The sequence below is a fragment of the Canis lupus genome, chromosome 20, assembly GCF_003254725.2.
Source record: "Canis lupus dingo isolate Sandy chromosome 20, ASM325472v2, whole genome shotgun sequence".
NCBI lineage: Eukaryota > Metazoa > Chordata > Mammalia > Carnivora > Canidae > Canis > Canis lupus.
In genome coordinates, this window is record NC_064262.1 from 51,379,435 (window position 1) to 51,521,157 (window position 141,723).

The following is a 141,723-nucleotide window of genomic DNA, read 5'->3' on the forward strand; positions in this document are numbered from 1 at the left end:
CCCCTCACTTTCCTCTCCTATGAAACCCTTCCCCGGGGCTGCTGCAGGGGTTGAAGTGAGCCCCAGCCAGGTCTGGCTCAGGGTAGACCCTGCTTGGTAGGAGCTGCTGTGATTCTGAGCCAAGTTCCGGGCCTGTAACCTCGATTAGGGCCTTACTCCTTCCTGGCTTGGCAGGGCTGGAAGCGATGCTGGGTCTCCTTGTCCCGCCAACTCATCCCTCAATTCCCAGGCCGGTAATGGGAACCACATGTGCTGGATGCAGGCCCACCCGCCCTCCTCCCCCCGCCCCCCGCCCCCTCTTCCCCCCAGAGAGGCCTCCTTAGTCATCCTGTCCACCTCCCCCTTCCCACAACCTCATTCCCACGCTGCCCTGGCCTGGGCTTTGCGTGTCAGAGGGTGTCTGTGTCGTGCTGTGGGTCCCTGTGGGTCTCTGTGTGTGTGAGAACTGTGTGCCTGTACTGTGCAACTGTGTGTGTGACTGGGTCTGAACTGTAAGTCTCTGAGGGTTTCTTGTACAAACCCTGAGCCCCTTTTCGTGTCCATGTGTGCTTGTGTATGAACTGCTTGCCTCTTTTGGGTGACTGTCTTGTAGGTTTGTGATGCGTTCCTATAGGAACTATGTGCTGGTTTACAAATGTCCGCGTGGAACTGTGTGTTTGCGTTATGTTCATCTTTATGCCACTAAATTGTGGATTTATGGCGGTGCTGACATTGAACAATATGCCCATACTGGGGATCTGTGTGTGTGAGCTGTGTGCCTGAATTGCAGGGTTCGTGTATTTTTTTGTGTTGGGAATCTCTGCGTGTATGAGGTCAAATGTATTCATGCGTGCCAGTTCTTGGGTGATTATGGCTGGTTCACCTCTTAACATCTTTCAACCATCTGTGTTTCTGTGAGCTCTTGAGCCTGGGTTGTGTGTGTCTGGCTACATGTTGCATGTGGTTTTGTGTGCTGGTTCTGAGTAACACCATTCTGTCTGGGCCCGATGTTGTGCCAGACCTGGTATGGTGTACCTGGGTGACTGCATGCCCATGTTGTGTGTGGGTGTGTGTCATTTTGCTCAAGGCCAGACAAATTCCTGTCCCCACAGCTGGGTCATTCAATGTGTATGTATGTGTGTGCATGTGTGTGTGCATGTGTGTGTGCGTGTGTGTGTGTGTGTGTGTGAAGCCTGGAAGGGAGGGAGTCCCAGTGGTGGCAGCAGTTCCACAGTGAGAAATGGCCAAGAGAAGGAAAGAATGCAACTCAACAATGGAGATGGTCTGTGGGGAGGCCCCAGGATTGAGAGCTGAGCTCAGAAACCTCGTCTGGGACATGGAAGGAGGGCTGAGCTCCACTCTGTGTGAGCGCTTGGAGGTGCAGGATTGGGAGTCCGGGACCTGGAGGGCACTGGCATGATCTCCGAGAAGATGCATGGGCTTGAGAAGAGTAGAGGTGATGCTCAGCTCACCTGGGTGGGGCCAGGCCTTCTCGATGTGAACACCACAGGGTCTGGCCCAAGTACTCCTCTGCAACCACAGCATAAAGAACCTCATGTCTGGAGTCAGACATGAACCAAATTGTGCTCGTAGCTCTACTGTACATCCTGTCTGTGGCCTTTGTCCAGTGTCGTAAGCTCTCTGAACCTCAATTTCTCCATCGGAAAAATGGGACAAAAGCAGATGATGTCAGCGCTTTGCCCATATCCCCTTTGCCCTGAGATGTTCCCATTCACACTTCCTCCAGCCTCAGGATTGTCTCAGTTCACCAACTGGCCAGGCCAGAAATGCCAAAGTGGGCATCCCCGGGAATGGCCCTCCCCCAGTGACATGCAGGACCCGGAGAACAAACAGCCACTTCCCTCCGCCTCGGGTGGGCCAACTGTGAGGAGCAGGTTCTACCCTTTCTCCCAAGGGTCCCCAGCAGGACTGATTCTCAGTTTCCAATGTGGACTTGACAGGAAAGGAAAGATGCACAATGAATAGCCCAGTGTAATGCTTTGGAGATGAGAAACAGAGAAAGAGAATCCTGATGATATAACAGGACCCCTGGATCCAGCCATTCCTGAATTCAATTACCTTTGGATTTTTTTTTCCAGTTATGTGAGCTGATATTCTTTTGTTGTTGTTGTTGTTGTTGTTGTTGTTGTTGTTGTTAAGACAGTTCTAATTGCCTTTCTGCCACTTGCTACCAAAAGGCTTCTGAATGATATATAGAGGGATCTGCAAGAGCAAAGGCATGTGTAGACATGCGTGGCATAGATTCATTCACTCATTAAACTCCTTTTGGTCATCTCTGTGTTGGGCTCTATGCAGAATACGGGAAAACAAAGGCCAGGATGTTTCTTCCTCTGGCTAGATCCAGGAAGGGATCATGGGGGCCTAAAGCCAATGGCTGCCCAAGCACCAATTAGGAAAAGCCAATGGTGAGCTGGTGAGAGTTGGCAGGGACCCAGTGCTCCTCTGCCCTGCCTCCATACATTGTGGAGAGCAGGCTTTGCCCAGTGCTAGCCCCTGAGTCATCTGGTCCATCAGATTTGCTGCACGAGGTCCTTGGGAGGCTGATCTCTCTTCAGTTCTGAACACACTACGGTAACCACGGAGGAAGGGAGACACCGCGCTCATCATAGCATTGATGATGGTGCTGACCTAGAAGCTGACAACAGTACAACCGAGACACTGAGTATGACCTTGATCACAGTGTGACCTAATCATAATTTTGACCATAGCACGGCCAGGTTACTGTCCAAACCAAGGTCAGAACAATGACCACAGATGACGGACAGTAATCATGAATCTGAGCACATTAGAGCCAGGAAACTGGCCATCACACTGACCATAATACATCTAGGAATGGCCCACGGAGACCACAATACTGACCACTCTTCTGACCCCAGTAGAACCAGGGTGCTGAGGGCAGCACGGAGCCCACTTCAGTAGGATACTGACCACAGTGTGATCAGGACACAGATTGCTACTGACCACAGCTGTGGTTGTGACCACAGCATAGAACGTATTGGCCAGGGTCCAGTCAGAAAAACAGAGCTCACACCAGGTATTCAATAGCAAAATTTCAGACGAGGATTTAGCCACAGAGCTAAATCCACAGAGATGTTAGTTAAGCTTTAAGAGTAAAAGGAGAAGATGAATGGACTCTACAGTGAGTACAAGCCACCATCTTCCCAAGAGCTGATGTAGCTGAAGGGAGGAAGTAGTTACCAGAGTCCAGAACCTGCCACCACCACCTGGTAGGAGCTGAACCACAGCGGGGACTCCCATCCCAGTGGGGCTGAGACCACAGAGACAGAACACAGAGATACCCAAAGTGGAGAGAGAGGGAGAAATACTCTGGCTTCTTCCCACTCTCTCCTTCCCGCTCCCCACCTCAACCTCTCCTCAGGCCTCCTATTGGCTGAGCCTAGCTAGATGCAAGGGAGCCTGGGAAATGTAGTTCACAGGGGCCCCACCCCTGAAACAGAGCAGAGCTGAGGAAGGATGGGGAGTGTACCTAACAGCGCTGGACCAATGTCGACCACATAACACAGGCCATGCTTGACCATCATAATGACCATCTCAGAGCGCAGAGGATATCGTTCAGGGTCCTGAAATACAGCTCTCATAAAGGCATGACTCTGTGATAAATGGGCCTGGTGAGAGTTGGCAGGGACCCCCTGCCCTCAGAGTTGACCACAGCCCACACTTGAGCAAAAGCTTCTGGTTCACACCAACCAACATCCCTTTCCTAGTCTACACCTACCACAGGCTTGGTCTGAGGAGTCAGCAAAGGACCACATCCCATCTACCTGGGAAGAGGAGGTAGAGGGATGGATGAGATGCCTTCGCTGGCTCAGATTTGGTTCTGTGTCCCACACCCCATGGCCAGTCTGCCCAACCCCATGCTTCACTGTGGTACTGCTCTCTGGGGATTGAGCACTGGCTGGGTGCTCTATTTGCTCAAGAGCCACAGATGTCTTCAGACACCTCCATGAGGAAACAGGTCTCCCAAGAGAAGGAAAGCTCTTTGCCCAAGGTTACATGGCCAAGAAGTGACAGACCCAGGGTCAAACCCAGTTCTACTGGAAGATAAGCTCTTTTCTTGCTTTGACAAAACCTTCCATAACCTGTTACCTGCATGGCATGCAGCAGGGTCAGAAAAATGCCAGGCCAACCCCCTACGCCCCCCCATGGATGGCTGATTCCTCTGTAACACGACTTGCTTGCTCCCCCCACCCAAAAAGCTATTGAGGGGCTAAGGGCGGGAAGACGACTGCAGAGACAGGGAGAAGCAGAGGAAGGCTGGAGACAGGGCAAGGACTTCTTATGCAGAGGGCTTCTCGGTGGAGGCAGCGCTGTTAAGATTTTGATCTGGTCCCTCATCTTGGGCCTTTGAAACGGTAGTGGGAAACTGTCTCAGGTGTGGCGGGGAAGGGGAGATTGAGGAAGAAGGGCCTGGGGAATGGGGTGGGAGGGGAGAGCGAAAGCCAGACATCCCGTTTGGGAGCCAGGCCCACGCAACTGGTCGCTGGTCCATCCGCCTCCCGCCCCCATTTATGTCCCTCTTTGTTCCAACTCTGTCCCACCCCCGTGTCCCGGCGAGGACCCCCCCTTTCCTCGACGTCCCATTCCACAAGCTGTGCCTCAGTTTCTGTCGATTCTTGAGTTCCTTAAGGAGGGGGCCTCTCGATCTCTCTCCCTCTTTACCAGGCCTTCCTCCTACTCCCCCGGCCCCTCGATCCCCATCCCACCCCCATCTGCAACGTGGGAAAGGTCCTACGAGGCTGAAATTTACCAACACGTGACGAACCCCTCCCCCATCTCCGTGAGCCACCCCCACGGGGCCTGGTCCCCAGCCCCCGTCCCCGGGCCGGCTCCTCCCCCTTCCCCGCCCCCAGACCCACGCGGGGTCGGCGCCCGCAGACGAGCTGGGGGCGGGGCGGGGGGCGGAGCCCGCAACAAAGACTCGGAGCGCGCGAGGGGGGCGGGGGCGGGGCGGAATCCCGGCCGCCGGCGAGGCGGGGGAGGCGGCGGCGAGGGTCGCCCCGGCCGGGCGGGGTCGCGCAAGGTGGCGGTCCCCGCGCCCAGGCGCCGCTCGGGCGGGCGGGGGGCCGGGACGCCGGGCGGGGGGCGCGTCATGTGGCCGCTCACGGTCCCGCCGCTGCTGCTGCTGCTGCTGTGCTCAGGCCTCGCCGGACAGGTAGGGGCCCGGCGGGCAGGTGCAGGCGCCAAGGGCTCCAGGAGGGGCGAGGCTCCTAGAGGGTCCCTACAGAAACGCGATTGGGGGCTCCGCAAGCCCCCCGGGGCTGAGAGGGGCGGGGGTCGCAGCGGGGGAGGGGCTGGGATGGCCACCCCGGCTTTGGGGAAGGGAAGGGGGGGCTTCACATCCAGCCTCGAGCTGAGATGGCTGGGGGGCACAGTCCAGCCCCAGCCTCGGGGTTCTCAAGCTGTCGGTGACCCGGAGCCCACCCCTGCCATCTCCCCGAAGCTGAGTGGGGTTTTGGGGGCAACTTCAGGGGGCCTTGGGCTGTTGCTTACCCTTCGCTCCCCCATTCTGGCAGGAGGTGCCCCCATTCTGCAGCCCCTCTCTCCTCACCTGCACCCCCGGTGTGGGGAAGGGGGCGGGACTCACGTGTGAGTGACTGGTGGGGACGTGTGTGAGGTGCTGGAGGGGTGCTGGGTAAATGTGTGTGTCTGTGTCACGGCTGGGTGTGACAGAGTTTGTGTGCTTGGCTGTGCCTGAGTTGGGATGTGATGGGAGAGGGTGTCTGTACGTGAGGGACAGAGTCCGTGTGTGACAGTGGGAGGCTGTGGCTGGAGGGTTGATGTGACAGTGCGAGGCTTGTGAGCCTGCCACCTGGAGTTGTGTGTCTGTGTGACTGGTGGTGTGACAGCGAGCGAGGATTGTGTTAATCCTGGCGGTATTTGGGCAACTGAAGCTGGGTGGTGTAGAAGTCTGTGCATAAAGAGCTGTGTGTGTCCCCACGATTCTGTCCATCTGCCCGGGTGCTGCACACAATGTGTGTGACCAGGTGTGTGGCTGTGGGAGAGTTTGGGGTGGCCGTGTGCTATTCTGTGCCTTTGAGCAAATCACTCCAAGAGGGAGGGTTGAAGAGCAGGAGCTGTGTGTGCAAACGTGTACATCCATGCATCTGTGTGTGTGTGTGTGTGTGTGTTGGTGCCTTGTACTCTCCATTCATGCTTTCACAGAAACAAGTCTTCCTTCTCCTAGTAGCCCCATCTCTTGGGCAGGCTTAGGGGGCCTTGCAAAATGGGAATGGGTGTCCCAGTTTTCTTCAGCTGTTGGGAAACCTCTTTTCTCCTCCATCTTGGACGTCAGCGCCTCCTCAAGTTCTCAGATCCGTAGGAGCTCGGAGAGAAAGCTGGAATCTAAAATAATAATTATAATACAGCTAACATTTATTAAGTGCTTATTATGTGCTGGGCGCCGCTTCAAGCACATGGTATGAAAGAAGGCATTTAACCCTGCTGGCACCTACTGGTGGGCGTTCTTGTTACCTTCATTTTACAGACAGAGAAACTGAGGCACGGAAAAGTTAAGTGGCTTGTCAGGCTCAGATAGCTCAGGAGTGGCAGAGCTGGGATTGAACAAAAGGCAGTCTAGTTCCTTTTTTTTTTTTTTTAATTATTTATGATAGTCACAGAGAGAGAGAGGCAGAGACACAGACAGAGGGAGAAGCAGGCTCCATGCACCGGGAGCCTGATGTGGGATTCGATCCCGGGTCTCTAGGATCGCGCCCTGGGCCAAAGGCAGGCGCTAAACCGCTGCGCCACCCAGGGATCCCAAGGCAGTCTAGTTCCTAAACCCACACACGTTTACCTTCCTGTTAAATAATCCACTTCACAGGTGTGGACAGTGCCTGTGTAGAAACTAGAAGAGTTTTTTGTTTTTGTTTTTGTTTTTGTTTTTTTTTTAGCTCAGAGGAAAAACAGTCCTGGCACCTTCTCTTGCCCGGTCCAGAGAAGAAAGGAATCAGACCCTTCTAGGCACCCCAAGGGGCGTTGGGAGCCCTGGAGGTCACTTCTAAATAGGACCTCCATGCCATAGGGAGAGGTTGTGGGGTCCCATCCCTCCGTTCTCGTTTCCCCATCCAAGGCCCCACATTCTGGCTGGGATGGGAAGTGTGCTCAGTACCTGGCATCAGACCGCACACAGTAGATGCTCGATTGATCTATCAGCCAGAGAGAAGAGAGACCAAAAGTGCCTTAAGGTAGAGAGAATGCTGGCAAAAAATGGACCGGGAGTGAAGGTAAATTTGGTTTCCCTGGGAATCACCACCTCGGGATTCTCCTCCCCCCTTGCTAGAACCTGGGGAACTCTAGATTTTTTGACCTGTCGCCACGATTGGCCGGTGGTGCAGGAGAAGGCAGTGGAAGGTGCTGTTGGGGGTTGAGTTTAGAGACCCCTGGATGGAGAGGGAGCCGTGTGGGGGCGGCGCCAAGCGGGACTGCTTGGGGGCGGGGCTAAGTTGGGTTCGGAAGGAGGGGCTAAACGCTGGATGGGGCGGGGTTAAACTGGGGTAAATCAGTTGGGGCAGGTGGGGTCCTGCAACTGGCTGCAGTGCCTCCAGGCGGCCACCCTGGGTACTGCAGCGTCACAAACTGGTCTCTGCCCCTAGCGGCCCACCCAGCCTGGCGCCCCAGAGAAGGAAAGGCTCTGAAGAATGAGTGCGTGTCCCCTCTCTACCCCCACCCCCCGCCGTCTCTTCCCAGAGCCCCCTTCTCAGACCCTGATGGGCCCTGGGCTCCACCAGGGGTCCCTGCTAGAAATCCTTCATTTGTCCTTTCCATCAACAGATGCGATTAAGCATTGGGATGATAGCCATGAACCAAGTTGTCAAATCCCTGCCCTCCTGGAACTGATCGTCTGACGGGAGAAACAGGCAGGAACTGAATAAATATATAATACAGTGTCAACAACGAAATGAATATATAATACAATGCAAGTGGTGTGAAGAATAAAAACACAGGATAAAGGGGATTAAAGAGTGATTGTGGTGGTGTGGGTGGCTATTTTAACAGGTGCGGTCAGAGACTTTGTCTCAAAGGAGGTGGTATTTGAGATGACCCCTGAAGGAGGTCAGAGAGGATGCCTTCTGAATATCCAGGGGAAGGGCGTTCAAGGCAGAGGGAATAACAAGTGCAAAGGCCCCGAGGTGAGAACATCTTGGTATATTTGAGGAGCAGTAAGGAGGCTGGTGTGTCTGGAGAGGAGTGAGGGGAGGGGAGTTTGGGGGAGAAATGAGGCCAGGTAAGCCAGGAGGGGCCAGACCAAGTGGGAACTTGTGGGCTATAGACAGGAGTTTGGATTTGACCCTGAGAACAGGAAGTGGCACTGGTCAGAGGAGTCATCCATCCATCCATCCATCCATCCATCTACCTAGGGTCTGTGTCAGATGTTCTGGGTCTGGCCTGTGTGTGCCTTGAAGACTACCAGGTAGCTTTCCCTGTGGGAAATATGCCCACTTCCTGACTACTGAGAAGCCCTCCCTGAGATCTAGCTATAGATCTGGCTTAGCCACTCTCTGGATTGGAAGTCATCTCTTCCCTGGGGTCCCCACAGGATGCGAGAGGAGGAGGAGTTCAGTTTGTACTGCATACCTCAGGGCCTTTGCACTGCCATTCCCTCTTCCTGGCACACTGTTCCCTTCCTCTCCTTTTATTTAAATGACACCTCCTCCAAGAGACCCACCTTGACCAACCATCTAAAATAACCTCCCCACAGCCACTCTCTGAGTTCTTATTCTATTATTTTTCTTCATAGCCTGTCAGTACCTCTCCACAATTTGTTTATTCATTCATTGTCTGTCTCCCCCTAGAGTGGTAACTCATCGGGATCTAATGGGCTTTGTTGTATCTCTGGTGCCTACCGGATAGGCACACACAGAGCCTGGCACACAGTAGGTTCTTAACAGACATCTGTTAAAATAAAAACTTGAGGGATCCCTGGGTGGCGCAGTGGTTTAGCGCCTGCCTTTGGCCCAGGGCGCGATCCTGGAGACCCGGGATCAAGTCCCATGTCGGGCTCCCGGTGCATGGAGCCATCTTCTCCCTCTGCCTGTGTCTCTGCCTCTCTCTCTCTCTCTCTCACTGTGTGACTATCATTAAAAACAAAACTTGAGGGGAACCTGGGTGGCTCAGTCAGTTAAGCTTCTGCCTTTGGCTCAGGTCATGATCCCGGGGTCCTGGGACAGAGCCCTGCATCTTGCTCCCTGCTCAGCGGGGAGTCTGCTTCTCCCTCTGCCCCTCACCCCATTCTCTCTCTCTCTCAAATAAAGACAATCTAAAAAAAAAAAATAAAAATAAATAAATAAATAAATAAATAAATAAAAACTTGAATGAATGGCTGAATCTCCCTCCTCCTCCCACAGAGTCTCTTTGTTTCTCAAACAGTGGGACTCTTGTACTAAAGGGGGAGGGCGGTGAGGGACCAACTGTCCCCTTGGGCCATCCCCTACCCATTTCAAATCAACCACTGCTCTTGGATCAGAAGCATCAGGAAAACCCATCGTCTTCTTTTTTTTTTCTTTTATGATTTAATTTATTCATGAGAGATAGAGGGGGGTGGGCAGAGACACAGGCAGAGGGAGAAGCAGGCTCCTCACTCAATGTGAGACTCGATCCCAGGACCCCAGGGTCACAACCTGAGCCAAAGGCAGACACTCAATCTCTGAGCCACCCAGGCTTCCCAATCCATCTTCTTCATTTGTGCCTCAAATTCCACCATTACAGAGCACCACCATTTGGGGTTAACACTCTGTTCTCCTGGGTTCCTTTAGAAAATGTTAATGTCCCAGGTGGAGGGAAGTAAAATGAAGTCTTGAGGACTCTCTGATAAATGAATTGGACATTTTCTTCCTAGGGAAGGGGGGGTGGGGGGGTGGAATGTCAAGCCCCGGTTCCAGATGAAAGAGCTGGGGTGACACCTAGTGGTAAAATGAGGTTTGTGCAGAGATTGTGCGTGTCCCGTGGCTCTGGTGAAGGTGCGCACACCAAAGGCGTGTCTGTGCCAGGGTAGGGCAACCGAGTCACTAGCCACAGGTGCAAAATTGAAGGGGATGCCAAAGAAAAAAGTCAGAAATCAAAATAAGTAATATTTTTAAAAATCAAAATGAATGCAAAAATATCTGTGCTACGGGGGTGCCTGGGTGGTGCTGTCGGTTAAGCAGCTAAGCGTCTGCCTTTGGCTCAGGTCATGATCTTGGGGTCCTGGGAGGGAGCCCTGCATCGGACTCTGTGCTCAGTGGGAGTCTGCATCTCCCTCTCCCTCTGTCCCCCACCTCCCCCATTCCTGCTTGTCCTCTCTGCTCTCTCTCTTAAATAAGTAAATAAAATCTTTAAAAAGTCTGTGATACAAAATATCAAAATTTTAAACAAACACAGGAACTCACCCTGCACTTGAATGACTCATATCACTTGCCTCACTACCCCTGGGCCTACAGGAGTTCATCTGTGGCATCGATGGGGGTGTATGTGTGTGTGTATGTTTTAGAACCACAGACTTGGCATTGACCACGCTGGGCACAGGGACACGTTTGTGCCATAATCATGTTTGTGGGTATGTGTACACGGTTTGTCATATGGGTTGACCATGTGCCTGTGGATGGGTTTCTCATGAGCCTGGCATCTGAGATGGGCAATGACTTTTGTCCCCAGAGTTCAGCGTCAGTGCCCAGGATGCAGTAAGTTGCTGTTTTCACTTATTCTTGCACTCATGTGTTCATTTGGAAAGCTCTCATTGGGAGTCTTCTGTATTTTGAGCCTCACGCCAGACAACAATGTCTGGGTGACGACGTGAGCTCTTCAGGGGTGGGGTGGAAGATTTAACTTCTCGGAAGCTGAGTCTGGCTATGCAGGAAGAAAGGAGTTGTGACAGAGCGAGAGAGTTGTTCCCACTTTTTAAGACCTCTTGTCTGAGAACACCGATATGTCTTCCTGCCCAGCGGAGGGCTGGTGCATCTCACAGCCTCATCTATCCAGCTCAGCCACGCACCAAGGAGAAATCAGGAAGAGCTGAGAGGAGTCAGAGTAGAGTCTGTGAAGTCTACGTGCAGAAGCGTATTTGCGTTGCTTCTGGGAGCCCCTGGAGGCTCCTCGGTGCCTGTTTACTCTTACTTTACACATAGTTCTAGCCACCTGGGCAGCTAGCATCTCAGCCCTGTTTAGCAGATGAGTCAACAGGAAGTCACAGCGTGAAAAGAAAGAAACCAAAGGCAAAGTCAGTTGAAGCCACTGAATGAAATGGCAAATAGCTCCTCACCTTTGAGGCTCATGATAGGCACATGATAAACCAGATTCTTTCTTTTCCTAACGTCTCAAGTCATTTCTACATGAAAGACACCAAGCAAGCCACTGGGCACATGGAAGCGTGTGGCACAACCCACCGTGGAGTAGTTCTCAGGACTAAGTGAGGGTGTGTGGGTCTGTGTGTGTTTATTTTTTTTTTTAATTTTTAAAAATACTTTATTCAGGGATCCCTGGGTGGTGCAGCGGTTTAGCGCCTGCCTTTGGCCCAGGGCGCGATCCTGGAGACCCAGGATCGAATCCCACGTCGGGCTCCCGGTGCATGGAGCCTGCTTCTCCCTCTGCCTGTGTCTCTGCCTCTCTCTCTCTCTCACTGTGTGCCTATCATAAATAAATAAATAAATAAATAATTTTTAAAAATATTTTATTCATTTATTCATAAGAGACACACAGAGAGGCAGAGACACAGGCAGAGGGAGAAGCAGGCTCCATGCAAGGAGCCTGACGTAGGACTTGATCCTGGGACTCTGGGATCACGCCCTGGGCTGAAGGCAGCACTAAACCACTGAGCCACCCAGGCTGCCCCTCTGTGTGTGTTTATTTTTATTTATTTATTTATTTTTTTTAAATTTTTATTTATTTATGATAGTCACAGAGAGAGAGAGAGAGAGAGAGAGGCAGAGACATAGGCAGAGGGAGAAGCAGGCTCCATGCACCGGGAGCCCGACGTGGGATTCGATCCCGGATCTCCAGGATTGCGCCCTGGGCCAAAGGCAGGCGCCAAACCGCTGCGCTACCCAGGGATCCCTCTGTGTGTGTTTAAATGAAGAGTTGTTGTTGTTTTTTTTAATGTGGCAAAATACACATAACAAAATTCACCATCTTAGCCATTTTTATTTTTAGTTTTTTAAAGATTTTATTTATTTATTCATGAGAGACACAGAGAGAGAGGCAGAGACACAGGCAGAGGGAGAAGCAGGCTCCTCACAGGGAGCCTGATGCGGAACTCGATCCCAGGACCCCAGGGTCATGCCCTGAGCTGAAGGCAGACGCTCTACCACTGAGCCACCCGGGCATCCCCTATCTTAGCCATTTTTAAATGTACGATTCTCTAGTGTTAACTCCATTCACATTGTTCTGCAACCACATCCATCCCCAGAACTCTGTTCATCTTACAAAACTGAACTTCTATCTATTTTTTTTTAAGATTTTACTTATTTATTCATGAGAGACTGAGAGATAGAGAGAGGCAGAGACACAGGCAGAGGGAGAAGCAGGCTCCATGCAGGGAGCCTGATGTGGGACTTGATCCCGGGACTCCAGGATCATGCCCTGCGCGGAAGGCAGGCACTAAAGTGCTGAGCCACCCAGGGATTCCCTGAACTTCTGTCTATTAAACAACCCCTCATTCCCTTCTCCGGCCCCCGGGAACCCCCTTCTGCTTTCTGTGTCTTTGATTTTGACTACTCTAGGTGCCTCCTATGAGTGGAATCATGCAGTATTTGTCTTTTTGTGGTTGGCTTATTTCACTCCACATCGTGTCCTCAACGCTCATCCCACGTTGTGGCAGGTGTTAGCATTTGCTTCCTCTTGAAGGTTGAATAGGATTCCATTGTATGGACGTTTTGTTTCTCCATCCTTCAGTAGACATTTGGGTTGCTTCCACCTTTTGCCTATTGTGAATGGTGCCGCTGTGAACAGGAGGTGTGGATATCTCTTTGGGACCTCACTTCTGACTCTCTCGGGTGTACACCCATAAGTGGGATTGCCGCCATACTACACCATTTTACATTCCCACCAACAGTGGGGCTCCAGTTTCTCTACATCCTCGCCAACGTTGATGTTACTACTTGACTTTTTGGCTTTAGCTCATCCCAGTGCATGTGATGTGATCTCTCACTGTGGTTTTGATTTGCATTTCCTGAAGAGTTAGTGATGTTGGGCTTCTTTTCACGTGTTTATTGTTGTTCCTATATCTTCTTCGGAGACTTGTCAAGTGTTTTGTCCAGGTTTTTAGTCTGGTTGTTTGTTTTTCTGTTTAGTAAAAGATGAGAGAGTGAGAGGGATGGGCTGGGAGGAGGGGCAGAGAGAGAAGGAGAGAGAAGCTTACACAGGCTCTGCGCTGGGCACGGACGCAGGGCTTGATCCCACCACGCTGAGATCATGACCTGAGCTGAAATCAAGAGTTGGACACCTAATCCACTGAGCCACTCAAGAACCCCTAAGTAAAAGTTTTTAAAGCCAGGAATGAGATCTGGTTGGATCTGGGTGAGGGCCAGAGCCTCTGGCTATAACATGGAAGACCCTGGAATCAGAGATTAAAGGCATAAAGCCAGAATCACGACAGGAACTGACAAGGCATGAGGCCTAGCAGCACTAACATTTGGGGAATGGAAGGAGTGTACCTCTCATTGTCTGGGGTCTGAAGTCCTTGACAAAAACAATCATCTCAAAAAAACAAAAAAAAAAAACAAAAAAAAAAAACCAACCATCTCCTTCCCAGTCTCTTCCTGGAATTCTGAACCAGGCAGGAAAGTGGAGATGACAAGAGGGGTGTGGGGCCCCGAGACTTTTGGGGAGACAAAAGCGAGACGTGTTTCAACACCATTCCCAAACACTTGCTATCACCAAGCAAAATGCTGAAAGCAGGCGTAGGCTAGAAGATTAACGCCGTTTGTGTTCTGAGGCGTGCAAAGCTGCGTATGTGCGAACACAAATTCATGCCTTTCTTACGTGTGGATGAAAGAGGCCACGTGGCAAAGAACACTTAGTTTTGCTTGGCTTGTGTTTTGTTTTTGTTTTCTTTTTTGGTTTGTGGTTCTTAGCTTTTCTGCCAGAAAGTCCTATCATTTTTACTTGCTGCACATCAAACAGGGATGGAACTTATACCTGAATTCATATATTTGAGTAAATTTTCTTCTCGACATAAAGCCTATCGAGAGAGAAGTGTGCAGATCATAAAGGGGCAGCTTGATAAATTGTCTCGAAGTGACATGGTGTTACCAGCACCAGGTAAAAACAAAAACAAAAACAAAAATTTCAAAAATCCAGAAGCCCCCCTCATACGCCTTCTAGTTTACACCTGCTCCCCCAAGAGTTACTGCTAAGCTAATGCTCCCGAGTTTGGCCAGCTTTGTAATTTTTTTTTCCAGCTTTGTAATTTAATGAAGTCATGAGGTATGTTGTTTTTGCAGCCCAGCTTGTTTTGCTTAACATTATGTTTGTAAGATGCCACCATAATACTGCTTGGTGTTCATTGCCTGTTTTCGTCATTTTATGGCATTCCATTATGTGGTTATACCATGATGTATTTGTTCTACAGTTTCTGGGCATTTGGGTTGGTGAAGTTTGTGGCTGGCACAAACAGCGCTGATAGAAATATTCTGACACTGTCTTCAGCGAATGCTCGTTGGCATTTCTTTTGGGGACTGGTAAATACTGATTCATTGCATTGGATCATCACAGGGTTAGATTTCTGCAAGCCTCTGGTCACAGTTTTATCGACCAAACAACATGCCACCTAGTTTTATGTATGTTTCTGCTTAAAAACACCTTATTCAATATACATTGTTGATTGATTAGCATCAAACTCATGGCCAAAAGCATTATAACTCACTCCTGAACGAAGCCTATTGACAAGATGTATTTTCTCCAAAGACATGTCACAGCCTGCTTGCACTTAGAAACACTTACACAGCACTTAGCACTGTGCTTGGGGGCCACTTAAAATAGTGAAATCACTAAAAAAAGCACGCGAAAATGTGAAAACCTTGGCACTAAAAAGCCAATGAAAAAGATGGTTGTGTATAATTCTCCTCCTAGGTATGTATATGCAGTTGAGTCTCATTATTTGCGGGTTCCATATTGGCAAACTCGCCTACTCACTACAATTTATTTGTAACCCCAAAATCAATACTCATGGGGCCTTTGTGGTCATTTTTGGACATACACGCAGTGGCAAAAAGTGGAGTCACCAACATGCTGAAACAAGAAGGCAGAGTATGGTCATGTTGGATTTCAGTTGGGAGTCTGTGCGTTGGTGACCCCATTTTTTTTCTGCCACTGCGTGCACGTCCACAAACGACCACAAAGGCCCCATGAGTATTGATTTTGGGGTTACAAATAAATTGTAGTGAGTAGGCGAGTTTGCCAATGTGGAACCCGCAGATAATGAGACTCAACTATATATACCTCGGAGAATTGCTGAGTTGTAGCAGAGGAATAAATTGAGCTTCAGGAGATACTCCCAGTCTTCCAAAGTTCCAGACTCTTCAATTTTTCCATGTACTCTTCCACCTGTAGTGTATGAGCATTCCAGCTGCTGCACATCATCACCAGCACTTGGTGTTGTCTTTCCTTTTCCCTTTAGATAGTGTGGTGGGTGTGTAGTGGTAGCATGTTTTGGATTTAATTTACCTTTCCTGATGATTGATATGAAATACTTTTTCACTTGTTTATCGATCACTCAGTGTTCCCTTTTGCGAAATGCGCTATTATGCTGCCTGCCTTTTTCTTACTGATTTGTAGGAATGTGTGTGCCTGTGTATCCAGATTTTATATCTGTATCTGTATCTATCTACACATATCTTATATAGATTAAATAAGATAAGATATGAGTTCTCTGTTGGACGTAAGGATTGCAAATATCTTCTCCCATTCTGTGGCTTGTCTTTTCATTCTCTTAATGGAGTCTTTGATCAATAGAATGTCTTAATTTTAATGTAGCTCAAATAATATTCTTCCCCTTTAAGGTGAGTGCTTGTTAGTGTCCTGTTTTAGAAATCTTTGCCTACCCTCAGAGTAATGAAGATGTTCTTCTTCTTTTTTTTTTTTGAAGATGTTCTTCTATATTTTCTTCTAAAAGATTTATTGTTTACTTTTCACAATTAGATGTACAGTCCATCTGGAATTGATTTTTGCATAGGATATGAGGTAGGGATCAACATTTATTCTTTCCCCTGTGAATATAGGCCCAGTTGACCCAGCACCACGTAGACTCTGGAGCCTGACTGTCTAGGACAGTATCCTGAGGGCCTTTGGAAAATTTAGCATCTCCGTGCCTCTGTTTCCTCATTTTAAAGATGGGAATTGTAATCCTATCTACCGCTACTCAGTGATAGTCTGAGGGTTTAAGTGAGTTATTACATGTACATTGCTGCAAATGATACCTAGCGTGTATAAGTATTCAGTAAACCTTAACAACCATGGTTATTATTTCTGACAGTTGTCAGCTTTTTCCCTCCGGAGAATTTTCAGGTCAGGGAAAAAAACATTTCTTTTCGTGGCTCCTGATTCTGGAGCATTCAGGTTGCTCTAACAGAATACCATTGACTGAGTGGCTCATAAACAACAGATATTGTATTTCTCACAGTTCTGGAGGCTGAAAAGCCTATGATCAAAATGCTGGCAGGTTGGGTGTTTTCTCCCTGTGTTCTTATATGGTGGAAGGGAGACGGAGCTCTCTGAGGTCTCTTTATAAGGATACTAATCAATTCCTGAGGGTGGAGCCACCCTCATGACCTAATCACCTCCCACAGACCTCATCTCCAAATACCATCACGCTGGGGATTAGGTTTCAACATAGGAGTTTGGGGGGGGGGTACACAAATACTCAGCCTAAGACACTCCCCAACACCATGCTAAGAGCAATGATGGTGATGGAGAAGAAGGGATACTTTCTTGGGGCTCCTCGCTGGCTCAGTTGGAGGAGCATGTGACTCTTGATCTCAGGGTCCTGAGTTTAAGCCCCACATTGGGTGTAGAGATTACTTACATAAATAAATATTAGGGCTCCTGGGTGGCACACTCAGTTAAGTCTTCAGCTCTTGGTTTCAGCTCAGGTCGTGATCTCAGGGTCATGAAATCCATCCCTGAGTTGGACTCCATGCTCAGCAGAGAATCTGCTTAAGACATTCTCTCTCCCTCTGCCCCTCCCCCATTCTTTCTCTAAAATAAATAAATAAATATATATTTATTAATAAATAAATATATATATATATTTAAAGAAGGGATACTTTCTGGAGGCATTTTTGCATCAAGATCAGTGAGCATTGGGATGCGTGGGTGGCTCAGTGGTTGAGCCTCTGCCTTCAGCTCAGGACATGTTCCTGGGGTCCGGGATCAACTCCCACATCAGGCTCCTTGCGGGGAGCTTGCTTCTGCCTATGTCTCTGCCTATCTCTCTCTCTGTGTCCCTCATGAATAAATAATAAATAAAAATCTTAAAGATCAGCAGGCATTGGTGCTAGTTTGGATGGAATGGGAGAAGGAAGAGTAAGGGAGGCACAATCTGTAGTTTCTGAGGGTATATCTGGGCCAAGACCAGGGGGAGGCAAACAAGGAAACTGGGGCACAACATTTAAAGACTCATTCTCACATCAGTGCAATTGCAGGGCACCTCAAGGGAGGGGGCTTGAAGGCAAAATTTAAGAATGCCGTGCTTAACAGTTTTATTGAGGTATAATTTACACACCATAAAATCTATCTGTTTAAGTGTGCAATTCGGTGACTTTTTAGTAAATTTGCAGAGTTGGCCAAACATCACCCCAATCCAGTTTTAGGACATTTCCATCACCCCCAGAAGATCCTTTATGCCAATTTGCAGTCCAGACCCACAGCCACCCCCAGTTACAGGCAATCACTAATCTAATTTCTGTCTCTGTTGGTTTGCCTTTTCTGGACATTTTGTGTAGATGGAATCATACAAAATGTGGGGTTTTTTTTAAGGTTTTATTTATTTGAGAGACAAAGAGTGTGTGCATGAGCTGGGAGAAAGGCAGAGGGAGAAAAGAAGCTGACTCCCCGCTGAGGATGGAGCCCCACATGGGTTCCCAGATCCTGGGATCATGATCTGACCTGGAGCCAGATGCTTAACCAACCGAGCCACCCAGGAACTCCAAAATGTGGCCTTTTGTATCTGGTTTCTTTCACTTAGCAAAATATTCTCAAGGTTCATCCATGTTGTAGCCTGTATCTGTAGTTTGTTCCTTTTTATTGCTGAATAACATTCCCATGTATGGATGTACCACAATTTATCCATTCACTAGTTGATGGGCATTTGGATGGTTTCATTCATGATGAAAATGGTGGCAGGAATATTCACATACAAGTCTTTGAATGGACATATGCACTTATATCTCTTGGTGTTTGTTGGGTCTTATGGTAAGTTTCCGTTTGACTTCTTAAAGATTTTATTTATTATTTATTAATTTTAGGGAGAGAGTGTGAACAGGGGTAGGGAGCAGAGCGGGCAGGGGAGGGAGGGGTAAAGAATTTCAAGCTGACTCATGCTGAGTGCAGAGCTGGATGTAGGACTTTTACCTCATGACCCTGAGATCATAACCTGAGCTGAAACCAAAACTCAGATGCTCCATGGACTGAGCCACCCAGATGCCCCTGTTTAATTTTTTAAGAAATGGCTAAATTGTTTCTCAAAGTGGTTGCAACATTTTATATTCCCACTAGCAATAGGTTCCCATTTCTCCACATCATCACCAGCACCATCTTTCTTTCTTTTTTTCTTTTTTTTTTAGCACCATCTTTCTGACTGAAGTTGTTCTGGTGGGTGTCATGTGCTGTTAGTCCTGTGAAACAGAAGTGGGAATGTCCAAGAAGCAGATGGGCTGGTCTGAACTCCAGCTGGAGATCTGAGCTGCAGACATACCTTTGGGAGCCTCAGCCTCATTTTGTCAGTCAACTAACAACAATTTTTGAGCACCTACTATGTAGCAAGTACCATTCTAAGCCCTGGGGTTTCAGCTGTGAAAAATACAGCCATGTGGGTATCCCTTGTGAAATTGAAGGTGTAGTGGAGGAGACAAACCATAGACCAATAAAAGTAATCTCTCTCTTTCTCCTTCTGCTCCTTCCCTCACCCACAGGCTCCCCCGCAAAATAAGTTAATAAATCTTAAAAAAAAAAAAAAAGTAGTGTTCTGGGTAGAGTGGACAGCAATGCACAGCAACTACAAAGGTCCCAAGGTGGGAATGTGCCAGATAGAACCAAAACTTTGGGAGTGGGTGTGATGATCCAGAAACAGTATACAGGTTGAGCCGAGTAGCGACCCAGGACAAAACCCGGTGAGATATAGACATTTAGGGAGAAGGCAGGAGACAGTGATGATGCAGCCAGAGAGGTGCTAGCGGAGCTAGGAAATGATACGTTGTCTCTGAAATCTAAAAAGAAATTACTTTCGAAAAAGAGGAAATGATCCATGAAGACTAACCTGTGAGATAACTAATGAGGGCTCATGTGAGGCTGTGGGATAGGCAAACTGGAAGATCACTGCTGCCTTTTGGTGAGAGGAGTTTGGAAGCATTCAGGAGGCAGGGGGTGGTGAGGCAGTAGAGACAGCAAATGCAGGTGTGAGCCTAGACCATTCCTTGGAGGAGCCTGACTGGAAGGAGCGAGGGCAGTTTCCCACAGCAACCAATGGTGAGGGAGTGAGAGAGTATCAGAGGGTTCCAAATTTTCTAAGCTCGGGGATCCTGGAGTGCAGTGATTTTGGAGTCTGAAATCAGACAGACCTGGGTTAAAATCCTGAGCCCCTACTTACCAGCTGGGTCACCTTGACTTGGTCCCCTCTCCTCTCTGAGCCCAGTTTCCTCACCTGCAAATAGGGACGTTGCTGTCCTTTTCATGGGAGGTTGCAGCTGGTGCTCAGCCAGCACATTTGCAAAGTGTTCAGCACTTGTAAATGCAAGCTGTAGTACAAGGAGGCAAGGACACATCTCATTTTTTTTTAAAGCTTATCATCAGTCGCAAATAATAACAATGGCAGCTACTATTTATGAAATGCTTAGCATGTCCCAGACACCCTGCAAAGTACTTTGCAAGCACGTCACCCCTCCTCCCCGGCGCTCCCCCAGCTCACTCTGCTCTAACTACACTGGCCTGTCCTTTGAACACTTATGTTCCTGCCCCAGGGCCTTTGCACTTGCTGTTCCCTTTGTCTGGAACTCTTCCCTCATGTATCCAAATGGTTCCCTCCCTCCCTCACCTTCTTCAGGTCTCTGCCCAAATGTCACTGCCCAACCATCCTGACTAAAGTTTACTCTCGGCCTTAGTCTGGATGCCCCTTCCTCCCCATAGCCTGTGTATTTTACCACCCCCCCCCCCACCTTGTCTGTCTTGCCCCATAGAATGTTCAGCCCCACAAAGGCAGGCATTTTTATCTGTTGTTAAAGGTGCGTTGCCCACGGTAGATGTTCCACATAGTAGATGTTCAATAAATCTTTCACTTGATCCTCCGGACACTCGAGCCCTTCACACATACTAGGTACACGGGTCCTCACAACCACCCACATTGCAGATGAGGAAACTGAGGCGGAGACGTCTTTGTCGGGGGTCACAGAGGGTCAGCACCTGCCTCTGGGTGTTGGGCTCCGAGAAGGGGCAGCGCAAGCCCCCACCGCGGCGTTCGGCGCCCTCCCTCGCGACCCTCGGCGCGCGGCCACTGCCCGGGAAAGGCCTGAGTCATCGCCGCCTCCAGACGGCGGCGGCCGCGGGCTGCGGGCGACGGCGGCGGCGGCCCGGGCGGCGGCGCGAGGTGATGCGGGGACGCCGGGAGGGGGCGTGAGTGCAGGGAAAACAGAGGAAATTAACCCCGCCGGGCGCTCCTCCCGCCGCCCCGCCGCCCCCGCGGCCCGCTGGGGCGTGGGCGGGTGGGCGCCTCCGCAGGCCCCCTCCGCGCGAGGGGCGGACCCCGAGTCCCGCGGCCCCGGGGCAGGTCCCGAGTGCCGGACCCCCCGCCCCCACCCCAAGTTCGCGTAGTGAGTGGAGACCCGCCCGGACTAGTCTGCGAGAGGCTGGGCTCCTCCGTCTCGGCCGCCCCGCGTTACGATGCGCCCCTCGGTGTCCTGGGAAGTCCCCCCGCTGCCGGGTGACACCCCCACCCTCCACCACTGCCGCACCGTCATCCGAGCAGCCGGTCTCCTGGCTCTGGACCCGCCACTCTGGGCTTCCCTGGTCCCGACACCACCGAGGGGGCCCCAGAGCGGAACCGGGGAAGCCCCTTCCCCCGGGCGCGGGGGCCCTGGGTGCCCCGGCTGCGGGGCGCGCACGAGGGTGGCCCCGCGGCTCCCGACGCCTGCGCCCCCGGGCTCGAGAGCGGGGTCGGGGTCGGGGTCGGGGTCGGGGTCGGGGTCCTAGCGGTAGAGGGTGGGGACCTGCCGGCTTCGGGCGGCGCGCGTGCGGCGGCTGCGGCTGAGCCCGGGGGGCGTGGGGTGCGGAGCGCCCAGGGCTCCGAAAGGGGCTGCCCGCGGAGGGTGGCCCGGGAGCGCCTGGGGGGCGGGAACGCCGCTGGGGGGCGGGGCTGGGAATGCCGCGGCGGTGGGGGTGGGGCGGGTGGGGAAGGCCGCCGCAGGGCGCCCCGCTGGGGGTCGGGGGTCCCCGCGCGGCGGCGGCGGGGCTGCGGGGGGCGGTCTGGGCGCCCCCCGCCCCCGCCGGGCTCCGGGCCGGAGCCGTGACGTCACGGCGGCTGGAAGTGCCCGGCGCGGAGGCGCGGGAGGGGGTGGGGGGCCGAGCCGGCGCTTTATAAGCGGAGCCCGCCAGGCGCGCCGAGCCGCAGCCCGCGCCCGCGAGCCCCCCGGCCGGCCCCGGCCCGGCCCCCAGCTCGCGCTCGCGCCCCCGGGGCGGCTGGGCGGCGAGGGACGGAGCGCCAGGCGGCGGGCCGGAGAAGGGACGCGGCGGGCGGCCGCGGGGCATGAGGCGGGGGCGCGATGTCGGTGCCGCTGCTCAAGATCGGGGCCGTGCTGAGCACCATGGCCATGGTCACCAACTGGATGTCGCAGACGCTGCCCTCGCTCGTGGGGCTCAACGGCACCGTGTCCCGCGCGGGCGCCTCCGAGAAAATCGTGAGTGGCCGCCGCGCGGGGGGCGCTCCCGGGGGGCGTGGTGCCCGCGCCGCCGCAGCCCCCGGGGGCCCCCGCCCCCCTCGCCTCCCCGGGCGCCCGGCCGCGGGGCGCCCTCCCGGGCTGGGGCCGGACGCGGGGGAGCCCCGGGACCCCGACCCCCCCCCCGCGCCCTTTATTCTCCGGATTATTGCTGCTTCTCATTATTAGTGAGCAGGGTCCGAGGGGCAACAATGTGCTGGGCTCGCTCGGCTCCCCGCGCAGGCGGCAAGGGCTGCGCAACGGAGCCGAGCCCGGCGGAGTGGGGCGGAGCGCAGGGTAGATTCGGGGGGCCCGGGCGGACCTTGCCTCTGAAGCCGGGAGCCACGGGCTCTCCGAGCGTCTCCACCTTAAGGATCGCGGACTGTCCATGTATCTCTGAGTCGTCCCGTCTCCCTCTCTGTCTTTTTCTGTCTCTGTCTATTCTTTCGCCTCTGGTTTGCTTCTCTGTCTCTCCCTGTCTCTGTCTCGATCTCTGTTGCATTGTCTCTGACTTTGTATCTCTTTTTGTCTTTTTCTCTCCCCTGCACCCACCCCGCCCCCCCTCCCCCCTCCAGCCCCAGCAGCTCCTTCCCGGTTACCTGCTTCACCATGTGCTGAATATTTATTCCCAGAACTCGCCCTCTCTCTAGGAGGCAGATGAGTCTCAAGACTGGGACAGGGGCGAGGGCTGGCGCTGCCCCCAGAAATACAGGATTGCCCCTTGCCTCATCCCATCCTATCCTCCTCTATCACCTTCATCCTCCAGCTTCCGTGGCCTCAGAGCTTTTTTGGGGGGGGAGGAGGGGTGCGGGAAGACTCAATGGTGATCAGTAATGGTGTTCCTGGTGTCCTGGGGAGAGAGAAGAAGGCAGCCTCCACTGCAAACTTCCCTCGGTCTCCTCCAGATCCGGCTCTCCCCTCCCATCTTTCCCCCTCTTCAATCGGTTTGCGGGACTCCTCCCAATAGGTGGAACTGGGATGCACGGAGCTCCCTCTCCTGCTCAGTGTTTCCCTAACTTCACCAGCTCCCCTGTTCAGCCCCCAGTGGCCACCACACCACTTTCTTTCTCCTTGCTAAGAGGAAAAGAAGTCTTTGCTCCCAAGGGTTGAAGGCAAGGTGGGGGGGCGGGGGGCATGCACTGTGCCCAGGCTTTGTCCATCCCCTCGGGGGGAGATGGTTATTGGGCTTGGCACTGGTGAGGGCTTTCAGTCCAAATTCTCAGACTTGAAGCTAATGTGTGAAACAGTGTCTTTCTGTGTGTCTGTCACATTGAGTGATATTATTCGAGTATATCCTGGTGTGTCTATCTAGGCATGAGTTTTGGTGTGTGAGTGGGGTTGGGTGTGAATTGAGGGAGAAAGTTTATGAGCTTTGCCAGCAGAAGGGTCCAAGTGTGTCTTCCTGTATGTGAAGGTGTGTCCCAGAATGAATGTGAGTGTGTCCCTGAGTGAGTGTGTCTGGGTGTGGATGTGTCCAAGTGCATATCTGCAGTTCTATGTCCCTGACTGTTTGTGTGTGTTCTATGTCCATGAGTTTGTACACATGAGTCTGTGACAGGCTTCTTGCTCTTTTGCCTTCTGAGGGGGAAGAGAGATGATGTCTCATTGGAATCAGAAGCCAGATTCCCCTCCCCCCCCCTCACAGAGTGCGGGTCTGTGTAAAAGTGTGCATGTAATATGTATAACATATGGTGTGTGGGGAAGGTGTACTACATAAATGTGGAAGAGTGTGTCTCTGAGTTACGATTTTGTGTGCACATGTGTCTGTGCTAATATGTATATGTGTGTTTTGTGTGCGTATAAGTATAGACATGTATGTCCTTAGAAGCCTGTGCCTATGTGTATATCTGTGAATGGTATGTGTGCCTACCTTGTATGCATGTGGGTGGATTCCTGCATGAATCATGTGTTTTCTGTAAGTGTGTGTGCATGGATGTGTACCCAAACAGAACTGCTCTTTTTTTTTTTTTAAGATTTTATTTATTTATTAGAGACAGAGTGAGAGAGAGAGAGAGGGACGGGGAGAAGCAGGCTCCATGCAGGGAGCCCAACGTGGGACTCTATCCCAGGTCTCCAGGATCACGCCCTGGGCTGAAGGCAACGCTAAACCGCTAAGCCACCGGGGCTGCCCCAGAACTGCTCTTCATTCCGATCTATATATAGCTAATAGGACCACAGCCCAATACTTCCACAAAATTACCTCCTGAAAGCTAGTATTTCTCCCACCCCTGAGCCCCACTCCATCCTTCAGTCTCACTAAGCCTTGCACAAGGACTCGGTGGAATGAGATGCCAGGACTTAGGACCTGAGGGAGGGGAACTGTCACATGAGAGTGCTCTAGAAAGGGTCTTGGGAGTCTGGTAGACCAAGGTCAGAATCTACTCTCCCACATCTTGCTCTATGACCTGCTCTTGACTCTGGGTGCCAGTGAGTTCACCAATCTGAGCTCTGGTTTCCTCATATATAAAATGAGAATTATAATTCCTAAGTCCCAGAATTGTTGTGGGTAACAGAGATCTATAGTTCAGCTTCCCACCTATCCACCCTTTCCATCTGTTTCTCCACCATCCATCCATCCCTTTATCCTCCCATCCATCTCTCCATCCACCTCTTCATCCATCTGTCTCTTCAGCCAGCCATTATCTGTCATCTGTCTCTCCATCCCTCCTTCTTTTCATGTATCTGCTCATCCTTCTATCTATCCATCATCCAGCCATCTCTTCGTCTATCCTCAATATCCATCCTTCTATCCATTTTGTTTATTCAGCAAACCTCTATGTCAAGCATGTTTTATTTATTATCCATTTTGTTTATTCAGCCGCCTCTACGTCAAGCATGTTTATGCCTAAAAGCTCCAACTCAGTGCCTGACATAGTAGATGCTCAGTTAGCAATAGGAGTTTAAGTCATACATATCCGGGTTTGAATTCTGGCCCTGCACTTTACTAGCAATATGTCCTTGGGGAAATTATTTAATCTCTCTAAGCTTCAATATCCTCATTAGTCAAGGAGAGTTTAGAGTCCCCATTAGACCACAGGATCCATGAGGAACCACAGAGGACATCTGTGTTTTGCTCACTACTGAACCCTAAGTCCTGATGCACTAATAATAGGTCTACAATAAATATTTGTCAAGTGACTGAACAGTAATCACATTTTCATAAGGATTCATGGATTCCACCTTTATATGAAAACAAATGGCTGGGAGTATAGTAGTAGTGTTCAGTAAGGAGGAGTCACTTTGTTTGCCATGGTAGTCAATCACATAGAAGGCACAGAGTAAATATTTGTCAAGTGTCTAAGTCAAGAATCCGCTTTCCTGGGGTGCCCCGTTGGCTCAGTAGGTGGAACATGCGACTCTTGATCTCAGGGTTGCGAGTTTAAGCCCCACATTGGGTGTAGAGATTACTTAAAAATAAAATCTTAAAAAAAAAGAATCTTGGGGTACCTGGGTGGCTCAGTTGGTTAAGCATCTGCCTTCGGCTCAGGTCATGGTCCCAGAGTCTTGGGATTGAGCCCCACATCTGGCTCTTTGCTCAGTGGGGCGCCTGCTTCTCCCTCTCCCACTCTCCCTGCTTGTGTTCTCTCTCTATCAAATAAATAAATAAAATCTTAAAAAAAAAAAAAAAGAATCCATGTTCCTAAGGATTGGGGAGAACAAATGGAAGTTACTAGGCATATCCGAGGTGCTCAGTAAGGATTTGTAGAAAAGTGTAGAGCACCAACATGAGTTAACTGAGCAGTTCAGGGATTCTCAGTCATGAGGAAGAAGATTGGATGCTGGTGTTTGACTTAATAAAAGGCCTCAGTGGTGAGGTGGAGGTGAGCTCAGATCCTCTGGCTATTCTTGTCTCAGACTCCCCCCCCCCCCCCAATTTGATCTGGAGAAACAGCTTAGCATTCTAAGAGATTCTAAGAGTGGTGTTACAGGTCATCGCTGGAAAGGAATGGGGAGGAAGCTTCCACCATTACTACCTTTGGCCAACTCTCAGCCATAAACCATCCCTGTGGGATGGGAGCCTTCAGCGGAATGGCTCCTCATCTGGGAGTCATAAATCCAGAACCAGACTAAGAGCTGTCAACCCCTTGCCGGCAGCTGCCGTCATTACAGCACCTGAAGAGAGTTACCTGCATCTTATATGTTATGCCCTTGCCCATCTGCTCACCCTTCCTTAAGGGCTGGAAAAAGGAAGGGGAAATGAACAAGAGGTATTCTGTTGGGGGAGGACCCTTTTCCTCATGGAGGAATAGGGGAAGGGCCTAAGCAGCTATCCACAAAGGGCTCTTTGAGGACTTCCTGCAAAGAACGAAAACTCAAATTCCATGTCTTTTCTTGACAGTTTCCTGGGGGAAAAGGCTCCAGATACTCGGTATCAGTCAAGAGAGGTCAGGGTACACTGTGATAACAAGCAGCCTCAAAGCTCGGTGGTTTAATGCAACACAGGTCCACTTCTCCCTTGCATTGTATGTCCATTGTTGGCTGGAGAACTTTGTCCATAGGAGTCATTCAGGGACCCAGGATGATGGAGGCTCTGTGGTGACATGATCATTGGAACAGAAAAAGGAAGGCAGATCCTCCATCAGGTCCAAAAGCTCTACTCTGGAGTGTTACTTTGGTCACATTTCATTGGTTAACATAAGTCACATGACATGCCTAACCTCAAAGAGGGTGAGAAGTGTGGTCCTTCCATGACCTGAACAGAGAGCAGTGGCAAGATGTTTGCGAACAGGGGATCCCTGGGTGGCGCAGCGGTTTGGCGCCTGCCTTTGGCCCAGGGCGCGATCCTGGAGACCCGGGATCGAATCCCACGTCGGGCTCCCAGCATGGAGCCTGCTTCTCCCTCTGCCTGTGTCTCTGCCTCTCTGTCTCTCTCTGTGTGACTATCATGAATAAATAAATAAAATCTTAAAAAAAAAAAGATGTTTGCGAACAGCCCTAAACAGCACCCCACTCTGCTGATTCCCCCCCCTCTTATCCTAAGCAACAAGAATTCTCTTAGAGGGTATCTCCCTTCATTCACTCATTTATTAACAAATGCTTATTCAGCATATACTATGTTCTAGGCACTATTTTAGGTGCCAGGGATATAACAATGAACAAAAAAGATAGTCTTGCCCTCAGGGAGCTGACATTCTAGAGCAGGGATGGGGAGAAATAAATAACTAGACAAATCTATAATATTTTAGATGCTAATGCATCTACTATGAAGAAGCATAGAGCAGTATAAGGGGAGTGGAGAGTGATAGGGGGATTATTTTTGATTGGGTGGCCCCTATGAGCAGGTGACATTTGAGCAGAAATTTGAAGGAAGTAAGCTTTTGCCTACCTCACTTGAACTCATATTTAAAGGAAGAGAGTTACAAGTAGAGGCAAGAGCAAGTGCAAAGGCCCTGAGGTAGGAATATGTCCAAAATATTGGAGAAACAGTGAGGAAACCGTGGCTGAAGCAGAGTGCACAAAGGGTGGAAAGCAGTTGGAGATGAGGGCAAGAGGTGACAAGGGAGTTGCATCATGCTCAGGGATGGGGGAACCTCATAGGGATTTTAGATTTAACTTGTGACTCTTCATGCTTTCTATTTCTCCTTGCACTTTAAACCTTCTAATATGCTCTGCATAGTCAACTTATTTATCTTACTGCCTGATTCACCCCTACTATAATGTTAGCTCCACAAGGGCAAGGATTTTTAAAAAGTTATATTGACTGACTAGTACTTAGTATAGGGCCTAGCAATATTAGGTGTTCAATAAATACTTGTTAAGTAGATAAATGGAATTCCAGGGAGGGTTCTGAGCAAGGGGAGGAACAGGACTTTGTTCAGGTGTTCAGCTTCCCTCTGGCTCCTGTGAGGAGGGCAGACTATGGGGGATGAGACTGGGAGCCAGAAGACTAGTGAGGAGGCCACTGCACTGATCCAGGTGAGTGATGATGGGGGTTGGACCAAGGTAGGGGCCAAAGGGGTGGAGAAAGTAGGCATATTGTGAAGTTGACACCCACCTACCATATTTACCTGCTCCTAAATTGTGGGCATCCATCTTCTGTTCAAACACTTAAAGTGTGAAGAAACATTATTGAACATCTACTTTGTACTGGGAAGGGTCCTGGGCCATGGGATGTAGAGATGAATAACATCCCTGACTTCAATCAGATTGCAGTCTCACTAACGGTACTTGTGACACAACACAGTGTGCATGGTAATAAGGATATTTCTGGAGTGTTATGGGGGTGCAGGGGAGGGCATCTAAACCAGCCAGGGTCCAGAGGAGGTTTCTTGGAGGTGGTGGCCCTCAAACTGAGTCTAACCATTGAGAAGGAATTCACCAGGTGAAGACAGAGCGAGAAGGAACAGCATGAACAAAGGCTCAGAAGCAAGGGGCATCATGGTGAGTAGAGAGAGAAAGCAGTTTAGAGTTCCTGGAGATTTATGTGCCATGTTGGGGGGAGCGTAGAAGTGGCCTGCATAGCCAGAAGGGTCCATGTCATAAAGGGATTTGGACACTTCGTTCTTAGTATCAAAGGACGGGAGATTTGGAGGGGTTTGGAGCAGGAAAGAAATATGAAGTTTCCTATTACATTTATTTAAGTATTTTTAAGATTTTATTTATTTATTCGTAAGAGACAGAGAGAGAAGCAGAGATATAGGCAGAGGGAGAAGCAGGCTCCTCGCAGGGAGCCTGATGTGGGACTCAATCCCCAGACCCAGGATCACACCCTGAGCCAAAGGCAGACACTCAACCACTGAGCCACCGAGGCACCCAGCCTGTTGCATTTTTAAAGAAAAGGTTTATTTATTTATTTTAGAGAAAGAAAGAGAGCATGAGTGGGAGGGGCAGAGGCAGAGGGAGAGAGAATCTCAAACAAACTTTGCACTGAGTGTAGAGCCTGACGTGGGGTTCGATCTCACGACCCTGCCCCGAGATCACAACCTGAGCTGAAACCAAGAGTTGGCCCTCAACTGACTGCACCACCCAGGCGCCTCTGCCTGTTGCATTTTTAAAGAGACCTCTAATTGTTAGAAAATCCTTCTAGATTGTGAGTATGAAATTTGCCTCTTCGAGCTTTTGCCTACCTCTCTTGAACCAAATCTGAACTCCTTACCCCGGTTCAACTCATAAAACCTCACTCTCTTTATCCACAAAATGGGGATAATGGTGGAATGTTCCATATAACATTGTGCTTAGCAGTGTACCTGACATATAGGAAGGTGCCTGGAAAGGTCAGCTATTGTAATTATTATTGCTATTATTATTATTGCAAGACTCTACCTGCCTGAGTCTCTCAGGTCTTGGACCACTCTTCCATCTTTTTTCTTGTTTCTGCCTCTGGAACTTTGTATTTGCTGTGCCATCCTTTGGGAACCTCCTCTAGCCTGCTCCTTCTCACCACTTAGGTCCCACTTAGGTAACACAAATGTTACCTCCTCAGAGAGATCTCCTTTAACCACTCCAGCTAAAATATCCCCACACTGTTATTTGGACCTGTTCTATTTCTGCCCAGCACTCATAATTATCTGAAATCATCTTGGTAATTGTTTGCCACCAACAGAATAGAAGTGCCGTGCAAGCACTTTGTCTCTTTTTGTTTATTACTGGGATCTTCTCCTTTAGGGTAGTAGGTATGTCCTGAATGGTCTCAGTTCTTTCTGACCGCATGAGATTACTGCCCCTTCTTCCTCCTAATGACACCTCTGAACTTTGATGAGAATTTCTGTGATTCCCCAGGCTTTTTCTGTGAATCAGAAGTGTGTTTCTTTTCTTTTTGATTTTTTAAAGATTTATTTACTTATTTTGAGAGAGAGGGAGAGAGAGAGAGCTAGTGGTGCAGAGAAAGAATCTTTTTTAAAAAAAGATTTTATTTATTTATTAGAGAGACAGCATGAGCAAGGGAGAGGGGCAGAAAGAGAGGGTGAAGCACCTCCCTGCTGAGCAGGAGCCCAACATGGGGCTTGATCCCAGGACCTGGAGATCATGACCTGAGCTGAAGTCAGACACTTAACTGACTGAACTACCCAGGTGCCCTGAGGAAGAGAGAATCTTGAGTAGACTCCCCATTGAGCATGAAGCCCAATGTGGGGCTTGATCTCACGACCCTGAGATCATGACCTTAGCTGAAATCAAGAGTTGGATGCTTAACCAACTGAGCCACCCAGAAGCATCTATTTCTTAAAGCTTCTTTTCATGTGTCCTTGTTTTCCAATATTTTTATGTGTGAATGGATGTCTGACGAGTGTGCACTTTGCCAACCTCCCACATCAAGGTATGGAGTAGTCTAGCTACCAGAGAGCAGAGTCATTCCCAACCAGCAATCACTGAATCCATCTATATACCGAGTTCTGTGCTGAGGACTGGGAAAAGAGCAATGAACAAACTGTCTCTTCCCTCTTAAAGCTTCATAGGGAGACAGTCAATGTAGAATTGTGTAAATAGCTATATAATCACAGTTTAGTAAGGGTCATGAAGGGGGAGCTATGGAGACATAAAAGCATGTAATTGGGAAAGGGTGGTCAGAGAAGACTTTTCTGAGAAGGTGACATTTGCCCTGAGACATGACGGTTGAGAAAGAGTTGGGCAGAGACAGCTGATAAGGTGGAGGGTGAGAGGCCAAGAGAACAAAGTGTGTAATAGTGTTGGGGTGAGACAGCAAGTGGTGTGTCTGAGGAGCTGGTGAGCTAGGTAGTAGCCTTAGCATGTCGGTGTTCCTGACCACCACCCTAGACCTAGTGCACCCCACATTTGATGCCAACATAAGAGATGGCTTGAGGTGCAGCCTTTGCCTATGTTTCAGCACCATGGACAGCCACCAAGGGAAGGTGGTCTAGGCCTTGGGGCCACTTGAGTGAGGCTAAAACTGTCTTCTTCCTCTTCCAGAGGGAAGCCCTGGTTTCTGCTTTTGGTGTCTTTCATGCCCCCAGTATCCTTCTCCCCTCTGACTCTGGATGGCTGTCGCCTCTTTGTGAAGCACCAGTGGGGAGCAGCCACAAAGCTGAGCAAGGAAGAAAGGCAACCATCTGGGGGAGGCCCAGGTGCTTTCAGAGAGTTTGATGTGGGGTTGGGTCTGTCTGTGTGTGGGCGTGAAGAGGCTGCCACTGGGAGACCCTGGGGGGTTGGGCGTTGGAGGGCAGGCTGGTTCCCAATCTTGCCTCTGTGTGTCTCACCCTTGATGCTTCACTGTCTTAAACTCTTGTCTTTGGAGTCTCTTTCTGTCCTTCTCTTTCTTGTATCTTTGTCATTAACTATATTCCCCTCCCTCTGTTTTAACTGTAGTTACAACACATGGGTGATTTTCAGTAAGTGTTTGTTGAGTGAATGTTGATTATCTCTATCTGCCTGTGTCTCAGTATCTGCTTCTCTTCATCATACTCTTTTCTTTCTCTGTTTCTGTCTCCAAGTCCTCTCTATGTCTCTGTCTTTGTCTCTGTGTGTCTCTGTCATCTCTGTCTCTTGATGTCTCTATATCTATTCCATCTCTAGCTCTAGGTCTATGTCTGACTCTCTACCTCTGTCTCTGTCTCTGTCTCTCTCTCTCTCTCTCTGGGATCCTATTTCTATGTCACCATAGTTGCTGTATCATAGTCCAGGATGCTGAGGGGGGGTGAGGGACAGAGGAGACTTCTCAGATCTGAGAGGGCTCTTGAGACAACAGGACAGAGCCAAAGCCTGTTGGCAGGATTCAGTGAATGGGACAAGATGAGCCAGACCAGAGTGAGCTCTTGAAGGCCCTAGAGGGGACCTGGGTAGTCTGTACCTCCAGGGTGCCAGAAATTGGAGCTAAGCTTTGAGGGGAGCCCAGGAGGAGGTGGAGGTTGGGGCTCAAACTCCCGGTGAGCCCCTTTCCTCCCTTACCCATTCCTATTCCACTGCTGCCACCTAGGAGAGCCTCCCTCTAGGACCCAGCCATCAGGCCCCAATGCTGGCTCCAAGATGGAACAGCTGTCTGGGCTGCAGCTGCAAAAGCTCATTTTGAACAAGGGAGATGATTGCAGGGGTGATTGGGGGAGGGAGAGACAAGGGGAGGATAGCAAGGGCCAAAGAGGAATCAGGCTTGATTGTTGCTGCTGCTGCTGCTGCTGCAGTGGGTAGTTTGTCCAGGAGATGAGGAGACCAGGTGAGGCAGGAAAAGGCAGAGGGAGGTCTGTCTGCCTAGCTATGGTCCATCTGTCCCCACTTCTGGTCTCCCTGTTGTGAAGTTTCTCCTTCTGTCTCTGGCAGTCTCTCCCTCTTCCTGCATTTCAGGGCCTGCATCCCGACTCTGCTGACGTTGCTTGACCTCCCTGTTGCCTATCTTCTTCCCTCCTGCCTATATTCTGGTCCGCCTGTATCTCTGTCTCTCTTCCTGCCACTCCACCTAGATCTCTGCATCTCTCTGAGCCTCCCTGCCTGTCCCTCGGTGCTGCTGTCATTGCCAGAAGCATGGCTAGGGTTCAAGCAGCCCTTTGGATTGCTCTTTCTTTTCTTGTCATTTCGGCAATACTCAGGGGCTGGAGATAAATAGAGACAGCAAATTCCCAGGAAATGATGGGATCGTGTCCTTCAATAAAGGGATATTTACAAAGATATCTCAATTAGGACTAATTAATTAAATGAGCCACTTCCTCTGCCCTCTCCCCCACCCTATGGTCCCGCAGCCTCCTGGGAGAGAACCAGCCAATGAGTAGATGGCAGAGTCTGGTGCTCAGGCAGTGTCTCAATGTTTAATTTATAACAGCCTTCTCCCTGCTGCCCCATCAATCCATCTGGAAGGGCAAGGTGGCCACAGGCATATAGACTCAGGGGCAGAGGCTGGAGACCTGCCAGCCCCCCAGAGCTTGCCGGGGCATGTGTGTGTCTGTTGGAGACTGCCCCACACGTCAAGGTGTGGCATAGTATGTTTGAATGTGTCAGGGCATGTCTTTATGGCCCGCATGCCCCTTTGTATAAAAAGGATCTGATGGCTGCAGGGCATGTCTGAGCCCATGGATATGTTGGAGCAAGTCCGAGTGTGTCTCTCATATGGAAATGTCTGAGCGCAGCACGCCTGAGTGTGTCAGGGTGCAACAGGACATGTGGAGCACAAAGAGGATGTGGCACGTGACGGGACCTGTCATAGCATGGCTGTGCTATGGAGGTCTGCACTGGCAGGCTAGGCATCTGTCCTCAAGGGCATGGCAAGATATGTCTTGCAGACCTCCCTGGCAGGAACAGTGGAGGGATGACAATATCTATAGCTTCCAGGAAGAGCTAGTCAGGCAGCCCTGCAGCTACACACTCTAAATTTCCCCAGCCCCTTCAGCACTGATGAATCAGAAGGGTTGAGCTCCTTCCCTTGATGTACTATTTACTCCCTTGTCCTCTGTAGCTTCCCTTCCCCAGTGCATAGCTTCGAGATCCCCAGTTCCCTCATTGTTGTGGTCCTACTCGTTCCCTTAGGATTACTTCTCAACCTCACCTCCACCTGCCCCTTCTCGCTCCACACAGAGGAGTTATCAATGCAAAGGGAAAATGTTGCTTCTCAAGTTTTATTTTCTAGCTACAAAGCCCTCAGTATAATGCTCAGCCTGGGACTGGGGCCCCCAGTGTTAGGACCAAAAGGATGATTCCATCTTCACAGAAAGGTTTGATGATGCAACCCTCAGTGTAATATCCAAAGAGGTAATGCAGCCTACAGTATAGTGACAAGTCTGTTGATGCAGCCCTCAGTGTGCCACCCTGATGAGTGAGTGATACAGCCTTCCGTACAATGACAGATCTGAAGATGGAGCCCTTTGTGCGATGGCAGGGTAGTGTTGGGGCCATAAACATATCTCAACAGGCACCGGTTGGGACACTTGGTGCAGTCAGAGAGAAGAGGAGTTTGCTCATTATGGTGAGTGCATTCTTTGGCTATTCCAGGAGGCCAGGATTCCCCAAGCCTGCTGGCTGAGGCTGGCTCCATTAGCCCTTGTAAGTGCCATGTGACCTCAGCAGGACACCAGGCTTATTAGTAAAGCATAAATTCTGCAAGAATATTTCTGGACTGACTGCAATGCTAATGAGTTAGTCCTGAGAGTGCAGCTGACAGAATGTACACAGATGTCAGTTCCTACTGAGAGAAGTGTGGGAATGTTCGTGGATACGGGTAGACACAAATGGACATAGAGAATTATATACATGGAAGGGCATGAGTTTTCTTTTTTAAAATTTTAATTCCAGTCTATTCACTGTTTCACCTGGTGTTCTTGAATGGACACAGATCTGTGGCATGTTTGTGGCTGCCGGGTAGACGTGCATGTGGGATCACACAGAAGGCCATGGGTATTTATAGGGAGGTGTTCACCTGTGCTATAGAGCAACGCAGGGACACGAATGATCAAGGAGAAGGCAAATAGACACAAATATATCTGGTGCACAGATATAAAGAGTGGTTATGCAGATTGACTTGTGGGCTCATAATTGTGCACAGAGAATATGGGACTAGAACGTTATGAGCATTTCAGAGTGAAGAGAATGTTCATGGCCATGGGCAACAGTGCAAGATGCACATATACTTGCACTTGTCCACTGATACACACCAGCATTTGCCTGGATTTACACAAATGTGCACCTCTATACTTGGCTACTCACAGATGTCTCCAGATGTTCCATAAGTGTCCAGAGCATAGATGCTCACAGGTACCTATAGATAAACACAGGTGTCCACACAGTCATAGAACTTTTGGGTATCCCAATATCCACATGTTACTATTTTGGGACGTGAATGACCAAGCCCCTCCCTCCCCCCAGGTCCCTGGACTCCTGGCTAAGTGAGATCTCAAACTCAATAGGAGTGGCTTTGGAACCCCCAGGTCCTTTTTGGATGAACAGGGAAGGGAAATCTAGTCACATGGGCACCTGGGTGACCTGGCGATGCCATCCAGGAATACAGTGTCCTGAGCCCAGCCTCACTCATCAGATTGTCTTGGCTGAGATTCTTTCCTGTTGATGCCCCCCTCCCATCAGAGCTAATTACGGTGGCCAGTGCTGGCAAATGGCTTAGAGTACCTGGTACAAGGAAGAACCCAGTGAATGTTAGGGACCATAATTATCAGTGAGTAGAATCATTATTCCCATTATGAATATTCTCCTTGAAATGCAGAATGCCTTGTTCTTTGTGTCTAGTTTTCCAGCCTTTTCTCTCATCCCACCCCCACCCCCCATCTTGTCCTACCTGGCACCCATCGAAGTGTCCCTCCGGCCTTCTAGCTTCATCTGTTTCTCTCCTGCTCTCACTTGAGAGAGTCAGTCCTTGAAAGCCATGGTTTCCTTTCTCATTGGTTGGCTCTTGCCTGACATCCTCTTTGTTCTCATCTGCCTCTAAGCATCACGGTCTGGTCTGTCTGCCTGGGGATGGGTGGGTGTCAAAGAATGTGTTTGGAATAGAAAGCCCCCTAAAAGGGCCTGGTTTAAGAGGAGCTTTAGATAAGGAATGCAGGGAATCTCACAAAACCCAGTATCTGGGGCTCCAGGACCTTGGAAAGTCATCACTCACACACTCATTTCAATTCCGTAGCAAATACTTATTCCGCACCTACTATGCACCATGTAGACAAGACAGACAAGGCGCTTGCTCTCATGGAGCTGGCATTTTATTGGGAAGAGGCCAGTAAGAGCGAGGAATTATAATCCTGTAATAGTGCTGTTCAGAGAGTTAAACCAGGGCAAGGGATGGTGGCAGAGGCGGGGCTCCTTTGAAGCCAGGAGGGAAGCCCCTCACTCTCCCCCATCCCTTTTCACTCTGGGCACCCCTCAATCCAGCATCCTCTGACCCCCTGGGCACCATCAGCTCCACAGCCCTACACCTTTTAATTGCCTTGACTTTCATGTTCCAACTCCATCTCCCTGGACTGGAAAATTTGCCTCTTTCAGTGTGTATCAGGAATCTGCTTGTCCAGTTTGCTGAGACTGGACAACTCTGGGACCTGGAACATGTGTTGTGGAAGTCTCTTTCTCAGTAGGGATTTACAGGTAGGAGCCTGTCTCTTGGAAGAGGCCCTGGGAGGGGAGGCAATGATAGGCACCCATCATTTATTCTCTCATTCATTCACTTACTAGACAAACTGACTGAGTGCCTAGAGTCCCAGGTGCTGTTGTAGGTGCTGAGACACAGCTGTGAATACAATGGATCTGTTCATCTTGCGATGTGTATTTTATGCTGGATGCACAACAAATGTGTAAGCAAATAAATAAATTAAAAAGGTTTTTTATTTATTCATTTGAGAGAGTGAGTGAGCGAGAGCATGAGGAAGGGGGAGGGACAGAGGAAGAGAGAGAAGCAGACTCCCCTTTGAGCAGGGAGCCCAACATAGGAAGGAGGGTTGATCCCAGGATCCTCAGACCATGACCAGAGCCCAAGGCAGATATTTAACTGAGCCACTCAGGTAGCCCTAAAATTTTATTTTATTTTTAAAGATTTTAATTATTTGAGAGAGAGAGAGAGAACGAGAACAAGCAGGGGGAGTAGCAGGCAGAGGGAGAGGGAGAAGCAGGCTTCCCGCTGAGCAGGGAGCCTGATGTGGGGCTCTATCCCAGGACCCTGGGATCACTACCTGAGCAGAAGGCACTGCTTAACCGACTGAGCCACCCAGGTACCCCAACAGGTTCATTTTACTTAGATAAACACTGTAAAGACAGCAAGGAGACATGAAAGGAAGTAATCAGGAGATTTGTTTTGTCAGGACATCTGGGTAGTATCTCTGGGGAGGTGACTTTTTTCCCATCTTTATTGAGATGTAATTGGCATATAACGTTTTGTAAGTTTAAGGTGAACAATGATTTGATACACATATCTATTGTGAAATGATTACCACAGCAGGGGTAGTTAACACCTCCATCACATAATTGCCTGTGTATGTGTGTGTGTGTTGACAACTAGAGATCTACTCTCCTAGCAGCTTGTAAGTATATGATACATTATTGTTAATTATAGTCACCATGCTCTACATTAGATCCCCAGAAGTTATTCATCTTATAATTGGAATTTTAGGGAGGTGACCTTTGAGCAGAGACCTGACAGATGAGAGGGAGTTGGCCATGGAAAAAGTGAGAGAAGAACATTTTGGGAGAGGGAACCACAGTGCAAATGCCTTGACATGGGAATGAGCTTGATGCCTTCTGGAAAGACAGGGCCTGGGTGCCTTGAGAGAAGGAAGGGCTGAGGTTGTATAGGTCAGCAGGGGATACTGCACGCAGGGTCTCACAAGCCAAGGAGAGATGTTGGTTTTTATTCTAAGTTCAATGAGAAGCTGCTGGACAAGTTGCAGTGGGGAAGAGTGCCATGATCTGACTCACGTTGTTTAAAGATCCCTCTAACTTCCATGTTAGGGAATGGGTTTCAGGGAGTGAGGGTGGAAGCAGGGACATGAGGGAGGAGGTAACTGCAATAGTCCAAGCAAAAGCCAGTGATGGCTGGGCCAGGATAAAAGCATCCAGAATGGTGAGCAGTGGGCAGATTTGGCACATGTCTTCAGTACAGCCACCAGGAGTTGCTGATAGATCATATGTAAGGGGTGAGAAAAAGGAACATAGGAATGAGATGGTAGCTGGAGAGAAACATGATGCCTAAGGAGAATTTTTCTTTCTTTCTTTTTTTCTTTTTCTTTCTTTCTTTTTTTCTTTCTTTCTTTCTTCTTTCTTTCTTTCTTTCTTTCTTTCTTTCTTTCTTTCTTCTTTCTTTTCTTTCTTTCTTTCTTTCTTTCTTTCTTCTTTCTTTCTTCTTTCTCTCTTTCTTTCTTCTTTATTTTCTTTCAGATTTTATTTATTTGAGAGAGAGAGGGAAAAAAAGCATGAGCAGGGGGACAGGCAGAGGGAGAGGGAGAAGCTAGACTCCTCTCTGAGTGGGGATCCTGACATGGGGCTTCATCCCAGGACACCAGGATCATGACCTGAGCTGAAGGCAGAAGTTTAACCGACTGAGCCACCCAGGTGCCCCCTAAGGAGAATTTCTAAAAGAAGGGGGGACCAGAGCAGACCAGATGATAGCTGGGTCACCCTGCCTCTTAATAGCCAGGAAGAGATAATGTTATGTACCCTCTTCTGTGCTCTGTGGAAAGCCAGTGTCTCCCCAAGATTTCCCTCCTCCCAAGGGGACCTATATTCTTTTGGTCATCCCTTGTCTTCGACTTCCTGCTTCTGCTGAATTATTATTCTCCATTTGACATCTTGTGCCCTTTGGTGTCTGCCTTGACCTTTACATAGGCTGAGAGCTCAGTCTTCAAAGTGATGGAAATGCCAGGGCAAGACACTTAAACTTCATCCTAAAAGCACTGAGGCCATTTTTCCATTCATGGATTTATTCAACAAGTACTTCTGAGAACCTACTCTGTACATCACAGGAGAGAAGATGGTGAACCAGGCAGAGTACATGGGTCATCCTTCAAAATGAGGAGACAGGTAATGATCAAATATTCACAAATAAATATAAATGGCAAGTGTGATAACAGCTTTCAGGAAAAGATCTTTGGTGTTACAGGAGCTTCTAATAAGGGGATTTGATCTAATTTGAGAGATTGAGGAAGAAAGAGCTGGGATCTGAAGCTAAGACCAAACAGTGCTCTGGGCAGAGGGACGTAATTATGCAAAGGCCCTGGGGTAAGAGAAAGTGTGGACAGTATGACAGGTTAAAGAAGACCTTGGAGGGGAAAGACTGTGTGGGCACACATTGGTAAGCTTAGTCTATTGTCTGCCTACAGCTAAGGTCATGATCTCAAGGTCCTGGGATCAAGCCCCATGTCAGACTTCTTGCTCGGTGGGAAGTCTGCTTTTCCTTCTCCCTCTGTCCCTCCCCCCCTCTCATGCTCTCTGTATCAAATAAATAAATAAAATATTTAAAAAAAGGAAAGGGAAGCCTGAGTGGCTCAGTGGTTGAGCGTTTGCCTTCAGCTCAGGGCGTGATCCCAGGATCTGGGATCTGAGTCCCACATTGGGCTCTTTGCAAGGAGCCTGCTTCTCCCTCTGCCTATGTCTCTCTCTGTCTCTCTCTCTCTGTGTGTGTCTCTCATGAATAAATAAATAAATATTTAAAAAAGAAAAGGAAAGGAAAGACTGTGTGGGATGAAAGCAGAGGTAAGTAAAGGGTAGACCTACATGACTTTAAGGTTGTGTTAAAGTTTTGTTTGAAAAAAAAAAAGTTTTGTCTGTATCCTAAGAGTAAAGGGAATTTACTAATGAGGTTTCAGTTGGGATGATGTTTTGATCAGATGTGCATTGTGAAAGTTCCCTAAGGTTCTCATGTGTAGAGTGCGCTGGCAAGAGAAAAGGCCAATCAAGGTAGACCAGATAGACTTTCTGAATTATGAGAGTAGATCATTTGAACTCAACTGTATCACCGAGTGGTGATAAAGATGGAGAACCAGGGTGCCTGGGTTGCTGTCTGTTGAGTATCTGATTCTTGATTCCAGCTCAGGTCATGATCTTGTGGTCATGGGATTGAGCTTCACATTGGGCTTCATGCTCAGCATGGAGTCTGCTTGAGATTCTCTCTCCTTTTCCCTAGGCCCCACCCCAAATAAATAAATTAATTAAAAAAAAACAGATGGAGAACCATGGATGAACACAAAAATGTTGAGGTGTTAAAGTCAATGAGACTTGGTGAGGGAATGGAAATGGGAGTGAGGATAATGCCTGGGCATCTGAACCACTGACTTGGCAGCAGTGGGAGAGGGAGATGCTGTGAAGATGATGAGAACTAGGTTCAAGAGAGGAAGGAGATCTTGCATTTCATTTTGAGTGTGTTGGGATTGAGATGCTTTTGAAACAGCCAAGTGGGGGGCAGGTCAAAGAGTCACCTGTATATTTGGGTTTGAAGTTCTGAGGACATTTACGCATGCAGGTGGTGATGGAAGCTTTGGCAAGGGTAAGTGCTTCTCAACTGGGAAATGATTTCACACCCAGGAGACATTTGGCAATATCTGGAGACATTTTATTGTCACAACTGGGAGGGGGTAGTCCTGGTGTCTAGTGGGTGGAAGCTGCTAAACATCCTACAGGGTTCAGGATTGTTATCCAGCCAAAATATCACTAGTGCTGAGATTGAGAATCCCTGGTTTAGAGTAACATTTAATGGCTAGGTGGAAGAAGATGAAAAGGAGATGTGTTGAGGTAGGAAGGAACCATGCAAACATGTGTCATAGTGTCCAAGGGAAGAAATATATCAAGAAAGAGAGAGCATTCTACAGAGTCAAATCCTGCTAAGAGATCAAGAAAGACGACAGGCTAAAAAGGGTCCATTGGATTTAGAAACATGGAGGCCATTGGTGGACTTTGCTGTGTTGGTGGTATGATAGGGTCAGAAACTAGATAGACATGATGGAGAAGGCAGTTAGTATAGATAACTAGGAAGAGGAGAGAAGTGGGAGACAGATGGGAGGAGAAATCAAGTGAGGCATTTGGGTTTTTTAATAGAGGAGACTTGAGTTCATTTAAAAACTAATGAGAAAGTTCTGCCTGAGAAGGAGTTGAATATGCAACACAAAGACAGGATATTGATTGTATAAGACTCCCAAGAAGGGAAAAAGGACCAAAACAAGAACAGCTGCATGAACCTTAAGATGAAAGGTACCTCCTCCGCTGTAACTGGGAGTAAGGACCAGGATGGGGAAGAAGTTTGTACACAATGACAGGAGAAGAGAGATTCCATTTGATGGCTCTCATGTCCCCTGGGAAATGTGAGAATAGAGAATGGCTAGAGCCTTTCTGCTTAGTTCAAGTGGCCTGGTGACAGTGTGCTGGACTTGCCCAGGCTATGCAGCAATGAAGAAAGCCTTCTTTAAAGTCTCCTCCTGAACTCTTGGTCTGATGTTTGACCTCTGAGCCTAGAGAGAGCTCAGATGGGGTGGAGGGAGATGTCCAACTCCAGTATTTATGAGATAAGACTTGTGATGGATTCTTGAAAAGTCCCCCATTCTTGAAGATTAATGCCATTTGTAATAGCCCATCAAGAAAGCCTTGTAATAATCCTTGAAAAAGACCCATAAAATCTACTTTGAGGAATTTTAGGTAATGGCATTGGAAAATAAAGTCCCCCTACCCTGGTTAATCCTGGGACACCACAATCAGCTGCAATGGACATTCATCCCAGAGGCCTGAGCTCCAGGGGGCAGCTCACCATGAATGGGGAGATGCTCAGGAGGTGGATACTTCAGCTATTAGATATCTCAGCAGATTTTGAAGATCAAGCTCAGGCAGGGTGGACCCAGCCGAGATAGACCAGGCTCAACTCAGGTTCCAAGACTAGGGATTAGCTCAAGTCCAGGGACAGAACAGGGATTCACCCCTGAGGTCTTAACACACTCCATGGTGGACTCTGAGACAGATGAGGGTCAGGCCCAAACCCTAGGTAGACAAAGGCTGAACTTGAGTCCAGGGATAGACCAAAGATAAGCCTGGTCCCAGGAGACCAGGAACAAATCCAAGTCCTGAGTGCATCAGGGCTACAGTGGAAGCCTGAGATAGACAAGGCCAACCCCACATCTTGGGATAGACCAGAGCATAGCGCCTGACGACAGAAACATAAAATAGGCTTCTCTTGGGGGAGTTGAGGGAACAGCAAGTTTGCCCTCTGGGGATCTCCCTACTTGTTGAGACTCTTCCCTCAAACTGGTGAGTACCTCTGTGATTAATGTCTATTGCAAATGACATGGCATGTTCTAGGACTAATGAGGAGAAGTAAATTGTATTTTCCACTATAAGGTCATCCTAGGATCTGAGTTTGAGCCAGCACAGGCCCATGAGCCTGGAGACATGCTCAGCAGAGCTGACAGCTTGGGAATGCCCAGGGTGGCTGACCCTCCCTCCATGGTGGCTTGTGACCACTGATGCAGACTGGAGCAACACCTACATTCCACACAGGCACATAACACACAGGAGCTCACATATTCACACTGCAGCACATGCACACGGGCGCGCACACACACACACACACACGGCACCAACCACACCTATGCCTCAAGCACACAGCAACATGCTTGGCACAGACATACACAGTGACACAGCAGCCACACACAGATCCTCATGCACATGTGCATAGACTGTATCACGGTCTCACACACTATCAGCCAACCAAGGCAGCACACTCAGACACAGCCTCCCACATGATGACACTTCCGTATTTGTGACAGTGGCATGATTCAAGGGGGAGTGGTGCACTCTGAGAACAGCGCCCTCTGGAGGTGTGCCGTGCAGTGCCTTGCCTTTCACATTCATAGTTTCCCCCACATAGTTTTGCACGCTCTTACTCATCCCCGTTTTATATATGCAGATGTGTAATTTCATACACTCACTGATGCTCACCCACTTAGGCTTATAAATGCCTATGCACAATTGTGGGTTCTTGGCCACACACAGACGTGCCACACATCCATCTCACTCTTTAAATGACCTCATGCCGTTGACAGGGGTCTCTGCCTTGTGTGGTCACTTGGGGACCCCAGCTGACAGAGGCTTCTCATCAACACATGCTTCCACGATTGCTGAGACAAGAATGTGGCAAATCACTCACTGGCTCTTAAAGCTGTCACTGGGAAGTCACCAACAGTCACCTGGCATTGGCTAAAGGGAGTCACAGGGCCATACCGGGGAAGCACAGCTCTCTCATGCACCCAAGAGAGAAGAAATGGAAAAGTTGTGAACAGTTGTGTTGGCTGCCACAGTTTCTTACACATTCAGAGAGTAACACACTCACACATGCAGCTTCACACATGCATGCTTGATCTCCTCTTTTATGGACCAGTCTTTATGACCTGTCCCTCTCCTTGGGACCAGGCCAGGAGCCACCCATGCCTTCCCAGTGGTTTGCTTGCAGAGCCACCTTGCCTCCTGGCATATCTGAGGGGCCTCCCCTCCCTCCTGAGCCGGGGGTCCCAGGGTAATGAGTTTCCAAGCTGGAGCTGAGAAAACAGCGCAGACACCTTCTCTGCCCCCGGAGTGGGTGGTATTTTTCCACAGACACTGGGGAAGAATAATAATAGGCATTGGGAGATCTCTGTATTGGCTGAGAACCTTCCCCATCTTGCCAGCTGCAGCTTGGAAGGGGAGCCTGGAGGGAAGAAGGCAAATCCAGAGAGACCCTCATTCTCCCCACCCGCATGTCCTCCCAACACCACAGGAGACCCTCTCCTTCCCCTTATGGTCCACCCACTCCTCCTTTCGACTACTTAAATATTCCAAGGCAGGAAGCTCATGAATATTTATAGGGGCCTGGCAGTGAGAGAGATAAAAAAAAAAAAACATTTGGAATTTATGAACCAAGATCCGTCTATAAATAACAGGCCTGTGGCTGATGGGGTTCTTCCCTCACCCACCACATTCCTTCAAGTTCAGTTCCAACCCTGTCCAAGCCTCCCGGAGCTACCCCACACGCACACACGTGTGCACACACACACATGCACGCATGCACACAGCTTGGCTGTGGTTGCACAAATTCCCATCCTCCAGTGCAGTGTCACACACACATAGCGAGTATACAGACATGTGTTTGCACCTGCCTGTGGTCTGGCCCACTGCTTCCCTTCCACACACAGAAATGCACATGCAAAATCTGCTTCAGCATGTCCAGGCAGCCTCCTATGTCCACGTTCAGGCAGATGCAACCACTTGGGCTTGGACCAGCACACACCGCACAGTCACATGCAATCTCACATGTCTGTGGTCCCAGCGCATGGGCCCATTCCCTGACCCATGACTTTGCTCTGGGCCTTGCTTTCCTCATCTGTGTAAGGGGAACGCTTATAGGGTATTTGTGCAGAATTTTAACAAACCAATATTAAGTACCTGTTGTGTGCAAGATACTGTTGTAGGTGCTGGCAATATACCGATTTACAAAAATAGGTAAAAATCCCTGCCTGGAGTCCTGGAGGGAAGAATGATAATACATAAAATCAGTGCACAAATGATGTAGGTGTGTCAGAAGTTGGTAAGGAAGAGATGGGGTGGGTAGTGCTGAGACACTTGTAGTTTTGACTGGGGTGGGAGCCGTCAGGGAGGGTCTCTGGAAGCAATGACATTTAAGTGAAGATTTGAAGGAGGTGGAAGGACATTCCAGGCAGGGGGAATAGCCAGAGCCAAGACTCGTTATACAGGAAGCAGGCTTGAGGTGGTGGAAGGAACAGAGAGGAGATCGCATGGCTGGAGCAGAGTGAGGGAGGGGGAAAGAGGGAGGGGGTAGGGCCGAGAGAGAATGGGGCAAATCTGGTTAGGCCCACTGGGCTGTAGTGAGGATTTTATCCAGGGAAGGTGGGAGCCGTGGAGGGTTCTGAACAGAGGAAGAACATGGCCTGAGGTGCTCACCGGCGCCCTCTGGGTGCTGTGGGGACAGGGTGGCAGCAGGGGCACCAGGGCAGAGGCATCTTCACCGGGGAGATAACTGTGGAGATGGGGAGAAGTGAGTAGATTTCTGATTGTAAAGCTGTACGAGAAAGAGGCGATGAAAGCTGGCTCCAAGTGAATGCATTCAAGGATTCATTCTTCAATATCAGAAGTGTTTATTGAGCACATACTATGTGCTGGGCACTGTTCTAGTTTGAGAACACAGCGATGAACAAAGCGATCAACATCCCTGCCCTCAGGGAACTGACAGTATCGTGGGGGAGAGACAAATACGAAACAAGATACATTTGAGTGCACGATCAAGGGGTAGTGCACTCTTATGTGGAAACCGCAGCAGAGCGAGCCTTGGAGGGTGATGGGGGCTGCACGTGGAGACTGGTTGGACTGGGCAAAACTGGGATGCGTTTTGAAGCCAGAACTGCTCTCAGGATTGGCAGGCGGTTTGCATACGTAGGTGGAAGTGCCAGAACTTGGTGCCTGGGTGTGAACATGAGCTTTGAAGGGACACCCACATAGATACCCTTAGGTTGAATGTTCATCGTTTTCCCCCCTGCTTAGGTTGGGTTCCTGAGAAGCAGTACCTGAGTAGGATTCGGAGCATGTGGTTACTTGTGAATGGAGGGTAAGGGAAGTGGGAGCGGGGAGGGGATGAGGTCTCAGGTGAGCTCCAGGCTTGGCTTGCTCCACGGGGGTGGAGGTCTCTCTGGAACGTAACTTGTGCTGCAGAGGGGTGGGCTTTTGGACCACTGTGTCAATCCTGTTTTGGCTGCTCCTGGGGCTGGGAGCTGCCTCTCAGAGTGTAGTGATTCCCAAAACCAAGGACAGGTCTCCAGGAAAGGTCACAGGTGCTAGCTGTGAGCTCCCACTCTCAGCATCTGTGGGGTGGGTGTGCCCAGTGAGGAGATCTAGGCAGAGACCCAAGAGCATCTCCTATACCCCCAGGCTCCAGCAAACAGGGTCACAGGAGCACCAGGCATTTATGCCAATCATAGCGTGGATGTCTGACACCAGAACCTGTTCTCAGCGCTCTCGGGATAAAAATCAGGCCAACTTGGCACCAGGGCTCCCCTGACACAGCTGAGGTCCTTTCTGGATTCATTAACTGCCGGAGACTCAGCCCTCTGCTTCCCAGACTTGTCTGGGAATTGCAGATAGGAACTGAGAGGAAGACACACTGCCCTGGAACAGGGCATTTAATTCTCCCGTGGTCCTATGGAAAGACACTGCTATGGTATCCATTTTGCAGACGCTGAAACGCATGCGCAGAGAAGTTAAATCACTTGCCCAAAGTCACACAGCTAGAAAGTAGAGGAGCCAGGATTTGAACTCAAGTTTTTAGGCTCCGGGGTCTATGTGCTTCCAAGCTACGCTCAACTGCTTTAGACTCCATGAGTCCTTCAAAACCCAGAGCCCTGGTATCCACCCTGAGAAGGAAGGGGAAGAAGAGAGGTGAGCCTAAGAGAGTGTGGACACAGAGTGCGGGAGAAAGAGGTCCCATAGAGGACTCGGAGTGTGCAGGAGGCATTTGTTAATCTGTTCATTCATTCATGCCCTAATGAGACCTACCTACCTGTCCGGCATGTGCTGGTATTGGGGCCATGGTGGGAAAGTAGACCCAGCCCTGCCCTTGTGGAGCTTACGGCCTAATAGGGCACACGGATGCCCACCCAGGCAAAGAAAGGTATAAAATATAAATAAATAAGAGTGGGAAGGGGTAGGGAACTGTGGAGACACGCCACAGGAGGGGTCCTAGATCTGTCTGCAGGGATAGGAAGCTTCCTGGAGGTGGTGATGTTTACTCTCAGCCCTGAAGAATACACAGAATTTGGAGAGTCTTGGGGGAGCTGGCTGGAGGGCAGCAGAGTAGAAAAACCAGCCTCTGTATAGCCCCACAGACCTGCGTTTGTAATTCCGGCCCCACCACTTAATATATAAAGAAGCAGCATTGTAAAAAACATTGTACATCTACTGAGCACTATGTACCAGGATCACACCCGGAGCCGAAGGCAGACACTCAACTGCCGAGCCACCCAGGCTTCCCAAGGAGGTGACTTTTAAACTTAGCTCTTAACTATGCACAAGAAGGATCTAGTGTTATCATTATACCATCAGACTTAATTGTGGGCCATGAAATGGAACAGTTGACCTGAGCAAACACTCTGTAAATTTGTAGCTTGGTGGTCAAGACAACTCTAGGGAGAGGCAGTGTGAGGCCACGGTCCTGGGGGCTGGTCACTTACCTGGTGTCCCTTAGATCTGTTCCTTGCCCTTTGTTCTCTGTATCCTAGAGCAGTTGACCCCTGAAAACTACATCTCCCAAGTTCCCTTGCTCCCTGGCTTCCTGGTGGGTTCAGCCAATGGAAGTCTGTGGTGGCGGTTGGAGGTGGGAGGAAGAGAAAAGCCAAAGGATTTCTCCCCTATTTCTTTGCTGTAGGCTGTGGTCTTGGCTGCTCCCTGCCTCCAGCTCCCAGTCAGGGGGCCATGATTCCTGCTTGGTGGTCCTGGTTCCCGGGCTCTGGAACACCCCTCCTCCCTTTGCCCTGCCAGCCCTGAAGCTTCCTGCATTTACTATTCTTTTGATCATCCACTTCCCCCACTTCCCTCTTTCAGCCTTTCTGGCTCCTCAGTATCACACTTGCCATATTAATTCCCTCCATGGAAGCATCTAGCGTGGCCTCTGTTCCATATCAGGCTCTGTCACTCGACTTTCCCTCCCTCACCTTCAGTGTATGGCACCCCGACACCACAGTTTGTGCAGTGAAGGGCAAGTACTGTCAGCGGCTCACCTTACACAGTTCTTAGTCTGTATGGTTCACAGCTCTGCGCATGGGCACTCGTTTACTTCCGTGACAGCACTGTTTCACAGATGGGGAAACCGAGGCATGGTGAGGTTCAAGTCACTCGCCCAAGGTCACGTGGCTAGGAGGTGACACTAGGAGGTCCCCTGCATACACAACGTGCATGCACAGTACCTGGCACACAGGCAGTGCTTGCCAAGCCTGGGGACCGTAATAATCATTACATGTGGAGCTGGTGTCTGGTTAGTACCAACGCTGGAAGTGATGCTGCAGTGCCACCTGGGATGGACACCACAATGCATGCTGATCGAAGGCTCTTCTGGGACCTGCCACCTGGCAGAGCAATCTTCAGGCTCCTGCTGGCTCCCGTCCCAGACCTAGAGGAAGGGGGCAAAGGGCCTATCTCTGGCAGCGTTGGCTGGGAGCAGCTGCTCAGTGCTTAGCTGGGATCGATTTCCCTTCAAGTGGCCCATTCTCGCTAACAAAGGGCTCCGGTGACCCCGGTGGCTGTCACTGCCCCCTCCTCTCTGAGAGGAGGACGTGTCTCATGGCTGGAGCTGTTTTCTGTCTTTGAGATTCATTTCTTTGAAAGCTCTGGAAAACTCACAAGGATGGGCCAAGTTGGCCCTCAGGTGTGCTCATCTGGTGGATTTCTCTGCCTCTCTGTCTTGCTCTGGCCAGTCCATCCTCCATGACGTTCCTGACCAGATCCTTCCCTACTCACACATGACTGTTGGTTGAACTGTGTCCACCCCCCAAACTCTCTCTCCTCTGTCCCCCTGTCTCCTATGGCTGCTGTCATTGACTGAGCTCCACTGGACACTAGAGGGCAGGGGGTCCTGGGAGGCGAGGGCTGCGGGGTGTCAGCCTCCCAGAGCACAGAGAGGACAGAGGAATGGGGTGGGAGGATCTGGACAGACCAGCAGAACACCCAGCTCATCTCCCACCTCCCAATTTGAGATTTGGCACCCCACCGAAAAACTTTCGAGTGTGCCACCTCTCTTCCTACCAGAATGGAACTGACATGAGGGCAGGGGTCCTCGTCTGTCTCATTTGCTGCTGAGTCTCTAGGGCCTAAAGCGCGCCTACCACATAGTAGGTGCTCAAAAAATATTTGTGGGCTGCACAGTTCTCTCCCCTCCAGGTCTTTGCCCATGTTGCTTCCTCTGCCTAAAATTCTCTCATTCACCCTCCTGACTCCTGCCCAGTCATCCAGTCTGTTTAGCTATGGCTTCTTCCAGAAGGCTATCCCCGAGCCCTCAAAACCAGGATCCATAGCCAGCCTCTGAGTATGGCACTGTGTACTGCCCCCGACACGGCACTGGTCATACTGTTTTATAATTGCCTCTTCGCTTGACTTTCAAACATTAGCTCACTTAACCCTTAAAACACCAACATTGTCATCACCCTACTTCCCTTTGAGAGAGAGGCAAACTGAGGCTCTGAGAGGGTGAGTCACTTGCCCAGGGTAAACAGAGCCAGGATTTAAATGCAGACGGTACTGGCTGCCTCTTTGTGTCTCTGTCAGCACCTATCTGCTTATTTTTATTCCATAATCAATTTTAATGCACTCCCTTGTGTATTACGTTGCCTGTGTTAAGCCATTTCAATATATTACCAACGATCTCAATAACATCACTACTGTTCTTAGCTCCATATTACAACTGGGGAAACGGAGGCTTGGGGTGGCCCAGTCACTTGCCCAAGGGCACAGAGCAGAGCTGGAATTTGAACTCAGGTGACTGGCTCCAAAGTCAAAGCCCTCAGTGACCATGCTCTGTGGCCTCACCTCGGCTGGAGGAACCGAAGGCCTTTGAGAGTCACTTCCTGGGCTGTTTGTCAAAGATGCAGCCAAATGACAAAAGGGTTGAACCCCACATTAGCTTGCTGCCCTCCGAGGCATACACGGAGCTAGGAGATCATAGAAGTAGGTTTTCGGGCAGTGCTGGCAGCTGGCTGTCCTTGTGAGTTATTAGCTAGCAGGTTGGTCCCCTGTCCCCTCCTTTTTTTTTTCCCCCTGTCCCCTCCTGACCACACTATCCAGCCTTCAAGGTTTCCTCCCTCTACACCCCCCCCAACCTGGGAGCATCACAGCAAACACCTCCATTTTGTGCAGGGGCGTCCCTGGCTATAGGCATGAAATGCCTCAGCCGGCCACGGAAGATAAATTTCCCCCATGACGACCTTTTCCACGCGCCGACGGATTGATTTCAGAAATCCATCCCCAGCCAATATGCCTAGCCCCAGCCCCCACCGCGGGCGCTGATGGCTGCAAATTTATGCCCAGTCCAGAAATTGAATTCCTGTAAGTCGAGGGAAGTGTCGGAAAAGCTCACCCAGGTTCATTTTTACCTCTGACAAACTTCAGGCGAGAGATTAAAACCAGGCCAGTGTCTTCCAGCAGCGGGGACCATGGTGGCGGGGAAATGACCTCGACGGGGACATTTTTCTCATGTCCCTGCTTTCAGCCCAGCCTGCCAGGGCTGAGAAATAAAAAGCAGCCAGACCCACAGGTCTGCATTGTTAAAGGGAATTCCCGTTTTTGACCTGCTAATGTTAGTAGAGGGGCACACTCTGTGTACCCAAAGGCAGGGCTCCAGGTCCCCATGGCAAATATTGAGCCATTCAGAGGGACGGGAAATAAAGCATCGAATTCATCTCCATCACCAGCTAGGCTCCTGCACCAGCTCCTGAGGCCAGCTCAGTCTCTGCAACATTGTGAGGTTCTAATTAAGCTTCCTTGGGCTGTGACAGACAGGACATCAAAGGGTGGATGATTCCAGGGCCCCAAACCCCCACCCTGCCCCTGCCAGCAGCCCAAAGGCCTGGGAGGGAGAAGCTGAGAAACCAAGTGACAGCTCTGAGAAGGAAGAAACCCATCTTGCTAAAAAGATCTCTCTCACTTGCCTTGAAAAATGAGATGTCTGATGCAAATGTAGCTGCTTCTCTTTGGTACAAAACCCCCTAAATATTAAAGAAATGAATCCTTGATGTCTACAAAGAAAGGATCAAAAAGGAGCCCTTCTGAAAAGAGAAGAGCTTTTATTTCACTGTGAACTTTTCTAGATCTAGCCTCTGGCAGGGATGCCCACAGAACACGGGGTGTAGGAGAATAAAGAAAGAAATGATTGCCATTCATGTATTCATTCATTTAGGAAGTGTCTCTGAAGCAGCTACTGTGTGCCAGGCATCGGGCAGTGTGCCAGGGGAGAAATTAAGACCTGGTTCCTGTCCTTCAAAGCCTGTGGGGCAAGTGCAAAGTCCTTGACCACTAGCGCTCAAAACCGTCAAGGTCCTGAGAAACAAGGGAAGACTGAGAAGCTATCACGACCAGAGGAGATGAAGAAGACGTGAGGACTAAGTGCAGTGTGGGATTCTGGGTGGGACTCTGGTCCAGCTGGGGAAATCCGAATATGGCTGAAATGTAGTCGCAGTGGAGCACCAATGCTGGTTTCTTCATTGTGACAGGTGTATCATGGGTGTGCAGGATGTTACCAACAGGGGAAATCGGGTAGAGGGTATATGGGAGGTCTCTGCTATCTTCACCACTTTTCAATAAAGCTAAAATTTTTTTTTAAAGATTTTACTTATTTATTCATGAGAGACACGCAGAGAGAGAGGCAGAGACACAGGCAGAGGGAGAAGCAGGCTCCATGGGCAGCCCCAGTGGCGCAGCGGTTTAGCGCCGCCTGCAGCCTGGGGTGTGATCCTGGAGACCCGGAATCGGGTCCCACGTCGGGCTCCCTGCATGGAGCCTGCTTCTCCCTCTGCCTGTGTCTCTGCCTCTCTCTCTCTCTCTCTCTGAATAAATAAATAAATAAATCTTAAAAAACAAAGCAAAACAAAAACAAACAAACAAAGAAGCAGGCTTCATGCAGGGAGCCCGACGTGGGACTCGATCCTGGGTCTCCAGGATCAGGCCCTGGGCTGAAGGTGATGCTAAACCGCTGAGCTACCTGGGCTGCCCTGTAAAGCTAAAATCATTCCAACATTAAAAAATATATATTTTGTTTTTAAAAAGTCAGCAAGGGACATGGAACTATTCTAGAACAGCACTGGTTCCGTGAGTTACTATGAAGGTCCTACTGACTGGGCACACACTGTGTACCAGGCACTGCAGTTGACTCTTAATAAGTGCTAACTCCTCATCCTGATGACAGCTGTGCAAAGCCTGGCTATTACTATCACATCTTTTAGGTGAGAAAGCAGAGAGATTAAGAAAGGCACAGAGGGGTTAAGCTGCTTGCCCCAGGTCGCACAGGAAGGAACAGGTCAGAATTTGGACTGCATCCAGCCTGTGCTGTTGAACTGTACAGCTGCCTGTTTGTGCACATGTATTTATTGAGCAGCTACTGCTCCCTTCAGGGTCTGACTAAAGAAACATCTCTTTGAGGGATTGTAGGGATTTTTTTTAAAGGTTTTATTTATTTATTTATTCATGAGAGACACAGAGAGAGAGAGAAGCAGAGACACAGGCAGAGGGAGAAGCAGGGAGCCTGATTCGAGACTTGATCCTAGGACCCTGGGATCACGACCTGAGCCAAAGGCAGATGCTCAACCACTGAGCCACCCAGGTTCCCCCAAAGGACAGTTTTGATCTCTTTTTTTACAAATGACAGAGGCCAAGTGATCTGCGTAGGAACTCACAAAAAGATAGCTGCATATCCAGGACTTGAACATTTATTTTGGCTCAACCACATAGGGTTCTTATGAGGATTGGTGAGAAATTAGCTGCAAAGCACCCAGAATAGGGCCTGGTTCACAGGACGTGTGCCATCAATTTGAGCTTTTACTGATGATGATGCTATTATTAATTATTATTATTACTACTACCACTTTCATGATGCTGAAAGACCTCTCTTTGCATGGAACTACCATATCCCATGGTCACAGGACTCTGTGGTGTGTGTGTGTGCATGTCTTGGGGGGAGAGGCACTACTAAAAATCCTAAAATCAATTTAGGGCATTGAAACCAGAGCACCCCACTCTGCTGAGGCCTGAGCAGGTTTCCCCCATGTGAAGAGGAGGGCGAGTGTCGGAGCACAGACAAAAGTCCAGCGACAGAAACGGAACTAAAATAACTGTGGGGTGGAGACAGGCAAGTGAGGAAGCTGAGGATTCAGTCAGGCTCATTCGGGAAGGACGAGTGACTGGCTTTATATGGAAGGCACCTGGAGCCGCGAAAGTTTCCAGGGGGAAGTGACATGTCACAAGCCAGCTCTGGCCTCTCTGGGGAGAATGGATCAGAGGCGAGGCCAAGCTTCCATGGAAAGGAGAAAGACTCTTCTCCCCTGAGCAAGGATCTGAGAGTCTGACAGGCCAGGGTCCAAATCCCAGCTTGGATACTTATCTGCTCTGTGAATTTGAACAACTGACTTCTCTCTGTGCCTCAATTTTTCCATCTGTAAAATGGGGCTAGTGTGGGGCACCTGGGTGGCTCGGTCAGTGAAGCGTCTGCCTTCGGCTCAGGTCACGATCCCAGGGCCTTGGTATTGAGCCCCACATCGAGTTCCCTGCTCAGTGCTTCTCCATCTGCCCCTCACCCCACTCATGCTCTCTCTTTTTTTTTCTCTCTCTCTCAAGTAAATAAATAAAATCATAAAAAAAAAGTAGAATGGAGCTAGCGCTAGTACCTACCTCACTGCGTGAGCGGAGGCTACAAGGACTTCACATTTGTAAAGCAGCTTAGAAGAGTGGCTTAGGCTGTTCGGGTTGTATAACACAAGTAGTATAGATGGACGGGCTGAAGCAACCACAGTTATTTCTCACAGTCCTGGAGGCTGGGGAGTCTATCAAAGTGCAGGCGGATTCTGTGTCTGACGAGAGCCAGATTCTGGCTCATAGGCAGCGTCCTCTCCCTGTGTCATCATGTGGCGGGAGGGACGAGGGAGCCCTCTCGGGTCTCTAATCAGGGCACCACCTTCAAACACCATCACATGGCCGGTTGGGCTTCAACATATGGGTTTTGGGAAGACAGAAGCATTCAGTCCATAGCAAAGGGCAAACTCTACAAGTTGTTAAATAAAATATGAAGCCTCCGTGGGCGTGCGTGGTGCCTCCTCCCCTCCATCCATTCTGTGAATTTAAATCCCAGCTCTCTGCCAGCAGCACCCAAATGCACATCTCAGGCCAGACTCTTGATTTCTATTCTTCCCCACTCTGCCCACCCACCCCCACTCCATCTTCCCCTTCCCCCGCCTTCAGCCTTCTCCAGCTGAATAAAAGCACCCCCACCCACCCACCCTATTCCTCATCTCTCCCCTTTCCTTCCACCAATGTCTGGCCCCAGGCAAATCCTGTGAGCTCTGACTAGTCTGTCCCAATTACACCTACCCTGGGGGAGGACCTCATCATGGCTCACCTGGACAGCTGTGCAGTGAGCAGCAAGTTCAAAGGCCCTGGGGTGATAAAGAGCTCATGAGTCACTGAGGATCTGATAGGAGGCCCGGGAGACTTAGCAGGCTTGGGAGAGAGTTTATTTCCTCCCAGAAAGATCTCTTTAAATAGGGTGTTCCTGAGTGTTAGGGGTGGGGGTGGTGGGGACTTGCACTTTCTCAAGACAAGTTTGTCTAATGATTGGAATGACCCTTGTATGAAAATTTATAGCCTTGATGCAAACCCTTGCCCATAAACCCTACTTTTAGAGCTGTCTGCAGAGATTCGTGATGGTTCCAACACAGTATGGGCCACACTTGGAGGGAATGGACTGAGTTTGTAAATATTTGTACAAGGCAAGCCTTCTCCACACCTTTCTTGGACTTGAGTGGTGGAGGTCAGTGGAACTGAGAGACCTGTGTCTCTGCCTGCATTTCCCAAGAAAGTCTGTGTCATCGATTATTGGTCCATATTGGCATTGTGATGGCAGAGACTAAGATATCCTGAGACGTAAGTATTGGCTTTGACTGGGGGTCAAGGATGCTGGGGATCTTCTGTCAAGGCTTGGGCTGCTCCAGAGCGTAAAAGGTTGTGTTGTGCTGCCAGTCTGCATAGCCGCTTGGGGCAAAATGGGAGGGAATGAATGAATGAATGAATGGGCTCACAGTTGCCCCCAGCAACAGGCTCTCACAGGCAAAGCCCCAGCTCCTTAGGCTGCAGAGGCCCCGTCCTCCGTCTTGACATCGGTGAGCTGATGTTGTCTTTAAGACCTGTCAAGTTTATCACTCAGGGGGCATTTGCCCATATCTCGAAGTCTGACAGGAGCAGCCTGCTATTATCTCAAGCCCTCCAGAGGGACACGGCCCCTGTCACGGCTCAGATGTGGCAGACAGGCATGTCCCTGATTATTCATCATGGCCCTTCTGCCATCCTGGCAGTCAGGGAGAAGCCATGGCCACTTCTCAGTTTGCTGGGTGCCTGTCTCCAGCCTGATATGACACAATCCCTGATCCTCCTTAGGACGACAGAAGTTAGTTCGGTGGCAGAAGGGGAAACGCATGGTGGATCTCTGTCCCATTGGCCATCCACTGTCTAGTCATTCAACAAACATTCAGCATGCCAGGCCCAGGGGATGTGGTTGATGAGCAGACAGACCTCCCCACCCCCATATGGGGGCAGAGGCAGGCTTTGAGCCACTAGTCACACCCGTGAGGTCCTAGTGGCTATTGTGATCAGCCCCTGAAGGAGTGCTGGGAAGGCATGACATGGAGGTGTGGACTGTGGAGCCAGATGCCCTGTGTTCAAAGCCCCAAGACCATATTAGAGACTGTGAAGCTCTCGGAAAGACACTTGAATCCTCTGCCCTAGTTTCTTCTCTTATCAAAGGCCCAAATGACAGCGCCTGCCAATCATCTACTTACAAAGTGCTTAGAACAATGCTTGACATAGAGGAAGAAATGGAAGTATCAGGGAAGGCCTTGGGAGGTGGGTAACAAGGGGGCATCGAGGCTACTTTTGGAAGAGACATCTGCACGAGAGCCCCAGGAATGGGGAGAGTTAGCCTGGCCATGAGATGGGGCAGGAGTGTTGATGGCAGAGGGTCCAGCCTGTGCAAAGGCCCAGAGGTGGTCAAAGCAAGGTGTTCCAGGAAGACCAGAGGATGGACCAGAGACAATGGCTAGCGGTGAAGACTTGTTGATTGCCAGCCAAGATGAGACAGGACTCCTCCCTGGCAAATTGTATTCAGGAGATATTCTGGGACAGGAAGCCCACTGAGCCACATGGGGATGAGGATGGAGCGAGCCTCTCTGCCCATCTTCTGCAGGGCTCACTCCTCTCCAACATGGGCCTTTGGGGACTGTCCATCATCCGTGGCCTCAGCCGCAGCTCCACCAGATTCTCATCGGTTCTTCCAGATTGTCTCAGTTCAAGACCTGCATCAAGCTCAGACCATTTTGACTTCAGAAAGTTAGGGAATTTGCTTTAGAGTCATTAAGGTAGTAGTAGTAGTAGTAGTAGTAGTAGTAGTAGTAGTAATAATAATAATAATAATAATAGCAGCAAACACATAGTCCTACATGATGATGACTGTTGTAGATGCTCGCCCATAGAGAGCATTAACTCATTCGAGTTTCCCAGCTGCCCTGTGAGGTAGGTACCATGATCCTGTCCATTTTCCAGATGAGGGAGTGGAGATGAAGTGACTTGCCTGGATCAGACAACAAGCAAGTGGCCAAGGCAGGACAAAAACCCAGGCCGCCTGACCCCCAGACTCTGCTCCTAACACCTGCCTCTAGTCTACCATCTAAGTAGGGGTAATAAACATCCAAAGGGAATGAGTTGTTTCTGTCATAAGGGATTTTTTTTTTAAGATTTTATTTATTTGAGAGAGAGAGAGAGCATGCATGCAGAAGCAGGATGGAGGGGCAGAGGGAGAAGGAATAGCAGACTCCCTGCTGACTCAGGGCTCCATCCCAGGACTCCAGGATCATGACCTGAGCCAAAGGCAGACGCTTAACTGACTGAGCCACCCAGGTGCCCCTGTCATAAGTTTTTTAAATTGAAAAAAAAAATACAATGTTATATTAGCTTCAGGTGTACAACACAGTGATTTGATAACTCTATACCTTGTGCAGTGCTCACGATGAGAAGTGTAGTCACCATCTGTCCCCGTACGACGCTGTTACAATAGATCGAGCACATTCCCTATGGCGTGCTTTTCATCCCCGTGACTTATTTATTTTGTAACTGGAAGTTTGTGGCTCTGAATCCCCTTCACCTGTTTTGCCCACACCTTTCTTCTCCCCCCTGCCCCCAGTGTAAGGAATGTTGTCGGGAAAGATGCTGGTGACATCAGAGGGACTCCTTTTTGGGAGGATCGTGGGAGAGATCCTTGCCTGTTCTTGGTACCGAAAATAGTTAAGCTTGCTCCTGAGCATCTGCTGTGCTTTTGTTTCAGGACACTGGGAACCGCATAAATGACCAGCTTTTCCTTTTTGAGTTGGCTGCTAAGGAACTTGGAGCCAAATTTATGGCCTGACCATATGCTGGTTGCTTGGGTTTTAAAGGGATGAGTTTTTTTCTTAGCCTAATTTCTGGCTCTGTCTATGTCCCTACTTTTCCTTTCCTTGTCTCCCTTGCAAAAAAAAGAAAAAAATTAAAGGCTTGAAAAAAAATCTTTTCAGGACCAATACATGTTCATGTAGGAAACTTAGAAGATAAAACCAATCTGAAGAGGACAAGAAGAATCCCCGCTAAACTCCAGTTTTCATGACTGCATACTATTCCCTCCTGTGTATGAGCCTTACGTTTTTGTTGATTTTTTTTTTTTTTTGAGCCTTAAGTTTTGAAATCAAGCCCTCCCCTGCCACTGTCAAACAACTGGAGGGAGAAAATTTGAGGGGTCCAATTGGAAACAGTGCTTTAATGAGCATCTTCGTAGCCATCGTGTGCTTGTCCACACAAGCTAAATTCTTCCACTGGGGTTGGCTGGGTTAAATGCAAATGCAGAAACCTGGATTGGCAGACTGCCCTCCCAAAACATCGAATTCCTACTCCCCTGTCTCACTGGAGCTACCGTGTGGTAGTTTACATATCCTTGTAAACCGCTCGGAGTCCTCTGCAACAAGGCAGGGTACAAATAAATATATAAGCCCCAAGCTACTTGTGCCTCTTGATTCAATTACCCGGCCTCAAATGCAATAATATCCTTGTCTTATTAAGAGACAGCCGCTTGCTCTCTCTCTGTTGGCTCACCTCCCTGATAGCCAGCGCTCCACGGATGGCTGGCCCGGGATCCTGTGGCAGTCCCTCCTCCCCGGGAAGAAGAACCAGGAATTGTTTTTGAACCAAGATGTGGGTGGCAGGGCTGTAGGCTGAGATGATGATCCTGGGAGTGACAGCAAGAAAAATTTTTCCTGCGTGTCAGTCCTGGACCTGTTATGGGGACTGCTTGCTTAATTGGGGCAGCATCCTCAACGAAAGTATTTGGAAAAAAAAAAAAAATTTCCCAGCCAGAAAAGACGATTTGAGAAACAGCTACTTGAGCACATAGCTTACCCGCTTAGAGCCCATTAGCAGGAATATTAAGCTCAGAACCAGCGAGCAGCTCAGCCAAGAGAGCAGCTGGCTTCTCCGGTACATTTGCCACATCTGAGGTGAGGACCGTCCACCTGATTGGAGGCTTCTGTACCTAGACAGTTCCTGGGCTCTCACACCTGCTGTTACAAGCATTTTCCTTGGGATAGGCCAATGCTCTATGCCTGGGACTCTGACCTCCCAAGAGTTCATGACCGAGGTTCCAAGCTAAACCCGGTCTGAAAGAGCTGGCATTGGCACCCTCAAACAGTGAGCCTTCCAGGATGTTCCAGTGGTTCCCGGGGACGCAAACTTGACTGCGTATTTGAACCTGAACCTGCCAGGCGAAACTCTGGATCCCTGCTGTGCTGAGAGTTGGCAGCCAAGCCCCAGGCATTTAATTACACTGCTGCAGAGAACACTTCAGCGAGGTGCGTCCAACGCAGACAATTATTTTAGGAAAGCCGTGGAGGCCTTCTCTCCTTGCCACTTAAATCTTGCTTCTCTTTTACAATTCAATATTTCGTATGTTGAAAGAAAATGGCTTGTTTGCTTCAGAGGACACACTAGGAATTGTAGAAAGGAGATGTTAATTATGTTGAACCGGGCTGCATTGTCTCTGCACAAATGAGACTCTTCGGGGAGTATGGGGCGGGGGATTCTGTCCAAGTTGCTTGGGGATCAGAGCCAGGGGAACACGGATGGGGGTGCTTAGGCTCAAGTTCTCTCTTTTGTTGTGTTTTAAAGAACCAGATTTGTCATGAAAGGAGACACAGGTAGTTTCACATTCTCCTGGAACCAAGGCGGAAGGCGTTCTTGGGCCACCCTTCTTGCCTTAGGTCGGACTCCCTCAGAAGCAGAGCTGGTGGGGAGTGGTTGAGTGCAAGTATTCGCCGGGGAGGTGATGCCACCAGGAACCAGTAGGGGAAGTGAAGGACTCCATGCGGGCGGAGTACAGGTGCCAGTGGGCTCCCCTGGAAAGCTGCATGTGGCACCCCCCGCAGAGCTCTCCTACTGGAGGGTTGAGAGGGCTACCGAGACCTGCACCTCGCACCTCGCACGAACTCCTGTGTGGTGCTGTGGAGGACTGCAAGGGGTGGGGGACTTCTGCTGCCTGCCCCGTGCGAAGGCAGGGGGGGCTTTGATGGCCAGAGGAAGCCTTTGGCAAAGGGGGGACCCCAGATGCTTCTGCAGTGAAGTCCTGGGGAGGCCTGAGTGTTGGCTCTACCTGAATCATACCTGCGTGCACGAAAGGCCGGGAAGGTGAGTGACTCCACTGCTCCGCGGAGGAGACGTGGACTGGTGTAAAGGGGGATCCCCCAACTCCAAAAGGGTGTACATAAGGCACAAAGACTAATTACAATCATTTCAGATGGCGTTTATGAATGGTTGTGTTGTCTTATAAATCAGTGGAGGAGTCAAGCTCATCTGTACAATTATATCACTTGCTCACATTACAATAAGCTTTAAAAAAAAAAAAGACTTTATTGAGTGGGAGAGGAAAAAGGTGGGCTAATCGCTGGCATCTCCAGGATTGCTCGTAACTCACAGCCTGGCTTATCTCTGCTACGGCTCATGGGAACAGCTTCTGTGGGGCGATCAGTTAACAGCTGTCCAAATGAACAATTATTGTGGGGCTTTGTTTCTCTGTAAAACACTTGGGTTTTATCAGTTTCTTCCAGGTATGTAGGAACGCATCCTGGTTAGGACCAGAATCTTCCGTTTCCCACCTCTACCGCCACCACCCATCCCTGTTCACCTTATCTGCCCCCTCCCCCCCTTTTCTACCCTTGCTCCCCAGTCTGTCCCTCCCCTCTGACAGCCACCAGGGGGTGCCTGTGAGCACTTGGGTCTGGTGACCTCCACCGTTCCCCATCCTCTGTGGCTCCCACTTCACCCAGGAAAAACTAAAGTCTTCCCTACAGCCCACAGGTCTTGAACATGCTGTGCTGCCCCCTCCCTGCCCTCATTTCCCCCCAACCCCTTGTCACCATTCTCACTCTGTTCCAGCCATGCCAGCCTTATCCATGTTTCCCGAACAAACTGGGCATGCTACTGCCTCAGGGCCTTTGCACCTGCTTTTATCTCTGCCTGGAACATCCTTCCCCAGATATCTGCATGGCTAATCCTTCACCCCTTTCAGGTCTTGACTCAAATGACACATTCATGGAGGCCTTCCCAGGCCACCCTAAAATTGCAACCCCGAACAACAGCAACACCCACCCCCCCCCATTATTCCTTCCCTATATACTTCTTTCTATGACACTCATCACCCTTTAGATATCTGGCATTTACTTGTCTATCCCTGTCTTTGTCTAACGTAAGCTCCTAGAAGAGCTTTTGTGTTTTCGCATTGTGTTTACTGCTGTGTTTTCAATATTCAGAATACAGCCTGACACACACTAGGAGCTTACCAAATATTTGCTGAACAAAGGAAATCATCCTTCCCTGATAAAAACAAAGAGATTGGGACTTGTGACAAAGTCCAGTGTGTTCTGCGGAAGCTCAAGGGGGCCTGATCTAGGAGCCCACCGTGTTCCATCCAGTGATTACTCAATGCTTTTTGAGCAATGTTTCTCAAATATTTCTAGATATTGATTGGTTTTGTGCTGTCAAGCGTCCCCTCCCCTATCCCTTTCTCCTGGCTCACTCGTCCTTCAAGTTCAACATAAGCATCCCTTTGTGGGGTACCTCCTCTGAAATCCCCAGCCTGAGAAAGATCCCCTGTTACTCCTTGCAATTTCTTTGGAGCATTCACCGAAGTAAACAGTTCTAGAAGTATCAGTGGGGTTACATGCTTGATGTCTCCTCTATCCATGGGCAGCAGCCAGATGTTTTCTTCACTTCTCTCTTCCCAGCCCTATCCCAGACCCTATACCAGGCATAGAAGGGGCACTCACTACATATTTCCTAAGTGTAGAAAGTTTTGGAGTTCCTTGATGCCCATTAGCATTTCAAGGGCTCTGATAAGTCCTGCATCAAAGGGACTTGTTTCATGCTACAATGCACACATTTATTTGATCACTGAGCACGCCTGGAATGATTGCCAGTGTTCCAAGGATCATGGCTTGGGAAACCGCCATGATTGATCCCTGAATTATCTAAGCATCATAAGCTGACATGAAGTTTAATTTAGGAGTCTGCAGTGATGCTTTCTATTCAATGGCCTGGAAGTCTCTGTGAGGATTCGGTCACCCTTTGGCCATTAACTTACTGGGACATATCCAGAGTCCATGTTTCCCAGTGGGCTGGGAAAGCAGAGAGGGAGGTCCCGGTTTGGGGATCGGTACGAGTGGGTCTGTGCCCCGTTGAGGCAGAGCCAGTGTTGTGTGTATGCGAACTTGTGTGAGAGAATGAATTCCTGTCTCGCGGAAGGGTTCGAATCCCTCAATTTTTTGCCATGCTCCTTAACCCGCCCCACACATCATCTGTGAAATGGGTTTTCTTGAGGAGCGCTTGAGATCACATGCATCAGGCATTCGGCACATGGTCCAGCACATTCCAGGGCACCCGTCATTTCCCTGGGTCCCCTTTCTCCCTCAGCATGGGCAGAGTGAATCCCCCATTGGGTTCCTGCTGTCTGACCCCTGACTTCCCCGCAGACCCTCTTCCAAAGCCCGGAGGAAGGCTGGCAGCTGTATACCTCGGCCCAGGCCCCCGACGGGAAATGCATCTGCACGGCTGTGATCCCTGCACAGAGCACCTGCTCCCGCGATGGCCGGAGCCGGGAGCTGCGGCAGCTGATGGAGAAGGTAAGGACCTGCCAGGTTCCCCGGGAAGTCCGTGAAAATCTCCCAGTTCCCACCCTGTCTTTGCCCCCGCCCCCCAAGTCATCTGGGGCCAGATCTAGCCAGGTAGACTATTCAGAGCTAGTGGATAACCCAGCTCCCCTCCAAGGGGATATTTTAGCCAACATCTGTTCAATGGGTCTTTGGAGAAGCTGAGCGCTGTGTAGGGACGGGGGAGGCAGCATCTGAGTCTCCTGTGTGTGATCTCTGGCCCCAACCGTGCACATCCCACTCAGCTCTTTAACTCGCCAGACTCACCTGCTGAGAAAAATGTCCCGTGTCCCTTGGAGAGGGGTCTCACCTTCCAACCCCAGACACATACAAGATTCCATCCCCTTCTGATTATGGTTGATATGAAACAGTCCCCATTCAGAACATCCCTGAGGATGTTCTGATGCCCTTTATAGACTGATTGCTGTCCCTTGACACTATCCAGCTGAACTGCTCATTAGCTCCGATGTCAGTGTTGAAAGGGACCAGCTACCTCCCATCATCATCCCATAGAGGAGGAAGCTGAGGAAATGGTAGAGAACAGAAGAGATCCTAGTCAGCACCGGGGTCTCCCACCCACCCACGAACTCTGCAGGATCCTGCCCCGCCCACCAGAACTGCTTTGCCCACCAGTTTGGCACATCCACGTGGTGTCCCCTGATTGCTTTGTGGCATCCAGGATGGGTATTGGGCTGTTGAGTTTCTGAGAACTTCCATGTGTCATGTGAACAGGGTGCAGGAAAACCTGTGTGTTTCTGCAAGCACCTAGTGTTGTCTCTGAGTTTACCTTGACGGGTAGAGCTCACCTTTGTCAAGTGAAATTCACCTGAGGCAGGTGGAGGTGGGAGCCAGGGGGTCCTCGTTCTGGGTTAGGAGAGGCTAGGGCGACGGAATTCAGTTCATTCATGTAGCTGAGAAGTACTCCCTGGGCATCTAGTTTAGGTCAGTGCTGGGCACTGGTGATTTCGCTGTGGATGAGCCTGACACTGGGTCTTTCTTGACCATGACGATCCCCCCTGAAGGAGGCAGATGAGTAAGAATGTTCTGGGCAGTAGTTGTAGCTAGGAAGAAAATAACCACGTGAGGGAGACAGGATGAAGAGTTACTGGAGGCAGGGTGGTCAGAGGAGGCCACTCTGAGCAGGTGACACTGGGGTTGAGGCCTGAAGGATGCAAGGAGCCAGCATGGCAAGACAAAGAGAACAATGCTCCCTGTAGAGGAATCGGCAGGTGGAATGGCCCCGGGAACAGTGCTCCCTGTAGAGGAATCGGCAAGTGGAATGGGCCTGGGAACAGTGCTCCTGGGAAAGGGATTGGCAGGTGGGAGGGCCCCCAGGAGGAAAGGAGCTTTGAGTCTGTGCAGGGAAAGGGGGCTGGTGGTCCCAGTGGATGAGCATGGAGGCAAGGCAGGTGAGGAGGCAAGACCGACCAGCAGGGCTGCAGGGGAAGGTGATCCAGTCTTCCTTTTGAAAAGCTCTCTCTGGCTGCTGTGTGAAGGATGGACTGTGGGGGGCGAGGGTGTAAGCGCGGAGACCAGGGAGGAAGGGGAGAGAGAGGGGAGAGGTGGTAGTGGCCACACCAGGCCGGAGCAGACGGATGGCCTGGGCATGTCATCAGGAGGTTGCTGGTCAGATCAGGGGAGCAGGTTGGTGGGGTGTTGGCCTCTGGCTTCACCAGCCTGGTCTGTGGCATCTCAGGGGCTGGGGAGGGCAGGGGTCTGGCTCTCCCTAACCCTCCTGAGCTCCTAGGTCCAGAATGTCTCCCAGTCCATGGAGGTCCTTGAGTTGCGGACGTACCGTGACCTCCAGTACGTGCGCAGCATGGAGACACTCATGCGAAGCCTGGACGCACGACTCCGGGCGGCTGATGGGTCCCTCTCAGCAAAGAGCTTCCAGGTGGGTCGTTCTGGGTCAGGTCAGGGGCCAAGGGAAGAACTGGGATCAGCGACCGTTAGTTCTGAGAGTGGGGTCGTGGTGTCTGGGAAGGACCAAGGGGAGGCTGGGATCCAGGGTCGAGTGTGGACCAAATGTCAAGGGCCAGGTATGCATCAAAGATGAGGGGTGGGTCAAAGGTTAGGGCCAGGCCTGGGTCAGAGGTCAGGGGTTAGGATCAGTGAGAGTTCCATCTCGGTGGGCAGGAACTGAAGGACAGGATGTCGGAGCTGTTGCCCTTGAGCTCAGTCCTGGAGCAGTACAAGGCGGACGCGCGCACCATCGTGCGCCTGCGGGAGGAGGTGAGGAATCTCTCCAGCAGCCTTGCAGCCATCCAGGAGGAGATGGGCGCCTACGGGTACGAGGACCTGCAGCAGCGGGTGATGGCCCTGGAGGCCCGGCTCCATGCCTGCGCCCAGAAGCTGGGTATGCTTTGACCCTTGACTTTGACCCCCGACCTCCACGCCCAACCCTAATACCACCGCTATGCCCAGAAGCTGCACATGGCTTTGACCTCTAACGTCTAAACTTTGACCTTTGACTTAATACCCCAGGCCTAAAATAGACCCCCAAACTGGAAATGGCCCCAACCCTTGACTCCCGGCCCCCTTACCTTCAACCTAACTCCATCTTGGGACCAGATTTCTGGATCCTCCCTCACGCCTGGTCCCAGCTCTTCCCAGTTTGATCATACCATCATCCTTGCCTGTCTCCCTCGGGCTCTTCCCATCCTCCGTCCTTATCTACCCTGTTCCTGCCTCCCAGGCTGCGGGAAGCTGACTGGGGTCAGTAACCCCATCACCATTCGGGCCATGGGGTCCCGCTTTGGCTCCTGGATGACCGACACGATGGCCCCCAGTGCGGATAGCCGGGTGAGTGATCATGTCCACCCCAGGAGTCAGGCAGCCTGTGGCTGCCCACGTGCCCAGCAATTCCACACTAATGCTTCTCTTATAGCCTGAAGTGTCCCAGGATCCCCAGACCCCTTGGCCCTCCCCTCGACTGTCTAGTAACCACCAGGTGATCAAGGACCTTCCAGCCCTGAGAATCACCATGTCAGTTGTTGACCTTTGGACTTCCAGTGGCCTTTATGGTCACGACTGCCCATCACCTCAGACCCACAGGAACCAGCCACTAACTGCCCAGTGACTATCCTACTGGCTGATATTGGTCACTGGGTGGCCCCTGAGTGTCACAGATTAGAGGTAGTAAGTAGCCACTGTCTCAATAGCGTCACAGGCCTCCCACAGATTATAGTGGTTCAACCAAGTGGTTAAGAGCTTGGGTTAGGGAATCAGGCTTGGATTTGCATCCTGCTGCCACCAAATTCTCAGCTAGAAAATCTCGGGCAGTTCCTTAATGTCGCCAGAGTCTCGATCTCCTTATCTTCAAAGTGGTCGTGACAGTGTTGGCATGCAAGCTTCTATGATGCTTAGCCCAATAATCAGCAGGGGTGAGGGAACTCACCCATGCTGACTTGGCGACGGTAGGCGATGATGGCAGAGGAGATGCTGCTGGCAGGCTGGGTCATCTTGTGGCTACAGGGGTGAATTCAAGTGACCTCGTCACCCAAGTGCTGGCCAGTAACCGCTAATCATGCTATCTCCAGTGACTGCTGAATTCCCGGGCCCCGTGAGTCACCAGGGCTGGCGATTTCCCTTGATCCTTAGGTAGCAAGTGTCTGTTTTAAGACCAGTGGTGTTCCCCGACCAAACGATCCCATTCCTGGGACTATGACCGGTCCTGAACGGTCACCGGACATCCCATGACTGACTAACGGCCACTTAGCGACCGCGGACCCCTAACAGCCACGGGTGACTCTTGCGTGGTTGCTGGGGCCCTTGGGTGGCCGGCGGCGGCTCCGCAGCGACAGCAGCTCTCTCGTAGGTCTGGTACATGGATGGCTATTACAAGGGCCGGCGGGTCCTGGAGTTCCGCACTCTGGGAGACTTCATCAAAGGCCAGAACTTTATCCAGCACCTGCTGCCCCAGCCGTGGGCGGGCACAGGCCACGTGGTGTACAACGGCTCCCTGTTCTACAACAAGTATCAGAGCAACGTGGTGGTCAAGTACCACTTCCGCTCACGCTCCGTGCTGGTGCAGAGGAGCCTCCCGGGGGCCGGCTACAACAACACCTTCCCCTACTCCTGGGGCGGCTTCTCGGACATGGACTTCATGGTGGACGAGAGCGGGCTCTGGGCCGTGTACACCACCAACCAGAACGCGGGCAACATCGTGGTCAGCCGGCTGGACCCGCACACGCTCGAGGTCGTGCGGTCCTGGGACACCGGCTACCCCAAGCGCAGCGCCGGCGAGGCCTTCATGATCTGCGGCGTGCTCTACGTGACCAACTCCCACCTGGCCGGGGCCAAGGTCTACTTCGCCTACTTCACCAACACGTCCAGTTACGAGTACACAGACGTGCCCTTCCACAACCAGTACTCCCACATCTCCATGCTGGATTACAACCCCCGGGAGCGGGCCCTCTACACTTGGAACAACGGCCACCAGGTGCTGTACAACGTCACCCTCTTCCACGTCATCAGCACCGCCGGGGACCCCTAAGGGTGCCCTGCAAGGCCCAGGGCCGGCGCCCTTCTGCTCCACCCACGTCCCTTTCTCTCTCTCCGGGGCCCTCTCTTCTCCCCTCTCCTGTACGTTGTTTTCTCTCCCCTCCTTTCCGCCGGGCTCTCCTTCTCTGCCTCTGTATTTCTCATTAGTGCGTTCTCTGTGTGTCTTTTCTCCTTTGTTGGGTCTCTGGTTTTGATACTTCACTCTTTCTGCCTTTTTATTGCTGACCCTCTTGTCTCTCTCTTTTCATGGATCAGACTCTCCGGTCCTTTCCCTGAGGCCTCTGTCTCTCTCTTCCCTCCTCCACCTCCCTTCTCGCTTCCCACCCAGCCCCTAGCCCCTCTCTCCAAGCCTCCTTCCCTCCCTTCAAGGAGTTGAGTGCATGGATCGGTTTCTTTCTTTCTTTTTTTTTTTTATTTACACTCTTTCTTTCCAGGTTGCTGGAATAAACAGGACCTTTGACATTTGAGGCTTTGGTTGCTCTGTGTGTCTCAGGGGGGCAGAGGAGGCAAGGTGGAGGCTACGTGTGAGCCTGGAGACCCATCCCAGCTGGGCCCCCTTTGACCCAGGCAGACAAGCCCAGCCTGAGGGCCTGGTGGGCAAGCCCTCTGGGAAGACAGGCGAGGGGACCCACTCCAAAGTTGTTTTGTTTGAAAACAATCTGTCTAAAGGCAATTTGATCCAAACAACCGAGAATTCTCTCACAACGATGACGACCAGGCCTCGAATGAATATTCCCCATCACTGGTTTTTCACTCGTTGATCACACCGGTGCATCACTGAGCCATCTGGCAACTTTTTAAATTTTTTTTTTTAAACAATTTGGCTGCTTTTAAGAATCTGGGTATGAGAGAGTAGGACATGGCATTTTTCCCTTTTCTTTTTGCTTTGTAATTTCAAAATACTTTTAGATGAGTCACACCTGTTCTGAGTTCACTACTAAAAAGGTAGAAACGACCTGAAGGTGTGCTGGGTGGCTTCAGCTGAACACACCCACACCCCACACCTGGAGCCCCTTCACCTGGAATGGGCTTGGGTAGAGACCAGAGCTCCTGGAGGAGGAAGGAGAAGCAAAGCTAGGGAGCATGGGAGGCAGGAAGGCATGTGGGAGAGCCAGAAGAGATCGAAGAAGCAGAGGCCAGTTCCCTAGGAGCCTCAATGATGTGGCTATGGTGGGGAATGGGGGGCAGAGAAGAGGAACAGGGGAGGGCTTTATTTTAGCCAGATCCCTGGTGGCCAAGGTGAGACAGACTGCAGGAGTGAGGAGAGTCATCCCTGGGGCCAGTGGTTGGCAACAAGGGGAGTGCGGACTCCCACCTGCACGTTCGCTCCACCACATGGACCCCACTGAATCTGGAGAGGGATCTTGCGTAAAGAGCCCCACAGGCCTGGATCCCACCCCACTGAGACCATGTAGTTAGCAAGACCTGCTCTTCTGGGAGCTACCCTCCCCCGCCCATCTCTAATTAATGGCCTCTCTGATTAAATCATCTCCGGGAACTCGGGACACCGGGGCCATACTGCAAATGAAACCAATGAATAATAAATGGGACTGCCTAATGCACTCATTTAAAACCAATTTTTAAAGAAATTTTCAAGAAAAGCAATTAATTTCCATTTAAATTAACAAGTTTGACATTGAAAAAGAACCGATTCCGGGATAGGCCCATGAAGGCACTTTGTACCTAGTTTAAAAAAAAAAAAAAAAGAAACGAAGAATGGGCACCTGGGTGGCTCAGTGGTTGAGCGTCTGCCTGTGGCTCAGGTCAGGATTCCAGGGTCCTGGGATCCAGTCCTGCATCAGGCTCCCTGAAGGGAGCCTGCTTCTCCTTCAGCCTATCTGTCTGTCTGTCTCAGGAATTAAAAGAAAGAAAGAAGAAAAAAAACAGGGACAGGGTTGGGACACTTAGGACCTCTGTACCCCAGCCCTTCTATATGTATTTATTTGCAGACAAATCTCCCCCAGTGAGCACAGTGGGGGTGGGCAGTTCATTGGTCTCTCCTACCCCCAGTGGAAGGTTGGGGACCGAGGGCTGCCAAGTTCCAGTCTTTGTCCAAAACACACACAGACCTGGAGACCCGCACAGAACACAGGGCTGGGTGTGGGTGTGCCTGTCACATCTGCACACCAGTCCTCCTACAGACAACCAAAGATTGGCAGGAGGAACAGCCCCCCCTTCCTCCGGGATTCCTGTGTGCCTCGGGCTGCCTGCTGCCACCTCTGACATCCCCCCTTGTGGACGGTGCGCCTGGTGACACCGGGGTAGCTTTGCAGCCCATCCTATCTGTGGCAGAGCCTGCGGTACCCCAAGTTGAAGTTGAGGGGACCCAGTCCAGCCCTGCCGCATGGCCACAGGCCTGAGCTGGTGCATGTGGCAGAGGAGTGGAACCCCCCTCCCCCCTCCCTGCAGCCCTGGCGCCAGGGCATTCTGGGCTGGGAAATGTGAGGCCAAAAGGACAGGAGGGAAGACTGCACCGCTGTCACCGTCCAGAAGGTCTGGGATTTATGACCCCGCCTCCAGGCAAGAGGCAGCGGGTGGGAATGCGGAGCAGGTGAGGGAAGCCACAGCTACTTAACCATGAATCACCCCAACGCTGAGTGGCCTCCGAGGCATGTTTATCTAACAGCGACATTCTTTTGTGTTTGGGTTCTGGCCGCTGCACAGCTAGATGAAGGGGGTGGCCACACCCAGTCAGGGGGACTCCTCGTGTCACATAGGACACAAACCGAGGGATAACCAGAGTCCCACAGCTGCCCGTGCACGCACACACACACACACGCACACACGCACAGATTCCCACAGTGACAGAGAACGCTACAAAGACCATCTCCCTGCCAACCCCACACAGGAAAACATACACCACGCCCCAGCAGCGTCTCAGCCCCGTGCACCCTCTTCATTTCTGCTCCTTCCCAGAGGCTCGAGTCAGGAAGGGTGTGATCGCTCCCCCGTCACACAGAATTGTTGGTGCAAACGGGGGTGCTGCCACCTGCCTGCTGGCCCCCACAGGTGACGGGAGATTCTGTGGAGAGGAAGCCCATTAAACCTTCCTAATGACAAACACTCTGGCAGGCAGCAGAGAGCGATCGCTCCAGAAACCAGCCAGATGGGAGCTGGCCCAGGTGACCGTTTATGAGATACAGCCGTAGGGGCCTCCCTTGGGGTGGGGCTGGTTTCCATTGAACGAGGGGGGTAGAGTGGGCTAAACTGATAAGCCCCGTGACTGAACTGCGCCCCCAGCCCAGGCCCTGGCACAGGGGAGGCCCTGAGGAGGGGACAGAAAGCAGGAGGGCCACACCCACAGGCCACCTGGGAGATGCCTCTACTCTCTCTGCCCACAGGGACCCGCTCTGCTCCAAGAGGGCCCTTTCCCCACGGACCCTTCCCCAGAAGGTTGGGCAGGATCCCCACTCTCAGAGGTGCCTGGTGGTAGCACCCCTCCTCCTGGCTGGTCCCGTGTTGCTAAGGTAACAGCATCGGAGGAGGCAGGACCCAGGAACATCGTGCCAGAAGCATTTGTAATAACAGGAAAGCAGGCATCGGGGTGCTGGGTCTAATGTGTTCTACTTGGGAGTGGCCTGTGTATGGAGGGCATGGGGTGATAGGTGCAGAGGGCACTCAGGGCAGGGGGGCTTCGGTCTGGCTCTCCAAGGATCCCCTGAAGATCCCCAGCTCCACCCTGACCTGCTGAATCCAGAGATGTGAGGTCAGGGCACTGCCCTTGCATTCTCGAACATTCTTCAATACCCAAGTTGGAGGACCACTGGCACTGACTGGCACCCTAATTCTCTGCTAGGAGCCCTCCTTCCCCGGGATGAAGGGAGGCATCTCAGGGAGGAAATGCAGCCTGGATACTTGGACACCAGGGAGGACGGAAGATGATGGCTCCTCTGACAGCTCCCCCTCACCTCAGCGGGGAGGGAACGAGACACAGGACAGCAGAGTAGTGGTTCCAAGTTTAATCAAGGATGCGAAGGGGGCTGCACTGCCACTCAGTGAGGACCCCAAGGTGGTGGGCAGCCTGGGCCCCACGTGGAGCATTTGCTTTTTGCAATTGAATAGAGGAACATAGCATAACCAGAAACAGTGTTAAGGCCGTCCTGCCCCCATCCTGGACCTGGGTGGCAAGGAGGGACACAGGGGCAGCTCAGCTGACTAGGCCTTCTCTTTGGGACAGGTGACCCCCACCCCTTCCGTCTGGGAGCCTCCCCACTCACCTGCCCTTCTGAAGTCAATTCCTAAAGGGGAGGGGAGTCTGACAGGGACAGCTCCAACTAGGGGCAGAGAGGGGGCCCCCAGTGGTGAAGAGCTCCCCTCAGCCATTTTGAGAACAATAAATACTGTGACGTCAGCAGGGTAGGGCACCTGTTGGCCAGCTGACAGCAGGGAGCAGAGTCTGTGGGCCCAGCCACCTGTCCCACCCCACCCGACCCTGCAGGCCAGGCCTGAGCCACCCACACCCCTCACTCCGTGCGCAGGATGATGTGGATGCCGGAATCCGTGAACACGGGCCCGCTCATCTCCCCCGTCCGCAGTGCAAAGGAGGCATCTTCAAATGGCTTCTGCATCTGACCTGGGGAAGTGTGAGCGATGGTGTGTGGGGGTCAAGACCCGGCCGCAGGCCAGGACCAGGTGGAGCGGGCAGATGGGACTCCCACCTGCGCTGAGCCTCACGCTCATCCATCACATGGTTTATGGCCCTGTCAGTGGGGCGGCGGGCCATTAAGAAGGCCCCAGGAAGCCTGAGGACAGCATGAGGGATGGCAGGCAGAGCTGCTGCCACTGCTGTGCACTTGGGAGGCACATTTTAGTGATGAACTCATCTCCCTGGGCCCCCGTTCCCAGCCCCTGCCGCATCATCTGTCCTGCCTGCCTCCTGGGGCACACAGGCAGCTGACAGCCCCTTGCTGGCTCTTCCCACACTCCTCACCCCATCCTGGGCCCCTCCCCGATGCTCTGCAGACCCCAAGGTGGAGGGGGAAGAGGAGAGAAAGGAGGAGGAGGAGGTGGCCTGATCCCCTCTGCTCCCCCCTTTCCACTGCCTGAGCCCCATAGACCTAAACTCAGGGCTGCTGAGCTGAACTCTCCTCCCCTCACCCCTGTGGGTGGTGCTGGGAGGGGCATTCTTGGGGACCCAGCCTTACACCCCCCAACCAGAGGAGAGGCACACGGCAGCCAAGTACCTACCCTGCCGTGTCCATGATGGGGACAACTGCATCGAGGGACCCACAGACGGACTTCCCACCGCAGGGGGGAAAGGAAGCCAGGCAGAGGGCTCTGCAGCCCAGCCAACCCCCCAGCAGTGGGAGTCCCTCTGGAGCCTGCGGGACTGTGCTGCCACCTGGTGGACCCTGAAGACCTGCACAGCCGGGGCTACCCCTCCCAACCTCCCCCTGGCAGGAGGATCCCCGAGGCTGGGACAGAGGCTCCTCTAGGGCCAGGTAGTGCCCACTCCTTGCGCACCTCTGCTGAAGGCACCCAGGTCTCCCCTGGCCTTGGCCGAACTGCAGTCGCTGAACTGTGAGGCCAGAGATTCAAAGTCTTCCTCTCCTGACTTGATCTTCTGGATGTAGCCTGTGGACATACAGGGAGACCTCTCATCAAAGGCAGGGTGGGATGGAGCGGGGGGCTCCTGATGGAGGGGGCACTTCCCTCGGAAAGGAGGCACGCAACCCCTGCCCTATTTGCAAGGGTGACCACTCGCTCCACACACATTCATGAACACCCCCCACCCCCCCGCCACCAAGTGTGCGCCCCCTGACCCTGTGGTGGCCTCAATAGCCACACTGGTCTCAGAGCCCGTTCCCCCACCCCAGCTCCCTTTGCCACTCCTACCTCCCGCCCCCTACAGACATAACATGAACACAACATGACCTTTTCCCACACCCCAACACGTATTTTGGGGAAAATCTCTACCTCTAGGCCCTGTTGGGGAGGAGGGCAAAAAGCAGGGCAAATACTGAAGAGGGATGCTGGGACCCTGCCAAGATCCCACAAGGCACTGATGGGGAAATTTTCTAGAAGTTTCCAGGAGAAAGGCAGGAGGCTGGGGCACCAGGCCAGCTCTGCCACAGGAGCTGTTGGCGGATCCCCTGGGCCTCAACTGTCCAACCTATTGGAACTGGGAGGAAGGCCCAGGCTGCTAAGTGGGGCGTCGTGAAGAGACCACAAGGCAGCCGAGACGGGACATGTGTCATTTCCATGGACATGGCCTCATAGCAGCCGACACCGTTCTTGTAGCTGCCCTAAAAGGCTGTGGTGGCATCACACTGGATGCATCCTGTGTGTGGTACAAACTGCTTCCGCTGGGGACTCATCTCCTGGGGGCGGGGGGTGGGGGAAGGCTGAGGCTGCACTGAGCACCTATATGACTCACATGTGGGGAGCAGGGCACATAGGAAGGCTGTGTTTGCGTGGTGAGGAAGAGCCTCCTGTTGCTCCTGAGTCCAGGTTCCAGGCAGGAGCCCCTAGAGCCAGAGCCCACCCTCTCCTCCTCGAAATGCCCCATCCTGCTCCAACCAGCTGCCCCAGCGCTTGAAGGAACATTCCTGCCAGTCTTGTCCCTGCACCCACAGGCGCAGCCACGGGGTGGACTCCCAGGACATGCAGCTCCAGACCACCCTGGTCCCACATGGCCTCCCTGACAGCTACTCTCCTGGGGACATTCTGCACACCCACCCAGCCCACCCCGGGTGTGAGGATCACCCTGTTATCCCTGCTAGTGGGCTTCTGCACACCACCCTCCACTGCTCCTGTCTGAGCACCACAGGGACGCTGCTGATTAAGCCACCTGGCGAACTGAGGCCCAGACACCCAGCCGGGGCCATCTGCCTGCTGAGCTCGTGCAAACTCCGCTATGACCACAACTGAAACAACACAACTGTGACAACACATCTATCACCCCATCCTGTCCCACACCATGGCAGCGCCTGGGTCCTGGTATCTGGTCCACTGGGGGCCTTCCACTGCTGTCCCCCTCACCCTGTCATCCCCATGTCCCAACCATCCCTCTGCTGCTGGCCCATTAGTCATCTGCCAGCAGACCACAGTGACAGCACAGTGTGCCTGCCATGGAGACTCTGACAAATGTTAGGTGCTGTCACAATTCTCCCATCCACAAGGGCCACGCGTCTCAGTGATAAGACTCCCCCCGTTTCTGTGTGACTTGCCCATCCCTGGGCTATCCTGCCTGTGCATCTTGTCATGGGACAGGCTGCCTGGTCAGAAAAGCTTGCCAGTGCGACATGAGCCCCACCCTCCATGGGCAGGGGTGGCTTCTGCCTGCAATGCCCATGCTGGGGCTGACCATGCCCGCTGGGGCTGCTAGGTGGCCCCCCAGTGCTAGCTGCACCCATTAGTGATCCAGCCTGAACTGGACATCACCAAGACTTCTCTACTCCCTGGACTCCGGGCTATCTCTTCGCCTCACCTGGGCAGCCTCAAGATTCTTCCTCCTTTCCCTTGTCTGGACCTCGATTCGCTGGCCAGAGAATCCTGTGCATACAGTGCTCCCTGCTGTAACCTGCCCGGCTCCGGGCACAGGCCCCGCACCTGCAGAGCCGAGCCCAGTACAGCACCACCTTGCCGCATCCTCCAGGAGCCGATGCTGTGAGTCAGCAGGGATCCCTGAGACTAGATGGCCTGGCCATGGTACACACAGATATCAGCCCAAAAATCAAATAAAAGCCAAGTTTCTGCCCGCCATAGTTCACAGCACCCAAATCTTCCTCTGATCAGCCAACTCTCAGGAAATGTTCTGCTTGGACAGGAGCCTCAAGTGACTTAAAAACAAACAAAAAAAAATCACTGCTTTCTCATCTCCTCTTTCTAGAAGCTGCCCGTCAGGAGTCTGGCCACAAGCCAAGATGCAAGGGAACCCTCAGGCCCCTGTGCATCCCCTGGGCTCAGTATTAACCCAGCCCCCGTGACAGCCCTCCCAGTCTGCCCTGCCCCTGCCACCTCGAGGCCTTTGCTTAATGGTCTCTTCCCATAGGAAGCTCATTTGTTGTCCTCTGGCCTCATCCAGGAGTCTTTCCTAAGACCCCGCTGTGGGAGGTGCCCCCCTACATTTGCCAGTGTCCCATCTGTGTGTCACCTGCCTCAGACTGGGAGGGCAGGGCCAGTGGGCCTTGCTCGCTGCTGTGTTCCCAGCACCTGGCCCTGTGCACAGAACAGGTGCTCCCTAATGCTGAAGGAATTCATGAATAAATGAGACAGAAACAGGCCACAGAGAAGGAGGGAGAGGGATCCACCCCTCCGCTCCTTAGACAGAAATGCTGGAATCTCATGTCTCTTTCCTCTGTGCCTTAGATCCAAATGCTCAAGGGGGGAGGAAAAGGAAGCACATACCAAACACCCCCTGCCACCCTCCTGGCGATGCCCTGACCTAGCCAGCCTGCCTCAACACCCCTCACCAAGACGGCACTCCATCCAACGGGCGCTCCAGGTGAGAGGCAGATCCTGGGGGGCAGCCTCTCAAGGAGCTCCCCATCTGAAGCAGGGAACTTTTACCTGATTTGGGGAGTTGGGGGGCCTTTGAAACTGGCTGCATGACAGAAGTGCACCTGTCGCTGCTGGGAGGTCACAGGCTGGCCTGCTCCATGCGTCTCTGAGGCCAAGGCGGGTAAACTCTAGACTCCCCCACTGTTGTATTCAGATCTCAGCTCTACCCATCCCGAGCTCTGTGACCCTGGTGGGTGACTGCCTCTCGAAGGCATACTCGCCTGACCTGTAAAATGGGCTATTTATAGCAGCTCCCACCCTGGAGGGCTAGCAGGAGGGACAGTTACTGCTGGAAAATGCCTGGTGCAGCACAAGCCCCTGACAGTTACTAGCTGTCAGTCCATGTGGTAGGGAATGAACGTGTCCCCTCCAAGTTCGTATGTTGAGGCCTCAATCCCCAAAATGACTGTGTTTGGAGACGGGCCTTCATGCAAGTAATCAGTGATAAATGAGGTCATAAGGGAGACCCCCTGGTCCCATAGGATTAGAGTCCTTATAAGAAGAGACACTAGAGAGCTCCCCCTCACTCCCCATGTGCACATGCCATGGAAAGGCCACGTGAGTACACAGTGAGGAGGCAGCTGCCTACAAGCCAGAAAGACAGTCTTCACCAGAAACTGAATCGGTCAGAACCTTCATCTCAGACTTCTAGCCCTGGAACTGTGGAAAATAAACAGCCAGCCTGTGGTATTCTGTTACAGCACTGCAAGGTAATACACCACAATTGTTTAGGGAAAGTGAGTAAACAAATCAGTGGTCTCTGATTCTAAGATGTTGCTTTTTTTTAAAGCAGGGGAGGGGCAGAGGGAGAGGAATAGAGTATCCTAAGCAGGCTCCACACTCAGTCTGGACCCCCAACGTGGGGCCCCTGAGATCATGACCTAAAGTGAAATCAAGAGTTGGATACTTAACCGATTCAGCCACCCAGGCACCCCTAGAAAGGTTTAGAGACAGACAAGGGAAGGGGCCTGGACCAAGTAAAAGTGGACAGGATTAAATCTGCCCAGAAAACCGAAGATCCAGCAGGAGGGGCCCAGAGAGACCAGAGACTCAGCCTGAAGACAGTAGACTGGAAGGGACCCGCCAACCTTGGGTGGGGACGCTAGGCCAAAGGGGCTCACTGACCCGCAGACCCTGGGAATGAGCATGTTTGAGGAGACTGCTACTCACACCAGGGCCTCCCTGGGACCCTTAGGTCCCAGGCATGTGGGGCTGGAGGGATGGGGAGCAGGTGGAGAGGGCTTCTCCACAGCCTGGCCTCCTTAGACAAGGACACTGGCAATGACAGGCAGCTGGTCCCCAGATCCCTGGCAGGGCCTGGCCACAGCCCAGCAGCTGCAGAGGAAAAGGAGCCTCAGCAGAAAACGCGGACATGCTGGTTCTTATTGCAGGCAGCCTGTCCCCTCGGGGCGATGGACCTAAATGGGTACTGATGAGATTCGAGCCCAAATCCTGATCTCCTGATCACCTGGAACAAGCCCAGGACAGGGGGAGCATCCACTTTTACAGAAGAGAAAAACAGGCCTGGACACCCGAAGCTTGCTGACAGGGCACATGAGTGTCTGGTTACAAAGCATTCCGTGGCCTGGGCCATCTCCCAGCTTTCTCCTAATGACCCCTGAGGGGTCTGTCCCAGCTCATCTCAAGACACTGAGTAAACAGGCCAAAGTCACCAGAGGGTCTCCATGCTGAGTCCACCAGGCGCCTGAGTCCCATCCAAGTCCCACCAGGCTCCCTAGTCCCTGCTCAGAGCTCTTTCAAGAAAGGAGCAGATGCCTTGTCCTGACCTGGGCCCTCAACCACACAGGCCTGAATGACCAGGGTCCTGTGTAGATGTTAAGCGCTGGGCACTGAGCCCACTGCTCTGTTGAGCCGTCAACCGCTGGCCGGCCCCTGGGTCTCATGGCCATCCTATCCCCATTCTACAGATGATGCAGCCAAGGCTCTGAGATACTTGCTCAAGGCCACACAGCTGGCACCAGGCTTTATCTGTGTGTGACTCCAGGATGAGCCACACTAGTTGTGACCTCACCCTGCCCCACCCAGCTAACCCGTTACCATATGCTCCTGAGTCTGCCTCCTGACCTCTTGGGAATCTGCTCCCCTCTCCCTGGCCAGTCACATCACACTGCCTGTAGCTGCAGGTCTGCCCACAGCTCCCCCGGGCCATCTGCACAGGTACATGCATGTTCCAGCCCCTGCTAACACTCCAGAGTCTACACCGACTCCAGGGCCTGACAGCTTCCTGGGAGCACCTCCCAGATCCCCCTTCTCCAAGACCTAACTGACTCAGCAGCCCCAGGATCCTCCCACAGTAACAGCCCACCAGGCGCACACCTATCCATCCTGGAAACGGGGAGGCATCCTCAGTTGCCCCTCCCAGGCAGTCTCCGAGGCCTAACAGCCTTTCTTCCCAGCCATGCCCACTGCTTCGGCCTCCTGCCATCTCTTGCCAGGATTGTCCCAAAGGTCTCCGCCTCTGGCCTGGCTGTTCTGCAGAACTAGACACTCTCCCAGATGGTCCGCCTCTTGCCCACTCTTGTGGGTCCCCAAGCCTCAGAACACGGACCACCTGAGCTGGGAGGACCCAGGTCACCCCTTGATTCTCTGGGCATTCTCCACGAACCTCCTCCTTTTCCCTGGGGCAGCACACCCCTCCTCCCAGCTGCTCAATGTTAGATCCAACCAGCCTGGGCTCTGGGCCTCCCAGCATCCCTGGCCCTTGACACTCCCCACACTGCTCTCTCCTGAAAGCAAGGCACTGCAGGACCAAACCCCCCAGTCAAATGTGGCCAGCTTTCCTGCTGTCTCCAGAAAGGACCCGGACTCTTCGCTCACTCAGGGCCTCAACCTTGCTGGGATAGGTCTCATCCTCCTCAGTCCCCTGCACAGCCTTCCCCAGAGTCCAAGCTACGGCCTTGCCCAGGCCTTTACTTCTGGCTCCCTGCTGTTCATGAAACAAGGCCGTGAGGACAGAGCATAGGCCAGGCTGTGTGTAGAGTGGTGGGAATATGGTGGGAAGAGAGCCAGTCCCTGCCCTCACAGAGCTCAGGAGGCGAGCTCTTTAACCTGCCTTCCAGAATCTGCGCATGAGCTCTGCTCCTCTCTATGAGGCTGCTGTGTGAGGCTTGCAGGGGCCAGGACACCACAGGAAGCGTGTGGGTGTAAGTAATATCCTGTAGCCAAATACCGGACCAAGTAATATGACAGTAAAACAACCACCAACACTGACTGGGTCTGCACTTTGCAAGGCCTGTGCTCCTAACAACAATCATCATGACTGTTAGCATTAGAGGACATTTACTAGACACCAGGAACTGTTACTCATGTTTTACATTCATGCTTTTTACTGCATGAGGTCAGAGTCTTCACAACTGTCCTAGGAGGTAGGTTCTATCATCAAAACACGAATCTTACAAGTGAAAAGACAGGTTCAGAGATGTTATGTAACTTGCTCAAGGTCACACAGCCAGGGCTGGGCAGTGCCAGATAGGAACCCAGGCCGTCGGGGTCTGGGTGAGGCACAGGTCATCTGGGGTAAGAGCAGCCCAGAAAGGGTCTGGGGTCTGTGGTGCCAGAGTCTGAATGATTAAACCACACGTGAGATCCAGCCCAGAACTGTCCAGCAGAACTGCCTGTAAGGATGGAAAAGTTTTATACCTGCGCTAAGATGGCAGCCACTAGCCACCTGTGGCTGCCAAGCACTTGAAGTGTGGCCAGTGTAAGGAACCAATCTTGAATATGGCTTAGTTTTAATTAATTTAAATAGTAACGGCCATGTGTAGGTAGTGGCAGCCATACCAGGCAGCTCCATACCAGGGTTCTGCAACTTATGGCCCTAGTGAGCTAAATGCTGCTGATTTCATAGTTTTCTTGGCACCTACACACCAGGTATGGGCAGGTATGTGACAACACCCATTTTACAGAGGGGAAAACTGAGTCTCAAGATGACACAAGCTCCCCCTGGAGCTTACAGGGCATAGCCACCATCTGAACCCAGGGCTGCCAGCCCCCAAGGCTGGGTCCTCCTCTCGTAACCTGGCTCACCCTCAAATGCCAAATAGAAAGAAAAAGGAGAGGCAGCTGTGCAGTCCAGGCTCATGTCACGTACAGGCAGTTCGGTGGCAGCCAATGCTGACAGCTGAGTTAGCTGGGGTGCAGGGCCTGGTGTGATTTCTACGAGGCTGGCTCCAGCTCCCAATGAGGGGACAACCTCTCCCCACATTCCCCCCACTCCAACCTGCTTCCAACTCTGCTCACCATTAATCAGCTCCAGGGCCTCCTCCTTGGTCCTGGTGATCTTCTCCTGTCGCCAGGATGAGGGCCGCCGGGACTGGCTGTGCTTGACAAGCAGGTGCGAGCAGCGGACCCTGGTGGGCTCCCCTTGTCCATTTTTGCTACCACTGCTGCTGTTGCCACTCGGCCGCTCCCACTGGCTGGCATTAGTAATGTGATTGAAGTAGTATACCCGGCCTGGAGGAGGGGGGATACAGGAATTCAGCTGGGACCTGCTCAAAGGACACCACCCGGAGGCCAAGATGACGGACCGGCCAATGGGATTCCTTCATTCAACAAATCCCCTGAGTCCACCTCGAGCTACAGGCCCCGAGGGAGCCAGCATTCTAGATGGGGATGGGCAGGCCCCAGACAAGCAAATAAGACAATGTCATAACTTCAGTTATTAGTGACTTCAAGGAGGAAAACCACCCAGAGTGACAGGAGAGACGAAGCCGGTGTGGGGACAGGCAGCCAGGCTGCCTGTTCAAGTCTGGCTGTCACTCACTGTGTGAGCTAACCTCTCTGGGCCTTGATTTTGTCACCTGTAAAATGCAGATAACAACAGTCCCTGCCTGTAGGGTTGTGCTAAGGACTGAGTGAGCTCACAGCGGTAACACACTTAGACTAGTGCCCAGTACACATTAGGAGCGTGACAGCTATCATCTCCCTGTAGACGACAGAAGTGAGGCCTCACCTTCCACACCTTTGGAATGTTTCCTGAGTGTACACTTGGCCCCAGGCACACATGGCTGGAGGCAGGAATTAAACCCAGGTTGCCAAACATGAAAGCTCTGTTCTTAACCCGCACCCAGTGTACAGCGCTGCACAACTATGGACCAGCAGTACAGGGGGGTCAAACGTTACCCAGGGCCCAAGGAGCAGGAAGGAGGGAAGGCCACAAGAGAGAAGATTGAGGTAGAACCCAGGAGAGCCCAGGCATCATTCCAGGGGCTGAGATTTTTGCACGACTGGCACCCAGCACCGTGAAGAACTGAAGGTCACCCCTGAGGAAGACCATTAGGGTGGAGCCGAGCAGAAATGGCCAGAGAGGGGGCCCAGAACAGGGCAGAGCATCAGGATTCATGCTGTCAGCTGTGGCCACGGAGCAGGGCTGGAGCGGGCTCAGTGAGAGCTGAGCCAGTGACCGACCCTAAAACCTTGCAATGGCCTCTCTCTCCATGAACCTTGGTTTTCTCATCTGAAAAGTGGGGGTGAAGCGAGAGATTAAGGACATAACTTCACGGGGCTAATGTGGAGAACAGTGATGATCCGTGCAAAGTGCTCACCAGAGGGCCTGGCCTTCAATGAGCAGATATCACTGTGACTGTGATTTTTATGGGCTGGGGAGGCAGTGCGGTGAGATGCTGGGCCTGCTCCTCACTGGTCTGCAGTGACAAGGGCAGGCGGGCTCTGCTGTCAGACTGACCTGACTCTAATCCAGCCCCCACCCCCTGAAATGAATGACCTTGGGGGAGCTCCTTAAGTTTTCTGACTTCTGCTTCCTCACCTGCAAAACGGGGTGATAACTATCCACCTCCCAGAGTTGTGGTCATTCAGAGAGAGAGAGGGAGAACACACTCCAAACACACTTGGCACAGGGCTGGGCGGTAAGATGAGCGTGCCCGGTTACGGGTATTATTACTGTGGATAAGCCTCAGATCGGGCTCCCGGCACAGGGTCCATCCACCGGGCGGCGACGACAGACTCGGGTTAGGCGGGGATGGCCGGCGGGTTAGCAGGGGCAGGTTGTGGGCCCGAGGCCCGGCAACGCTCTGGGGCCACGCCCTGAGCGTGGGGTTGGGGTGTCCTTCCCCGGGGTGCCCCCCGGGCCCAGCAGGGTGCAGACACGGTCCCCGGGGACGTCGGGTGCAACAGGCCAAAAGGTGTCAGCCGGATCGGCAGGGCCAGGGCCATCACCTGGGGGAGTGCTGCGGGATCCCCGGCCCCCCGCCCCCGCCCCCCCACCCCCGGCAGCGCGCTGGGTCTCTCCGGCCCCGCCCCTTGCCTCAGTTTCCTCCGGCATCCCCGCTCCTGAGGTTCGCAGCCCCCACGGGGCGGGCCCGGGCCGTTACCCTGGGAAGACGCGGAGGAGCCAAGACCCCACGGGAATCGGGCGGCGGCGCCGCGCCCCAGGGGCGAGCTCGAGCCCTGCTTCCGCGGGCCCGCGCGGCCCCGCCCCAGCCCCGACCCCCGCGGCACCTGAGCTGCGGCTCATGCGCTTCTCCCAGCCGGGCGGCAGCTTCTCCTCGTCCGCCATCTTCCCTCCTGCCGCAGCGCCCGCTCCGCCTCCGCCGCACCGCCTATGCCGCCCGCACCCGCCCACCGCCGCCGCCGATTGGCTCGGCCCGCCTCGCCCCGGGGCCCGGCGACGATGCTCATTGGGCGCCCGAGCAGTCCGGAGAGGCCTTCGGGCTTTCTATTGGGTAGCGGCGAGACTGGGCGGACCCTCCGTGCGTTCTACCGGGTCCCGCCCCCGTACGGCCTCCCCCGGATCCCGCCCCCTTCCTCCCTCGGCCGCTGACTGGTAGGGAAGGGGCTGGAGCCCGTCCTTCTCCACAGCCTCCGGCGAGCTTCACAGAAGTCCGGGCACCTCCTTTGCGTCCTTCGCCGCAGGCCCCATCCGATTGGCTACTGCGGCAGTAGTTCCCGCCTTCCTCAGCCGTTCCCGGAGGCCCGCGCCCCCTTATGCGGAAGTGTCCGGGTGGTTTCGAGGTGACGGCAGCCCACGAGGTACTTGAAAGAGGCGGTGCTGCCTTAGCTGTTGCCGTAGCAACGCAGTTGCCTTGGTGATGAGCAGCGAAGAAGCCTAAATTTGGCTCCTCCATCCTCCTTCTCCCCACCTGTTTCCTCCAGATGTCCAAAGCTGTCCCCCCACTTTTTTTTTTCTTTTGCGAGACTAACCCTTTCCCTGTGCCACTGACCAAACATCTTCTACTTCCTTTGGAACCTACTTAACTTATTCTCTCGGTCTGGCTCCTGCCTCTGTCCTGGGTGACTGGTGGGTGTTGGCATGGCCACTTAGCTGGCGACACAGGAGGATGCGTCTGTAGGAGGATGATGAGCTCAGTTTGAATCGTCTTAAAATTGAGTGTGCGGCACCTGTGGGACTCTGGGGAGGTGCCTGGGGACAGGCTGGAGATAGATACGAGAGGCAAAGACACCAACAAGGAAGAGTTCAATGATAGTTCATCTAGAACTAGACCCCTATGTGACCATTGAAAAAGAATGAGGCGGGGATCCCTGGGTGGCTCAGTGGCGTAGCACCTGCCTTCAGCTCAGGGCGTGATCCTGGAGTCCCGGAATCGAGTACCACATCGGGCTCCATGCATGGAGCCTGCTTCTCCCTCTTCCTGTCTCTGCCTCTCTCTGTGTGTGTCTCTCGTGAATAAATAAAATCTTAAAAAAAAATGAGGCACAGTCATATAAAACATGGGGAAACATGTCTACAAGAAATAGGATATAGTAGGTTAAGAGCATTCAAGAGCCAGATCGCTTGTGTTCAAAGCCTGGCTATGACTTTGAAGAAACTAATCTCTGTGTTTCAGCTTTTCAGCTTCTCCATCTGCAAATGAGAATAAGAAATATATATATCTCATACATACCTTTGATGCAAAAATTGAGTTAATCTGTAGAATGCTCTCCAAACAGCGTCTGCCTCATAGCAAAAATATGTTTGATGAGTGAAAAGAAAAGCTAGTCACTGTACAGTGTAGCAATTATAGTATGTATGAAAGCATAACAAATCAACATTAATTGAAAATAATTAGTTATAGAAAGATATCAAAGCATTAAAAAAACAAAAAGGAAGCTGCAGAATATGTATAATTATCTTAATTGTGTAAAAACTATATACCAAAATTTCTGGATTCATTCAAATATGTTAATGACTAGCACTGGTAATTCAGGTGAAGGAAAAATTGAGAATCTTATGTTTCAATATAACGTTTTGGTTTTTCTTATAAGCACATATGATAATCTTAACCATAATATTTTTTAAAAAATGATTTTCAAGGTGTCTGGGTGGCTCAGTCAGTTAAGCCTTCGGCTCAGGTCATGGTTTCAGGGTCCTGGGATTGAGCTCTAAGGTGGGATCCCTGCTCAGTGGGGAGTCTGCTTCTTTCTCTCCTTCTGCCCCTGCTCATGCTTGCTCTTTTTCTCTCTCAAATAAATAAAATCTTCAAAAAAAAAAAAAAAAAAAAAGGATGATTCTGGACTTAGTGCAGTTATAAAAATAGTGTAGATTTTTCATATACCCTTTACCTAGCCATCCCTTATATTAACATCTTATATAATAACAGAATGGAGGTGGGGCTCCTGGCTGGCTCAGTTGGTGGAGGATGTGACTCTTGGTCTTAGGGTTGTGAGTTCAGACCCTACATCATGTGTAGAGATCACTTAAAAATAAAGTCTTTGAAAATAATAGAACAGAGATCACGAGGGATCACTTTTGTTTCCCTGGGGGCATTTGGCCATTTTTGGTTGTCACAAATAGTGGGGAGGGAGATGCTACTGGCATTTAGTGGGTAGAAGCCAGGAATGTTGTTGAACATCCTATAATGCACAGCAACTCCAACAAAGAATTATCCGCCCCAATGTCAACAGTGCCAAAGCTGAGAAACCTTGCCCTAGAATAATTATCAAACATTTGTAAATACTATTGGAAATCAACAATAGTACAATACTATTAATTAAAAAACAATTAGACTTTAGAAGAGAATTTCCTGTTTTCCCACTAATATTCTTTTTATGTTCCAGGACACACATTTGTCATGTGTCCTTAGTTTCCTCCAGTTCATGACATTTTTTAGGTCTTTTCTTGTCTTTCATGACCTTTGATACTTTCAAAAAGCAGAATGTCCCTCATTCTGATGTTTTGTCATGATGGGGTTTGTCTGGTATTCTCTAATGATTTGAGGTTACGTGTTATTGGGAAGTATATCACAGAGACAAGGTGTCCTTCTCAGTGACTCATACCAGGTGATCAATGATATTGATCAATGATATGTTTTACTGATTGTATTAAGGCATCTTTTCCTGCATAATGAATTACCCTACAATTTAGTGGATTAACATTTAGTATTTCATAGTTTCTATGGAATCCAGGCACAGTTTAGCTGGTGTTAGCAGGAATGGCTGTGGTCTCATCTGAAGGCTTGACTGGGACAGGATCTACTTCTAAGCTCCTTCATGTGGTTGCTTGCAGGATTTAGTTGCGAAGGGGGTGATGGATGGCTGAGGAACAGAGTTCCTTACTAGCTTTGGCTGGGGGCCTCTCCGTGAGGCAGCTGGCTTTCATCAATGAGCAAGTGAGAAAGCAAGACAGAAGCCACAGTCTCTTTGCAACTTAATCTCAGAAGTGATATCCAATCACTTTTGCCATGTTCTATTTGTTAAAAGCTAGGTCTGGTTTATGCTCAAGAGCAAGGGATTACACAAGGTTGTGAATACCAGGACAAGAGGATCATTAGGAACCACATTAGAGTCTGCCTACCATACTTGTGATGTTATTAACTTTGATCATTTGGTTAAGGCAGTATCTAAACTTACAATTTTCCTCCTTGTAATGAATACTTTTTGGGAGATACTTTGAGGCTGCACAAATATCCTACTTCTGCTTAAACATTTACCAATGGCTGCCAGTTTTTAGCATCTGTCAGTATTTCTTTATCTACAGCAATTAATTACTATGGTAATGGTGATTACCATTACTATGATGGTAATCATATGATTACTATGCAGTGATTTATTATTTTCCTCTTCTCCATTTAACTGCAATCCTTTTATAATGAAGAGTTGTCCCTTGTTTATTTACATTCAATTATTTATTGATATAAGTATGGGCTCAAAGATACTTATTTTATCCTATTGATTATAGTCCAATACTATTATTATCTGGTTGTCCAGGTGGTTCCAAATTTGGAAACTATGAGCTTGTTCACAGGCTGGCTTCTGTGCCCTTTCTATATGCTCTCATCCTTTCTATTGGAGCACTTCCTACTACCTGGCCCAAGATATTCCAGGCTCAGCTAGTATATTCTCTATCCTAGTTCTGGAACCAATCACTTCTGGAAGGCTTGGCTCCATTCATTGGAAAATATTTAGAAACTAAGATCTAGGTGCTGGGTATGCCCATTGCTACTGGGGTGTCACTGCTTCTGGTCCAAGGAGATAAAGCAAGGAAATATATGTATGTATACATACATCTGCATTTCTGCATGTCTGTATACATACTAAACTAAAAACATGAGTCCATACTAATACCTCCAACTCTAATCCAGCCTCACAGAGTTTATTCTAACCACTTCCTTTCACCCCACCTTGTTTTGTTTATAACTTCTTTCTCCAGCAGTGAGAAATCTGGCTCTATCTACAATATATTTACCTGTTTGTTCAACCATATGTGTGGTTATAGATGTACAAAAGTAGTTCCAGAATTGCTCAATCATAATGCTGTGAGGAATTTATTTAGAGTACAGTGTTTGTGTATGATTCTTTTTGTCTTTAGCCTTACAGTATCCAGTCAAAATACTTTTCCAAAGTTACTAGGTCAGCTCCTTTCTTCCCCACCCCTTTTGGTGTGGTCATGTGATTCACTTGTAATACAAGCAGATTCATCTGACAGCCTGCATTCTATCTTTCTTTCTTCCTACATCCTAGTTGACAAAATAAAGTCCTCATCCACTACCGCAGTTCTACACAAGCGAGTACTATCATCACAAAAACCCCTCTGTACTCTCTTTTTATATAAAGCAAAACAAGCAATTATCAATAAACTAATGAAAAAGAATGAGATTAATTTATATGGAACATGAAAAATAAAGCATAAAAAAGCAAGTGATTGGGGCATCTGGCTGACTTGGTTGGTACAGCATGTGACTCAATATTGAGGTGATGAGTTTGAGTCCCATATTGGGAACTAAAAAAAAAAAAAAAAAGCACTGAATGGTATATATTACAGAATGCATTATTAGGGACTCCTGGGTGGCTCAGCGGTTAAGCGTCTGCCTTTGGCTCAGGTCGTGATCCTGGAGTTCCGGGATCGAGTCCCACATCGGGGTCCCTGCAAGCAGCCTGCTTCTCCCTCTGCCTCTCTCTCTGTTTCTCTCATGAATAAATAAAATCTTAAAAAAAAAAAAAAGAATGCATAATTAACCCAACTGTATAAAAAGTATAGGTTATATTTCAGAAAATTTCTGGATTTACTCAAATATGTTAAATATGTTAAAAATTACCACTGGGAGGGGGGGTGTTAAGAAATAAGAAACTTAAAGGACACCTGGATGGCTCAGCAGTTGAGCGTTTGCCTTCAGCTCAGGGCATGATCCCAGGATCCGGGATGGAGTCCTGCATCAGGCTCCCTGCGAGGAGCTGCTTCTCCCTCTGCCTATGTCTCTGCCTTTCTCTCTCTGTGTCTCTCATGAATAAATAAATCTTAAAAACAACAACAACAACAACAACTTAATTTTGAACAAAACATTTAAATTGTTTTTAGAAGCAAATATTAGCATGGTCCTCTTAAAAATAAAATTGAAGTTTCTATAAATGCATTGGAAAAGACGTGACCTCAGGAGAGAGAATGGGATAAAGGTTTTATTTTCAGCCTGTACTTTTCTATGCTGATTTGAGATTAACAAGTAACCACCTTATCAAGGTTGTGCTATATTAAAAAAAGTGGGGGGGGGTATTTTTAAGTAGACAAATACGGGGGGAGAGAACTTTAACAGTAGGAAGATCAAGGTATCAGGAAAGAGACATTCCTGACATCAGGAGGGAGCTAGTCCTAAGGACAGAAGGGAAACCAAGATGGCAGGTAGGGAGGCGTCTAACAGAGACTAAGGAGAGATCATCGTCCATGAACTACATGCCAGTAGGACCCTAGGCAGCTGGAAGGTCTGCATCCCAAGAAGCTTGGTAGCGAAATTAAGGCAGAAGACTAGTTGGAGCTTATGAGGAAGGCTAGACTTGAACATGTTAATGTACTTCAGGAAATCAGCCAGGTCAATACAGGAGAGGGGGAAAGGGATGGGGCAAGCTTCTGGGTGAAACTCCTGAGAAAGGCTCCAGAATACAGCTGGAGGAAGGACCAACATTGATCCTGGGGTCTGTGGCCCAGGGAACACAGATGGGGTGTTTGGTGTCCTGTCTACTCACACCTGGAGGAAGGCTGGAGACAGCTTTAAACACTTTGTGCCAGACATCCTGCTGTTTTAACTGCATTCTCGTTGAGATATGGGTGCCATCCTGGTTGTCTATTTTAGAGTAGGAAACCAAGGATCGGAGAGGGTGACTTCCTCAAATCCCATCACTAATGATCAAAGCCTAGCCTAAACCACAGTCTCTGTTCACTTGAATTTCCAAAATCCAAGGAACTGTGGCTGCTTAATCATGCTTTAGCTCATCTACACATTTCACAACAAGGCAATTAAGTAAACACTATCAGTTCCAGTTTGGATAAGGAAATGAAGGCGTTAACTACCCTGGCCCAGGATCACAGCAGTGGCAGAGCTGGGATTCCAACCATAGTCGGTCTGAATCCAGAACCTGTATTCCTAACTACTGTATCTACTGTCCTTACCCAGACCCCCTTGATCTATTAGGATGCCAATAATCCCACGGATCTCTCGACCTTCACAGACCCTTGGCAAATCCCAGAGCTTCCATTCAGGCTCCCAAGCTGCTGGCTTACTCTTCCCTCACTGATCCAGTTGGATCCTGAACTCTTTATTGAGCTGCTGGATACTGAGAGTATAGTGACAACCCTCCCACGTTAGAAAAGACCTCCTTCAAAGATGACAACAATGAAGCAACTTCTAAGATTTTATTAACATGAGTTTTTAAAAACAAGCATCCGTATCAGTGTGGGGGAGATGGTAGTGACGAGGGGAGAGGAGCCAACAGGAGGGGAGAGGAGCGGGGTGGAGGGGGGGAGGCAGGACAGGACAAATGGAAGGAATTCTGCTCTATTGGTAATAAAGCTCCAGGTTCATCCCATCGTGGATTTCATCTGAAGTAAAAAACGTTAAGGAACTCTCACTGTGGGCTCCATCTCCACCCTCTCATCTTGCACAGGTGGGTCAGGGTGGCCTGAGGGCTCCACCCAGGGCCAAGGGAGCCATTTTGAACTAGGTCAATTTTGATTTGAAAAGAATCAGAACTATAAAAAAAACAAAGGTTCACGCTCCTGTTGCACAACAGACATGCCTGAGTCTCACTCCACCCTGACCACTTGTCCACACTCAGGTAGAGATCAGTAATAAATATTTAGACCTTCAAGTTTCTTCTAAGCCAAGCCAAAGCATTTCATCAACCACCCTCCACCCCTAACCAACATGACATGGCTTCCATTTTCTTTCTTTCTTTTTTCTTTGGATCCCATTTTCCAAATGCTTACTGTGTGCTACATTCTAAGTTAAATACTTTATGTGCACCATCTCATACAGACTCCAGCACCGAACAAAGAGAACCAAGTCTGGTATACAGAGCCTTCCTCAAGAAGTCACGCAAAGGATACAGTCCCCCAAAGACACGTGGTCCTTGAAAATCGTGTACCTGTGGGATAGAAACCTTTTGAATTTGAAGTCTGAGGTGGATTTTCATGCAGGAGGCAAGCTGAGGAAGCTCTGCCTAAGCCCACAGGGCTCCCCCACCCAAACCTTCTGGCCCAGTCCCATCCAGTCCCCAGTTCCACCGCTGCACTCACCACTTCTTCAGGACGATCTTGTTCCAACGGGTGCCAGTTTGGGCTGCGATCAGCTTCTTAAGGTCCCCGATGGTGTCATCAGTGCTGGGCGCAGACGAGTTAAGGAAAACGGAAGGGAGAACGGGGAAGAGGACATCCCAGGGCTGAAGGCGCCCTGCCAGGCCCCCACCCGCCCACTCCCCCGGGTTTAACTAAAGTCACCCTACAGCACACACGGAGATGCCTGCCTCACATCAAGCACCCCAGGAACCACTGCCTCTCAGCCGCGGGTGGATACTTGCACTTAACGCGGACCTTCTTCCCTAGACGGTCGTTGCAAACAACCTCGATCATCCTGTCTGGAGCTACACACGGCGTGGGGTGGAAGGCAGCAGTCAGGACTTCAGGGGTCTCCCAAGAGCCAAGACCCCGGGTTTGAGTCTTACGTTCACCCCTCAACCTCCCAGATTCGCGGTCCTCCTAGGCCCCAACTCCCAGGACCGCGGACCCCAGGCGGCCGCGCCTCCCCGCTCAGGTCGCCTGAAGGCCCGGCCTCGCCTTTCGCAGACGCGCACACCCTTGATGGCCAGGTCCGTCCGCTTTCCCCGACTCTGCGCCTCTCCCACCAGCCCCTCACCTCGAATCGCCTGGAACCCGCCGACGCCACAAACTCCTCGCTCGAGGGCGGAGCCCGGGTTAGAGTAGACGCCGAGAGCCGGAAGCGGAAGTGAACAACCGGAAGCGCCCTCCCCGCTCCCGGCTCAACACCGCTCCGGCTTTCTTCCGGTCAAGGCAGGTTCCGAGCGCCGCTTCGGGGTCCCGAGTTTGGGCAGAGAATACTCGCCCGTCGGTGCGTGGGGCCGCGTTGGGGTCCCGGTTTGTGCGTGGCCGGGGAAGGGGCGTGAAAGCAAAGTCAGAGGTCAGGGGCCGGGCAGAGAGATCCCCCTTCCGTCGGAAGGTGTGGGTTGCCGCGGCCTCGTGTGGCGTCTGGTGGGAACATCAGGGGAGCCCGGGGACGCCCCGTGGGGGTGGTGACTTTTCGTTCCGGAGCCCGATGGAGCCTCTCAGTGGAGCCTCAGCTTCAGGGCGAGGAGGAGCCTGGGTGAAGTCGTGCTGTCATCTCGGGCCCCCTCCCTTCACTGGGGGCGGGGACTTGGAAGCGTTTTGCCCACCCCTCCCTTTGGCCATCGCTTCCCCCCCTTGCACCCCGACACACACACCTGGGCGCAGACCACAGTCAGCAAAGCGGCCTCCTGATCACGTCCTGGATACCAGCACGCACCAGTCCGGAGTCCCGTTCTCTCCTCTGCTGTCTCTGCCTCTCTCTCTGCGTCTCTCATGAATAAATAAAAATCTTAAAACATTTTTTTTTTTTTTTTTTGGGTAAAGGGCCGCCTAGGTGGCCCAGTGGTTGAGGGTCTGCCTTTGGCTCAGATCCTGGGATGGGGTCCCGCATCAGGCTCCCCACAGGGAGCCTGCTTCTCCCTCTGCCCTTGTCTCTGCCTCTGTCTCTGTGTCTCTCATCAATCAATCAATCTTTAGAATGGAGTCCAAGTTGCATGCCAACCAGCATGATGGGCAAGTCGAGTGGAAACGACAGAAGAGGGTGATTACCCGGGTTTGTGTGATTGAGGAAGGTCACCCCAGCCCTGCAGGGAGCACCTTGTACCAGATCTCAGCCTTGCCCTTCAGCCCCAGAGCAGCCCCTTCACTGCCAATGGAACCATTAGGCTGTTCTTTCTCTGCAGACAGGATTTTCCCAGTTTGGTGAGCCTAAAGGGATTCGCTCTGAAAATGAGCTGCTGCTTCTGATTTGCTCCATCCACCTTCTCTGTCTCTCTGTCTTTTAAAAAAGATTTGTTTATTTATTCATGAGAGACAGAGAGAGGCAGACACATAGGCAGAAGGAAAAGCAGGCTCCCTGCGGGGAACGTGATGTGGGACTCGAGCCCAGGACCTCGTGATCACACTCTAAGGACTAGGCTACCACTGCGGCATAGACACCCTCTCTTCCAGATTAAGGTGACAAAGGAAGGAGCCTCGGATACCTCACTTTAGAGACCCCTCCTCACACCTTGGTAATTAGAATTCAGAACTTCCCATGGGAAAAAAAAAAAAAAAACTTCCCATGAAAGGACTCAGTGAATGCCCCTTGAGGAACAAGGGCGGCTCCATTCCCCTCTTTGAGCAGCAGAAGGTCAGTTGTTAGAGGTGCTGGGGTGAGGAGGAGGTAGGTGCTTCCCAGAAGGGAGGGTTGTGGGTCACAACCCAAGGAGCAAGCGGGGTAGGCCCTCTTTGCCCCCTTGTTCCCCGGGTTTCTGACCCAGAGGGAGGAGTTTATATGTGAGGTTTCCTTCCCTCCACCCCTGTATGCTGGTGGAACAGGAGATGGTACTTAGGAACCCCCCTGTAACTCAGGGGGTGAGGGCAGGAGCACCTGGGTGCTGCTAAACTTAAAAGCAGTTGCTCCAAGGGTGCCTGGGTGGCTCAGTTGAGCATCTGACTCTTGGTTTTGGCTTAGGTCGCGATTTCAGGGTTATAAGATCCAGCTCCACATTGAGCTCTGTGCTCAGCGCTGAATCCGCTTGGGATTCTCTCTCCCTCTGCCACTCTCCCCTACTCTCTCTCAAATAAATAAATAAAATCTTAAAAAAAAAAAAAAAAAAGGCAGGGCACTTGAGTGGCTCAGTTGGTTAAGCATCTGCCTTCGGCTCAGGTCCTGATCATGGGGTCCTGGGATTGAGCCCCACATTGGGCTCCCTGCTCAGGAGGGAGTCTGCTTCTCCCTCTGCCACTGCTCCTCCTCGCACGTGCTCTCTCACTCTCTCTCTCAAATAAATGAATGAATAAATATTTTGTTAAATATTACTTAAAGTGATATTTAACTTTATCACTTGGCTCAGAAGTTTACCGCCTGCCTTTGGCCCAGGGCGTGATCCCGGAGTCCTGAGATCGAGTCCCACATCCGGCTCCCTGCATGGAACTGCTTCTCTCTCTTCCTGTGTCTGCCTCTCTCTCTCTACGTCTATCATAAATAAATAAATAAATAAATAAATAAATAAATAAATAAATAAATATTTTACAAAGATTTAGATAAAGATTAGTTTATTTATTTGAAAGAGCACAAAGGGGATCCCTGGGTGGCGCAGTGGTTTGGCGCCTGCCTTTGGCCCAGGGCGCGATCCTGGAGACCCGGGATCGAATCCCACGTCGGGCTCCCGGTGCATGGAGCCTGCTTCTCCCTCTGCCTGTGTCTCTGCCTCATTCTCTCTCTCTCTCTCTGTGACTATCACAAATAAATAAAAAAATTTAAAAAAAGAAAGAGCACAAGGTAGTATGGTAGAGATGCTACACTGTGGCATCAGATCTGGGCCTGTGCCCCCTGACAAGTGACTTGGCCTCTGTGGGATTCTTTTGGTTTTTCCACAGTTGCAGGATGGCTGATAAACATGAAGCATTTTTTTCTGTGCTTTGGCTGAGGAAAAATACCAAAGGGGTTGACTTATCAATAAACATTTGGAACTCACATTTTTAAATTATTTATTTTTTAAAAAAGATTTTATTTATTCACGAGAGACACACACAGAGAGAGAGGGGGGGGGGCAGAGACACAGGCAGAGGGAGAAGCAGGTTCCACGCAGGGAGCCCAATAGGGAACTAGATCCCAGGACTTCAGGATCATGCCCTGGCGGATGGCAGGTGCTAAACTGCTGAGCCACCCAGGGATCCCTGGAACTTACATTTTAAAAATTATTTTATTTTTTAAAAATATTTTTATTTATTTATTCATGAGAGACAGAGAGAGAGGCAGAGGCAGAGACACAGGCAGAGGGGGAAGCAGGATCCATGCAGGGAGCCCGATGTGGGACTAGATCCCAAGACTCCAGGGTCATGCACTGGGCCGAAGGCAGAAGCTTAACCGCTGAGCCACCCAGGCATCCCTACATTTTTTTAAAAGATAAACATTGCACATGGTAAAAATTTAAGCATTATAAAAGTATATATGGCAGCATAAAGACTTCTTGCCTTCAGATCACAGCCATCCCCAAAGGCAACTACCACTAAAAGTTTCCTTTAAAAAAAACAAAAACAATTTTACTTATTTGACAGAGAGCATAAGCAGGGAGAGCTGCAGGCCACAGGAGAAGAAGGCTCCCCGCTGAGCGCAGGGCTTGATCCAAGGACCCTGGGATCATGACCCGAACTGAAGGCATATGCTCAACCAACTGAGCCACCCAGGCACCCCCCAAATTTCCATTTTATAGAGATAGTTCCTGCATCTTCAAACGTGTGATATGGAATGGAACCTCCCAAGAAAATTATAAAACTTTTCAGATATTAACACATTTCAGTAGAGACTTTGTATTTTCAAGTAACATACAATATTTTAAGTTATGTCAAAGGGCAGAAACGAATGACTTAGTTTTTTTGGTTTTGTTTTAAGACTTTTTAGTTTTTAAAGTAATCTCCACACTCAGTGTGGGGCTTGAATTCACAACCCTGAGATCAACAGTCACTTGCCCCACCAACTGAGCCATCCAGCTGCCCTATGGGTTTTTTAAAAGATTTTATTTATTTATTCATGAAAGACACAGAGAGAGAGAGAGGCAGAGACATAGGCAGAGGGAGAAGCAGGCTCCATGCTCCATGCAGGGAGCCTGATGTGGAACTTAATCCTGGGACTCTGGGATCATGACCTGAGCCGAAGGCAAACGCTCAACTGCTGAGCCACCTAGGTGTCCCAAGGTGCCCTATGAATGATTTAGGTTTTATACAGGCATTCATGTATAAAGGGTGAAATACATAATAAATTGTGTGTGCATTTTTTGGAAATATATGTATCTCCATGAGATAAAACTATATATGCTGATCTCTACACCTTCTGCTTTTTAAAGCAAACAGTATTCTGGAGATTGTTCCAGTTAAAGCAAACAGTATTCTGGAGATTGTTCCAAATAGCACAGAAAGACCTACCTCGTTTTATTTATTTATTTTTAATGATTTGAGATCCTACACATGGGACTGTCGGGTCCAACAGAGGCTGCAATCTGATTGCTAAACTGCCTTCAAAGAGTTTGAATCAATTTTGCCCCTTCTGCAGGGTTGAAAGGGTCTGTGTCCTCACACCAAGGCTAGTGTGGATATTTTCTAGCTTCTTCATCTTTTTTAATCTGATAGATGAAAACCCTGGTGTTTTACTTTTTTATTTAATTATAGATAAGCATGAGGACGAGCATACAGATTTATCTTTTTTTTTAGCTTTATTGAGGTATAGTTGAAACAAATTTTACACATTTAATGTATACATCTTAATGAGTTTTGCATTTTTAAAAAGATTTTATTTATTTATTCATGAGAGACACACACACACAGAGGCAGAGACATAGGCAGAGGGAGAAAGAGGCTCCCTGCAAGGAGCCCGATGTGGGACTCAATCCCAGGACCCCGGGATCACAGCCTGAAAGGCAGACGCTCAACCACTGAGCCACCCAGGCATCCCTTGCATTTCTTTTTTTTTTTTTCCTTGCATTTCTTTTTAAAATAGTTCTCAACATCTCCAATTCCTGCCTGACTCTGTGTGAATGTGTGTATTGAAAACATTTGTTGCCATTATCGGCTTTTGGGGGTGTGATTTAGCAAAACCTCAATTTAAACTTCACATGTCCTTTGACCCATCAAATCGGTTCCTGGTTATTTATCCAATAGAAAAAGTAGATAGATAGATAGATAGATAGATAGATAGATAGATAGATAGATAGATAAGATAGGTTGATAGATAAAAGAAGATAGATAGATAAGATAGGTTGATAGATAAAAGAATTCTTAACTCCAATATTATTTGTGGTAACAAATCTGTAAACAAATTGAATACTCATCAATACAGGAATGTTGAATAAATTTCGCTGTTCTTATAAACTGCTAATTTTTTAAAACATTTTTTTAAATTTATTTATGATAGTCATACAGAGAGAGAGAGAGAGGGGCAGAGACACAACAGGCAGAGGGAGAAGCAGGCTCCATGCACCGGGAGCCTGATGTGGGATTCGATCCCGGGTCTCCAGGATCGCGCCCTGGGCCAAAGGCAGGCGCCAAACCGCTGCGCCACCCAGGGATCCCCAAACGGCTAATTTTTAAATGAACTACTAATTTAGTGAATGATGGTGGTACCTTGCTGGCTCAGTCTGCAGCATGGGACCCTTGATCTTGGGGTTGTGGGTTCCAGCCCCATCTTGGGCATAGAAAATACTTGAAAATAAAATCTTAAAAATAGTGATATGGGCATGTAGCTGTCAGTGGGTAGAATATGTGACTCTTGATCTCCAACTTGTAAGTTCAAGACCCAGGTTGGGTATAGAGATTACTTAAAAATAAAATCTTTTTTTAAATGATTTATTTATTTATTCATAGAGACAGAGTGAGAGAGAGGCAGAGACACAGGCAGAGGGAGAAGCAGGCTCCATGCAGGGAGCCCGACATAAGACTCGATCCCTGGACTCCAGGATCACGCCCTGGGCGAAAGGCAGACGCCAAACCGCTGAGCCACGCAGGGATCCCCATTGCTCATTTAAAAAAAAAATATTTTATTTTGGGCAGCCCGGGTGGCTCAGCGGTTTAGCGCCTGCCTTGCGCTCAGGGTGTGGTCCTGCAGTTCCGGGATCGAGTCCCACATTGGGCTCCCTGCATGGAGCCTGCTTCTCCCTCTGCCTGTGTCTTTGCCTCTCTCTCTTTCTGTGTCTCCCATGAATAAATAAATAAAATATATTTTTTAAATGAGCAATATATATTTGGTGGGAGTGTCAGTTCAGCCTCTGTGGAGAACAATTTGGGACTATCAATCTAAATGAAAAATTGAACACACCCTTTGTTAAACTATTTCTGTTCTACAAATTTATTCTTGTTCATAGGCATCAAAAAGCATTAGTAAATAAAAAAGGGCCTCGCTCCCCCTTAGGACAACCCCGGGTTGTTCCCCGCCCCCCACCCTGCACCTCCGCTGTCAGGGCGCCTTCCCAGCTGGGTCCTGGGGGCTGTAGCCCCGCCCCCGGCCCCTCGTCACCGCCCTTGGCCCCGCCCCTGGGCCTCCCGTCACCACCCCAGCCACTTATCTCGGCTCTATCTCCATCCTTAGCCCCGCCGGAGCCTCCGCCCCGCCCCTAGCCCCGCCCCCAGCCTTGTCCCAGCCCTTAATCCCGCTCCAGGGCCTCGTCCTCGACCCAAACACGCCCCGGGTCTCCCGTCACCTCCCCAGGCTCGCCCCGGGGCCCCTAGTCACCGCCCCAGCCGCGCCTTCCAGGTTTGGTCCGAGCCCTAGCCCCGCCCCCAGCCTCGTCACCGCCCCTGGCCCCGCCTCCGGAACGCCCCGAGCTTCGGCTAGCCCCGCCCCCTGCCTCGTCACCGCCCCTGGCCCCGCCTCCGGGCCGCGCCGGAGCTTCAGCCACGCCTTCCGGGCTCGGGCCTGGTTCCCAGCCCCATCCTCCGCGCTCCGTCCGGGTCGCGGCGGCTCTGTCGCTGGGACCGGACCATGTTCCCGCAGGAGGAAAGCTGAAAGTCCGTCCGCTGCCGGAGGCGGCGGCCACCGCTCTGCTGGCACCCCCGCCCTCCGCCGCCCGCTGGCCTCCCCGGGACGAGATCCCGAAGCCCCTCAGCCGCCAGCGGAAGTGGGTGTCGGCCGGATCATGGCGACTTTGGCCGACCTGCCGGACTCAGTCCTGTTGGAGATCTTCTCCTACCTCCCGGTCCGGGACCGGATCCGCATCTCCAGGTGCCGGCCCGCACCCCGCGCGGGGAGGTGGCGGGAAGGCCGGGGCCGGGGCCGGGGCCGGGGCCGGGGCCGGGGTTGTTCTAACGGCGGGTCCCCTCCCCCAGGGTTTGTCACCGCTGGAAGAGGCTGGTGGACGACCGGTGGCTCTGGCGACATGTCGACCTGACGCTGTACACGGTACGCGGGGCCGACCGGGCGGGCGTGGGCCGCGGTGGGGCGTCTGGCCCTCGAACCCCGGATTTGGAGCTTGGCAGCCCGGGGCGCGTCGGGCAACGTCGCTTGCCTGCTCCTCAGCCTGTTTCCCCATCGCCCAACCGGGGATAAGCGAGATCGTGCAGGGAGAGAGCTTAGAGCCGCGTCTGGCACACAGTGAGCATATGACAAAAGTTAGTTGCTTACATCGTGTATTAATGAGTTTTCCTGGAGAAATCATTTTCCAGATTCAACTTAATTTCCAGAATTTATTTCCTGAGTAGCGCAACCAAACCTTTTTACACTTTTCCCCATTTGCATCGTATTTATTTTTCCTGTTTTATTTAGCATGAACTATTTCAAATATATTATAGAAACGTGTAGAGGATTATATCTGAAACCAACTAGGCATTCATCACCCAGATTTTTTTTTTTTTTTTTTTTTTTTTTTAAGATTTTATGTATTGGGCACCTGGCTGGCTCAGTGGTTGAGCATCTGCCTTCAGCTCGGGTCGTGGTCCCAGGATCCTGGGATCAAGTCCTGCATTGGGCTCCCCTCGGGGAGCCTGTGAGAGCCTGGATCCCAGGACCCCAGGATCAACAACCTGAGCTGAAGGCAGACGCTCAACCACTGAGCCACCCAGGTGTCCCATCATCACCTAGACTTCTCTCTCTCTTTTTTTTTTTTTTAAGATTTTTAATTTATTTATTCATGATAGACAAAGAGAGAGAGAGAGGGAGAGAGAGGCAGAGACACAGAGGGAGAAGGAGGCTCCATGCAGGGAGCCTGATGTGGGACTCGATCCCACGACTCCAGGATCACGCCTTGGGCTGAAGGCGGCGCTAAACCGCTGAGCCATCCGGGCTGCCCAGATTTTTTTTTTTTTTTTAAGAATTTATTTATTTATTCATGAGGGGGAGAGAGAGAGAGAGAGAGAGAGAGAGAGAGAGAGAGAAAGAAAAGAAAGAAAATAAAAGAAAGAAAGAAGAAGAAAAAGAAAGGAGAAAGAAAGAAAAGAAAAGAAAAGAAAAAGAAAGAAAAGAAAAGAAAAGAAAGAAAAGAAAAGAAATAAAAGAAGAAAAGAAAAGAAAAAAGACACAGGCAGAGGGAGAAACAGGCTCCATGCAGGGTCGCGGGACTCGGTCCTGGGTCCCCAGGATCACGTCCGGGCCAAGGCGGTGCTAAACCGCTGAGCCAACCAGGCTGCCCTACCCAGATTTAACCCACTTTGATCTTTGGTCATTTTTGCCGCACATCATGTGAAACATACATGCAAAGGTTTACGTATATATATATACACATGACATTTATAGATATATTCGTTACATTTTTTTGAAGCTGTCCTCAGAGGTAGCCACTATTGTAAAATGCGTTTGTAGTCTTCTGTTCACATTTTGATTTCCTTCCTGTGTGAGTGCAGGGAAGCAATATGTAATTTTGTTAATGTTTTCCTAAAATTTAAATAATGGTATTCTATTTAGGTAAATAAATGCTGCTTATTATATATCCACCCACAACTAGCTTTATTCACACAACATTGCTTTTGAGATTTATTTTGACTGAGAATGTAAATCTAGTTCATTCCTTTTAAAGTGTTAAATGAATATACCACAATTTATCTGTTTTCCTGTTGACAGACATTTAGTTATTTCCAACTTTCTACTATTATAAATAAGTGTTATAAAGGAATATTTCAGACTTGCCTGTGTATATAAATTACCTAAGGATCTTGTTAAAATGCTGATTCTGATTCAGTGAACTGGATGGGGCCCCAGATTCCAAATTTCGAATAACCTCCAGGGTTTATGCTATGCATTTTTTCTGCCTTTTTTTTTTTTTAAAGGTAAAATGTACCTACAATAAAATGCACAGTGCTTCCAATATTTTGTTTTCTAGTAATTAGCTTTCCAGGGTTAATTTTTGCAGCTTTCACCATTTACTATGTTGTGATTATTCTTATTTATAACATGGCTCTAATTTACTCTGGACAGTTCTAGCCTTTTTCAGTTTTATTTTGTGTTGCTTATTTCTACTGGCAGTGGTCATTAAGAAAGGGATAAAATGCTGGTGAGTCGCTTTGCTTTCTTACTCCAGATAATGAGAATCCACTCAGTTGCTAAAGACAAATCTATTATGATCTTCTCTTTTCTTTCCTTGTTTTTGTTCAAACCTAGAAATCAAAATGATGGAATTAAATTCTCTTGCTACTCCTGTGAGGTGCAGGGTCAGGCTGGCAGGGGAAGAGCAGAAGCCCTGGGGAGCACTAGAGCCCCACCCATCCTGGGGCCTGTCTGTCTCCAAGCAGCCAGGGGCCTTGGAATAATCTCCATTTCTCTCACCCTGTCACACCCATCTCTGGCTCTTACAGATGCGGCCTAAGGTCATGTGGCACCTCCTTCGCAGGTACATGGCATCCCGGCTCTATTCCCTACGGATGGGTGGCTACCTGTTCTCAGGCTCCCAGGCCCCCCAGCTGTCCCCTGCCTTGATGAGGGCCCTGGGCCAGAAGTGCCCTAACCTGAAGCGCCTCTGCTTACACGTGGCCGACCTGAGCATGGTGCCCATCACCAGCCTGCCCTGCACCCTGAGGACCCTGGAGCTGCACAGCTGTGAGATCTCCATGGCCTGGCTCCTGAAGGAGCAGGACCCCACTGTACTGCCCTTGCTTGAGTGCATCGTGCTAGACCGCGTCCCTGCCTTCCGAGATGAGCACCTGCAGGGCCTGACACGTTTCCGTGCTCTTCGGTCATTGGTGCTTGGCGGCACATACCGTGTGACAGAGACAGGGCTAGATGCAGGCCTCCAGGAGCTGAGCTACCTGCAGAGGCTGGAGGTGCTGGGTTGTACCCTCTCGGCTGACAGTACCCTCCTGGCCATCAGCCGCCACCTCCGAGATGTGCGGAAGATCCGGTTGACCGTGAGGGGCCTCTCTGCCCCTGGCCTGTCAGTCTTGGAGGGCATGCCAGCCCTGGAGAGTCTGTGCTTGCTAGGCCCTCTCATCACCCCAGAAATGCCTTCCCCAGCTGAAATCCTCTCCTCCTGCCTCACCATGCCCAAGCTCAGGGTTCTTGAGCTGCAGGGGCTGGGGTGGGAGGGTCAGGAGGCTGAGAGGATCCTGTGTAAGGGGTTGCCCCACTGTATGGTCATTGTCAGGGCCTGCCCCAAAGAGTCCATGGACTGGTGGATGTAACTGTACCACCTGTCCGTCTCGGCTTTTATTGGGGAGCCTCACATCATCTGAAAGGTACCTTGCAGTAGGCCCGTAATCAGGCTGACAGGGCCTCAAAGCCACAGGTAGGGAAAACTGAGGCCTTGGAGCCTCCAGACACTTGGAATCCCTATTTGCCAGTTGTTTGGCCTGTGACATCAGCCAGCCTCCTAGAGGGCCTGTATCCACATCTGGAAATAGGGAAGATCATAGCTACCTCATGGTTATGTTGCAAAGCCTTAACTCTTTACCAGCCCTGGGCCAAAAAGGTCCTTGATAAAGGGTCGTTCTCAGGAACAGGATGGATGCAGAAGGGTGGGGTTAGGAGTTAGGGAGACCTGAGGGGCCAAGGCCCCTTAGGAGGCTTGGAAAGACTGCCTATGCATGTGCACCCACACACCGACACACCATTGATATACCTACTTGCACACGAGAGACGTGATGAGAAAGCCAAGCAAGACTTATGCTTTCATCATCAAAAGTGTTAATGAAGGTTCTAAGTTGTATTTTCTGTACTTGGTATCCTGTATTTTCTGATTTTTCCACAATATATATTATTTTGCTATTAAAGAAAAATAATTTTTTTTCAAAAAAGCGTTTGGTTTATTCAACAAATGTTTCTTGACTGCACGCTATACCACAGGCACTGTTCTAGGCCCGGGGGCCACAGCAGTGAACAAAACAAGCCCTGAGTAGAAGGTAGGGCGATCGAGTGAATGCGTTGATGGAATAATTTTATTTTATTTTATTTTATTTTATTTTTTTATTTTTTTTTTTTGGAATAATTTTAGAGACAATAAACCAGGTTCACATGATGGGCATGCTTGTGTCTGTTAGAGTGGGCGGGGCCAGCCACTCAAGTTTGGAGACCTGAGAGGTGATGAGGAACCCACTCTGGGAAGCACTGGGAAAAAGAAAAGACCAAAACACTGAGATGGGGGATAAGCTTGACATTTTTCAGGATTAGGAGGAACCGTGTGGCTGAAAGAACAAGTGATGAGCAGTGGGAAGTTAAGTCAGAGCTGAAGGGGTGAGGTTGGAGGGTCCCCACAGATGGTGCAGGTTTTAGGGGTTCAGTAAGTAGCAATTCCTGCCTGCTAAGTCTGAGCCACTTGAAAGAAACAGGTGGCAGGCTGATAGTGATCAGGAACGTAGTCCCTTGAGATGAGAGTTACTTCTGATCTGAGCCTGGGTAGGAGGGCGTGTGTGACTCCACAGGTTCGCCACCTGCCCACCAGCCCAGCCCTGTGGTGGGCAGAGCTAGAAGAGAAAACGGGGCTGAGCTGGTACCCTTCATTCCTTGTCTCAAGCTCCCTTATCAGAGGATCTGGGTGTCTCATGCTTTCCCACTAGCAGGTGGAGTGGAGATTCTCCATCAGGCCATATGGGGACTATGGGATGAGTACTTCCAGTGTGGCCATGGTCAGAGTCTACTTGTCCCACGCCATGGTCAGATATGGCAGTTCCAGCCCAGGGCACCTGGGGAACTAGACTGATGCAGGCTGGGGTGTTGGGACTGGAGAGGTCTCAGGTTGAGGAATGGGATCTGTTTTGAGGGTATCTGGAGACCTGAGGTCTGTTGTGGGGAGTATGATGGAGTGGCCAACCCCACTCTTACACTGGGCTCTGCCGGTCGTCCTGGAATAGGTCGCTGATGCCCTACCTGGAGCTGCTTGAGGTGGAAAAATAGTTTCCTTCTTTCCTTTCTTCTTGTTTTTCCTGCAGAAATGGAGCAACAGGCATGAAATTGGAAGTAGTGGAATACGTGGAACTGTTTCGTAGTCAGCACTAGCAAGTAGTGATGGGGGAGGAGGAGCCCTAATTTGTAATGTTTGCCAACTTCTGTGGTGTAAGTATCCCATCATGGCTGGTTTCAAGTGACCAACAGACTAACAACGGGCTCTCAAAACTCCTGCAAGTTTAGCAATGGGCCCTCCTGAGCTGGCATGAGCTGGCTTCAGCATGCCATTGGTTAGTGGTGTCTTTCTTCCAGGTATACTGAACTTTAGTGACCCCTTTCCTGGGCTTAGCTAACTCTGAGGGGGTGGTAGGGTTATGGGACATAAGACAGAGCTCCTTCCACCCCTGACTGCTGCCTTCTCCTGGGTAAGGGGTTGGGGGCTTGAGGATGCCCTTTGTATTGAATGTACCGGAGATTTGTTTTATTTATTTTTAAATATTTTATTTATTTATTCATTAGAGACACACAGAGAGAGGTAGAGACACAGGCAGAGGAAGAAGCAGGCTCTCTGGGAGGAGCTTGATGCAGAACTCCATTCCAGGACCCCAGGATCACGACCTGAATTGAAGGCAGATACTCAACCACTGAGCCACCCAGGTGTCCCAGGCTTGTTTTAATTCATGCATGGAGATAGACACAGAGACAACTGCCTTTGAAAGAAGACTATTACTTACACTTCCCAAGAGGAAGGGGCTTATTCCGTACAGAGCCACTATGGGGGAAAAAAACAGGGTCTGTAGGAGGCAAGGGTAATGGGAAAGCACAGACATGAGCCTTTATTACCAGGCAAGGCAGGGTAGTCTAGCTGAACAAGTTTAGATTTGGCTAGTTTGAATAATTTTGGTGGGCTCTAGGTGCGAGAGGTGGTCCCTAGTTGTCTATTACTTGGTCCTGGGGTGATTTAGGGCAGAGGGAATATTGATTTGCTGTGTAAGACTAAGATCAAGGAGGTAGTTGGATTGGTCAGTTTGCATATGAAAGTGTGCTCAAAGGCACTCCTCAAGGGGTGGTCCTTACCCAGGTTTGCAAGGCCCTAAGGTGTCAAAGCACCACAAAATATTGGGGAAAATGACTAATAAGCCTCCTTTGAAAGTAAAGGATAATCACAATAGCTAACATTGAGTGTCTATTTTGTGTCAGGTACTATGCTCAGTCCTTCATGCAGCCCAATGAAGATCTCTATTGAGGTATAATTCACACAAACAAGCAGCACATATTTAGGCGCATAATTTGATGAGTCCTAACACATGTGTTCACTTGTGAAACCATCACCACAATCAAGATAACACATATCTGGGATCCCTGGGTGGTGCAGTGGTTTAGCGCCTGCCTTTGGCCCAGAGCGCGATCCTGGAGACCTGGGATTGAATCCCACATCGGGCTCCCGGTGCATGGAGCCTGCTTCTCCCTCTGCCTATGTCTCTGCCTCCCTTTCTCTCTCTCTCTCTGTGTGACTAACATAAATAAAAAAACTTTTAAATAAAGATTTAACGATTAAAAAAAAAAGATAACACGTATTTCCATAACCCCTTAAGGTTTCCTCGTGGCTCCTTTTAACCCTCCCTTCCTCCACCCATGTTCTCAGGCAAACGCTGATCTGCTTTCTGTCACTACAGATTATTTTTATTTTCCTAGAATTTTACGTAAGTAGAATCATGTATTATATACTTTGTGTGTGGGGAGGTGTCTTTTTGTTCACTCACTGTAATGATGTTCAGATTCATCCAAGGTGTTTAGGAATTAAACTTTGTTCCTGAGTGGAATTCTGTCATGTGGATGTGTTAGTACAATTTGTTACTTACTCGTCTTTTGGTGGGTATTTGCATTTAAACATACGTTTTTATTAAAATAATTTTTCCTGATATAAAAAATAACATATGCTTGTGAAGAATTTTAACATAGAAAGTGAGGGGTGCTTGGATGGCTCAGTAGCTTAAGCATCTGCCTTTGGCTCAGGTCATGATCCCAGGGTCCTGGGATCAAGCCCTTAGTAGGGCTCCTTGCTCATTGGGGAGTCTGCTTCTCCCTCTCCCTCTGCCCCTCCCCCACTTGTGCTCTTTTATTTATTATTATTATCATTTTTTAAAAGATTTTATTTATTTATTCATGAGAGAGAGAGAGAGAGAGAGAGAGGCAGAGGGAGAAGACAGGCTCCATGCAGGGAGCCCGATGTGGGACTCGATCCCAAGACTCCAGGATTACACCCTGGGCTGAAGGCAGGCGCTAAACCACTGAGCCACCCAGGGATCCCTGTCTTTTATTTATTAAATAAAATCTTATAAAAAACATTATAGAAAGTGAACCTCTTTCTAATCCCAGGCCCCCGAGGGAATTACCATGAGAAGTTAGATGTATAATCTTCTAGAATTTTGTCTACTGTTGGGACTTTGTAGAAAAATCAAAGATGTTACTTTTTTTAAAGAGTTTATTAATTTATTTTTAAGTAATCTCTAGACTTAATGTGGGGCTCAAACTTATGAACCCAGGATCAAGAGTTGTGTGCTCTTCCAACTGAGCCATCACACACCCTAGTCAGTGACATCTCTTAATGTCCGTTCTGAGTTTGAGACCAATCACGGGAGTTAGAGATGAAAACATCAGTGTTATGAGTAACAAAGCCTAAACTGAAGCATGATGGCTTTGCTATGCCTTGTTGGCCTTCTGATGTTTCACTGTTGCATTTGCCAAATGCACTCAGGCATGGTCCAACTGGTGAACCACAAAGCTCCTCTGGATGCTTAGTGTATGGCCCCAGCCTGGTCCAGCCCTCCTCTGGAGTCCTACTGACTCCCAAAGAGAGAGAGAAAGGCCAAGATTTGAAAACACTCAGTTCCTTCTTCCAAACATGCTATAAAGATTATGAGTGTGTACGTGCAGAAGTCACATCAGCTGACGTTTGTGCTCCTTGGACGTGGAAAGCCAGAGGAATGACATTTTCTCCCTAATGGATTAAGATAGATGGATATCTGTTTTGTGTCCATCTCAGCCTGTAATAGTGATGCTATTGGCTAGGAATGCCTGGAGCACTCATCTGGGCCCCTACTACTGGCAGCAAGCCACCACAGACACTGCCCTGACTGAACCACAACCTTGTGGTTCTTATTATGATTGCAAGACACACCTTAGCAACAAGTATCAGATAACTTTGAAAAATAAGATTTATTACTCACAAGTTTTGGAGGGAACATGGCATACCCAAGATTGCCAGGAAAGAGAGAAAAGAAAGAGAGAGAGAGAGCACATAGACCTGGGGGTTCTGTCTTTATTGGTGGTTAAGGGGGTGGAGGCCCTAGGGTTTTGTGGATTCACTCTTTATTGATGAATTTTGTTAACCATAAAAATAAAACAGTTATTTTCCCAGCAAAAAATGGGTTTATTCAGGAATAACAGAATTACACTTCAGGACATGCAGGTTATGGCAAAACCATAGGCAAGTCTGGAGAACAAAGGAGAGGAATGCTCTTTTACAGAGGAAAGGGGGAATTTGGGAGGGGTTGTTAGAAGCAAAAAGTCCATTGGAGTAAACGGAGAGTTTGAAGTATATGGCTTCTCGTTGGCTGAGGTGTGCAAGGCTCTCATTGGCTGGGCTATTGCTGAGCTAGGAAAAAAAGTCTTCCCTCCAACTGCTGGTATAGTAAAGGTACAGGCTGCTTGTTGAGAATACAAGGTAGTCTCTTCCCATTAGTTCTGCAAAGGGCCACAAGAGGGGGTATACTACTCCTTCTGGCCTCCTGACTCCATTTTCCTTTATTCTTTTTTTTTTTTTTTTTTTTTAAGTGGGGTCCATACCCAGCATGGAGCTCAACATGGGGCTTAAACTTAGGGCCCTGAGATCAAGACCTGAGCTGAGATCAAGAGTTGGATGTTTAACCAACAGAGCCACCCAGGTGCCCTACTCCTGACTCTATTTCATTTTATTTTTAAAGATGTTATTTATTTATTCATGAGAGACACACACACACACAGAGAGAGAGAGAGAGAGAGAGAGAGGCAGAGACACAGGCAGAGGGAGAAGCAGGTTCCCCACAGGGAGCCTGATGTGGGACTCGATCCCAGGATCCTGGGATCACGATTTGAGCCAAAGGCAGATGCTCAACCACTGAGCAACCCAGGTGTCCCTCCTGACTCCGTTTTAAGTGAGATTTCCTTTACTCAGCTTTGCAAAATGGATGCCTCTTTAATTAAAAGCTTAATGTCAGCCACTTACACTGCACCTCCTTAAAAAGATGTTCCCTGGGCTCACTTACTCCTTCCTACACAAGAACAGCCTTTTTCTAACTAACCTTTAATATACTTATAGATCTTATGGTTGGAGTGTTCTTATTTCAATAGACCTTTTCTCCCTCTTGCAATAATCCTTTTGAATGAAGTCTCTCTTTACCAATATCCAGAATTATTTTTGACAATGATAAACAAACAAAAATTCTTTGAGTCATTTTTGAGTCCTTGCCCTAAAACTACACAAATCCATCAGCAGATAGCCATCAGCTCTATCTTAATTTTAGCATCAGAGCTGGTCCCACTCCTTCCATTCTCCCTGGCCATCTTTCAGCTATCTCCATCTGTCATTGGGATTATTGCCTTAACTTTCTAGTTGTCCTCCCTGATTCTATCTTTGCATCCCTAGAGTCACACAACAGACAAGGAGAACTTAAAAAAAAAATACACATCAGGGCAGCCTAGGTGGCTCAGCGGTTTAGTGCCGCCTTCAGTCCAGGGCCTGATCCTGGGGACCCCTAATTGAGTCCCACGTCAGGCTCCCTGCATGGTGCCTGCTTCTCCCTCTGCCTGTGTCTCTGCCTCTCTCTCTGTGTGTCTCTCATGAATAAATAAATACAATCTTAAAAAAAAATACACATCAGATAATGTTGCTCCTACAGCTCAAAACCCTTCAGGGGTACCCCCATTGCACTCAGGTAAAATCCACCATTCTTACATTTGCCCAGATGGCCTTGTATGATCTGATTCTATTGCTTCTCTGACTTCACTTCCAGCTAGTCTCCATCTTGCCCAACTCACTTCAAACATTTTAGACACTGGGCTTCTCCCATTTAGAGGCTAAACCTCTCCTACTTTAGGGCCTTTGCATTCTCACCCCAGAAATTCAGTCTTTCCCTAAATTCCTTCAACCAGATTGCTGGGAGTGAAGTGGAAATACTGTATGCACATGATTCTGGGCCTTAGTTTTCTCATCTGTCAAACCATTGTTCCTCTTGACCTCAAACACCAGGCAGATGTTATAACCAAAGGGATAATGGTATGGGAAAATGCTCTTTCAAGTGAGAAGTGTTGACCTTAACAATAAAACTAGTGGGGGCTCTTGGGTGGCTCAGTGGTTGAGCATCTGCCTTTGGCTCAGGTCGTGATCCCGGGGTCCTGGAATCGAGTCCCCCATTGGGCTTCCTGCATGGAGTCTGCTTCTCCCTCTGCCTGTGTCTCTGCCTCTCTCTGTGTGTCTCTCATGAGTAAATCAATAAGATCTTTGAAAAAACAAAACAATAAAATTGGTGGTTATTTTACCAGCAAAAATTTAGGCTTATTTACAAATAGCAAAAAATTGCAACCCCAGGCCCAAGCAAACTTTGGCAAAACCATAGGTAAAAACAAACAAACAAACAAACAAACAAACATAGGTAAGTGCCAACAACATAGTAGGGTATCTTTTTTTTTTTTTTTTAATAGAGGAGAAAGGGGGACTTGGGAGGGGCTGTTACGATCTAAAAGTCCATTGAAATAAACCGGGCATTTGAAATAGAGTGGCTTCTCATTGGTTGAGCTATTGCTGGGGGAGGAAGAAATCTTCCTGCCTTCTGCAGGGATAGTAAATTAGATCCACTTGGTCCCTCTCTTCCTGTTCGATTTGCAAGTGACAACTAGTGCTGGGCATAAAGCTCTCCCTGCCTGTCTCCCGAATCCCTTCTAAATGAGGTTTCCTTTTATTAATTTTCACAGAACTTCCCAATAGGGAAGCAGTTTTAGGGTCGGTTTCAAGAACAGCTGCTTGAGACAGTAATACCCTTACTTCCCAGAAGATGGCAGCACGTCACCGTATTTGTCAGGTAGATTATTTTGCCCTCTCAGGAATAGTGAGAAGTTGCTAATATTTGTATACTGCTTCACTTTTCATAAATGGGGAAAATGAAAGGAATGTATATTTTTGGCATCTCCTGTATTGCCTGGATACTTTGATTTACATCTGTGATTTAAATCAAAGCATGTCCCTCATCTCTCAGACCTCCCCAAAAACAAACAAATGGGAAATGAAGCAATTAAAAGGATGTATATATAGTGTCTAGGAGTAAACCTAACTGAAATATACGACCTTTTTTTAAAAAAAGATTGTATTCATTTATTCATGAGAGACACATGGTGAGAAGCAGAGACAAAGGCAGAGGGAGAAGCAGGCTCCCTGCAGGAAGCCAATTGCAGGACTCAATCCCAGACCCCGGGATCAGGACCTGAGCCAAAGGCAGATGCTCAATCATTGAGCCACCCAGGGGCCCCTGCCTTCTGTATTTTAAATGAGAACTGTTAAAAGGATTCAAGTATGGATGATCTTAAATGTGCTGCGTGAAGGAAGCCTTGCACAAATGTATATATTATATGATTCTATTTAGATGGGAGTTCTGAGGAAAAAAAAGTAATCTGTAGTGCAAAACTGAAGAACAGTGGTTGGGGGGAAGTTTTGGGTGCAAAGGGATAAGAACTTCCTTAAGTGAGGATAACTATATTTTGAGAGACATTTGGATGGCATAGATGTATTTATCAAAACTCAAGTAACATACACTTTAGATTTAATTTCACTTTATGTAAATTTTTCCTCAAAAAATGTTGTATGCAAATATTAAGCTGTAGTTGATATATATATATTGAAAAATACGGGAAGATAGGTACTGATGTCAAATGTTACTTTGAAAATCATGTAAAAAAAGTTGGATGGGTAGATGGAAGGATGGATAAATATGTGATAATGCATTTATAGGAAAATGCTAATGGTACAATCTAGGTGATGCTCATAAGGTGTAACTATGAAATTCCTAAAAATTGCAATATACTTGAAAATTTGGATATTAAATTATTAGGGAGAAAGCTCAATCAATACACTTGGGGGATATATTGTTTATGGAAATCCTGTTTAAGATGTAAATAAAAAAGGAGGGGCGCCTGGGTGGCTCACCTGGTTAAGTGGCTGACTCCTGACTTAGCTCAGGTCATGATCTCAGGGTTCTGGGATTGAGCATGATATTGGCTCTGCACTGGGTGTGGAGCCTGCTTAAGACTCTCTCTCTCCCCCCTCCCCCACCTCTTGGGCACACTCACTCTCAAGAAAATATGTAAATACAAAAAATATCTGGCTGCATCAAAATTTAATATAGAATTGAAATATAGGAAGCAAGCCAGAAGGCATATGTAATATAAAAAAAGATGAAGGAATAAATCCAGGAAATACCACTTACTCCTATGTGTCAATGACAACAGGCAAGCAATTCAATAGAAAATTGGCATGGAGGGTGCCTGGGTGGCTCAGTTGGTTAAGTGTCTGCCTTTAGCTTGGGTCATGATCTCAAGGTCCTGGGATCAAGTTCCGCATTGGGCTCCCTGCTTAGTGTGGAGTCTACTTCTCCCTCTCCCTCTACCCTTTCCCCCTGCTCATGCTCGCTCTCTCTCTCTCTCTCTCTCTCTCTCTCATGCTCACTCTCTCTCAAATAAATAAAATCTTTAAAAAAACTGGCATGGATATAGGCAATTTATAGATAAGGAAATAATAGAAACCATAACATTAAAGACAGATCTGTTGGCAGTAAAGAACTCTATCAAAAAGAAACCATGGGATGCCTGGTTGGATCAGTCAGTTAGGTATCTGACTCTTGATTTCAGCTCAGATCATGATCTCAGGGTCCTAAGATTGAGCCCTGCTTCAGCAAGCTCAGTGGGGAGTCTGCTTGAGATTCTCTCTCTCTCCCTTTCCCTCTGGTCCTCCCCACTGCTCTTTTTCTCTCTCTCTTTCTCAAATAAATAGATAAATCTTTAAAAAGTCACCATTATGAAAGGGAAAATAAGCTATAATGAGGGATAAAATATATGAAATATATATATCTGAAAAAGAACTGCTGTCCAGGTAAATGGAACACTTCTACATTATCATAAGAAGAATGGGATCTCTGGGTGGTTCAGTGGTTTAGCACCTGCCTTTGGCCCTGGGCATGATCCTGGAGTCCTGGGATGGAGTCCCGGGATGGAGTCCCACATCGAGCTCCCTGCATGGAGCCTGCTTCTCCCTCTGCCTGTATCTCTGCCTCTCTCTCTCTCTGTCTCTCATGAATTAATAAACAAAATATTTTTTTAAAAAAGAAAAAGACAAAAATTCCAAAGGAAAAAAGTGTGAGAGCCTTGAGTAGGCAGTTCACAAAAGGTTTCCAAACAATAAACATATGAAAAGATGCTCAGTTTCAGTGATTTGTGTAATGGGAATAAAACCATCTGGAGATGCTAGTACACACCTAATACAGTGCTGAAAATTATAGGCTGACAATACCAAGTATGGATAAGGATGCAGAACAGTAATGCTCATGCACTGTGTGGGAGTATACATTTGCACAATCATTTCTTTCTAACCAATATAATATGGCAGAGATGATGGGATGCCACTGTTGTAATTATACTGCATTATATAAAACTTGCTAGCAGACTGTCATCCCTAGAGTCTTCCTTTCTATTGCTGGCATTGAAGAAGCAGGCTTTCATGAATAGTGATGTGGAGCCAGTGAACAAATAAGAATTCTTGAGACCTTCTTGTGCAAAAAGGTGCTTTTATCATAGCATGGGAACCTATGGGCAGAAAGAGCTGCACTGCGATTATGAGGAGTAATTGATTGTATACTTTTTAGTTGGTGGGGGTTAGGGATAATGTAAGTCTCTAAGGAATTTGTGCATGTTAAAAGCAAGGTCTTTAGCCTTCTTGGAGGGCTAGCTATTAAGATAAGGTTGCTTTTAGTCTCTAATGAGACATCAGTAATAAAACAGCCAAACAGCCTTGAGGAATGTCAATGCTCTGCATATCTCAGGGATTTATTAGTGGGCTGCAAGTTGTAAGGAGACTTAATTTTAGCTACATTTCTCTTGCCTTTGTTCTGGTCAAATAGTACAGCCAAAAGGAAATTAAGTTTGCCAATAAGCTGATGGAGTTTAGAGTAGATCCTTATTCCCCAGTTGAGTAACTAATGAAGACCTGGCCCTGGATAGCCTGAACTCAGCCTTGTGAAACTCTAACACAGATAACCTAGCTAAATCATAGAAACTGAGATTATGTTGTAAGCCACAGAGTTTATAGTACTTTGTTAAACAGCACGGAAAACTAATATAATCCATTTAGAAAACACATCAATTATGGTGGAGGATATGTACACCCAGGGACTCTTTTAATTCTATTCTTTGAAATGTATACAATAGGAGTGCTTAAAAAAATAGGAATGCTTGCACACAGGCATCAAGAGATACATACTAGTACAAGAATATTCAGATAAGCACGATCTGAAACAGCCCCGAACTAGAAACAATTTAAAGCCCATCATCACTAAAATGGGAAATAGACTGCAGCATATTCAAAGTAATAATGTAATACTATACATTATCATGAATGAACAGAAGTATACACAGTAATATGCATGAATCCCACAAAACATTTAAAAAACCCTGTATGATTCATTTTCTGTAAGCCAAAAACATATGAAATTAAACTGTAGTAATCAGAAATGAATACTTAGGTGGTACAAGTATAAAAAAAGGCAAAGAAGTGGTAACCATAGAAAATGAGGATATTGCTCCTTTTTTAAGTGGGGAGCCAGGAGTTCGTGATTGAGAAAGGGTACATGGGTTGTGGGGGGTTTTCATTTTAAAAGTTGTTTAAAATTTAAACTCTAGGGCCACCTGGCTGACTCAGTCAGTGGAATATGCAACTCTTGATCTTGGGGTTGTAAGTTTGAGCCCCATGTTAGATGTAGAGATAACTTAAAAATAAAATTTTGGGGCACCTGGCTGGCTCAGTCAGTGGAGTGCTACTCTTGACCTTGGGCTTGTAAATTTGAGCCCCATGTTAGTTGTAGAGATTACTTAAAGACAAAATCTTTGGGGGGTGCCTGGGTGGCTCAGTCCTTAAGTGTCCAACTCTAGGTTTTGGTTCAGGTCATGATCTTGGGGTCAAGCCCAGGTCAGGCTCTGTGCTGGGCATAGAGCCTACTGAAGATTCTGTCTCTTCCTCTCTAAAAAATTAAATAAGAATAAAACCTTTAACAATAAATAAGATCACTGGGTGACAGGCACTGAGGGAGGCACTTGATGGGATGAGCACTGGGTGTTATTCTGTATGTTGGCAAATTGAACACCAATAAAAATAAATTTATAAAAATAAATAAATAAATAAGATTTTTTAAAATAAAATAAAATTTAAACTATAAATTTGTTTCCTGTTGTGAAAATTAATAAAAGGAAACCTCACTAAAGTGGAGTCAGGAGGCCAGAAGAGCTAGGTCTCAGGCTCTACCATGTCACGTTAACCATAGGAAGAACTGGCAATTCCAGGTCCCAAATAGGAAAAGATGTGCATTGCGTCTCCTACAAGAAATTGACTCCCCAGGCAACTTAGCCAATGAGAAACTCCTCATCACTCTCAAATCTTGCTTTTATCCAATTGACTTTTGTTCAAAACAACTTCTCCTAGCTTATTCCTTCTTTTCCGTGAATAACATTCCTCTCCTTTGCTGGACTAGCCTATGGTTTTTGCCACAGTTTGCTTGTCTCAAATTGTAATTCTTGGCTATTTCTGAATGAACCCAATTTTGCTGGTAAAATAAGCTTTATTTTTAAGGTCAAAACTTTTTAAAAATAGTATTTCTTATTTTTAAAACATGGTTTAAAAATAACTAATGAGGGGATCCCTGGGTGGCTCAGCGGTTTGGTGCCTGCCTTTGGCCCAGGGCGTGGTCCTAGAGTCCTGGGATCTAGTCCTACATCGGGCTCCCTGCGTGGAGCCTGCTTCTCTCTCTGCCTATGTCTCTGTCTCTCTCTCTGTTTCTTTCGAATAAATAAAATCTTTTTTAAAAAGTAACTAATGAATCTCTACAGGATTCAGTTTGTAAATATACTAGAAATATTCCAATGTGGCACCGACATGTTTTCTTGCATGTTTGTTCTACCATCTGTCCTCTTCCCCCCAAAAAATAAAGTTCTGAAGGTATGACTCAAGTTGATGAATGAATGAAAGGAAAAGCATTACTGAGGGAAATGAGGGTAACTACATCAAACTAAAACCAGCAAACGCGATACATAAAAGATCTAAACCTGTTCATACCTAAATCTAAACATCCTTTATTATTTGTCATATAAAAACAGACAAGTTTAAATAAAGTCATCAATCCCAAGATTAATGGGAAATGTAAGACAGACTCAAAGATAATACTGAAAAACTACTGAGAACGGACAAGAGTGTTTTTCAAGAAGAGTGAGGAGGGGGCACCTGGGTGGCTCTTTGGGCTGAGCATGTGCCCTTCCGCTCAGGTTGTGACCCCATGGTCCTGGGATGGAGACCAGCGTCAGCCTCTCTCTTCCAAGAGGAGCCTGCCTCTCCCTTTGCCTCCCTCTCGCTCTGTGTCTCGTGAATGAGTAAACAATATCTTTTTTTTTTTAAGATTTTATTTATTTATTCATGAGAGGGAGAGAGAGAGGCAGAGACACAGGCAGAGGGAGAAGCAGGCTCCATTCAGGGAGCCCGATGTGGGACTCGATCCCGGGTCTCCAGGATCAGGCCCTGGGCTGAAGGCAGCGCTAAACCGCTGAGCCACTCGGGCTGCCCTATATCTTTAAAAAAGAAAAAGAATCGTGAGAGGGGATGTATCGGTTATCTACTGCTGCATAACAAAGCACCCCTAAGGTTAGTACATCCTTGAAGCCAGCTGCGAGAACTCAAGAGAACAGTATTTTTTGAGCGGAAGCTGCCGGGCAGGTGCGGGGTGGAGGGGACCGGGCTCCCCCCACAAGACTCCGGAGCATTCTGGTCCCGCCCCCACCCCGTACGGGAGGCGGAGGGCAGGGGAGGAAGGGGTGGAGAGGGAAAGGGTGGAAGGGGAGAGTGGAGCGGAGGAGGGGTGGGGGGGATGGAAGCGGGGGCGACCTAGGGCTTCCGCACGGAGGCCAGAGGACGCAGCCGCCGCCCCTCCCGCGGGCCCTGCCGGGGCCTTCTACTTTCCAAGCCCCGAGACCGGAAGCGGGGTGCGCGTCCCGGGGCGGCCGCCATCTTCCCTGTAACCGCACCACGGTTTTTGTCGTTATTTGCTTCCAGCACAGAAGACCCGCTGCAGGTGCAAGGTCCCGCCGGGAGCTGGGAGGAGGGCCCCCCTAGAGGGCGGGGCGTCGACGAAAGTGAGGAGGCGGGGCTCTGGGCAGGCGGGGCTTCAGTGAGGGTGAGCAAACAGGGGCCGGGAGGGCGGGGTCCCTGGAGGCGGGGCTCCCGGAAGGCGGGGTCTCAGTGAGGGGGATAAATGGCGTCCCGGGCGGGAGCCGGGGGGCGGGGTCCCTGGAGGCGGGGCTCCCGGAAGGCGGGGTCTCAGTGAGGGGGATAAATGGTGCCCCGGGCGAGAGCAGGGGGCCGGGGAGGCGGGGCCTTAGTGAGGGCGGGCCAACGGCGTGCCAGGGGGCGTGGTCACGCGGGGCGGTCCCTCGGGGAGGGGGCGGGGCCTCGCGGGCTGGGCGGTCACCTGTCGGCGGCTGGTCCTCTTTTGGCGTCCTGCGGTTTTCCTGAGCTGCGGAGGCCGTTGGCTTTGGCGGGGGAACAGGTCTTGGTGAAATTCACATCAAGGACGTCCCCTTCTGCCTTCCTAATGCCAGAGAAGTTTACTCGCGGCTTGCTTTTGTGAGAATTGAGCTGAGAATCTCTTAAAACTTTTTTTTTTTTCCAGTTAATTACGTTTGATAAATTCGTTTGGGAAAAGGCTTCCTCAGGAATATAACGTGAGTGCCGATAAGTGAGTGTAATCAAGGAAATAAAATGAGGGGCGCCTGGTGGCTCAGGGGCTGAGGGTCGGCCTATCAACATTAACCACTGAGCCACCCAGGGATCCCCTCATATTTACCTTTTAAGAATTTTTCTTGGGGTGGCTCAGAGGTTGAGCGTCTGCCTTTGGCTCCGGTCGTGATCCCGGGGTCCTCAGATCGAATCCCACGTCAGGCTCCCGGTGCATGGAGCCTGCTTCTCCCTCTGCCTATGTCTCTGCCTCTCTCTCTCTCTCTCTATCATAAATAAATAAAAAATTAAAAAAAATAAAAAAAACAAAAACAAAATCTCAATGTAGGGTAATGTATGTGGGTGCCTTTCCTAAGGCCACAGATGTTTGATTTAAAAACTAACCGGGGCCCCCGGGTGGCTCAGCTGGTTGAGCATCCAACTCTTAGTTTCAGCTCAGGGTTGTGAGAAGGAGCCCGGTGTTGGGCTCTGTGCTCAGTGGGGAGTCTGCTTGAGATTTTCTTTCTTCAGCTCTTTCAAATAAATAGATGAATCTTTGAAAATAAAATAAAAATCTCTTCCTTGGTTGAAAAGAAAGCTGGAGAATAGATGAAATATGAATCTGTAGTCAGTAATGAGTGGGTCTAGAGTAGGCTGTTGGCAGGGCTCCAGATGAAAGGTGTTTGGTGTGTGTGGGGGAGGTGAGGTGGTAAAAGTCACTTGGATCAGTGAGATTAGCTGTGTGCAGAGGTGATGCTTTCAGCTATGTGTGGTATTTTTGTACTTTTTCTTTTTAAAAAATCATATTTTTTAAAGATAAAATTTTTTGTTTAATACTTTATTTATTTTAGAGAGAAAGAGGAGAAAGAACAGAGGGAGAGGGAGAAGCAGACTCCTGCTGAGCAAGGAGCCTGATGTGGGGCTGGATTTCAGGACCCTGGGATCATGAATCAAGGCAAAGGCAGGTGCTTAACCACACATGTGCCCTGACTTTAATTTTTCTTGATTACACAAGTGATGCATGGATATGTTGTTTTTGTTGTTTACATTGAAATAATTCAGAAAACTATGGAGTAAAAATGTTTCCCTTCAGATTCTCCTGGACAAGTGCACATAAAACGTAGTGTCATGCTTTTCTCTAGAGGCCTCCGGTGTTAACTGATGGCAATGTGGCCTTGCTGTCGTTTTTTTTTTTTTTTTTTGGTTGTTGTTGTTGTTTTGTTTGTTTTTTTGTTTTTTTGTTTTTTATGGTGATAAAATGTACATACCATAAAAATTTTCTTTATCCTTTTTTGAGGGTACTATTCATTGGCATTAAGTACATTCACATTATTGTGCAACGATTACCACCACGCATCTCCAAAACTTTATCATCCCCAAATGAAACTGTTCCCATTAAAAATAACTCGCTAGGGGCACCTGGATAGCTTGGTTGGATAAGTGATCAACTCTTGGCTTTGGTTCAGGTTGTGATTTCAGGGTGGTGAGATCAAGCCCTGGTGGGCTCCCCAGTGGGGAATCTGCTTGAAGAGTCTCTCCCTCTGTCCCTCCCCCTACTTGAGTGTGCATGTGCATTCTCTCTCTCTCAAGTAAATCTAAAAAAAAAAAAAAAATAACTCCCTGGGGCGCCTGGGTGGCTCAGGTGGTTAAGCATCTGCCTTTGGCTCAGGTCATGATCTCTGGGTCCTGGGATCAAGCCCCACATCAGGCTCCCTGCTCATCAGGGAGTCTGCTTCTCCCTCTGCCTCTTCCCTGCCTGCTCATGTTCTCTCTCTCTCTCAAATGAATACATTTATTTTAATTTTTATTTTAAAAAATCTTAAAAAAAAACTCCTCGTAACCCTCACTCCCAGCCATTGGTACTCTCTTTTCTTTTTTAAAATTAATTATTTAATATTTTTATTGGAGTTCAATTTGCCAACATATAGCATAACACCCAGTGCTCATCCCATCAAGTGCCCCCCTCAGTGCCCGTCACCCCCACCCCCAGCCCACCTCCCTTTCCACCACCCCTTGTTTGTTTCTCATTGGTACTCTCTATTAACCTTTCTTTCTCAATGAATTGGACTATTGTAGGTAGCTCATATATGTGGAATCTTGCAATGTTGTTCCTTTGTGTCCAGAGAGAGTATTTCACATAGCATAATGTTGTAAAATACATGCATGTTATAGCATGTATCAGAATTTCCTTCCTTTTTAAGGTTAAATAGTATATTTACATTATATATATTATAGTAACATACTTATATATATTTATATCATGTTATATTGTATATTTTATGTGATATATTTTGTATATTTTATGTGATATATTTATGTGATATTTATTTGCTTATTTTATATATTTTTTATATTTGCATTTTGTATATCTATAATTATATATTTTATAAGATGTAAATGTATATTTATATTTAATATAAGTGTAAATATGACTATATGTACTTATATTTATTCTATCATTTTATAATATATAATAATAACTGTAATGTTATTTAGCCTTCAGTATGTACATTTTGTTTCTCCATTTATCTGTTAATGGACATTTGGGTTGTCCACCTTTTGACTATTGTGAATCGTGCTGTTGTGAACGTTAGTTTACAAATTTCATTTTTTTAAAGGTTTTATTTATTTATTCACGAGAGACACAGAGGCAGAGACATAGGCAGAGGGAGGAGAAGCAGGCTTCCATGCAGGAGCCCATCATGGGACTCGATCCCAGAGTTCCGGAGGCAAAGTCAGACGCTCAACCACTGAACCACCCAGGCATCCCTAGTTTACAAATTTCTGTTCAAGTTTCTGCTTTCAGTTCTTTTGGGTATATACTCAGAAATGGAATTGCTGAATCATATGGTAATTCTATGTTAAGCTTTTTGAGGAACCACCCAACTGTTCTCTACAGTGGCTGCCTGTTTCATATTACCATCAGCAATGAGCAAGCGTTCTAAGTTCTCCAAATCCTTACCAGCACTTATTTTTATTTTCTGATCATAGTCATCCTTGTGGATATGAAGTGGTATCTCATGGTTTTGATTTACATTTCCCTAATGATGAGTGATATTGAACTTCTTGTCATGTGCTTATTGGCCATCTGTATGTCTCCTTTGGGGAAATATCTATTCAAGTCCTTTACCTAACAGTCATTTTTAATGCTTCCACATACCTCTCTGCATATATTTTATAAATTATACAAATCTATTTATGCTTTACCTTCAGTGCATCACATGAGCCATGATTCCACAGGAAAACAAAGCAAATGCCTGCATGCACACAGGTTTCCTAAAAGGCCAGGGAGTCCTGTCTCTCACTGTCAAGAAAGAAGCCTGTGGGCCTTGTTGCTCATGAGGAAGGCTGGCAAACTCCTGTGCCTGTCCAGGGTCCTCAAGTTCAGAGAGGTTTAGCAAGTCAATTGCCCAAGTTTATGAAAAGAATACAAAGTATATTATTCCCCCAAAATCTCAAACTCAGGCACTTTTTTCTGAACATTTTTCCACTTTGTAAATAAAGTTTTTTTGGAACATGGCCCCACTTATTTGTCCGTTTTTCTACTGTCCCTAAACTTTGCTTGCCTGATAGTGCCCTCTATCAGGCTTTTAGCAGCCATCTATTTCATTTTGGGCAAAATCATTTCTTAGCATATCCATCCCTTGTTCCTGTCACTGTCTAATTTTTTTTAAGACTTTATTTATTCATGAGAGACACACAGAGGCAGAGACATAGGTAGAGGGAGAAGCTTGATCTCCGGACCCTGGGATCAGGACTTGAGCTAAAGGCAGACACAACCGAGCCATCCAGGTGTACCTGTCAAATTCTTCACATTGCTGAAATCTTTAAAGACTATCCAACTGCTGGGGCATTCTTTCCAGTCACATTGACTTATGTTTAGGGTCAGTCTATGAAAAAAAAAAAGCTGTAAGGGCCTGGTTCTTTGTCACTGTTTTTATTTACCTTTATTTTTTCATGAACTTAAATTTGTTTGTCCTCCTCTCCCCCATTAATTTCAGACCCAGAGTTTCAACTTAAAACCAAAGAGACCACTGCAGAGCAGAAAAAAACAAAAACAAAACAAAACAAAAAACCAAACTACTGTCAGGACAATGGTAAGACTCATGAGGATACATAGCTGGTTCTCTGCAGTAGAAGTCTAGGATTGCTGTGTCACAGAAGAAGAGCACAACCACCAGGAGAGACACTTGGAACGGTGACCTTCACCCAAAATAAGTTGTTTCTTAAGAGAGGGTCTTTGAGTATCATGAATTTGGGAAACATCCTAAACCAATTTCAGTATTTATGGAGAGTTGCTACAAGTAAGCATATCCATTAATATGACTTGATGAATGTTGATATATAATTCAGTTTTTTAAAGTAATTATCAGGACAAACCTACATAAGGTTATGAATGTCATAACTATGATGGGACCTTGTTGCAAAGCATTCCCCTTAACATTTGAAAGAACTCAAACAGGGCAGAAGCAGTACATATGCTTTGAAAATGGTAGCAACTTCTAATGTAAGAATTTGTTGTTGGGTTGTTTTTTTTTTCAGCACAGACTTTCTATGGGGGCAGAGGAATCCCCATGAGTGCAGTGAAAGTGAGAAAGCCTTTAGATGCCACTTATCCCTTAACTAACAGGCACCAACTCAACCCAGAGAGAAACCCCATGAGTACCGTGAGTGTGGAAAAGCCATGAGAAGGAATTCTAACCTTGTTTCGTCCAAGAGAAATTACAAAGGCGAGAAATGAAATGAATGTAAAGTATGTGGGAGAGTGTTTAGTTATCCTTCAATCCTTGGGACCCATCCATGTGTGATCTCAGGCTGGCAAGAAACCCTATGAATGTTTTCAGTGTGGGAAAACTTTTGGTTGTCACTTGTCCTTTATGGCACATGTGCAAACTCAACACAGGAGAGAAACCGTATGAGTTTAACCAATGTGGGAAATTCTTCAGATCCAGCTTAAGCCTTGCTATATTCCAGAGGATACAGAATTGGGAGAAGCTGTATAAATGCAGTGACTGTGGAAAGACTTTGTCAGGAACAGGAACCTGACCATGCATGAGAATGCATACCAGGTAGGGACTATCTGTGTGATGATTGTGGCAAAGCCTTTAGTAGGAAATTCCATCTGATGGTGCACGTGAGAACCCATTATGGGGAGGAAGTTTTACTATTGCAGCAACTGTGGAAAAACCTTCAATAGGAGCTCTAACCTGACTGCCCACACGAGGGTACATACAGGGGAGATTTACCAGTGCAGCTATTGTAGGAAACTTCAGTAGGTCACCCACCCCACAGGGAGTGGAGTTCTCTCAACAGTGGAGAGAAGCTCTAGGATTGGAAGCACATGGGAAAGTCTCATCGATCTTGCATGTGAGCAACTCTGTGAATATCATTGGTATGAGAAAGCCCTCCATTGGGACTTCAGTTTCTGTACAGGGAAGTTCAGAGTGGGAGAGAAACCTTATGAGTGTAATAAACGTGGAATTGCTTTCATTAGGGTCTTATCCCCAAAATGAAAATCTAACTCATTAGTTTTCAGATTGTGTTTGTGAATAAAAGCATCTAAGGCGGGCAGCCCCGGTGGCACAGCAGTTTAGCGCTGCCTGCAGCCCAGGGCATGATCCTGGAGACCCTGGATCGAGTCCCACGTCAGGCTCTCTGCATGGAGCCTGCTTCTCCCTCTGCCTGTGTCTCTGCCTCTCTCTCTCTCCCTTCTCTCTCTCTCTCTCTGCATCTCTATGAATAAATAAAATCTTTAAAAAAAAAGCATCTAAGGCCATAGATATCCATCAATCTAAGGTATTTTCATTTTAGTTTAATTCTAAATACAGTTTCTATTATATTTTAACTCACAATGTCACTTTTCTGAGCTTATCAAAATATTACTTCATTTAGATTTCAGGGATCCCTGGGTGGCGCAGCGGTTTGGCACCTGCCTTTGACCCAGGGCGCGATCCTGGAGACCTGGGATCGAATCCCACATCGGGCTCCTGATGCATGGAGCCTGCTTCTCCCTCTGCCTGTGTCTCTGCTCTCTCTCTCTTTCTCTGTGTGACTATCATAAAATAAATAAAAAATTAAAAAAAAAAAGATTTCACCTGAACTTTCTCCTTCCCCTTGATTTTATAATATCATAGGGCTTTCTTTGTTTGGTAGGACACCCATGGTTCCTCAGGTGTGTGGTCTCTCTTGTTGCAGTGAGCCAATAATTCTGACTTTGTTTGTCCCTGGTGGTCTTTGGCTGATTGTGTTGGGACAATAACATGCAGTCATAAATATGTTCTATTCTCTTATCTTTCAAAATGTTTCTAAAAAATCCTTCTGAAATGTCTTTTAAAATATTTTCATATCTGTTATTGATATTTTATTTGTGGTGTCAGGAGGGGTCCAATTTAACATGCTGTATGCATGTTTTTATGTTTCTGGGCCTTCCATACTGTTATAATCAATTTGTTAATCCTGTATCAATATAGCACCATCTTTAATAACTATACAATTTTTTAACATCTGAGAGATAGGAGATAGATCCCTACAACTTGTTTTTCAAGAGTAGATTCTCTCGTCTGTTTCATTTCTTCATATGTATTTTACAATAAGCTTGCAGAATTCCACAAAAAATCATATTGGTATCATGTCTAGCATCTCATTAAATCAGTACTGGTAGAATCGTTAAATCTTTCAGACCTTAAACTCAGGATCTTCATTTATTTAGTCATTCTCTAATGTCTCTCAAAGTTTTATACATTTTATAAATATACATATATTTAAATTTTTATTATTTTCTTAAACATGTGAAGTGTGGACATTGGCTTCTCAATATCCAATAAAACCTGTTTATATTGACAAACATGGATCTTGAAGGAAAGGAAGGACCAGAAAAAAGCAGCCTCCAACATTCAGAGAATATGCATTGCTGATGGGATTGTAAAATGATGTGGGTCACCTTGAAAAAGTTTGACAATTTCTTAAAGTTGCCATTTGACTTCCCAAGAGAAATAAAAAGATATGTCCATGCAAAGACTTGCCCATACATGTTCATAATAGCCAAACGAGGAAACTCTGAAACTCCATAAACTGGAGAATAAGTAAACAAAATACTTAAGTTAGTTATCCATACAATGCAATATTTGGCAATACAAAGAAATGAAGTTCTGACACATGCTACAACATGGGTGAACTTTGAAAACATTTATGCTCAGTGAAAGAAACCAGTCACAAAGGACCGCATATTGTATGATTTTCATTTATATGAAATATCCAGAATAGGCAAAGCCATAGAGACAGATAGTAGGTTTGTGTTTGCCTAGGCTAGGGGTGGGAACCTAAATAAACAGGCATGAAGGATCTTGTTGGGTTGATAGTAATGTTCTTTTTTTTTTTTTTTAATTTTTATTTATTTGTGATAGTCACAGAGAGAGAGAGAGAGAGAATGAGGCAGAGACACAGGCAGAGGGAGAAGCAGGCTCCATGCACCGGGAGCCCGACGTGGGATTCGATCCCGGGTCTCCAGGATCGCGCCCTGGGCCAAAGGCAGGCGCCAAACCGCTGCGCCACCCAGGGATCCCCTGATAGTAATGTTCTAAAACTGGTTTGTCCTGATAGTTGTGCAACTAAGTTCACTAAAGTCATTTGAATTGTACATTTAAAATGGTTGAGTTTTATGGTATGTAAACGATATCTCACTAAAGCTCCTATAAAAGGAGATTCCATTGTGCATTTGTTTTGATAAATCTAGCTACAGTCTCCATTGTGGTAGGATATATTCATAATACTTAGCTTTGAAGTCATCCTTGCAATTTTGGGGTTCTTTGTAGGGACAACAGCATTGTCTTTTCTCAAATGATGTGTGGGTTCAACTGATGAATCCTTTTCGGAATAGATGCATGACTGAAGAGCATGAGCCTCTTTAACTCATTTACTGGGATTCAGGTGAGATATTTATTTAGCTTGGCGAGGTCACGTTTTTCTGAGTTTTCCTCCTTTTACTCAGTAGTTTCAATATCACACTTCCTTATTTGGTTCTTTTCCTTGTGTTCCTTAGAAGTCTTTTTGGACTTTTTGTGAGATCTTGAATGGTTTTCTTTCATAGGCTGTGGGTACTTCAAGCTAAATCAGGATGTAAGGTTTCTGGAGAAGGCCTAGAGGTATATGTATCTTACTGGTCCTCATAATTCTCTTTGTATGTTGAGTTTGGCTTGTAGCAAACTTGCTATACTCTCATTCTAATAACTGATATGTAGATCTTTTGAGGCTTTCTGTAGATAATCATATCTACCGATACAGGCAGATTGCCTCTGCCCCTCTTTAATTAGGATACCTTTCTTATGCTTTTGTTGCCTGACGGTCTCTGGCTGAGGCTTGAACCATATTGACTAGAAACAGTCCTAGGCACTCTTCTTCCTGATTTAAAGGGCATTTTTTTTTTCGTATTTCATCTTTAAGTGTGGTGTTCTCTGTAACATTTTTGTAGATGACTTTACTGGGAATTAGGAAATTTCTTTTTCCTAGGATGTTGGCATTCTTTCTCATGAACAGATGTTGACTTTTATCAAATGTTTGTTTGGCATCTCCTGAATAATAATATTTGTTCACTGATGTATTTCAAAACCCCTAGAACAATGGTAGGACACATGGTAGGCACTCAATAAGTATTTGTTGAATGAATGAATGAATGAATGAATGAATACATGTAACATCTCTAACATGTTTTTGTGGTAAATTAATTGATTTTTCACTGTGAAATTAACTTTGCATTCCTGGATAACTTGGCCATCACATATCCGTTGCATATGACTGTTCTTGGTTTGCTAGTATATTAGGATTTTTACATCTTTGAGTGAGATTGGCTTGCAGTTTTTCTTTCTCATGTTGTACTTTTTTGTTGTTTCAAGGATATGGTAGCTTCATAATTCTGGTTGGGAAAATTTTCCCAAAGTCCATTCCTTCACATAGATGCACCAGTTGTCAACATTTTTTGACAGAGCTTTTTTCGCTTGTGTATAATTTTATGTATGAGCCACTATAGACATGAGACTTCTTTAACAATTGTCCTAAGAACAAGGACGTTGTCAGGAACTCAAATGTCTGAGATTCTCCCCTACTTATAGGCTAGCAAGTTAGCCTGCCACAGTTTCATGGATGTTGGCCAAAGACACCAGACTTCTGGGTAAGAGACCGAGGACTTTATTACGGCACAGCAGAAAGTACAAGCTTCATGTTCCTGTCAATTCTTCTTGATTCCCAAGTCCTACAAGGGTGACATGAAGCAGGTTTGTGTCACAGCTTGGAGCCCCAACCTTTTCTAAGGAGCTGCAAATAAACCTGCTTGTTGTTTGCCCCAGAGGGAGACATTATCACACTAACAAAAAACCTGCCCTCTGTTCTAAGAATGTTATATAAACTTCCTCCAAGAACAGAGTAAGATGTGCACACATGAGCTAACCATGAAGAATTGCCTTCCCACACACATTTTCCTCTATAATCAAAATATCATTAATATGCTCATGAAATTTAACATTAGCAAAATAATGTTACTAGCACCAAACTATAATCAAATTTCTCCCACCCCATAAACATCCTGTATTGAGGATTTGGAACATAATTTAGTTACAAAAATGATTTTAAGAATTCTTAGGTGTTAAGTAAGCTCTGGGATAATATACACTTAATAGAGCCATCTGGCAAAAGTCACTTGATTTGACTTAAAAGAATCAGGGCAGGAACTGTATACCTGTGCAGAAAAATTGTACTTTTTTTTCCCCCCACAGAGGAAGGTGTGAAAGCCTTCACAAGCACTCATTCTTGTATGAAACACATGAGGACACATAGGAAAGTCTTGTTAGTATAATGAATATGGAAGGTCTTCAAGTGTGATCTTCACTTGCTGTTCATAAGAGAACTGGTTCTGAGGGAGAGAGGCCATGTCCATGTTGTGAACATGGGATTGCCTTTGTGCTGCATTCTTGAGGTGGACCTCTAATTCATTTTGTTTTTTTCTTTCATAATTTAAATACTCAAGAACACTCCTATCCCTCTAAATGCCCTCTCATCTTTTGAACAAGTTGTGATAGGTAATATTTTTTATTTATTATGGCTTGGTTGTAAATATTCTCATTTCCATTTTTTACGACTTCTTGGACTCATGAGTTGTTCAGGAATATGTTTTCAAGATTCAGTGCCAGGAGTTCTTAGTTGTCTTGTTTTTCATATCTAATTGCTTTGTGGTCAGAGTCCGTGATCTTTAGGATATGGATTCTTTGGCATTTGTAGGGACTTTCTCTCTGGCCCAGTGTAGCAGATACTGCTGGCTCTGTCTATATCCCTTCTCCTCATTCTTCTTACTCTTAGAACTTGGGTTTTGCTCAAGTTGTTAGTGTTTACCATAAAAACAACAAACCAACCAAACAAAAGCAAAAACCTAACCAACTTTCTCTCTTAGTCTTTCCTGAAGGAATGGTCATGTCCCAGAACCCTGGCCCATGGCAGGTAGGCAGAGTCACTGGTGCAGCTTCTGGGAAAGCTCTTGAAAAAGGGACAGTCCCATGCTTGTTATTTTCACTTTTTGTTCATGGTCCTTCCTCCTCCTTTCCGCCTAGAAACTGGATACAGAGCCTGGAGTTGGAAGGAGGTTACTTTGTAACCAGTGGGCAAAAGCTGCAGGTAAGGATGGTGCATCCAGAACATAAGGCTCCTTGCTCCCCAGGGGGTTTCTTTGCTGTCCTTTTGTATGAATATTCCACCAGCCCTGAACTGCTTATTTCTAGACTCATGTTACATTAAGAAAAAAAAGATAACTTTAAAAAAAAATCCTCAAGGATTTTTATTTCAATTACAATCCTAAAGGATTATAATTTCATAGTGGGGGAGCTACTAGGAATTTTTTTATTACTCTTAATTTTTATTAATCCCAGCTCAGTACAGTTACTTCTAGTGTGGCAGCCATGAGAACCTGCCTCTTGGGTGAATATCTGGGGGCGTAGTTGGCTGATGGCACTGGTTGCTACCCATTCTAGGACCTACCTCTGGTGCTGTGCTAAAATTACTCCTAGCAGTGACTAAGCATGGCAGGAGTAATAGTGCAAGCCCATTCCTGTGGGTAGTAGGGCTCTTCTAGTGATGCCTGTGGCCTGAAAACCCCCGCACTGGCCTGGCCCAAACCTGACTGTGCTGAGGTTTGAGACTCCATACCCAGTCCTCCTTGACCATTTTCCCTTTTTTCTGGCTGAATTTGACAATAAATACCAAAATATGAATATAAGTCCTTGATGACCTTGTCAAAGTTGATTCTGTGACATATTGCCCACAAAAACCTGATTAAAATGGGTTCAGGACAAACTAGGAGAAAAATTGGAGATAGTAAAGAGAAAGATTTTTAATTCCTTAATCTTATTAATTTATTATTAGTAGTAAAGCCATGCCAGTTTTATTTTGTTGTTAGTATCTGTTATGTATTTCTCCATTCTTCTCATTCAAACCTGTGTACTTAAGCTTTAGATATGGCTCTTGTAAATAGGATGTATGTAGCTGGATGAAAAAATCCAATCTGAAAATATCTTTTATTTGTAAACCAATCTAATCTTTTATTATGATACCTAATATTTTGGATTAATTTATACCATTTTAAAGTCGTGATTTCTATTCTGTATTTTTCTTTGAAAATTGGAAATAGAGAAGATTTGACTAAAATATATACATAAAGAGCAATAAACTTGTCCCCATCAACCAAGCCAAGAGATAGAAGATTGCTCTACCTTAGAAGTCTCATGTGTGAGATCTTCATGATATTCTCAATATGAAATAACTATTGCAATTCTTAAATTTATTAAATTTCTTGCATGACAACATACTGCCAAAGATAGGAGAAGCATAACATGAGGGTTTCTTTGTAGAGATGGAACCATTTTATATCCTGATTGTGAGAATGGTTTCCTGAACCTATCTATATGTGTGATAAAATATCATAGAACTTTATCACTCATATATTACCTACAGAATTGTATTATCTACCCCCCATAAAGAAAAGAGTGCAAATAATGACAGGTAAGATCCAGAGGAGGTCTGTAGATGAATTAATAGTATTGTAGCAATGCCAGTATCCTGGTTTTGAGAATGTACTGTGGTTATGTTTAGATATTATCATTAGGGGAAGCTAGTTAAAGAGTACATAGGGACTTTGTACTTTTTGTAACTTCTTGTGATTCTAAAACTATTTCAAAATAAAGTTATTAAAAAATCAAGGAGGGAAAAAACACTATGTAAGTGAATAGCATGTTTATACATTCTCACGTGACATACTTTTGACTTGTATTTGTGTGTCTCATGTAGTTGTAGTTAATTTATTTAATTGCTGCATAGGGACTTTTGTATGAATATTCCACAGCTTATTTATCCAGTCTATAGCGGATAGACCTTCTTGGGTTGTTTGCAGCTTTTATCCATTATGAAAAATGCTGCCATAAACATTCTTGTACAACTTCCATTGCTCATATATATGAATTACTCTAAAAATGAACCCGCTGGCTATAGAATCTACATGCTAAAATTTGTTTTGTGTTTTATGTTTTTTGTATTTTATATTTTTGAGTAGTTAGGAAATTGTATCTCATTGTTTTGTGTTTTGCTGATTACTAATGAGAATGGGCATCTTTTTATAATATTGGCTATGTTTGAATTTCCCCCTGGGAATTACCTATATATGTTTTTGCTCATTTTTCTTTCTATCCTTGTCATTTCCCCATGATATTTAGGAGTGTGATTTTTATTTATTTATTTTTTATTTATTTATTTATTTTTTTTTTAGGAGTGTGATGTTTTATACCAATTTTTACTTTTGCTTGTAAATGTTCCTCCCTCTTTATGGTGTCTTGATGGCAGAGGTCCTGAATTTTACTCAAATTTATTAGTCTTTTCCTAGGTGTGAGTTTTTGTGTCTTGTTTAAGAAATCCTTCCCAAACAAATGATTATAAATGTGTTTGGCTTCAATGTCTTCATTTTTTTGAAGTTCAGTTTCACATTTAAATTTTTTTTTTCACATTTAAATTCTTGATTTATTTTTGTTTGTGACAGAACATGACAAATTTATTGATGTGGTTTTAAATTCCTCAATGCAACTAATCTTTAAGAAATGACCACTTGATTTTGGTGCAGTATCAGAGAAAATTATCCGCAATTATCTGAAGAGGCTGTAAAAATACTCTTTTCCATCTATGTGTTTTTGTGAAGCAGAATTTCTTCATATACTTCAATTAAAATAAGTCACAACAGATTGATTGTAGAAGCAGATATGAAAGTCCAACTGTTTATCTGTTAAGCAAAAATTAAAGTTATGCAAAAATGTCAAATAATGCCACTCCTTAAATTTTCTGGTTTGGAAAATATACTTATTTTTTCAAAATAAAAATGTTATTATGTTTATGTTTTTATGTTTATGTTATTATGTTTATGTAATCATTATTTTTAACAGATGAGTAAATAATAAATTTTTAAAAAATTCTGTTTTACCATTACTGCTGATGTTTAACACTGTTTAAAAAGATATGAGCACGGGACGCCTGAGTGACTCAGCGGTTGAGCGCCTCCTGCCTTTGGCCCAAGGCGTGATCCTGGAGTCCCAGGATTGAGTCCCACATTGGGCTCCCTGCATGGAGCCTGATTCTCTCTCTGCCTGTGTCTCTGCCTCTCTCTCTCTCTCTCTCTTTGTCTCTCATGAATAAATAAAATCTCTTAAAAAAAAGTCATGAGCAAAACTTTAAGATATTTTACAGAAATGAGAGAAACTTATTTCAGAAGAATAAAGAGATCAAGACAAGATTTTGTATGTCTAAGACTTAACTGAAACAATATTAAAGTTTGTAAAATTTCATTAGCAAAGTAGAATATATAAAAATATAAAATGGTTGTCTTTGGCTCAGGTCGTGATCCCAGGATCCTGGGATGCAGTCCTGCATTGGGCTCCCCACAGGGAGCCTGCTTCTTCCTCTGCCTGTGTCTCTGCCTCTGTGTGTCTCTCATGAATAAATCTTTAAAAAAATACAAAATGGTTTTTCTATTACCTGGTATAATCAGTTGGATATGTTAAAAATAACAAAGGATGGGGATCCCTGGGTGGCGCAGCGGTTTGGCGCCTGCCTTTGGCTCAGGGCGCGATCCTGGAGACCGGGGATCGAATCCCACGTCGGGCCCCCGGTGCATGGAGCCTGCTTCTCTCTCTGCCTGTGTCTCTGCCTCTCTCTCTCTCTCTCTGTGACTATCGTAAATAAATAAATAAATAAAATTAAAAAAAAAATAAAAATAACAAAGGAAAAGATTTCACATGTTGAGATATAAAATTAGACCTGAAATTAGATGAATGAAAAAACAATTTCTCAGGAATAGTCAGGGAAAACTCTATTAAAATAATACTGAGACATTATTTTCCTCCCATCAGGATGGCAGATATTTTTATTTAAAAAAATATTTTTAGGGCAGCCCTGGTGGCGCAGTGGTTTAGCGCCGCCTGCAGCCCAGGGTGTGATCCTGGCGACTGGGGATCAAATCCCACATCAGGCTCCTTGCATGAAGCCTGCTTCTCCCTCTGCCTTTGTCTCTGCATCTCTTTCTCTCTCTGTGTGTCTCTCATGAATAAATAAAATCTTCTAAAAATTTTTAAGTCAGCTCTACATTGAACATGAGATTTGAACTCACAACCTGAGCCAGCCAGGTGCCCCAGGATGGCAAATATTTTAAAAATTGAATGATAGGCACATATGTGGGAAAACTGATACTTTATTACACAAATAGGAGTGGGTATAAATGGTAATAACCACTTTGGAGATAATTAGATGTATTTTAAAAGTAAAACTCAGCAAACCTCGTGAGCTAGCACTTCCCCTCTTTATATCTATCTAGAAACACATATACCACAAGGACACCTAATCTGTCATCTATCATACATCAGTCATCTATAAACATATCTTTTGATCATCTATCCATCTATCATATTAATCAAGGTAACTCTAGCTGCTGAAGCAGATAAGCCCTGAAGTCTAGTAGTATTAAAGGTGGTGATATGTGGATGAATTATAACTATTTTTTTTGTGTTCTTTATATTTTGTCTTGTTTTTTTTTTAAGATTTTATTTATGAGAGACATAGAGAGGCAGAGACATAGAGGGAGAAGCAGACTCCCCACAAGGAGCCCGATGTGGGACTTGATCCCAGATCCCAGGATCATGCCCTGAGCCGAAGGCAGACACTCAACCGCTGAGCCACCCAAGCATCCCATATTCTTTATATTTTGAACATGGAATTGACAGGATTTTGTGGTAGGTTACAAGTGGGCTATGAGAAAAAGAAAAGAATGAAAGATAACTCCAAGGGTTTCAACTTGAGCGACTACAATAATGGAATTGTCATTTATTGAAATGGGGTTAAGCAGGAACAAGTGTTGGGGGAAATAATTTAGTTTTGGGTGTCTCAAAATTAAAATGACCATCACACACAGTAGACCATTTTGCTACTTAATATCTCTACCTTTGCCAAGGTTTGAATAGCATTCCAAGTTAGTCATGATTTTTAAAAAACCCTTTGTATTTTGAAATAATTTTAGACACAACAGTGTTGGTTTGCATCCTCCTTGGGAGCTTCCTAGGTGTCATCTGAAACCAGCTCCTGTACTCTAAAGGTAGGGATAGACAAAAAAGAGGCAAACTATTTCAGATTGGTAGATAGCAGTTTTAAAGATTTTACTTTTTTTTTTTTTTTTAAGATTTTATTTATTCATTAATTCGAGACACAAGCAGAGGGAGAAGCAGGCTCCATGCTGGGAGCCTGACACGGGACTCATCCCAGGTCTCCAGGATCAGGCCCTGGGCTGAAGGCGGCGCTAAACCGCTGAGCCACCCGGGCTACCCAGATTTTACTTTTTTTAAAGATGTTTTATTTCAAAGAGAGAGCACCAACTGGGGGTGGGGCAGTTGGGAAGAGGGAGGGACAAGCAGACTCCCCAGTGAGCAGGGAACCCAATGTGGGGCTTGATCTCCGGACCCAGAGATCATGACCTGAGCTGAAGGCATTTAACCATCTGAGCCAACAGGTGCCCAAGATTTTACTTTTTAAAAGTAATCTCTACACCCAGTGTGAGGCTTGAATTCACAACCCCTGAGATCAAAGAGTTAGGTGGCAGTTTTAAGGACCAAGGGAATTAAGAGGTTTGTTTTAGGCAGCCTCAAGACAAGTAGTTTTCAGTACCCACATGCTAAATCTTAAAAGTTTGTATAGAGGCCTTAACGTGTTCAGATGTGTATACCACCTAGGTAGTTTCAACACCACATTTCTATCTCAAGTCTATATCCTTGGGGCAGCTTCTGGAAATGGGGAAAGCAAGTGGAACATGCATTCCAAGGACAGGGGAGAAGGTGAGGAGCCACCAGCTGCCCAGGCCCAGCTCTTGGGTCAACCAGTGGTCACATCTTGATGACCTCACCTAACAGAAATTGCAAAATCAGTACACTCAGCTTCCCTTAGTGACATCTTACATAACCATGGTACAATGATAAAAACCAAGAAGTTGACATTGGCATAATATTAAACTATAGACCTTATTCACCAGTAGAATAACTTTTATTTGACAATTCTGTTAAATGATTCATTTAATTGAGGGTGTGTTACTGAAACCCACATTTGGCTGCTTGTTGCTGGAAAAGCCAATACTCAAGAGATGAGGGGTTTTTTTTTTTTTTTTAGATTTTATTTATTCATGAGAGAGAGAGGGAAGGAGAGAGAGAGAGAGAGAGAGGCAGAGACATAGGCAGAGGGAGAAGCAGGCTCCATGCAGGGAGCCCAATGTGGGACTTATCCGGGAACTCCAGGATCACGCCCTGGGCTGAAGGCAGGCGCTAAACCGCTGAGCCACCCAGGGATCCCAAGAGATGAGTTTTTATAGAAGAATATGAGCTTTATTCAAGAGGCTGGCCACCTGGGGAGGAGGTGAACTCTTGTCTAAAGGCCAACTCCAAGGTTTCTGCCTGGCCCAAAGGTTTTTAATGGAGTTTAGGAGAGTTAATCAGTAAAGGGAGTACAGTGGTTTCATAACATTTCTGAATTACGTGCAGACTCAATGGTGCCAGCTACAGAGGTTATCTCAGTGCTTGTACAAGGGGGTCTGGTTCTTTAGTGCTCAGGGATTGTGCAAGGGGGTCTGGTTTCTTGGTTCCCAGGGGTTGTGCAGGAGGGTCTGGTAACATGCAGAAATACTCTGTTCCTAAGAAAGAATGCATGATCTATAGGTATACAACGAAGGATTAATTAATCAATTATGTGGACTAAGGGTGCTTATTAAAGCTTAACAACTACTAAATTGGCCAGAGGGCCCCAGGCAGCTTCAGGTACAGGGCCAAAGTAATTTCCATTCAATACAAAACAAGGCAGGATTGCTCATATATTCCATGTTTATTCAATACTGCTTTCTAGATTCTGGTTTCTAGAAATAACCAGTATAAATAGTGGGGAAAAAAGAGATAAGATTATCTCTATCTTTAGTAATGGTTTTATGTATAGAAACACAAAATATTCTGTTTTAAAACTCAGTACTAACTTAATTTTCTCAGGTACACTCATCACAAGACAACACCCTCTCACACACACCCAACGCTCTCCCCACATAAGCTTCATGTAGAAATAAAAGTGGGAAAAACTTCCATTCTCAATAAGGAGAAGAGAGTTCAAAAAGTTAGAAATAAATATAACAAGAAATGGACAAAATACACATAAAGAAATCTTATAAGATGCAATGGAACAAGATAGAAATAATTACTGGATGAGAAGATTTATGTAAAGAAAGAAAAAACAGTCCTCTCAAGATTAACTTATAAATGTAAAATGATAACTAAATGATATCGAAATTTACATGAGGAATAAATGCCAGAGATCAGCCAAGAATTTAATGAAACAAACAAAAATGAAGAGAGACTTGTCTTCCCAATAGCAAAGAAAGGTGACTGTGGAACCAGACTAAGATTGAATCAAGGTGTATGTAAGCTTTCCGTTCATAAGTTTGTTTTTATATTGTAACATGAGAAGGAGAGTAGCACCATTTTATAGAATAGTTCTAGGGTAAATAATTTAATAGATGAAACATTAGTCATCCCTATTAACTGCTATAAACAGATATTAAAAATTACAAAACTATTGCAATCAAGATAATATATTAACTATCCATCTGGAGGTTACACTACATACCAAGACATATACTGTTATAAGGATTTCAAACTATAAGAAAATTAGGAAAATATTTTTATAGCCTAGAGTCTAGACCACCCCCTCCTTTTAAAAAAGATTTTATTTATTTATTCAAGAGAGACACATACAGAGAGCAGAGACATAGGCAGAGGGAGAAGCAGGAAGCCTGATGTGGGACCATGACCTGAGCCAAAGACAGATGCTCAACTAGAGCCACTCAGGTGTCTGGTAGTCTTCTACTTAACCACAATGTTATTATTCCATCTAGAAAAATAAAAAATAGTTCAATGATCCCATTTACTACACAGTCCAATATACTGAGTCCAATATATAGTCTCACAGAGCTGGTTATTTAAGGTTCAATCAAGGTTTACACACATTTGTTGTTTTTGTCTCCATATACTCTTTCCATCTAGAACAGTACTCCTGACTTTATTTTGAAGAATCTGTGTCAATTTCTTGTGGGATGTGGGATGTTTCACATTATGGATGTTTCCTTGTTTTCTCATAGTTTCTTTTAGCTTGTTTTTCAATTACCTGCATTTCCTGTAAATTAGAAGTCAGGTCTAGAGTGGTGGTTCTCAGTGGAAGTGGTTTTGTTCCTGTAGGACATTTAGCAATATCTGGAGATGTTTTTGGTTGTCATAACTGGGTGTGCTTCTGGCTTTTAGTAGAGGTCAGGGATATGGCTAAACATTCTCCAAAACACAGGAAGCTCCCTCCCACCCAAAGACTTGGCTGGCTCCATGTGTCAACAGCACTGAAGCTGAGAAACCATGGCCTAGAGCAGCCCCGTTTGTGACCAGGAAATGTTCTATATCTGCACTGTTCAATATAGTAGTCTCGAGCCACATGTGACTCTTCAGCACTTCAAATATGGCTAGTGTGACTAAGAAACTGAGTTTCCAATTTTGATTAAATAGTCACATGTGGCTCGTGGCTAGTTTATTGGACAGTATAGGTTTACAGGTTTAATTAGATTTAAAGATTTTATTTATTCATGAGAGACAGGAGACCTAGGCAGAGGGAGAAGCAGGATTCCAGTAGGGAGCCTGATATGGGACTCAATCCTGGGACTCCAGGATCACGCCCTAAGCCAAAGGCAGACACTCAACTGCGGAGCCACCCAAGCATCCCATTTAATTAGATTTAAAGTAAATATCTTTTCAAGATAGCATAAAAGGGGGGCACCTGGGTGGTTCAGTGGTTGAGCATTTGCCTTTGGCTCAAGATCATGATCTCAGGGTCCTGGGATTGAATCTTGCATCAGGCTCCCTGTGGGAAGCCTGCTCCCTCTGCCTATGTCTGCCTCTCTCTGTGTGTCTTTCATGAATGAATAAATAAAAATCTTAAACAAACAAACAAACAAAAAAGCAAAAAAGGAACAAAGGAACTACAAAACAGTCAGAAAACTATTAATAACATGGCATTACTAAGTCCTTACCAATTCATACTTTAAATGTAAATGATTAAATTCTTCAATTGAAAGGCAAAGAGTGGCTAAATGGATTTTTAAAAAGGCGCAACTGAATGCTGCCTACACAAAACTTACCTCAACTTTAAGGGCACACATAGGGTCAAAGTTAAAGAATGAACAAAGATATTCCATGCAAATGGAAACCAAAATTTTGTAGAGGTAGCTCTACTTGTATCGGAAAAAACATACTTTAAGTCAGTAACTGGGGGCAACTAGGTGGCTCAGTGGTTGATAATCTGCCTTTGATTCAGGTCATGATCCAGGGGTCCTAGAATTGAGTCCCCATCAGGCTCCCCACAGGGAGCCTGCTTCTCCTTCTGCCTGTGTCTCTAACTCTCTGTGTGTCTCTCATGAATAAATAAATAAAATATTTTTTTTAAAGATTTATTTATTTATTTATGAGAGACACAGAGAGAGAAAGAGAGAGAGAGAGAGGCAGAGACACAGGAGGAGGGAGAAGCAGGCTCCATGCCAGGAGCTCGACGCAGGACTCGATCCCGGGACCCCAGGACTGCACCCTGGGCCAAAGGCAGGCACTAAACTGCTGAGCCACCGAGGAATCCCCAATAAATAAAATCTTTTTTTTTTTAAATAAAATCTTAAAAAAAGTTCAGCAACTGTAACAAGAGACAAAAAATGTCATTATATAAAGACAAAGGGTCAATTCATCAAGAGAACTTAACAATTGTAACTAGCTATACACCTAACATTAGAGCACCTAAATATATTAAGCAAATACTAACAAATCTGAAAGGAGAAATAGGCAACAAAGTAATACCCTATTTTCTACAATGGATAGGTCATCCAGACATAAAGTCAATAAGCAAACATTGGACCTGAAATATACTTTAGACCAAATGGATCTACCAGACATATACAGAAAATTTCATCCAACAGCAACAGAATACACATTAAGCACATACAGGACATTCTCCAGGACAGATCATGTTAGGTCACAGAAAAAGTCTTAGCAAATTCAAGAGGACTTAAGTCATACCGAGTATATTTTCTGACCCCAATGGTACATAACTAGAAATTACCAGAAGGAAAGCTGGAAAATTCACAAATGTGTGGAAATTGGACAACACATTCCTGAATAACCAGTGAGTCAAGAAATAGTAAACAATAGGGAAACAAAGTAATCTTTTTATGTAATTAATATATGTTTATTGTAGAAAACAAAGACAAGCAAAAAGTGCTATTGCTGAGCCAAAGATATTCATAGTTTAGGATTTTTTTATTTGAATTGCCTCCAAAATGTAGCAATTTATATTGCAACTAGAAGTATAACCTAGTAATAACAAACCCTAGCATTACCATATATTAAAAATATCTTGAAACAAAAACAAGGGGGATCCCTGGGTGGCTCAGTGATTTAGTGCCTGCCTTTGGCCCAGGGCGCAATCCTGGAGTCCCGGGATCGAGTCCCACGTCGGGCTCTCTGCATGGAGCCTGCTTCTCCCTCCGCCTGTGTCTCTGCCTCTCTCTCTCTCTCTGCATCTCTATGAATAAATAAAATCTTAAAAAAAAGAAACAAAAACAAAAACACAGCCTACCAAAACTTATGGGATGAAGCAAATGCAGATATGAGGGAATTTTATATCAATAAATGCCTACATTGAGAAAAAAAAGACCTCAAATCAATAATTAACTTTATACTTCAAGGTACTATGTAAAGAACAAACTAATCCCAAAGTTAGCAGAAGGAAGGAGATAACAAAAATCAGAGTAGACATAAATGAAATAAAGAAGAGGAAGTCAGTGGAAAAGATCAATGAAACTAAGTTGTTTTTTTAAAAAAGATAAAACTGACAAATCTAGCTAGACTTACCAAGAAAAAGAGACAGGATTCAAATAAATAAAACTATAAATGAAAGAGGGGACATTACAAGTGACATCACAGAAATACAAAGGACTGGAAGAGATTAATATGAACAATTATATGCCAACAAATTGGACAACCTAGAAGAAACATTACAGCCTACCAAGACTGAATTGTGAAGAAATAGAAATTGTGAACAGACCAATAACAAATGAGCAGATTGAACCAAGAAGCAAACACCTCCCCAAAGAAAAGCACACGACCAAATGGTTTCACAGGTGAATTCTGCCAACAATTTAAAGAAGAATTAGGGGTGCCTGGCTGGCTCAATTGGTAGAGCATGCAACACTTGATCTCAGGGTTGTGAATTCAAGCCCCACAACCGGCCAACTTCACTTAAAAAAAAAAAAAAGAAAAGAAAAGAAAAGAACACCAGTCTTTCTCAAACTTCCAAAAAATTGAAGAGGGAGCACTTTCAAGTTCTTTTTATGAGGCCAGCATTTTCCCCAATACCAAAGTCAAACAAACAGAACACGGTAGCAAAAGTCAAAGTTTTAATCACATTGCAGGCAATGGTGTCTTCCAGGCCTCCTCTGCCACCTAGTGAATCCAGTAAGTATGCCAACAGCAGTTTAGTGGCCTTTCTTTTGCACTTGGGGCCAAACAATCCTGCTCAGTGTCCCAGATGTTTTAATCATGCTACTTTGAAGGTATGGTGAAGCCAGATGCAGACTGAGTAACAGAAAGAGTTTTAAACTTGTGTTATATTCACAGTTCCCTAGGGGAAAACACAGTAATTCAGGGCCACTTAGTGTACGTTTTGGGGTTGGTCCTAAGGCGGAGGAAGGGAATGGAACTCTGGGTGGTTTCTATGGGAAGGAAGTGAAGGTACTTCAGCCCCTCTGCCTAACCATGTACAATATCATATCATCTGTAAAAAGTGATAGTTTTACTTCTTTTGCAATTCTTATGTTTTTTTTTATTAGTTTCTCTTATCTAACTGTACTAATCAATGCTACCAGTACACACCCAAACACATGTATACACACACACAGCTATAGACCTAGGCAATCATCTATTTAAATTTATTTATTTATTTATTTATTTATTTATTTATTTATTTATTTAGAGCATGAGCAGAGAGAGGCAATGGAGAGGGAAAGAGAATTCAAGCAGAGTCCAGGTGGAGCATGGAGCCTAATGCAGGGGTTGATCCCACAATGCTGAGGTTCTGACCTGATCCAAAACCAAGAGCTGGACACAGCCAACTGAGCCACCCAGGGACCCTCCCATAGGCAATCATCTTAAGAAAATATTCATCAATTTCTATTTTTTGAGTGCTTTTATCAATAATGGATGTTGAATTTTGTCAAAGGTTTCGTCATCTATGGAGATAATCATATGACTTGTTTTCTTAAATATATTGATATGGTATATTATTTAATAGATTTCCTAATTACAAACCTTGAATATATATATATATATATATATTTTAGATTTTACTTATTTATTCATGAGAGACACAGAGAGAGAGAGAGAGAGAGAGGCAGAGACACGGGCAGAGGGAGAAGCAGGCTCCATGCAGAGAGCCTGACGTGGGACTCGATCCAGGGTCTCCAGGATCACGCCCTGAGCTGCAGGCGGCGCTATACTGCCGCGCCACAGAGGCTGCCCACAAACCTTGAATTTCTAGAGTAAATTTCACTTGCTCAAGATTATTATTTTCCTTTTTTTATTATTATTTTTTAATTTTTATTTATTTATGATAGAGAGAGAGAGAGAAAGAGAGAGAGAGGCAGAGACACAGGCAGAGGGAGAAGCAGGCTCCATGCACCGGGAGCCCGACGTGGGATTCGATCCCGGGTCTCCAGGATCGCGCCCTGGGCCAAAGGCAGGCGCTAAACCGCTGCGCCACCCAGGGATCCCAAGATTATTATTTTCCTAATGTGGTTTCATATTCTTTTAAAAATATTTATTTATTTATTTATTTATTTATTTATTTATTTATTTATTCATTTATTTGAGAGAGAGAGAGAGAGAGAGAGAGAGAGAGAGAGAGAGAAGGAGACAGAATCTTAAGCAGATTCCGAGCTGAGCCCAGAACCTGATGTGGGGCTTGATTCCATGACTCTGACATCACAACCTAAACCAAAACCAAGAATCAGATGCTTAACTGACTATACCATCCAGACACCCCTGTGGTTTTATATTCTTTTTGCTAATATTTAACATAACTCATTTGAATCAATATTCATTAGTATTCAAAGCCATTCATATGGCTTTGTAATATTCTATTTTTATATTCTACTAGATTTTATATGAATGTTATCTTGCTTCCTAAAAGGAATTGGGAAGTTTTTCTTCATTCTCATTGCTCTGAAAAAAACTTATGGAGTAATACAAATATCTGAACTTTGAAGGTAACTGAAAAAGCTGGGCTCACATTTATGGTCCAGTGATGCTTGGTGAGGGTGCCAAAACAATTCAGTAGGAAAGCAAATAGTCTTTACAACAAATGGTACTGGGACAACTGGATATCCATACACAAAATAATACAACTGGATATCTACCTCACACTATATTTGAAAATTACTCAAAATAGATCAAGGAACTAAATGTAAGAGCTGAAAGCATAAAATTTTTAGAAAAAACGTGATGGTAAATCTTTAGTGATCTTGGATTTGACAGTGGTTTCTTAAATTTCACACCAAAAGCATAAGCAACCAAAGGAAAAAAATGGACAGTTGGACAGTTTGAATTTCAATCAAAATTAAATTGTTTTGTACTTCAGAGGACACCAAAAAGAAGTGAAAAGACAATCTATTGAATAGGATAAAATACCTGGGAATTCTATGTCTGAAAAGGGGCTGACATCATGAATACATAAGGACCTCTTAGAGTCCAATAATAAAATGGTAAATAACACAATTTAAACATAGTCAAGGATTTCAATGTAAAATTCTCCCAATAAGACAAAAAAATAGCCAATAAACACATGCAAAGATACTCAATATCTACTAGTCATCAGGAAAATTAAAATGAAAACTAGCAATGAAATACTACTTGGCCGCCTCAACCAGGATGGCTATAATAGTTAAAAACAAAAAAGATATTAAGTTTTGGCAAGCATGAGGAGAAACTGAAATCCTCATAAGAGGCAGGTGAGATTGTAAAGTGGTGTAGCCACTTTGGAAAACAGCCAGATCCTCTAAAGCTTAAACACAGTGTTACAATATGACCCAGCAGCTCCAGTCCTAGGCATATATCTAAAAGAAATGAAAACATGTCCACATAAAAACTTGTACAACAGTATTTCATAGCATTGTTCACAATGGACAAAGAGTGAAAACAACCCACATGTCCACCTACTGATAGGAATATTATTCATCAATTAGAAATAATAGAATACTGGGGCACATGACTGGCTCAGTCAGGAGAGCATGCAACTCTTGATCTCAGAGTCACGAGTTTGAGCCCCACATTGTGTGTAGAGATTATTTTAAAAATTAAATACGCTTAAAAAAGAAGAAAATACTGTAAATGCTACACCATAGATTAACCTTGAAAAGTTTATGCTATGTAAAATAAATCAGTCACAGAAGAGCACATAGTATTTTTTAAAACTTATATGAAATTGTCAGTATAGGCAAATCTATAGAGACAATAGATTAGTAGCTGCTTAGGGTTGGGGATGGGATGGGGAACTAGGGGTAGTGAAAATGTTCTAAAACTGGTTGTGGTAATGGTTTCACAACTCTGAATATAATAATCACTGAATGTACACTTTAAATGGGTGAATTGTATGTGTAGTCTCAATAAATCTGTTACCACCCCCACTCAGCCAAATACCAATCCATCTGGGCTTGATGCTCTTTTGTAGTGTTAAGTTCTTATATAACCTTCTATGTTGGTTTGCAATGATATTCTATTTCTCTTTTTTTTAGTTTGATATTTATTTTTATTATCTCATTTTAAGGATAAAAACGTGTAGGAAGGGGCGCTTGGGTGGCTTAGTCTGTTAAACCTCTGCCTTTGGCTCAGACCATTATCCCAGGGTCCTGGGATCCAGTCTGAAGTTGGGCTCTCTGCCCGGCAGGGAGCCTGCTTCTCTCTCTGCCCCTCCCTTCTGCTCTGCTCTCTCTTATATCTCTCTCTTCAAACAAACAAATAAAATATATTTTTAAAAAATTTTAAAAAAGATTTTATTTATTTATTCTTTAGAGACACACACAGAGAGAGGCAGAGACACAGGCAGAGGGAGATGCAGGATACACACAGGAAGCTGGATGTGGGACTCGATCCCCTGTCTCCAGGATCACGCCCTGGACTGAAGGCAGGTGCTAAGCCGCTGAGCCACCCGGGCTGCCCCAAAATTTTAGTTTTTAAATATTTATTTATTTACTTATAGAGAGTGCAGAGTGGGGATGGAGAGAGGAACTGAAGGGGAGGGAGAGGGAAAGAATCTCAAGCAGACTCTGTTCTGAGCAAGGAGCCTGAAAGTGGATGGATCCCAGGACCCCCAGATGGTGACATGGACAAAAACAAAGAGTTGTTGTAGCCACCCAGGGATCCCCAAATAAATAATATCTTAAAAATGTTTAGGAATATGAATTTTCCTCTGATCACTATTCAAAAAATAGCCTACATTATTCATAATAGTCAAAAAAGTGAAAGTAACTCAGTGTCCATCAACTAACGAATAAATTATGACACACCCAGACAGTAGAATATTATTAAGAAAAAGATGAAGTACTCTAGTAACATGCTACAACATGGACGAACCTTGAAAACCTTATATAAGTCAAAGAAGTTAGACACAAAGGGCATATACTGTAATGTTTTGCTTACATGTAATGGGGGAATAGGCAAATCCCTAGAGACAAAAAGTAGATTAGTTGTTGCCTTGGGCTTCGGGTGAGGTGGGGATTGTACCTAAGAGGGTACCGGGTTTCCTTCTCATTATGAAAACGTACTAAAATTGACTGTGGTGATGCCAACACAGCTCTGTACTGTGACTACAACACAGTAGTACAGCTACTGCTAGTACTACACACCCACTGTACGGTACATTTTATTTATTTTTTATTTTTGTTTGGTTAATACTTTTAATTATATGATTATAATTATACAACTTTCACTATTCAATATTTTGTATAAAACCAGTACAATACACAAGATTTTCAAACTCGGCAATATGTATCAAACTACATAGATATGCAAAGTTTATAGGCCATTATGAAGCTTTATCTTAAAAATACCTTCAGGAAAATAAACATTCATTCAACCAGTTCTTTAGGGTTTATAAAATATGATTAGAAATATACATTTTAATAAAAAAATCAAGACAATGATCAAATACTGATTCATCAGTAACATTTTAAAACATTTAATAATCTTGTACGGTACATTTAAAATGGGTTGATTATGCGCTGTGAGAATTGTCTCAAGACTAAAGGTCTAAAAAGAGGGCTGAATGAGCTGAGAATTCATTTTAAGGACTAGCAGTATTATTATTTTTTAAATATTTTATTGATTTATTCGTGAGAGACACAGAGAGGGGGAGACAGGCAGAGGGAGAAGAGGCTCCATGCAGGGAGCCCGACGGGGGACTCGATCCCCGGTCTCCAGGATCACGCCCTGGGCCCAAGGCAGGCGCTAAACCGCTGAGCCCCCCCAGGGATCCCATGGTAGCATCTTTATAAAAATGCAAAGCGCTGAGCGAGGCTGAACCAACAAGGAGAAAGACTTGTAGAAAACCGTTTGATGAGCTCCCTTGACCCGGAACCTGGCGGCAAACCCCGCCCACCGCCTCCGTCACTCTTCCAACTCGGGCCCCCGCGCCCAGGGCCAGCGGCCTCCCCTGGCGTCCGGAAGAGGCGGTCGCCACCCTCAGCCCGACCC

General features: G+C 47.7%; 4 protein-coding genes and 1 long non-coding RNA gene across 9 annotated transcripts; 3 read left to right on the forward strand and 2 right to left on the reverse strand.

Moving 5' to 3' along the window:
• The first annotated feature begins 5,020 nt into the window (after positions 1-5,020).
• Positions 5,021-66,420, forward strand: OLFM2 (olfactomedin 2). 2 transcript variants are annotated; one of them, XM_049097669.1, is made up of 6 exons: positions 5,021-5,173; positions 61,274-61,423; positions 63,198-63,344; positions 63,587-63,806; positions 64,146-64,252; positions 65,268-66,420. In XM_049097669.1, exons 1-6 carry the CDS (start codon positions 5,111-5,113, stop codon positions 65,943-65,945), a joined length of 1,365 nt encoding a protein of 454 aa, XP_048953626.1. In that variant the 5' UTR covers positions 5,021-5,110; the 3' UTR covers positions 65,946-66,420. The 2 variants fall into 2 exon arrangements, with proteins under 2 accessions (XP_048953626.1, XP_025313237.1); XM_025457452.3 differs by lacking the exon at positions 5,021-5,173 and adding an exon at positions 21,882-22,091.
• Positions 66,421-69,897: 3,477 nt separating this feature from the next.
• On the reverse strand, positions 69,898-81,093 carry PIN1 (peptidylprolyl cis/trans isomerase, NIMA-interacting 1). The gene is made up of 4 exons (XM_025457451.3): positions 80,933-81,093; positions 78,716-78,928; positions 71,417-71,527; positions 69,898-70,526 (listed from the first exon to the last, which is right to left on the reverse strand). Exons 1-4 carry the CDS (start codon positions 80,988-80,990, stop codon positions 70,417-70,419), a joined length of 492 nt encoding a protein of 163 aa, XP_025313236.1. The 5' UTR covers positions 80,991-81,093; the 3' UTR covers positions 69,898-70,416.
• LOC112666478 (uncharacterized) lies at positions 70,407-76,127 on the forward strand. 2 transcript variants are annotated; one of them, XR_003140869.3, is made up of 5 exons: positions 70,408-70,546; positions 71,975-72,242; positions 72,529-73,561; positions 74,264-74,399; positions 75,847-76,127. It is a non-coding gene; the product is annotated as an uncharacterized LOC112666478 (long non-coding RNA). The 2 variants fall into 2 exon arrangements; XR_003140868.3 differs by lacking the exon at positions 71,975-72,242 and having other exon boundaries at positions 70,407-70,546.
• A 6,443-nt stretch (positions 81,094-87,536) lies between the features above and the next one.
• On the reverse strand, positions 87,537-89,418 carry UBL5 (ubiquitin like 5). Of its 3 annotated transcripts, none has more exons than XM_025457450.3 (5): positions 89,050-89,418; positions 88,711-88,777; positions 88,434-88,517; positions 88,245-88,282; positions 87,537-87,737 (listed from the first exon to the last, which is right to left on the reverse strand). In XM_025457450.3, the coding sequence occupies exons 2-5, from the start codon at positions 88,764-88,766 to the stop codon at positions 87,694-87,696; spliced, it is 222 nt and encodes a 73-aa protein (XP_025313235.1). In that variant the 5' UTR covers positions 88,767-88,777; positions 89,050-89,418; the 3' UTR covers positions 87,537-87,693. The 3 variants fall into 3 exon arrangements, with proteins under 3 accessions (XP_025313235.1, XP_048953539.1, XP_048953540.1); XM_049097582.1 differs by lacking the exon at positions 89,050-89,418 and adding an exon at positions 88,990-89,047; XM_049097583.1 differs by lacking the exon at positions 89,050-89,418 and adding an exon at positions 88,971-89,029.
• A 6,411-nt stretch (positions 89,419-95,829) lies between these two features.
• Positions 95,830-100,169, forward strand: FBXL12 (F-box and leucine rich repeat protein 12). Its single transcript, XM_025457446.3, has 3 exons — positions 95,830-96,174; positions 96,279-96,351; positions 98,736-100,169. The coding sequence occupies exons 1-3, from the start codon at positions 96,089-96,091 to the stop codon at positions 99,555-99,557; spliced, it is 981 nt and encodes a 326-aa protein (XP_025313231.1). The 5' UTR covers positions 95,830-96,088; the 3' UTR covers positions 99,558-100,169.
• Positions 100,170-141,723: the final 41,554 nt, after the last annotated feature.

Excerpts from the sequence above, each read along its gene's own strand:
- OLFM2 (XM_025457452.3), top strand. The coding sequence starts at position 21,957 with ATGTCGGTGCCGCTGCTCAAGATCGGGGCCGTGCTGAGCACCATGGCC. Across the intron at positions 61,424-63,197 it reads TGCGGCAGCTGATGGAGAAG|GTCCAGAATGTCTCCCAGTC; the intron begins GTAAGGACCTGC and ends CTGAGCTCCTAG. Across the intron at positions 63,807-64,145 it reads TGCCTGCGCCCAGAAGCTGG|GCTGCGGGAAGCTGACTGGG; the intron begins GTATGCTTTGAC and ends CCTGCCTCCCAG.
- UBL5 (XM_025457450.3), bottom strand. The coding sequence starts at position 88,766 with ATGATCGAGGTTGTTTGCAACGACCGTCTAGGGAAGAAGGTCCGCGTT. Across the intron at positions 88,518-88,710 it reads AAGGTCCGCGTTAAGTGCAA|CACTGATGACACCATCGGGG; the intron begins GTATCCACCCGC and ends GTCTGCGCCCAG. Across the intron at positions 88,283-88,433 it reads AAGATCGTCCTGAAGAAGTG|GTACACGATTTTCAAGGACC; the intron begins GTGAGTGCAGCG and ends TCTATCCCACAG.
- PIN1 (XM_025457451.3), bottom strand. The coding sequence starts at position 80,990 with ATGGCGGACGAGGAGAAGCTGCCGCCCGGCTGGGAGAAGCGCATGAGC. Across the intron at positions 78,929-80,932 it reads GCGCATGAGCCGCAGCTCAG|GCCGGGTATACTACTTCAAT; the intron begins GTGCCGCGGGGG and ends CCCCTCCTCCAG. Across the intron at positions 70,527-71,416 it reads CCTGGGTGCCTTCAGCAGAG|GTCAGATGCAGAAGCCATTT; the intron begins GTGCGCAAGGAG and ends ACACTTCCCCAG.
- FBXL12 (XM_025457446.3), top strand. The coding sequence starts at position 96,089 with ATGGCGACTTTGGCCGACCTGCCGGACTCAGTCCTGTTGGAGATCTTC. Across the intron at positions 96,175-96,278 it reads GACCGGATCCGCATCTCCAG|GGTTTGTCACCGCTGGAAGA; the intron begins GTGCCGGCCCGC and ends CCCCTCCCCCAG. Across the intron at positions 96,352-98,735 it reads TCGACCTGACGCTGTACACG|ATGCGGCCTAAGGTCATGTG; the intron begins GTACGCGGGGCC and ends TGGCTCTTACAG.